The 144,179-nt window shown below is 37.9% G+C and overlaps 4 protein-coding genes across 5 annotated transcripts in view; 3 read left to right on the top strand and 1 right to left on the bottom strand.

Annotated features, from left to right (window-relative positions):
• Window positions 1–707, top strand: part of pom121 (POM121 transmembrane nucleoporin) — an 18,591-nt gene extending 17,884 nt beyond the window's left edge. The window contains exons 12-13 of the mRNA XM_061963049.1: window positions 1–51; window positions 119–707. The exon at window positions 1–51 is cut by the window's left edge and continues 42 nt beyond it. Of these exons, the coding sequence (XP_061819033.1) occupies window positions 1–51; window positions 119–225 (158 nt within the window). The 3' untranslated portion in view covers window positions 226–707. The remainder of the gene's footprint in view (window positions 52–118) is intronic.
• A 9,136-nt stretch (window positions 708–9,843) lies between these two features.
• tbl2 (transducin beta like 2) lies at window positions 9,844–26,781 on the top strand. Its single transcript, XM_061961691.2, has 6 exons — window positions 9,844–10,049; window positions 20,487–20,611; window positions 22,481–22,817; window positions 22,877–23,003; window positions 23,065–23,217; window positions 26,113–26,781. Exons 1-6 carry the CDS (start codon window positions 9,923–9,925, stop codon window positions 26,570–26,572), a joined length of 1,329 nt encoding a protein of 442 aa, XP_061817675.1. The 5' UTR covers window positions 9,844–9,922; the 3' UTR covers window positions 26,573–26,781.
• A 2,500-nt stretch (window positions 26,782–29,281) lies between these two features.
• Window positions 29,282–97,185, top strand: mybbp1a (MYB binding protein (P160) 1a). 2 transcript variants are annotated; one of them, XM_061963047.2, is made up of 27 exons: window positions 29,282–29,534; window positions 38,453–38,548; window positions 38,611–38,694; window positions 38,761–38,835; window positions 45,843–45,950; window positions 53,282–53,472; window positions 53,541–53,708; window positions 53,787–53,907; window positions 57,029–57,336; window positions 57,404–57,508; window positions 57,583–57,708; window positions 62,776–62,982; window positions 63,053–63,161; window positions 63,230–63,323; window positions 66,939–67,105; window positions 67,178–67,264; window positions 67,350–67,472; window positions 76,582–76,758; window positions 76,852–77,009; window positions 79,070–79,204; window positions 79,271–79,322; window positions 82,852–82,983; window positions 83,071–83,139; window positions 84,353–84,466; window positions 88,212–88,313; window positions 88,379–88,503; window positions 96,882–97,185. In XM_061963047.2, exons 1-27 carry the CDS (start codon window positions 29,358–29,360, stop codon window positions 96,883–96,885), a joined length of 3,414 nt encoding a protein of 1,137 aa, XP_061819031.1. In that variant the 5' UTR covers window positions 29,282–29,357; the 3' UTR covers window positions 96,886–97,185. The 2 variants fall into 2 exon arrangements, with proteins under 2 accessions (XP_061819031.1, XP_061819030.1); XM_061963046.2 differs by lacking the exon at window positions 96,882–97,185 and adding an exon at window positions 96,083–96,800 and having other exon boundaries at window positions 29,283–29,534.
• Window positions 97,186–112,560: 15,375 nt separating this feature from the next.
• Window positions 112,561–114,797, bottom strand: LOC140679035 (uncharacterized). The gene has a single exon (XM_072913849.1). It carries the CDS (start codon window positions 114,659–114,661, stop codon window positions 113,426–113,428), a length of 1,236 nt encoding a protein of 411 aa, XP_072769950.1. The 5' UTR covers window positions 114,662–114,797; the 3' UTR covers window positions 112,561–113,425.
• Between the last annotated feature and the right edge of the window lie 29,382 nt (window positions 114,798–144,179).

The raw sequence follows: 144,179 nt of genomic DNA on the forward strand, positions 1-144,179 counted from the left end.
CCTTCGGAAGCCCCGGAACACCGCTGCAGGGTTTCAACGCCGCTCCTTTCGGTAGGCCGCGACGACACCTTCATGCCCCGAACCAGGACATACCCTAACTCGTGTGTTTGCCTGTCAGGTTCCCCTGCGGCTCCTTCCTTCTCCATCGGGGCCGGCTCCAAGCCCAGCGGGACGCGGCAGAGGCTGCAGGCGCGCAGGCAACACAACAGGAAGAACATGAAGTGACCTTTTTAAGAGGACTGCGAGTCACCGCTGTGAGTTTTTTTTTATCGACGTTACGTTCCAAGCCACACTTTTTTTTCTTTGACGGTCAAGAACACTTTCCTGGGTGCGGCCTGACGACACGACGAGAGTCTAACAAAAGTCTTATCCAGGTGTTGAAAAGGCTTCAAACTGTTTATTTTTTTACGCTGGGACTGATTTGTACATTGAAGGGATGTTTGCGAGCGACAATGGAGGACGACTGTTTTTGCAAATTTAGATTATTTTTTTAATTAGCTGCCTGCCTCGTGTAAATTAACCGATTTTTGATTGCCAAGCAGAGATAATGTTTGTGATCTTCTTTCTTAACTGCAAACATTCCCGCTTCTTTTTCGTGTGTTTTTTTAAAGAGCTGCCATTAGCAGGTCAAAGAACCATTTCCAAAGATGGCAACACGTTGACTAATTGAATTGCGACAAGAACTTTTCATTAAAATTCAAAAAGTTGCAGTGATCTTTCTTGTTGTCAGACTACCTCCATTGAATCCCTAACCCTACAGGTTTTTGTCATTTTACGTCAAAATCAGCGACAATGATTCAGATTTTCAGAACAAATGGTGTCCTCAGTCAAAACATGTGATGCAGCGCCCATTGCTTTATGTTACTGTAATAAAATGGATGGATGTACACAAACAAACTGATTATTTTACTCTTGTGCTCCACCAACGTATCAACATTTTTAAGTAATAAACTCCCCCCCCACACACATAATTAGGAGTGTGAATTTTTGGGCACTTAACCCATACTTGCCAACACTCCCGGATTTTCCGGGAGACTCCCGAAATTCAGCGCCTCTCCCAAAAACCTCCCGGGACAAATTTTCTCCCGAAAATCTCCCGAAATTCAGGCGGAGCTGGAGGGGGCGTGGCCTCCAGCTCCGGACCTGAGTGACGTGATGACAGCCTGTTCTCACGTCCGCTTTCCCACCATATAAACAGCTAATGATCGAGGGCGAGTTCTTGGTTTCTTATGTGTGTTTATTGTTAGGCAGTTTCATTAACGTCCTCCCAGCGCGGTAACAACACACAACAACAGCAGTCAAGTTTTCGTCCCCCGTAAAGCAGTTCGTCTGTCGTAAACAGCAATGTTGTGACACTTTTAAACAGGACAATACTGCCATCTACTGTACATGCATATGTGACCCACCCATAATGTGTCACATTTTTGTGTTGATTTATTTATTTTATTTTGTGGTTTGAATTCGTTTTTGGAGCTGTCATTACAGATTTATCAGTATTCACATTGGTCAGTAGGGGGCAGTAGGACGTTTCTTCCCAATTGAATGCTATCACCTGCAGACCGGAAGTGTCCTGTCATTCTGATGAGCGCGACCAGTCTGTGAACAATTGAAACGTCCTGTGTGCTTTTTCCTCCTGTATAACAGGTTAGTTTTGGTGAATCAACTCACTGAATAATATCCATGTGATCTTTATAAGTTTAAGTACACATTCTGATGGTGGAGCCTAACTCTAAAGTGTTTGTGAGTTGTAGTTTGTATTTGTGAATGAATCCAGTGCACAGCTGCAGTAATCAATACAAAAAGGCGACGTGAGTGCGCAATGTTTATATAGGAACTTCTGATCCTAATTCAGACTCCCAAATTAGAGCTCCCGTTTTCTTATTGATTTTATAATGTATATTTGTATAATGTGTGTGTTCTGAAATAGTGACAGAGAATAGAACAAGGATGGACAATTCAACCCTTAACTCAACAATGAGTAGATGAGTGTTATGTGTGTGTAAATGTGTAAATAAATGAACACTGAAATTCAAGTATTTATTTTATTTATATATATATATGTATACATATATATATATAAATGATAAATGGGTTGTACTTGTATAGCGCTTTTCTACCTTCAAGGTACTCAAAGCGCTTTGACACTACTTCCACATTTACCCATTCACACACACATTCACACACTGATGGAGGGAGCTGCCATGCAAGGCGCTAACCAGCACCCATCAGGAGCAAGGGTGAAGTGTCTTGCTCAGGACACAACGGACATGACGAGGTTGGTACTAGGTGGGGATTGAACCAGGGACCCTCGGGTCGCGCACGGCCACTCTTCCACTGCGCCACGCATATATATATATGTAATTTTATATATATATATATATATATGTAATTATATATATATATATATATATATATATATATATATATATATATATATATAGCTAGAATTCACTGAAAGTCAAGTATTTCTTATATATATATATCTTAACCCCCCCCCCCCCCCCCCCACCTCCTGAAATCGGAGGTCTCAAGGTTGGCAAGTATGACTTAACCATTCGATCCGAATCTTAGGGTGGCGGGCTATTTTACTCAGAATCGATTCAACGCGATTCTCGCAATATATCATTTGGTATCGTAATTACAAGAAACTTTTTCAATACAGGTTAGAACGCTCTTTCAGGCTTAAAGGGGAACATTATCACAATTTCAGAAGGGCTAAAACCATTAAAAATCAGTTCCCAGTGGCTTAATTTAATTTTTCGAAGTTTTTTTAAAAATTTTACCCATCACGCAATATCCCTAAAAAAAGCTTCAAAGTGCCTGATTTTAACCATCGTTATATACACCCGTCCATTTTCCTGTGACGTCACACAGTGATGCCAATACAAACAAAAATGGCAGATAGAACAGCAAGTTATAGCGACATTAGCTCGGATTCAGACTCGGATTTCAGCGGCTTAAGCGACTCAACAGATTACGTATTGAAACGGATGGTTGTAGTGTGGAGGCAGGTAGCGAAAACGAAATTGAAGAAGAAACTGAAGCTATTGAGCCATATCGGTTTGAACCGTATGCAAGCGAAACCGACGAAAACGACACGACAGCCAGCGACACGGGAGAAAGGGAGGACGAATTCGGCGATCGCCTTCTAACCAACGATTGGTATGTGTTTGTTTGGCATTAAAGGAAACTAACAACTATGAACTAGGTTTACAGCATATGAAATACATTTGGCAACAACATGCACTTTGAGAGTGCAGACAGCCCATTTCAGGTGCGCTAAGAACATATATTTTTCCACGATTTCAGCACTCAGGTTAACCATACCTAAATAGACACAAAATACTGCATTACACAAGACTACCCGAATGTACTCGAATGATTGAAAAAAATAAATGTTTTTAAGCTAAATTATTGGTAAACACAGTTTATGTATAATAATTTGTGTAAAACCGCGAGTAATGAATAAAGTTTTCATCAATTAATATATTCTGTAGACATACCCTCATCCACTCTCTTTTCCTGAAAGCTGATCTGTCCAGTTTTGGAGTTGATGTCAGCATCTGCTTTGAGTGTCGCAGGATATCCACACATTCTTGCCATCTCTGTCGTAGCATAGCTTTCGTCGGTAAAGTGTGCGGAACAAACGACGGACCATTTTCGTCGGCTTTCCCCACAGCCTCGTATTTTGAACAAATTTTGTCCAATTTCTTGCCACTTTCGCATCTTTGGGCCACTGGTGCAACTTGAATCCGTCCCTGTTCGTGTTGTTACACCCTCCGACAACACACCGACGAAAGTGAGAAAATGGCGGATTGCTTCCCGATGTGACGTCACAACGTGACGTCATCGCTCCGAGAGCGAATAATAGAAAGGCGTTTAATTCGCCAAAATTCACCCATTTAGAGTTCGGAAATGGTCTTTTTTCTGCAACATCAAGGTATATATTGACGCTTACATAGGTCTGGTGATAATGTTCCCCTTTAAAAATTGGTCCTATTAAAACAAGTATGTATTTTTTTTAATAGATTTTTGAAAATTAGGAATCGATTTAGAATCGGGTTGAATAAGAACTGCGATTCTGATGTGAATCAATTTTGTGTGCATTTTAATAATTAGATAAGAAACAAATGGGCTTGAGCCTTTTAAAATAAAATGTTAACTTGTTGGGCCTGAGCCTTTAAAATAAAATTTTGTTAACTTGTTTTTAGGGCCTGAGCTTTTTAAAAGAACATTTTGTTAACTTGTTTTTAGGGCCTGAGCCTTTAAAAGAACATTTTGTTAACCTGTTTGTAGAGCCTGAGCCTTTAAAAGAAAGTTTTGTTAACTTGTTTTTAGGGCCTGAGCCTTTAAAATAAAATTTTGTTAACTTGTTTGGGCCTGAGCTTTTTAAAAGAACATTTTGTTAACTTGTTTTTAGGGCCTGAGCCTTTAAAAGAACATTTTGTTAACTTGTTTGTAGAGCCTGAGCCTTTTAAAATAAAATTTTGTTAACTTGTTTTTAGGGCCTGAGCCTTTAAAATAAAATTTTGTTAACTTGTTTTTAGGGCCTGAGCTTTTTAAAAGAACATTTTGTTAACTTGTTTTTAGGGCCTGAGCCTTTAAAAGAACATTTTGTTAACCTGTTTGTAGAGCCTGAGCCTTTAAAAGAAAGTTTTGTTAACTTGTTTTTAGGGCCTGAGCCTTTAAAATAAAATTTTGTTAACTTGTTTGGGCCTGAGCTTTTTAAAAGAACATTTTGTTAACTTGTTTTTTGGGCCTGAGCCTTTAAAAGAACATTTTGTTAACTTGTTTGTAGAGCCTGAGCCTTTAAAATAAAATTGTGTTAACTTGTTTTTAGGGCCTGAGCCTTTAAAAGAAAATGTTAACTTGTTTTTAAGGCCTGAGCCTTTAAAATTAAATTTTGTTAACTTGTTTTTAGGGCCTGAGCTTTTTAAAAGAACATTTTGTTAACTTGTTTTTAGGGCCTGAGCTTTTTAAAAGAAAATGTTGTTAACTTGTTTTTAGGGCCTGAGCCTTTAAAATAAAACTTTAACTTGTTTTTAGGGCCCGAGTCTTTACAATAAAATTTTGTTAACTTATTATTAGGGCCTGAGCCTTTAAAACCGGGGTGTCAAACAAATTTTAGATCGGGGGCCACTTGGAGAAAAATCTACTCCCAAGTGGGCCGGACTGGTAAAATCACGGCACGATAACGTAAAAATAAAGACAACATCAGATTGTTTTCTTTGTTTAGAAATAGAACAAGCACATTCTGAAAATTTACAAATCATAATGTTGTTGGTTTTTTTTACACTTACATGTTGCGGTTAATAGTTTTCTATCTTTATTTGTCGTTATTTATATTTTCTGAATACATAATGTGATAATGTTCATCAGTCAAATCATTGGTGTTCATTTTCAATCAATCAAGATAAGAAAATTATACCAAAATCAAATTACAATATGTTATTTATGTAGTTTGATCATTTTCCTCGACTGGTGCACTAACATGTGGTTTATTTGGTACATATGTAGCATCATCTACGAAGATACAAAGAATTGCTATTGTGACATCTAGTGGACACCTTTAGAACAGCAGTTTTTTTCATTCAAAAACTTAAGGTTAATTTTTATACTTAGCAAACTCATCCCGCGGGCCGGATAAAACCTGTTTGGGCCGTACGTTTGACACCCCTGCTTCAAAAGAAACGTTTGTTAACTTATTAGGGCCCGAGCCTTTAAAATACAATTTAGTTAACTTATTATTAGGGCTAGAGCCTTAAAAAGAAACATTTGTTAACTTATTCGGGCCTGAGCCTTTGAAATAAACTGATCATTTTGATGTTACAACCCCTTTAAAAATCTATCTCAGAGACATAGATTGATGGGGAAAAAAGGAATAGAACTTGAACTACAAAGTGGTGAATAACTTGTCATTTGCTATTGACAATATTTCAGAATGTATCACCATTGAAATATGTCATGGAAAAAGCAAAACCGTACTGATCAGCTGTATATACAGATCACCTAAGTCAAACGTTGATACGTTAGAGAACTGGATCAAGGCAACCTTCACTGACATCGGTCAAAAAGTACGTTTCTTATGCGGTGACTTTAACATCTATATATGTATATTATATATATATATATATATACAGATGTATGTGTATATATACATGTATATATATATAGAAGTGTGTGTGTGTATATATATATATATATATATATATATATATATATATATATATATACACACTTCAGTGTGAGGCGGGGCCTCACGTGCCAACATGGAAAGAAAAAAAATGTATTAAATTGTTATATGTATCCAGTGATTATACTATAAAGTTATTTTCCATTTAACTTCACCAGTTTTAGATTATTTTTATTCAAAATCGCTGAATTTTCACATTTGCCGTTCAAATACTGAGAAGAGACTTGCGGTGAGTCAGCAGCCGGTTGAGGCACGTCACTCAATTGTGCCTCACCATGGATTGCGCAATGACTCGGCTAACTGCTGGCCTGCTGTGCAGTGAGACCGTATTGCTATATGAACGATATTATACATTTCCATAGTTTAGTTAGCTGAGGTATATAATGTACAGTGTATTTTGTCAACAACTGTATGTGTGTAACGTATTTCTTGTGCTGAAGACGCACTGTGTGAGGCTCGCAGTAATCCCGCCTCCTTTGTCTTGCGACTACTCGGCTGCAGAATAAGTGACAACAAGCAGCAACAGTTAGCAGCGATCGTTTAGTTTTTCCTCTTGCCCGGACTTTTAACATGGAGGATTACATATCTAAAATAAAACAGTTTACTAAACTGGACTTTCAATCGAAGCAGGAGGTAATACTTAAAGGAAGATCTCCATCGAGACAGAGAGACATTTAAAACTGAAGAAAGATAAGGAAGACTTCTATAAACAAGTTATCAATGCTTTTGTTCAGAAGGAGCAGCGCATGGACTTCATTTATAAGTAAAGGTAAGACCATAATAACGTTTTTTTTAATTAAATGTGCTTTTTTGTGTGCTACAGTTTGTATGTGTAAAGTTAAAGTTAAGTTAAAGTACCAATGATTGTCACACACACACTAGGTGTGGTGAAATGTGTCCTCTGCATTTGACCCATCCCCTTGCTCACCCCCTGGGATGTGAGGGGAGCAGTGGGCAGCAGCAGCGGCGCCGCGCCCGGGAATCATTTTTGGTGATTTAACCCCCAATTCCAACCCTTGATGCTGAGTGCTAAGCAGGGAAGAATGCTGGTACGAGCTTTTAAACATAACCCGTTAACTGCTGCCAATCAAATGGTGAATAAGATACTCTTTAGGGTTCATATGTTTGTAAATCTGACTGTGATGTATATGTATATACAGGTAAAAGCCAGTAAATTAGAATATTTTGAAAAACTTGATTTATTTCAGTAATTGCATTCAAAAGGTGTAACTTGTACATTATATTTATTCATTGCACACAGACTGATGCATTCAAATGTTTATTTCATTTAATTTTGATGATTTGAAGTGGCAACAAATGAAAATCCAAAATTCCGTGTGTCACAAAATTAGAATATTACTTAAGGCTAATACAAAAAAGGGATTTTTAGAAATGTTGGCCAACTGAAAAGTATGAAAATGAAAAATATGAGCATGTACAATACTCAATACTTGGTTGGAGCTCCTTTTGCCTCAATTACTGCGTTAATGCGGCGTGGCATGGAGTCGATGAGTTTCTGGCACTGCTCAGGTGTTATGAGAGCCCAGGTTGCTCTGATAGTGGCCTTCAACTCTTCTGCGTTTTTGGGTCTGGCATTCTGCATCTTCCTTTTCACAATACCCCACAGATTTTCTATGGGGCTAAGGTCAGGGGAGTTGGCGGGCCAATTTAGAACAGAAATACCATGGTCCGTAAACCAGGCACGGGTAGATTATGCGCTGTGTGCAGGCGCCAAGTCCTGTTGGAACTTGAAATCTCCATCTCCATAGAGCAGGTCAGCAGCAGGAAGCATGAAGTGCTCTAAAACTTGCTGGTAGACGGCTGCGTTGACCCTGGATCTCAGGAAACAGAGTGAACCGACACCAGCAGATGACATGGCACCCCAAACCATCACCCAACCATGCAAATTTTGCATTTCCTTTGGAAATCGAGGTCCCAGAGTCTGGAGGAAGACAGGAGAGGCACAGGATCCACGTTGCCTGAAGTCTAGTGTAAAGTTTCCACCATCAGTGATGGTTTGGGGTGCCATGTCATCTGCTGGTGTCGGTCCACTCTGTTTCCTGAGATCCAGGGTCAACGCAGCCGTCTACCAGCAAGTTTTAGAGCACTTCATGCTTCCTGCTGCTGACCTGCTCTATGGAGATGGAGATTTCAAGTTCCAACAGGACTTGGCGCCTGCACACAGCGCAAAATCTACCCGTGCCTGGTTTACGGACCATGGTATTTCTGTTCTAAATTGGCCCGCCAACTCCCCTGACCTTAGCCCCATAGAAAATCTGTGGGGTATTGTGAAAAGGAAGATGCAGAATGCCAGACCCAAAAACGCAGAAGAGTTGAAGGCCACTATCAGAGCAACCTGGGCTCTCATAACACCTGAGCAGTGCCAGAAACTCATCGACTCCATGCCACACCGCATTAACGCAGTAATTGAGGCAAAAGGAGCTCCAACCAAGTATTGAGTATTGTACATGCTCATATTTTTCATTTTCATACTTTTCAGTTGGCCAACATTTCTAAAAATCCCTTTTTTGTATTAGCCTTAAGTAATATTCTAATTTTGTGACACACGGAATTTTGGATTTTCATTTGTTGCCACTTCAAATCATCAAAATTAAATGAAATAAACATTTGAATGCATAAGTCTGTGTGCAATGAATAAATATAATGTACAAGTTACACCTTTTGAATGCAATTACTGAAATAAATCAAGTTTTTCAAAATATTCTAATTTCCTGGCTTTTACCTGTATATATATATACACAGTATATATATATATATACACATCTATATATATATATATATATATATATATATATGTGTATATATATATATATATATATATATATATATATACTGTATATATATATACATATCTATCTATATATATAGATAGATGTGTGTATATATATATATATATATATATATATATATATATATATATATATATATATATATATACACACACATAATGTTAGGTAAGGAAAAGTTACAGAGGCTATTTCATCCCTACAAGCCTGTTTTGCAGGTTTCCCTGCTCTTCAGGGGATTTTAAAATCACCTGCTGCCATTCAGTCGGCTTTCGGTCCTCGACCAAATTTTTTTGCACAATGCGGCCCCCAGAAATAATCACAAAAGTACACTTCAGTCACTAACTGTGTTACAGAAAAAGGTTATAATTATAAATAAACAATAACAAACCCTTTAATTATTGAATCCAAAATATTGAAATTCACACAACTTGGTGTGTTTTCAAACAGCTAAAATTATGTACAAAGCAAACTATGACCCAAGAATGTACAACTATTATTTTCAACATAGGAGGAGAATTATAACCTCAGAGAAAAATGCAACATTTGTATGCACGTACAACACTTGAGACCTTGAGCATGTCAGTATGTAGAATTAAATGATGGAATGGATTAGGAAAGAAACATTGTACTAACTTGAAAACTTTTCTTTGCAGCACAAATGATTGGGACAAGCTTTGGGAGATTTGGACACTTCACACAAGTAAACCCATCCTACTGTATTTGAGTATCTAATAATAGAAAAGTGCGATATAAAATCTAATCCATTATTATTATTATTATTATCATACTGCAGATGAGCTACTCATTATTTGCCGTGCAGTTATCCGCCGGGCCTGCAGGTGGCGACACAGCTAACCGTCCTTAAAGAGCTCGTTGGCGGCTGGAATCAAATTACGTGGCAGAAAGAAAGTGCAGAGAGATGGAGATGGTCGCCTTGGTCGCGTTGACTTTGTTGCTGGGCGCTCTGGTGGTTTTGGTGGCCTTCGCCGTGGGGAAAAGGAAAGAAGAACTACGAGAGGAAGCGGAGCAGACGAGCGAGAGTGCCGGTACGAGCCATGCTATTGCTAGCTCGGCTAGCTAGCTGTTGTTGTGACGCTAGCTTGTTGGAATATGCCCGTCAAATACATAAAAGTATTTCGAGTGATTTTAACCATATTAATTAACTTTGACTAACTAACAAGACGAAGTAACATAAAACTGTCGTTTTGGGGGAATCGTTGCAAAATTCAAATAATAAATTCCAGATTGTTTTCATACAACACAGATGATATCGATTTAAAGGCCGATACTAGCGTTTTTGATTGATTGAAACTTTTATTAGTAGATTGCACAGTACAGTACATATTCCGTACAATTGACCACTAAATGGTAACACCCCAATAAGCTTTTCAACTTGTTTAAGTCGGGGTCCACGTTAATCAATTCATGATACAAACATATACTATCAGCATAATACTGTCCAATATATACTATCAGCATAATACAGTCAAATATATACTATCAGCATAATACAGTCAAATATATACTATCAGCATAATACAGTCATCACACAAGTTAATCATCAGAGTATATACATTGAATTATTTACAATCCGGGGGTGGGATATGTGTGTGTGTGTGTGGGGGGGGGGGGGGTTTGATATCAGCACTTGTCATCAACAATTGCATCATCTGAGAAATGGACATTGAAACAGTGTAGGTCTGTCTTGGTAGGATATGTACAGCGAGCAGAGAACATAGTGAATTCAGAAAGCACAAGAACAAGTATATACATTTGATTATTTACAATCCGGGGAGGTGGGATGTGGTGGGGGGAGGGTGTTAGTCTAGAGTTGTAGTTGACTGGAGGTGTTCTTTTAGTGCGGTTTTGAAGGAGGATAGAGATGCACTTTCTTTTACACCTGTTGGGAGTGCATTCCATATGGATGTGGCATATAAGGAGAATGAGTTAAGACCTGGGCAGCACGGTGGAAGAGGGGTTAGTGCATCTGCCTCACAATACGAAGGTCCTGAGTAGTCTTGGGTTTCTGTGTGGAGTTTGCATGTTCTCCCCGTGACTGCGTGGGTTCCCTCCGGGTACTCCGGCTTCCTCCCACCTCTAAAGACATGCACCTGGGGATAGATTAATTGGCAACACTAAATTGGCCCTAGTGTGTGAATGTGAGTGTGAATGTTGTCTTGTCTATCTGTGTTGGCCATGCGATGAGGTGGCGACTTGTCCAGGGTGTACCCCGCCTTCCGCCCGATTGTAGCTGAAATAGGCTCCAGCGCCCCCCGCGACCCCAAAGGGAATAAGCGGTAGAAAATGGATGGATGGATGGATGGAGTTAAGACCTTTGTTAGATCGGAATCTGGGTTTAACATGGTTTGTGGAGCTCCCCCTGGTGTTGTGGTTATGGCGGTCATTTACGTTATGGAAGTAGTTTGACATGTACTTCGGTATCAGGGAGGTGTAGTGGATTTTATAGACTAGGCTCAGTGCAAGTTGTTTTACTCTGTCCTCCACCCTGAGCCAGCCCACTTTGGAGAAGTGGGTAGGAGTGAAGTGGGATCTGGGGTGGAGGTCTAGAAGTAACCTGACTAGCTTGTTCTGGGATGTTTGGAGTCTAGATTTCAATCAATCAATCAATGTTTATTTATATAGCCCAAAATCACAAGCCACAACGACATCCTCGGTACAAAGCCCACATAAGGGCAAGGAAAAACACACCCCAGTGGGACGTCGGTGTGAATGACGACGAGAAACCTTGGGAGAGGACCGCATATGTGGGTAACCCCCCCCCCCTCTAAAGGAGACCGAATGCAATGGATGTCGAGTGGGTCTGACATAATATTGTGAGAGTCCAGTCCATAGTGGATCCAACATAATAGTAAGAGTCCAGTCCATAGTGGGGCCAGCAGGACACCATCCCGAGCGGAGACGGGTAGGCAGCGCAGAGATGTTCCCAGCCGTTGCACAGGCGAGCGGTCCACACCGGGTCCCGACTCTGGACAGCCAGCACTTCATCCATGGCCACCGGGCCTGTGCCCCCCCCCCCGCCCCCCCTCCACAAGTAAGAGGGGAGCAGAGGAGAAAAGAAAAGAAACGGCAGATCAACTGGTCTAAAAGGGGGGTCTATTTAAAGGCTAGAGTATACAAATGAGTTTTAAGATGGGACTTAAATGCTTCTACTGAGGTAGCATCTCTAATTGTTACCAGGAGGGCATTCCATAGTACTGGAGCCCGAATAGAAAACGCTGTATAGCCCGCAGACTTTTTTTGGGCTCTGGGAATCACTAATAAGCCGGAGTTCTTTGAACGCAGATTTCTTGCCGGGACATATGGTACAATACAATCGACAAGATAGGACGGAGCTAGACCGTGTAGTATTTTATACGTAAGTACCGTAGTAAAACCTTAAAGTCGCATCTTAAGTGCACAGGAAGCCAGTGCAGGTGAGCCAGTATAGGCGTAATATGATCAAACTTTCTTGTTCTTGTCAAAAGTCTAGCAGCCGCATTTTGTACCAATTGTAATCTTTTAATGCTAGACATAGGGAGACCCGAAAATAATACGTTACAGTAGTCGAGACGTAACGAACGCATGAATAATGATCTCAGCGTCGCTAGTGGATAAAATAGAACGAATTTTAGCGATATTACGGAGATGAAAGAAGGCCGTTTTAGTAACACTCTTAATGTGTGATTCAAACGAGAGAGTTGGGTCGAAGATAATACCCAGATTCTTTACTGATTCGCCTTGTGTAATTGTTTGGTTGTCAAATGTTAAGGTGGTATTATTAAATACATGTCGGTGTTTAGCAGGACCGATAATCAGCATTTTCGTTTTCTTGGCGTTGAGTTGCAAGAAGTTAGCGGACATCCATTGTTTAATTTCATTAAGACACGCCTCTATCTGATTACAATCCGGCGTGTTGGTCAGCTTTAGGGGCATGTAGAGTTGGGTGTCATCAGCAGGATGTGGCATAGAAGGAGAATAGTTAAGACCTTTGTTAGATCGGAATCTGGGTTTAACATGGTTTGTGGAGCTCCCCCTGGTGTTGTGGTTATGGCGGTCATTTACGTTATGGAAGTAGTTTGACATGTACTTCGGTATCAGGGAGGTGTAGTGGATTTTATAGACTAGGCTCAGTGCAAGTTGTTTTACTCTGTCCTCCACCCTGAGCCAGCCCACTTTGGAGAAGTGCGTAGGGGTGGAGGTCTAGAAGTAACTTGACTAGCTTGTTATGGGATGTTTGGAGTCTAGATTTGAGGGTTTTGGAGGTGCTAGGGTACCAGGAGGTGCATGCGTAATCGAAAAAGGGTTGAATGAGAGTTCCCGCTAGAATCTTCATGGGGCTTTTGTTGACCAGAGTGGAGATTCTGTAGAGAAATGTCGTTCGTCGGTTGACCTTTTTGATTACCTTCGTTGCCATTTTGTCACAGGAAAGATTAGCCTCTAGAATGGAACCTAGGTAGGTGACCTAATCTTTCCTGGTGATAACAATGTCACCCACTTTTATAGTGAAGTCACTGACTTTCTTAAGGTTGATTTGGGACCCAAATAGGATGGATTCCGTTTTACCTAAGTGTATGGATAGTTTAGGTGCAAATACTACGGAGTTCAGCACTGAGGATTTTTTCCACCTGTGAAGCGTACAGTGTAACGATATTTTTGGTCACTTTCACCAGTATAATGTTTTTTTTGTTGATGTGGTGTTCATATTTGTATATTGTTTGGACTTTATTGATCCATAAGGGACATTGTTTGACACACAGTAGCTTGATCATAAAACGATGACATTTCAGTTGGTTGCAGTGCAGGCTCCAAAAGTCCACAAAGAACAAGGCACAAACTTATAGAAACAAGAGGGAAACACTAAAGAACACAAAGGACAGAGACATTATGTTGTTTTCCTGGTGCAAATATTTGTCTGTCATCTACAACTTTTATGTCTGCTGTTCTAATTAGTTTGAAGTTCATATTTGATATCATTGTCAGCTAGATTTCCATGTTAAATGGGTTATACTTGTATAGCGCGTTACTACCTTCAAAGTACTCAAAGTGCTTTGACACTATTTCCACATTCACCCATTCGCACAAACCTTCACACACTGATGGCGCTAACTACGACCCATCAGGAGCAAGGGTGAAGTGTATTGCTCAAGGACACAACGGACGTGACTCGGTTGGTAGAAGCTGGGGATCGGACCAAGAACCCTCAGGTTGCTGGCACGGCCACTCCCAACCGCGCAACGCCGTCCAGTTGCAGTGCAAAAGTCCACAAAGAACAAGGAAAAAACTTGTGGAAACATTAAAGAACACAAAGGAAAGACATTATGTTGATATCCTGGTACAAAAATGTGTCTGTCATCTACAATTCTTATCTCTGGCGTTGTTTTAATGTGTTTGAAGTTCATATGTTATCTCATTGTCAGCTAGACAATGTTGCTAAATGTTGTTGGGTTTGTGACAATGCATATATTTTTATGTGTTATTTCTTTATCCATAGCCATGTTTACAGCTGCTAATATTTTCCCATATGTACACCTTGGGATTTTACCTTATGTTCGTTAGTAAACTCTGCGTTTCACCTTGAAGGCGCTGGAATTTCTACCAGGAGTATGAAGTACTCCCTTTCTGTGGAGAAAACCTTATCTGTTTAGAACAAAAGCTGTATTTCTTTCTGGGCGGAAGGGGTTGTTTTTGCTGTACATAAGCTGACTTTTAGTTTGAGTTTAGACCGCTTCTTGATGCTGCTATTATCGCATTGTAAGTCCTGGTCTTCTAAAGCTTTAGGAAAACTTGGCCAAGTCCTATTCTGTCTCGAAGGTGGCGTCGCCTGGGACAGGCGGACGGACGGGGAAGGGGGTGGTGAAGAAGCCTACAATTTTTGGTTGTGTTTTCCGCTCCATTTGCTGAATGGCAATAAGCGATATATATCTCAATATTTTTTCCGTAAAGTAAAAACAAGACACGAAACAGTCCTCGTTACCTGAGATACTAAGTATGTCATTATTATGACTTAGTAAGTCAATATTTTGACTTAGTAATTTACAAAGTCAAAATAATGACTTACTAAGTCAAATTAATGACTTACTATAAGTAAGCGTTTGGAAAAAAAAGAGTTAAAAGTGGGGCCACATGCTGACATGCTCAACTCATCATGCTTAATTTATTTCAGCATTTGGGAAGCCTGTAGTTGATTTTTATTATGTAAATGTTATATTTTTTAAAACGTGTGACAGCAAGGACCCTGCCATTTAAAACTAGGCTGCTACATTACTAATGATTAATGTAACTATAGCTGAAAAAATAGTACAATAGCAATAGGAGAGACTATTCATCCCTGAACACCATGGAGTTCATGTAGGCTTTATGATGCAGTTAAATTATTATATCAACTATCAGAGACAGCGTCAGGAATTTTCATTTAACATAATGTCGTTTTTTGCTGCTTCAACACAGCTCAATCCACACAGAAAAAGGTAAAGTGAAATAACTTGGTTGTTAACTGTAGGTCAATAATGCTTGTCTTTCTCTCAGACAGACAGGGCTTTGCTGTCCATTTCATGTTGGACACACACACCTGCGCACGCACACACACCGCACAGTGAGCTAACTTTACCCTAAAAGCTAATTAACCTTCACCTCAAGGACTGCGAGCGAGCTGAGCTGCCGCTTATGTTTCTAGAACGTCAACAGGCTCATAGATATGTTACTAGTAGTTGACTTGGAAGTGTTTATTATAATTTGGGGAGAGTCTGTTGCCTTATGCTTACCTGCTGAACACCTTTCTGCTCTCCCCACCATCTCTCCTCTCTGCCTGCCTGTGCCGTAAGCACTGACTCCATGCGCTCCGAATACGCACTGCTCATTGGCTGTTACCGCTCTGCGTGTAACCAATCAGATGGTTCTGTGGGTGGGACAATGCTGGGGTGCACCAGCAGCACAGCAGAGAGAGTACTGACAGCACTTTGGAAACATTGTTGTTGTTTAAATGTGCTATATAAATAAAGTGGATTGGATTGGATTGGGGCAGAACGAAAGCGGAGCAGCTTGCTAAGAAGTTAGTTTAGGCGGCCGCCTTAACAACAAAGCGCTGCGGGAAACCCTGATACAGTATATGTCATCCAAAAGAACTTGGGATTGACCAGTGTGTTTTATTACCCGAGAGGAAGACTGGTCAAACGCAACAGGTTCCAACATTTAGTGATATCAAGATTTTGTATGCTGTTGAGCCTAAAACAGATTTATTCATCAAGTTTAATAATATTATATTGTTTTTAATGTTAACAAATAGCACCAAAGACGCCATAATGTTGTCATCCGTGTGGAACAATGCACTAAGCTTTTAGTTTCTGCTATGGAAATCGACAGCGAAAAGACGGTGGATTGGACCAACAATCACTATTTATTACTAGAACTTAATATGACGTTAGTTTATTTACACAATCAGGTCTTCGTAGTTACAGTATATTTAGGCATATCAACTACAACTTAAGAACACAAACAAACTAATAGACTTAGACTTAGACAAAATGTATTGTTCCACAAGGGAAATTATTCCACACAGTAGCTCAATTACAAAGGATGGAAAGTGTAAGGATGGAAAGGATAATGCAGGTATAAAGTAGACTAAAAATGTACCATAGTAGCATAAAAATATGCTATAATAGCAATATAACATGTGTAATATTTACATATTTTATATACAGTATATAATGTATACTGATATTTATTTTTATATAATATATAAAATATATAACAAATCCCAATTATCATGAACAATATTACAGTATATGTAACAGCTGTAGCCAAAAAAAAAGGGCAGCATAAAATAGAGCAGGGGTGCTCACACTTTTTCTGCAGGCAAGCTACTTTTCAATTGATCAAGTCGTGGGGACCTACCTCTTTCATATATATAATTTACATTTACTTATTTATGAAATATATGTTTTTGTTAACAAGTTAAAGGTGTTTAATGATAATGCAAGCATGTTTAACACATATAGTTAATAAATTAAAGGTGGTTAATGATAATACAAGTATGTTTAATACATATAGTTAATATTGTTAATAAGTTAAAGGTGTTTAAAGATAATACAAGCATGTTTAACACATATAGTTAATATTGTTAACAACTTAAAGGTGGTTAAAGATAATACAAGCATGTTTAACACATATAGTTACTATTGTTAACAAGTTAAAGGTGTTTGTTTAAAGATAACACAAGCATGTTTAACACATATAGATTCCTTTCTTTCATGAAGACAAGAATATAAGTTGGTGTATTACCTGATTCTGATGACTTGCATTGATTGGAATGCTGATAACGTCCGCATTTTCGAATGGAGGAGGAAAAAAGTCCTCCTTTCTGTCCAATACCACATGAAAGTGGTTGGTTTTTGGCATCTTATTTGTCCAGCTTCCGTACTCCTTTGTATACACTTTACAAGAAATACATTGTCGGCAAACTCCGTAGCTTGCTAGCTTGTGCACGCCAGCTTTCTGAGACTCTTATTTTGTTAGCGCAACTGTGCAACTGTGCAGTCGGTCTTTGGAGTTTTGACGACAGGTACGGCGCCAGAGTCTGTTGAAATAAAGTGTTTCTCGCCTTCCAGTCGGTAATTTTAATGAGCTGGCAGCAGCCAGCGTCATCTCAGAAGACCCTCGGGTGCTGTGAATGTCAATCAAGTGACGTCATAGTGAAGATTTATGATCGCTCATTTTTAGGACTATTTTTTTAATGCCTGGCTGGTGATCGACTGACACACCCTCCGCGATCGACCTGTAGCTCGCGATCGACGTAATGAGCACCCCTGAAATAGAGAGTAGATCCAGCAGAAAATATACGGTAGCTAACATGTCAGGTGTCGGGTAATAGACAGATATCATCTATTGCTGTATGGCGAGTGATTATACAGCTGGATGGAGTGCGGAATGAAGGAGTTCTTGAATCAAACAGTGTGGGAACGAAGCTAAAGGAGCCTGTTGGATTACGAGCGCCGCTGACCCTCGATTGTCTGGTGAAGTGGGTGGGTAGGATTGTCCAAGATGGCGAGCAGTTTCTCCAGTGTCCTCCTGTCCCTCACTGACACAAACGCCTCCAACTGCGTGCCAATAGTTTGGCCGGCTTTCCGGATCAGTTTGTCAATCCGGTTTAAGTCCCTTTTGATGAGGATGCTCCCCCAACAAACCACTACAAAGTACAGGGCACTGGCCACAACAGACTGAAAAAAGATCTCCAACAGCTTGCTGCCACTCGAAAGACTTTTATGTATAGTTCTGGTCTCAAATATTTTGTCCTTTCTTTATGCTTAGTTCTGCTCTCAAACACGTACTATTTTGGAAAGAATAAACTCGATTGCAGCACAGAAAATTTGTCAAACAAATCAAATACTCACACAAACATTTGCTTTGACCAAGTTATCGCCGCCGACACAAGCATGGTCGGACTGTATTCCACAAGATAATTAAAGGGGAACATTATCACAATTTCAGAATGGTTAAAACCATTAAAAATCAGTTCCCAGTGGCTTATTATATTTTTCGAAGTTTTTTTCAAAATTTTACCCATCACGCAATATCCCTAAAAAAGCTTCAAAGTGCCTGATTTTAACCATCGTTATAAACACCCGTCCATTTTCCTGTGACGTCACAGAGTGAAGCCAACACAAACAAACATGGCGGAAAGAACAGCAAGCTATAGCGACATTAGCTCGGATTCAGACTCGGATTTCAGCGGCTTAAGCGATTCAACAGATTACGAATGTATTGAAACGGATGGTTGTAGTGTGGAGGCAGGTAGCGAAAACGAAATTGAAGAAGAAACTGAAGCTATTGAGCCATATCGGTTTGAACCGTATGCAAGCGAAACCGACGAAAACGACACGACAGCCAGCGACACGGGAGAAAGCGAGGACGAATTCGGCGATCGCCTTCTAACCAACGATTGGTATGTGTTTGTTTGGCATTAAAGGAAACTAACAACTATGAACTAGGTTTACAGCATATGAAATACATTTGGCAACAACATGCACTTTGAGAGTGCAGACAGCCCAATTTTCATCAATTAATATATTCTGTAGACATACCCTCATCCGCGCTCTTTTCCTGAAAGCTGATCTGTCCAGTTTAAGGGACGGTGTGAGCCAAGACATCCAGGGGGTTTAGCTCGCTCGTCTGCGGGAACAAACTGCCGCCATTGCTTGCCGTGCTACTGAGGTCCTTTGTCCCTGAATTGCTCACACACTCCGGCAGATTCAATGGGGGTCTGGCGGCAGATTTCTTTGACTTTATCGTTGGAAATGCATCTGCTTCTAGTGTCGCAGGATATGCACACATTCTTGCCATCTCTGTCGTAGCATAGCTTTCGTCGGTAAAGTGTGCGGAAAAAACGTCCAATTTCTTGCCACTTTCGCATCTTTGGGCCACTGGTGCAACTTGAATCCGTCCCTGTTCGTGTTGTTACACCCTCCGACAACACACCGACGAGGCATGATGTCTTCAAGGTACGGAAAACAGTCGAAAAAACGGAAAATAACAGAGCTGATTTGACTCGGTGTTTGAGAAAATGGCGGATTGCTTCCCGATGTGGTGACGTCATCGCTCCGAGAGCGAATATTAGAAAGGCGTTTAATTCGCCAAAATTCACCCATTTAGAGTTCGGAAATCGGTTAAAAAAAAAGAAGGTCTTTTTTCTGCAACATCAAGGTATATATTGACGCTTACATAGGTCTGGTGATAATGTTCCCCTTTAAAGTGATTGACGCACTTTCGGTTTCCCTGACTTTATTCCGTTTATGAACAACTTCTGTCAGGTCTCTGTTAAAACGTAGTTCCTATCTAATTTTGAAGGCTTGGAACAGCACAGCAAAGGGGCTTATTTTTTGTGCTCAAACTCTTCATTTACTAACTTAACATGTCTCTCACTTGATTTAACGCTACGCTCAAACTTGTTGACCCTCATGTGATGAAACAAGCGTGATGTCATAGGCAAGAGGTACCTGTTTTTGTGTGTTTGGGATCTGCATAAATCCTGAAAAACTTTACTTAAACCATGGGGGCATTGCAGGGATATTTATAAAACAATCTGTATTAAATGAGCTGTTTGGAATTGGCCCTATTGGTGATGTTTTTTTGCCATTGTCAGCAGATTATCCATACATGGTTGAAATGTACCCAAAGTGCATTGCGCGAGTCCGCCATTTTAGTCTGCGCTGTAATCAATAAGATCCTTCCATCCAAAAGTTCACAAAGAACAAAAGAGGGAAACATTAAAGAAGACAAAGGACATCGAGACTTTAAAAAAGTAGCGCAGAGCTGATGCAACCTACTGCCACCTCAGCTGTGCCAGTTCTACATACAGCCACAAAAAGTGAAACACATTAACATAAAAATCATAAATGATAAAAAGAAAAAATGAGTAAAAAATTATACTTCTTCCGCACATATGACACATGTGAATAAAACCGTGAGACCTGCTGTGTTTTGTGTTCCAGGTGAAGTCAGCGTCACAAAGAGTGTTGCGGCAAAGAAACAAAAGCAGGACAAGCAGCAGCGCAGTCGTAAAGAAAAGCCTTCACAGCACAACTTCAGCCATCCACTGTTGGCCGCCTCACTGAAGGTACGCTGCATGCAGAGCAAATAGCACACATAACCTTCCTTTCACTAACACTGCATATTATTGTGCTAGACCTTGGCAATACGACCTAAAAATAAAATCTCCAATTTTATTCACAAAAAAATTCAACATTTTTCCCCTACTTTTAAAGAAACCATTGAATATAAATGACAGCGATAAATCAAAACAGGTTTTTATTTGATTTGATCAGAAACTAGTAATTTGAAATATCCCTGCATCTTACTCTGAGCAAATTGTAATACCAGATATGAATTTGTATTTTTTATGAAATAATTTTCAAAATAACAATTAAAAGCTTCCCTTGGGAAGCAATAGTTCTGTCTTGAGTTAAAAACAAAAACATTGCATATTGCATGCAAATAAATAGGGCTGAAACAAGCAACTAATTTGATAATCGATTAATCTGTCGATTATTAACGGTACTTCGATTAATAATCGGATAAAAGAGACAAACTACATTTCTATACTTTCCAGTATTTTATTGAAAAAAAAACTCAGCATACTGGCACCATACTGATTTTGATTGTTTCTCAGCTGTTTGTAAATGTTGCAGTTTATAAATAAAGGTTTATAATTTTTTTTCCAAAAAAGTAGCCTCTGCGCATGCGCATAGCATAGATCCAACGAATCGATGACTAAATTAATCGCCAACTATTTTTATAATCAATTTTAATCGATAAGTTGTTGCAGCCCTACAAATAAATATAATCATCTCCAACATTGAGATTGATAAAGTGCACACTTAAAACTTCCGTCTTGAATAAAATACTTGTGTCAATAAAAATGTAGTATACCTTGTATGGAAATAAATAATCAAGTAAAACATTGATAAGACAATGTAATAGTTTTAGTAAATGGATAAACGCAGGCTTTTCCATTCACACATCTAGGCGGTGTGCAGAGCGACTGCTTTAGTAATCCTTCTGTGCATTGTGCTTCTTTCTCATCATACATGGTATCATCATGTGTACCTGGTGTAAATGATTCCACTGTAGTGAGATGCTTTTTAATTGGAGTTTGTTGTTGCGATCTTGTTCGCCTCCTAAAGAGTTGTATTTCCCGCACTCGACGGAAGGCTTCGGTTTCAGATGCTGGAATAAGTTTGTGCTGCTGCCTTGTTGAAACAAACTTTGCAGCGTGCAGTCAGTTGTTCCACGCCTGTTGCCGCAAAACCAAACTACTGACAACACTTTTCTTTTCTTTGGAACAAACGTCTCGCTCTTGTTAGCGTTAGCCATGTTTTGAATCTCTTTTTTTTTCTTTCTTTCTTTAGTTTATTTCGAACATGAACACACTTACATCATAATACATCACACAATTTCATATAATTTCATTTTACATCATGCCCGAAAAGGAGTAGGAAGAAGCAAAGCTTATTTAATCCTACCCCTTTCCCACTTCAAAGCGTTTACAAATATATAGAATCATTTACTGACCTTTTTATATAATAAAATAACATCTATGAATTAGTATACAACAGTTTTGTAATATGTAATATAATTAATTAATTCAGTCATTATTAACATACTGAGATGAAGAATATCTTATTTTCAATAAGGTTGAAAGTATTTCTCATAATTCTTCTTCTTTGTACTCTGTAAGCACAATTATTTTGAACAACCTCTTAAACTGGATCATATCAGTACAATCTTTAACTTCTTTACTTAATCCATTCCATAATTTAATTTAAGGAAGTAACGGGTCGGACAAGGGCTACGGACGTTCGTGGGGAGAAGAAAAAGTTTTTTTTTTAATCGTCTGCAACTAAAAAACTTGAATTTATCAACAAAATCGATGTATCGCCCAGGCCTGTATCGTGGTCAGCTCAAGTCAACTATCTGCGTCCTTCAGGGCCACAGCGGCAATGTGACGTGCCTGGATTTCAGCAGCAACGGCAAGTACTTAGCGTCCTGTGCCGACGACCGCACCGTGCGGATCTGGAGCACCAAAGACTTCCTGGAGCGAGAGCACAAGTGTATGCGGGCCAACGTGGACTTTGACCACGCCACGCTGGTCCGTTTCAGCCCGGACTCCAAGGCCTTTATCACCTGGCTCGCCAACGGGGACACGATCCGAGTCTTCAAGATGAGCCGGAAGGAGGACGGCTCCATGAGCTTCAAAGGGGCCGCCGAGGACTTCCCGCCCAAACACAAGGCCTGCATCCTCAACATCGGCATCGCAGAGACGGGTAAAAACCGAGAGAATATTTCAATATTTCACACCTTCTGACCGTCTCGTTTCCTGCAGGCTCTTTCATCATGAGCGCCTCGTGCGACACCAACATCAACATCTGGGACCTGAAAGGAGAATTACTGGCCTCCATCAACACCAACCAGATGACCAATTCCTACGCCGCTGTTTCCCCGTGTGGCAGGTCGGTTTTCGTATTGCCTCCTAACCACCACCGCCTTCTCCTCGTCCTCTGCCGTGCGCAGGTTTGTGGCGTGTTGCGGCTTCACGCCTGACGTCAAAGTGTGGGAGGTGTGTTTCGGCAAGACGGGCGAGTTCAGAGAGGTGGCGCGAGCCTTTGAACTGAAGGGACACTCGGCGGGAGTCCACGCGTTTGCCTTCTCCAATGACTCTCAAAGGTAATGTAACAAATATAATCTGTTACTTGTTATTATTTGTTTTTGTTTGTTTCAAGTTTATTCACTATACCATAGAACGATTACAATAATAGTGAATATCATTTAAAGATGTTGGTAAGTGAAAGGGTCCCCCAAAGAAGCTTTTGACACGGGGTCCAGAGGACAGTATATACATGGAATGATGAAACATGGTGGCAAGCACACAAAAAAAAACAACGCTATATGATAAACACAAGATAATAATACTAAAGCTGGGGTCGGCAACCCGCGGCTCTAGAGCCGCATGCGGCTCTTTAGCGCCGCCCTAGTGGCTCTCTGGAGTTTTTTAAAAAATGTATGAAAAATGGAAAAAGATGAGGGGAAAAAATATATTTTTTGTTTTAATATGGTTTCTGTAGGAGGACAAACATGACACAAACCTCCCTAATTGTTATTAATCACACTGTTTGTATGCTTCACTGATTCGAGTATTTGGCGAGCGCCGTTTTGTCCTACTAATTTTGGCGGTCCTTGAACTCACCGTAGTTTGTTTACATGTATAACTTTCTCCGACTTTCTAGGACGTGTTTTATGCCACTTCTTTTTCTGTCTCATTTTGTCCACCAAACTTTTAATGTTGTGCGTGAATGCACAAAGGTGAGTTTTGTTGATGTTATTGACTTGTGTGGAGTGCTAATCGGGCATATTTGGTAACTGCATGACTGCAAGCTAATCGATGCTAACATACTATTTAGGCTAGCTATATGTACATATTGCATCATTATTTCTCATTTGTAGGTATATTTGAGGTCATTTAGTTTCCTTTAGGTCCTCTTAATTCAATTTATATCTCATTATCTGTATGTAATATGGCTTTTAATTTTTTGTGGCTCCAGACAGATTTGTTTTTGTATTTTTGGTCCAATATGGCTCCTTCAACATTTTGGGTTGCCGACCCCTGTACTAAAGCAAGCATACACATACATACATACATACATTCATTCAACCATGCAAAACCCAACAGTAGTCTAACCCACATGAGGCATTGGAGATAGGTGGTTAATAGGTAAGTTTTCAGTTTCTTTTTGAAGTTGGAGAATGAATACAGCATCTTGAGGCTCTCATTAATCCGGTTCCAAATCTTTGTTCCCCTGCATACAACACTTCGAGCGGTACAAGCCAGTAGACAATGTTTACCTGATATCAGATCTAAGTTACAAGTGTTGTGGGCATGCTGGGGATGATAGATAGGAACCAAGCTACAGAGCCTAAGATTCAGCCTGTGAATGACTTGATAGGTTAGACAAGCATTGTGATAAATATTGAACTATATCAGTCTTAAGAGATGATAATTATGGAATAGATGTCAAGTGGGGGCATTAAACTTGGACCATGACAGGGCCCGTATGATTTTCTTTTGCATGGATTCTAATTTGTGAAGGTAGGTAGGGAAGGTGTTACACCAGATGACATTACAGTAGTTTAGATGTGGTTCAAAGAGAGTTTTATATAGGGTAAGTAGAGCATAAAAAGGAAGATAATGACGAAGGTGAAAGAACAGGCCAACATATTTGGATCATTTGTTTAACATTTCTGGCAGGCATTGTGTCATCCTACTCTGTTCAACAGTCCTTGAACGCACCGTAAAAACACCTCCGTCTCGTAATCCTTGATCACTCAGGTTTAATGTACACAATTGTATATCTTAGTTACGCCAACAGTAATGTGTTTGAATCAGAATCAGAATCAGAAATACTTAAATAATCCCCGAGGGGAAATTAACATTTTCAGCACAATCCCATTCAAGATCAGACAAACATTACAGGGAGACAGAACAGGATCGCTGACGGGTCTGCCAACCAATATGGTGCCCCTTACTAAAATGGGCCTAGGCCCCTGGAAGAAAAAAAGAATCTCTTATTCATAGCACACAAAAACATGTGTGTAAGAGGGAAACATCAAAGAACATTATTTTAATCAAATGACAGCAGTCATTTCCATGAGATTATTTTCTAATATAAGTGTTTAGGCCCACTCACAATGACAATAACAAAAAATATTGTTTTTCATGAACTGTGTACTTGTATTGTTTGTCTGGGTGGAAGTCTTGCTTTGGAAATAATTTGTACCCCTTTCAGACATTGCATTTAGTTCCCATTAAAACATTCACATGTTGCACAATGAGATGTAAGCAGGGGATCATGTGTACATTCCTGCAACTTCCTGTTTGTAAAAAAATATATTTTTATTAGTATTTTATATACTAACAGCATTTCATGATTAATATTTATAAATTAAGATTCCTAATAAATTACACTAGAATAAGCACACATTTGATTGGTAAATCATAGTGTAACGTCCTGGACTGACACTTTATGTGTGGTGTTGGAGTTGTCTGATTTTTGTGTGGCTGTAAACGCATCACTGGCTAAGTGCCATATGTACATGTGTTGGCGCAAGTGAGAAAGAGCGAGCGGCTGCTGTTGATATAACAAAGTTGCTTTTGGTCTGGTTTGTACTGCAGAAAATGACCACTTTTGCTAGATATAATTTTTTTTACTAATGTTTTGGTGATGTGTTTATGGTCGACAATAAAGAATTTTGCTCAGTAAAGTGATGGATGGAATTCATGTCCTCAAAGCGTCTCGACAGACGTTACAATATTTGAACAATGACGAAAACTCTTTTCTCTGTCGTGTCCGTGTGTCGAAAATTGTTATGCGCTTATTTTTTTATTTGATTTTGTGCGTGGCATAGATTTGCCGTGCGCAGAGGACGCTTGAGCAGTGCGCAATTGCACAGGCGCGCACCTTAGAGGGAACGTTGGTATAAGTACTTTTTGAGCACATACAATAACTGTGATATGAAATGTTTATATCATTACATACCTCATCAAACTTTCTTCTCATTATTCAGAATGCTGACCGTGTCCAAAGACGGAACGTGGAAGCTGTGGAACACGAACGTGGAGTACAAAAAGCAGCAGGATCCTTACCTCCTCAGAACCGTTCCATGCAAGACGTCGGAGGGCAGCCGAGCGGCGTTGTCACCCGACGGCCGGGTGGCGGCCATCAGCGACGGCTGCAACGTGACCATGTACAGCGCCTCCACCGGGCAGCAGGAGGAGCTGCTGCTCGGCGTGCACAGCGAGGAGATCACGGACCTCCGGTTCGACGTCAGCGGCCGCTTCCTGGCGTGCAGCGGCGACAAAGCCATCCGAGTGTTTCACAACGCCCCCGGTTACCGGGCGGCCATCAGTGACATGCGGGACATGCTGAAGAAGGCCCAGAACGAGGCCATGAAGCAGAGGCTGCATCAGCAGATCACGGACGCTCAGAACGCCCTGGACGCCGTGCTGGCTGCTCCTGTCCAATGACTGATGCTTTTGAACGCCCCCTGTCGCACTCTGTTTGCTGGGAGGGGAATGAAGTTTTAATAAAAGAGGATCTTTTTATGGCAAGATGAAATGTTAGAAATTCATTCACTTAAATCACAGTTTGATTTTTATGGGTAACCCTTAAATTGAATCTGTGTTTGCAATATGAGAGGAGCGATGTCTCTGCACACTTTTAATGAATAAAATTGCTGAAAAATAAAGTACACTCTAAACCAAGGGCTCCTAACCTTTTTGACAGTGGGGCCTAGCTTTTACACTACAAAGGAATTAGTCATCTTATAGTAAAGTTAAAGTACCACTAATAGTCACACACACACACTTGGTGTGGTGAAATTACTCTCTGCATTTGACCCATCCCCTTGTTCCACCCCCTGGGAGGTGAGGGGAGCAGTGAGCAGCAGCGGTGGCTGCGCTCAGTAATCAATATCAGAATCAGTATTCAATAATCACATCTAACCTACTTAGTTTACAACCTTGTCAAAATATATGAAAGCATGTATAAATTACAAACATTATTATTAGTAACCTAACAGAAACCTTAGACCTAGGCTAATTACAAAAATAAGTACTGACCAAATGCATAAAAAAGTGACTCATAACTGACTTCTACCATCCTTATCACGTCCGTTGTGTCCTTGGGCAAGACACTTCACCCCTTGCTCCTGATGGCTGCTGGTTAGCGCCTTGCATGGCAGCTCCCTCCATCAGTGTGTGAATGGGTAAATGTGGAAATAATGTCAAAGCGCTTTGAGTACCTTGAAGGTAGAAAAGCGCTATACAAGTATAACCCATTTATCATTTATTTATTTAGTAAAACAGACGAAAACCTACTCAGTGGCCTTTTGCTTAGAGCAGGGGTCCCCAAACTATGGCTCACGGGCCGGATCCGGCCCACCAGCATCCAAAATCCGTCCCACGGGAAGTCCCAAGTTAAAATATATATATATATATATATATATATATACAGGTAAAAGCCAGTAAATTAGAATATTTTGAAAAACTTGATTTATTTCAGTAATTGCATTCAAAAGGTGTAACTTGTACATTATATTTATTCATTGCACACAGACTGATGCATTCAAATGTTTATTTCATTTAATTTTGATGATTTGAAGTGGCAACAAATGAAAATCCAAAATTCCATGTGTCACAAAATTAGAATATTACTTAAGGCTAATACAAAAAAGGGATTTTTAGAAATGTTGGCCAACTGAAAAGTATGAAAATGAAAAATATGAGCATGTACAATACTCAATACTTGGTTGGAGCTCCTTTTGCCTCAATTACTGCGTTAATGCGGCGTGGCATGGAGTCGATGAGTTTCTGGCACTGCTCAGGTGTTATGAGAGCCCAGGTTGCTCTGATAGTGGCCTTCAACTCTTCTGCGTTTTTGGGTCTGGCATTCTGCATCTTCCTTTTCACAATACCCCACAGATTTTCTATGGGGCTAAGGTCAGGGGAGTTGGCGGGCCAATTTAGAACAGAAATACCATGGTCCGTAAACCAGGTACGGGTAGATTTTGCGCTGTGTGCAGGCGCCAAGTCCTGTTGGAACTTGAAATCTCCATCTCCATAGAGCAGGTCAGCAGCAGGAAGCATGAAGTGCTCTAAAACTTGCTGGTAGACGGCTGCGTTGACCCTGGATCTCAGGAAACAGAGTGGACCGACACCAGCAGATGCCAAATTTTTTTAACCCAATGCGGCCCACGAGTCAAAAAGTTTGGGGGACCCCTGGCTTAGAGTGTCCGACCCGAGATCGGTAGGTTGTGAGTTCAAACCCAGGCCGAGTCATACCAAAGACTATAAAAATGGGACCCATTACCTCCCTGCTTGGCACTCAGCATCAAGGGTTGGAATTGGGGGTTAAATCACCAAAAATAATTCCCGGGCGTGGCCACCGCTGCTGCTCACTGCTCCCCTCACCTCCCAGGGGGTGATCAAGGGTGATGGGTCAAATGCAGAGGACAAATTTCACCACACCAAGTGTGTGTGTGACAATCATTGGTACTTTAACTTTACAATTTTGTTGTGCTAAAATAAGTAATAATGAATATGTTAGCTGAAGTTAAAAAAGTTAAAGTACCAATGATTGTCACACACACACACTAAGTGTGGCGAAATGATTCTCTGCATTTGACCCATCACCCTTGATCACCCCCTGGGAGGTGAGGTGAGCAGTGGTCAAAGTGACTAATCTGTCAATGAAATTGAAATACAGCTTCACCACTTTGGTCATCATTTTTGCACTTAAGAAACTTCTATGACTTGAGCTCCAGACTTCTTTTGCCTGTTTGTTATTGTCATTACTGCCACAAGTGGTGGAAAAGTGTATCACAACTGTACCGCTGCAGCCAGCTGAGAAACATATTTTTCGGCGGCCCAAAAATAGGCCCCGGCCCTATGGTTGAGAAACACTGCTCTAAACAACAGTTATGCAAGTGCACTCTATAATAAATGTTATAACATTTTGCACGACTGTGCAACTGGCCCGTTTTCGTTTGTTCAACAATACTGTAAATTAGTATGGAAGCATTATTGTAGCACAATTTTAATAAGTTACTATTTGTAAAAGTATCCATAGTAGAAAACGTTCATGTGTTATTTTAAAAAGACCGCTTGATTGTCGTTTGCGTAATAAAGTTGCACCCGTTCAAACTTGCTGACCCGGAAGTACTCCACCGCGCCTGCGCCAACTCCCACGTGTCTTCCCCAAGCATAGACCTTCTCGAGACGTCACGTGTGCTGCTTAGCATGTTGCTGTGAGATGCTAGCAGGCATGGTGGAGCTCCAGGAGAAGGCGGCTGAGCCGGCGCGGACGCTCGGAATCCTTCAGCAGAACCGGGAATTCCTCGACTTCTTCTGGGACTTGGTCAAACCCGACCAGGAGATCCGGCTGACGGCGGTGGAAAAGCTCATTAAGTACCTGAAAAACAGCAACAAGGTGAGGGGGACACATGTCGCATTGACACGGGAGAGTTGGCGTGTTTAGGTAGGAATTTCTAGTGAAAACAGCGCATAGTTTATTAAATGCCAAAAAATGGCATTTTTTTAAATGCTAAAAATGGCGTGTTTAGGTAGAAATTTACTTGTAAAAACAGCGCATAGTTTTTTAATGCCATTTTTAGGTAGACATTTACTAGTAAAAACAGCGCATAGAGTTTTTTTAAATGCAAAAAATGGTGTGTTTTGGTAGAAATTTACGAGTAAAAACAGTGCATAGACAAAGAAGTCCAAAGACATGCACCTGGGGATAGGTTGATTGGCAACACTAAATTGGCCCTAGTGTTTGAATGTGAGTGTGAATGTTGTCTATCTGTGTTGGCCCTGCGATGAGATGGCGACTTGTCCAGGGTGTACCCCGCCTTCCACCCGATTGTAGCTGAGATAGGCTCCAGCGACCCCAAAAGAGAATAAGCGGTAGAAAATGGATGGAAACAGTGCATAGTTTTTTTAATGCAAAAAATGGCATTTTTTTAAATGCTAAAAATGGCGTGTTTAGGTAGAAATGTACTTGTAAAAACAGCGCATAGTTTTTTAATGCCATTTTTAGGTAGAAATTTACTAGTAAAAACAGCGCATAGAGTTTTTTAAATGCAAAAAATGGCGTGTTTAGGTAGAAATTTACTAGTAAAAACAGCGCATAGTTTTTAATGCCATTTTTAGGTAGAAATTTACTAGTAAAAACAGCGCATAGAGTTTTTTAAATGCAAAAAATGGCGTGTTTAGGTAGAAATTTACTAGTAAAAACAGCGCATAGTTTTTAATGTCATTTTTAGGTAAAAATTTACTAGTAAAAACAGCGCATAGAGTTTTTTAAATGCAAAAAATGGCGTGTTTAGGTAGAAATTTCTAGTAAAAACAGCGCATAGTTTTTAAAATGCAAAAAATTGCGTGTTTAGGTAGAAATTACTAGTAAAAACAGCGCATAGAGTTTTTTAAATGCAAAAATTGTGTTTTTTTAATGCAAAAAATGGCGTGTTTAGGTAGAAATTTACTAGTAAAAACAGTGCATAGTTTTTAATGCCATTTTTAGGTAGAAATTTACTAGTAAAAACAGTGCATAGTTTTTAATGCCATTTTTAGGTAGAAATTTACTAGTAAAAACAGCGCATAGAGTTTTATTAAATGCAAAAAATGGTGTGTTTAGGTAGAAATTTACGAGTAAAAACAGTGCATAGACAAAGAAGTCCAAAGACATGCACCTGGGGATAGGTTGATTGGCAACACTAAATTGGCCCTAGTGTTTGAATGTGAGTGTGAATGTTGTCTATCTGTGTTGGCCCTGCGATGAGATGGCGACTTGTCCAGGGTGTACCCCGCCTTCCACCCGATTGTAGCTGAGATAGGCTCCAGCGACCCCAAAAGAGAATAAGCGGTAGAAAATGGATGGAAACCGTGCATAGTTTTTTTAATGCAAAAAAATGGCATTTTTTTAAATGCTAAAAATGGCGTGTTTAGGTAGAAATTTACTTGTAAAAACAGCGCATAGTTTTTTAATGCCATTTTTAGGTAGAAATTTACTAGTAAAAACAGCGCATAGTTTTTAATGCCATTTTTAGGTAGAAATTTACTAGTAAAAACAGCGCATAGAGTTTTTTAAATGCAAAAAATGGCGTGTTTAGGTAGAAATTTACTAGTAAAAACAGCGCATAGTTTTTAATGCCATTTTTAGGTAGAAATTTACTAGTAAAAACAGCGCATAGAGTTTTTTAAATGCAAAAAATGGCGTGTTTAGGTAGAAATTTACTAGTAAAAACAGCGCATAGTTTTTAATGTCATTTTTAGGTAAAAATTTACTAGTAAAAACAGCGCATAGAGTTTTTTAAATGCAAAAAATGGCGTGTTTAGGTAGAAATTTACTAGTAAAAACAGTGCATAGTTTTTAATGCCATTTTTAGGTAGAAATTTACTAGTAAAAACAGCGCATAGAGTTTTATTAAATGCAAAAAATGGTGTGTTTAGGTAGAAATTTACTCGTAGAAACAGCGCATAGAGTTTTATTAAATGCAAAAAATGGCGTGTTTAGGTAGAAATTTACTAGTAAAAAGAGCGCATAGAGTTTTTTTAAATGCAAAAAATGGTGTGTTTAGGTAGAAATTTACTCGTAGAAACAGCGCATAGAGTTTTATTAAATGCAAAAAATGGCGTGTTTAGGTAGAAATTTACTAGTAAAAACAGTGCATAGAGTTTTTTAAATGCAAAAAAAGCGTGTTAAGGTAGAAATTTACTAGTAAAAACAGCGCATAGTTTTCAATGCCATTTTTAGGTAGAAATTTACTAGTAAAAACAGCGCATAGTTTTATTAAATGCAAAAAATGGTGTGTTTAGGTAGAAATTTACTCGTAGAAACAGCGCATAGTTTTATTAAATGCAAAAAATGGCGTGTTTAGGTAGAAATTTACTAGTAAAAAGAGCGCATAGTTTTTTTAAATGCAAAAAATGGTGTGTTTAGGTAGAAATTTACTCGTAGAAACAGCGCATAGAGTTTTATTAAATGCAAAAAATGGCGTGTTTAGGTAGAAATTTACTAGTAAAAACAGTGCATAGAGTTTTTTAAATGCAAAAATGGCGTGTTTAGGTAGAAATTTACTAGTAAAAACAGCGCTTAGTTTTTTAAATGCTAAAAATTGTGTTTTAAATGCACAAAATGGCGTGTTTAGGTAGAAATGTACTAGTAAAAACAGCGCATAGTTTTTTAATGCCATTTTTAGGTAGAAATTTACTTGTAAAAACAGCGCATAGTTTTTTAAATGCAAAAAATGGCGTTTTTTTTAATGCAAAAAATGGTGTGTTTAGGTAGAAATTTCTAGTAAAAACAGCGCACAGTTTTTTAAATGCAAAAATTGTTTTTAATGCAAAAATGACGTGTTTAGGTAGAAATTTACTAGTAAAAACAGTGCATAGAGTTTTTAAATGCAAAAAATGGCGTGTTTAGGTAGAAATTTACGAGTAAAAACAGCGCATAGTTTTTTAAATGCAAAAAATGGCATTTTTTAAATGCAAAAAATTGCTTTTTTAAATGCAAAAAATGGCGTGTTTGGGTAGAAATTTACTAGTAAAAACAGCGCATAGCTTTTTACTGCCATTTTTAGGTAAAATGTACTAGTAAAAACAGCTAGGGCTGCAGCTAACGATTATTTTTCTATCGATTAATCTATAGATTATTTTTTCGATTAATCGGTTAATCTATAGATTATTTTTTCGATTAATCTATAGATTATTTTTTCTTTTACCGATTTTTTTATTTATTTAAAATGAAGAGGAAAAAAATAAATGTAGGCCAGTTTTTTCAAAAGGCATGGCTTTTATTTACAAAAAAAAAAGTATGGCCACTAGTCAGTCAACATTGACAACAACATGACAAAATATTCTGTAACAATGTAAACATTTAAAACTTTTAACATTTAACAAAATTAAAAGTAGCTTATTTGCTTTTTAATGTGCAAATATAAAAGTAAACATCCAGTGCAAATCTTAATATTCTGGAATAGTATAAGCATTTCAAAAGTAAAAGTATTGCTTATTTTGCTTTAAAATGTGCAAAAATAAAGATAAACATCCAATACAAAAAAGTGCAAAACGGAAATATTCTGTAACAAGTGTAAACATTTCAACAAAAGTAAAAGTATTGCTTATTTGCTAAAATGTGCAAAAATAAAGCTAAACATCCAATACAAAAAAGTGTACAGTGTAAACATTTCAACAAAAGTAAAAGTATTGCTTATTTTGCTTAATAACACAACAATGATAGTATGATTAAAGTGAAAGTTAATTGTTGGTTTGTACATAGTATATGTAACTGTTAATGTTGTAAAAGGTATTTGCACAACTAATTAACGTTAGCGTTTGTGACACGTCTTGTGCCGTGGGGTTCTTTCAGGACCGACAGACTGAACGCCAGACGGCTTTGCCAGGTTTACAATCTTTTAATTTTACACAGTCTTTTCTCTTCCAACTGCGCGGATCGCGCACCTGGGCACGATTGCGGTGTCGCTCCCGGCGCGCCTCGCCGCTCGCTCGCCGCCGCCGCCTCTCCACAGCGTTAAAGAGGAGCGCGTCTTTGTAAACACTGAACAGGCACGCCAAACGCGCCTCTCAGAGCGAAACGGTGCTTTAGTTTATGAATTTACAACGCAGATACAAATGACACATTCATGTTTTTGTGTAATAATGACAACGTATACGCACGCGGACGATTGACTTGTTGATGGTGATGGCAAGAACGCTGTCGGGGGTTTTCTTTTCAAATGTTCGTTCATAGCCGTTGTGCTGCTATGATAGGCCATTTCCGCTCGACACAGTGTGCATACAACAACATTATTAGGCCGTTTATTGAAATACTCCCACACTTTTGACGACTTTTGGCGTGCTTTTTTCCCCTTGCTCGCATCGTCTGCTTTGCGCTCCGCCATGACAGTAAAGTAGTGTGACGTAAATATGCGACGCGCCGACGCACAAAAACGGCGTCGACGTATTTACGTAACCGATGACGTCGACGCGTCGTTTCAGCCTTAAAAACAGCGCATAGAGTTTTTAAATGCAAAAAATGGCGTGTTTAGGTAGAAATTTCTAGTAAAAACAGCGCATGCAGTTTTTTAAATGCAAAAAATTGCATGTTTAGGTAGAAATTTCTAGTAAAAACAGCGCAGTTTTTTAAAATGCAAAAATTGTGTTTTTTTAATGCAAAAAATGGCGTGTTTAGGTAGAAATTTACTAGTAAAACAGCGCATAGTTTTTTAAATGCAAAAAATGGCGTGTTTAGGTAGAAATTTCTAGTAAAAACAGCGCATAGTTTTTTAAATGCAAAAATTTTTGTTTTTTTTAAATGCAAAAAATGGTGTGTTTAGGTAGAAATTTACTCGTAGAAAAAGCGCATAGAGTTTTATTAAATGCAAAAAATGGCGTGTTTAGGTAGAAATTTACTAGTAAAAACAGTGCATAGTTTTTAATGCCATTTTTAGGTAGAAATTTACTAGTAAAAACAGCGCATAGAGTTTTATTAAATGCAAAAAATGGTGTGTTTAGGTAGAAATTTACTCGTAGAAACAGCGCATAGTTTTATTAAATGCAAAAAATGGCGTGTTTAGGTAGAAATTTACCAGTAAAAAGAGCGCATAGAGTTTTTTTAAATGCAAAAAATGGTGTGTTTAGGTAGAAATTTACTCGTAGAAACAGCGCATAGAGTTTTATTAAATGCAAAAAATGGTGTGTTTAGGTAGAAATTTACTAGTAAAAACAGTGCATAGAGTTTTTTAAATGCAAAAAAAGCGTGTTACGGTAGAAATTTACTAGTAAAAACAGCGCATAGTTTTTAATGCCATTTTTAGGTAGAAATTTACTAGTAAAAACAGCGCATAGAGTTTTATTAAATGCAAAAAATGGTGTGTTTAGGTAGAAATTTACTCGTAGAAACAGCGCATAGTTTTATTAAATGCAAAAAATGGCGTGTTTAGGTAGAAATTTACTAGTAAAAAGAGCGCATAGAGTTTTTTTAAATGCAAAAAATGGTGTGTTTAGGTAGAAATTTACTCGTAGAAACAGCGCATAGAGTTTTATTAAATGCAAAAAATGGCGTGTTTAGGTAGAAATTTACTAGTAAAAACAGCGCATAGAGTTTTTTAAATGCAAAAATGGCGTGTTTAGGTAGAAATTTACTAGTAAAAACCGCGCATAGTTTTTTAAATGCAAAAAATAGATTGGCTAATGATCACATAACAATCTGTTTAGCTAAATCACAATAACTTGCTTGGTCACTTGGAAATAAATAGCTATTGATCATTTGAAAACAATCTATATTTTTTTGTAGTTATGTAATGGCGCCAACAAACATTAGAAGCAACTCTCAGTACAACAAAGTACAGTTTTAACATTAACATCATGCCTGTATAGTGGGGCCGGGGTGTGTGTATCCCCGGGAACATCCTCTCACATGTGGCCCGTTAAGATTTTCAATCCGGTCCGATGGACGTTTTACATATTTTTTTTTTAGACCTTTAACATCAACATCATATTGTTAAAGTTAAAGTACCAATGATTGTCACACTCACACTAGGTGTGGTGAAATTTGTCCTCTGCATTTGACCATCCCCTTGTTCACCCCTTATGACACTTGTAGGTGTTTATTACACTTTGCATTAATATTTTGAATTTTGTTTTTTTTTACATTTTTGTTGTTTTGCTTGATTGTTAAACATACACAAGTATCGAGGAGCTGGTCTGAGAAGTAAAAGAGGAGTGACGTTCATATGTTGTTAATATTCAGTGTTTTATTGTTCATAGTTAATATTGTAAATCCCACTTTCTTAATTTTAATGTACATTTTGGGTGTCCAATTCAGTAAAAAAAATGTAAAATTCCATTCCGTTTTTTTGAGGTGGTCTGTGTTGCGTCGGACCAGTCTTCCTCTCAGGGAATACAAGTCACTGGTCAATCCCAAGTTCTTTCAGATGACATGTATGCAGAGTAAGAAGGACCATCAAGACAGAATAGGAATATTATCAAGTTTTACTAAAGCTTTAGGAGACCAGTCCTACAGTCCGTTAATAGCAGCATCTAGAAGCGGTCTGAAAATCAAACGGGAAGGGACAACTTATTGAATACGAAAACAGCCCCCACGCTACCCAGAAAGGAATACAGCCTCATTGTTCCAATACTGTTAAGGTAAAAAGGGAGTATGCTATACTCCCACATTCCAACCCCTTCAAGGTAAAGCACAGAGTTTACTTGCGGACTTAAGATACAAGCAAAAAGAGTACACATGGGAACATTTTACCTGCTTTAAACATGACTATGAATAAAGAAAGAACTCTTAAAAATATATGCATTCTCCACATATGTCATAACGTTTTTTGAATTCTATCGGACATTGTGACTTTTTAGTGTCCCTGAAAAAAAGGGACCCAAACACACATACTGTACAGCAGATTTTGGACATTTTGACTTTCGGTGTTAGTGTTCCAGAAAAAAAGGGACCTAAACACACATACTGTAAAGCAGATTTTTACAGCTAAAGGTGTACATATAATCTATACGCACATACACCTTGGCCCCCCCAGACACTTTTTTTTTCTCTCAATGTGGCCCCCGAGTCAAAAAATTTTCCCAGCTCTGCTCTGTCTTACTTCATTTTGATTAAAGGGGAACATTATCACAATTTCAGAATGGTTAAAAACCATTAAAAATCAGTTCCCAGTGGCTTATTATATTTTTCGAAGTTTTTTTCAAAATTTTACCCATCACGCAATATCCCTAAAAAAAGCTTCAAAGTGCCTGATTTTAACCACCCGTCCATTTTCCTGTGACGTCACATAGTGAAGCCAACACAAACAAACATGGCGGAAAGAACAGCAAGCTATAGCGACATTAGCTCGGATTCAAACTCGGATTTCAGCGGTTTAAGCAATTCAACAGATTACGCATGTATTGAAACGGATGGTTGTAGTGTGGAGGCAGGTAGCGAAAACGAAATCGAAGAAGAAACTGAAGCTATTGAGCCATATCGGTTTGAACCGTATGCAAGCGAAACCGACGAAAACGACACGACAGCGACACGGGAGAAAGCGAGGACGAATTCGGCGATCGCCTTCTAACCAACGATTGGTATGTGTTTGTTTGGCATTAAAGGAAACTAACAACTATGAACTAGGTTTACAGCATATGAAATACATTTGGCAACAATATGCACTTTGAGAGTGCAGACAGCCCAATTTTCATCAATTAATATATTCTGTAGACATACCCTCATGTCAGCAGGCCAGGGAAGCTAGGGTCGATATTCTTCTCTTGATCATCTTCGGGACGGTGTGAGCCAAGACATCCAGGGGGTTTAGCTCGCTCGTCTGCGGGAACAAACTGCCGCCATTGCTTGCCGTGCTACCGAGGTTCTTTGTCCCTGAATTGCTCACACACTCCGGCAGATTCAATGGGGGTCTGGCGGCAGATTTCTTTGACTTTATCGTTGGAAACGCATCTGCTTTGAGTGTCGCAGGATATCCACACATTCTTGCCATCTCTGTCGTAGCATAGCTTTCGTCGGTAAAGTGTGCGGAACAAACGTCCAATTTCTTGCCACTTTCGCATCTTTGGGCCACTGGTGCAACTTGAATCCGTCCCTGTTCGTGTTGTTACACCTTCCGACAACACACCGACGAGGCATGATGTCTCCAAGGTACGGAAAACAGTCGGAAAAACGGAAAAGACGTCATCGCTCCGAGAGCGAATAATAGAAAGGCGTTTAATTCGCCCAAATTCGCCCATTTAGAGTTCGGAAATCGGTTAAAAAAATATATGGTCTTTTTTCTGCAACATCAAGGTATATATTGACGCTTACATAGGTCTGGTGATAATGTTCCCCTTTAAACACAAGAAGCACATCTTGTTTCATAATTTTTTTTGTAGGTAAAGTGTTTTATATTTAAGTTAAAGGGGATGTTCGCAACTTGCTCACAGTCGCCAAATATAACAAGAACATCATCATTTGTTACCATTAGTAGTTTACCAGAGCACACTTGTTTTAAGACTGTCTTTCTTTTTCACATTTACAAAGTTTATGTAATGTCTTTTTTTTACCGGCCCAGATAAGATAATTGGTGTTTACATCGTCCACACACACACACACACACACACACACACACACACACACACACACACACACACACACACACACACACACACACACACACACACACACACCCACACACACACACACAGACACAGACACAGACACACACACACACATGCGGTTTAAGAGAAGCCGCAAAAAAATCGCTGATACTGATCCTCTTTCAAGGAACATCCGAGTCTTCTTGACAGTTTGCTATTAGCAAGAAGTCGCTGAAAAGAGGGCTGTGTTGTGCACAGGAGGATGAGTTGGAGTACGCCATCAAGAGGCTGGTGGACGGTCTGGCTCACACCCGGGAGACGGCGAGGCCCGGATTCAGCCTGGCTCTGGGTCAGGTGTGTGACCGTCGAACTCGCAAGCAGCTCGAATGGGAAATAATAAAGCACTTGTTTTCCAGCTCCTCGAATCTTTTGAGGACCTCCCTCTGCAGGATATCCTCCACCGGATCACCGACAAGCACGACTTGCAAACAGCCAAAAAGGTGAATAATATTTCGGTATTTTTCTTCTCCTTTGAAAAAGTGTAAACGTGTTGGCTTGTCTTTCAGAAATTGATCAGAAATGCTGCGTTCGGGAGCTTGTTTGGGGTCCTCGCTCTTCATCAGTCTGGTCGCCTCTGTAAAGTAAGTCTTAGTATGCCATGTTGATACTGTAGTACAGCTGTTCTCTAAAAGTTTTTACACCAAGTACTAGGGCTGCAACAACTAATCGATTAAAATCGATTATAAAAATAGTTGGCGATTAATTTAGTCATCGATTCGTTGGATCTATGCGCATGCGCAGAGGCTACTTTTTTTAATTTGTTTTATTTTTTTATAAACTATTATTTATGAACTGCAACATTTACAAAAAGCTGAGAAACAATCAAAATAAGTCTGGTGCCAGTATGCTGTTTTTTTTTCAATAAAATACTGGAAAGGATAGAAATGTAGTTTGTCTCTCTTTTATCCGATTATTAATCGATTAATCGAAGTAATAATCGACAGATTAATCGATTATAAAATTAGCCCTACCAAGTACCACCTCTGAAAACACTTGGCATCATTTATATGCAGTAGCGTAGTAGGCCTAATTATTCATTATAAACAAGGCGGAGGTTTTATTTAACAAGTACCGTATTTTCCGGACTATAAGGTGCACTTAAAATCCTTTTCCCCCCTCAAAACTCGACCGGGCGCCTTATAACCCGGTGCGCCGAATGTACGGAATAATTCTGGTTTTGCTTACCGACCTCAAAGCAATTTTATTTGGTATATAGTGTAATGATAAGTGTGACCAGTGGATGGCAGTCAAACATAAGAGATAAGTGTAGACTGCATTATGATGGTAATATGACTCAAGTAAACAACACCAACATTTTATATGTTCCATTGAAAATATAGAACATTACACATGGCGCTCAAAAATCTTCCATGGTTCTCGCCCGGAAAGCCATGGTTCTCGCCCGGAAAAGGGTGGAGTGCCATCTCCGGGTTGGGGAGGAGACCTTGCCCCAAGTGGAGGAGTTCAAGTACCTAGGAGTCTTGTTCACGAGTGAGGGAAAAGTGGATCGTGAGATCGGCAGCCGTATCGGTGCGGCATCTTCAGTAATGCGGACGCTGTATCGATCCGTTGTGGTGAAGAAGGAGCTGAGCCGGAAGGCAAAGCTCTCAATTTACCGGTCGATCTACGTTCCCATCCTCACCTATGGTCATGAGCTTTGGGTTATGACCGAAAGGACAAGATCACGGGTACAGGCGGCCGAAATTAGTTTCCTCCGCTGGGTGGCGGGGCTCTCCCTTAGAGATAGGGTGAGAAGCTCTGCCATCCGGGGGGAGCTCAAAGTAAAGCCACTGCTCCTCCACATGGAGAGGAGCCAGATGAGGTGGTTCGGGCATTTGGTCAGGATGCCACCCGAATGCTTCCCTCGGGAGGTGTTTAGGGCACGTCCAACCGGTAGGAGGCCACGGGGAAGACCCAGGACACGTTGGGAAGACTATGTCTCCCGGCTGGCCTGGGAACGCCTCGGGATCCCCCGGGAGGAGCTGGACGAAGTGGCTGGGGAGAGGGAAGTCTGGGCTTCCCTGCTTAGGCTGCTGCCCCCGCGACCTTACCTCGGATAAGCGGAAGAAGATGGATGGATGGCTCAAAAATCTATTAAAATGTTTTAGTACAACTTTGGTAAGCTATGAAGCCGCACCGCTTGGACTGTCGGCGCATTAAACATACGAGTATTATTATGGTGTGTGTATAAGGAAAGACATATATGGCATTTTATTTCTCAATATTATGCAAAAGCAACTTTTCTTACATTCTGGTACCTGCTGATCTGTATTTGGGATCTGTATAAATCCTGAAAAATTGCACGCATCCGCCGTTGTTGTCCGTGTCGACACCGTAGTTTATAAGCTTATTTTTCTCTATCTTCTTGTTATGGGACATTCATCCTCCGCTGTTGCCATTTCTAATATAAAGTAGTGTAAAGTTCTAACTTCTATCTGTATATCAATATAGTCTGCAAGGGATATGCAGTCTGTGAAGCACACATGATTTGTATGTGCTGCTGGTCCACTAATAGTACTAACCTTTAACAGTTAATTTTACTCATTTTCATTAATTACTAGTTTCTATGTAACTGTTTTGATTTTAGTTTTATTTCTTTTTTGTTCAAGAAATTTTTATTTATTTATTTATTTCAAATAAAGGACATTATCTTCACCAGACCAGGTTGTGAATGGAACTAGATTGTTTAAGGGGTTCTTAAAACCAGGTCCAGTCCAGATTATGTACACTCATAACCAGGGAACACAGTAACAGATTACATGTAATCTATAAACAAAATTACATTTTCAAAATATGCATTTGAGGACTTCCCATCTATTTTTATGTTTTTTGGCATCATTGCATGTTCTCCCCTTGAGTACGTGGGTTCCCTCCGGGTACTCCGGCTTCCTCCCACCTCCAAAGACAACTCTATTGGCAACACTAAATTGACCCTAGTGTGTGAATGTTGTCTGTCTATCTGTGTTGGCTCTGTGATGAGGTGGCGACTTGTCCAGAGTGTACACCGCCTTCCGCCCGAATGCAGCTGAGATAGGCACCAGCACCCCCCGCGACCCTAAAAAGGGACAAGCTGTAGAAAATGAATGGATGGATTATCGGTTTCAACCATATAACTTTCTAAAGTAAAAAAAAAAAAGCTGAATAAATGTTTTAAAGAAAATAATACTAAGTACCGTATTTTTCGGACTATAAGTCGCTCCGGAGTATACGTCGCACCGGCCGAAAATGCACAATAAAGAACAAAAAAACATATATACATCGCACTGGAGTATAAGTCGCACTTTTGGGGGAAATTTATTTGATAAAAGCCAACACCAAGAATAGACATTTGAAAGGCAATTTAAAATAAATAAAGAATAGTGAACAACAGGCTGAATAAGTGTACGTTATATGAGGCATAAATAACCAACTGGTATGTTAACGTAACATATTATGGTAAGAGTCATTCAAATAACTATAACATATAGAACATGCTATACGTTTACCAAACAATCTGTCACTCCCGATCGCTAAATCCCATGAAATCTTCCTCCTCGGTGTCGCTCCTGGTATGCGCCCCGCTAGCGTCCTTTCTTTCTGCTGCTCGATCGCCGTTTTCTGGTGCATATTTCACTATGTCCAGCTTGTAATCTGCGGTATATGATTTCCTTTTCAATGCCATTTTAGTTCAGTCCTTCTCAGTTTTTATAAGTTACCGCGATTGTTGATGTGATCTATTTTAATAGCTCCGTCAGTAGCGTATAGCATATAGCAGTTAGCATTCCAAAACCCACAATACACTTCTGCCATGACCCGCCCCCGCCGAATTCTAATTGGTTGGCGTGTGAGTGACGATTGCTGACGTGTGTGTGACGATTGCGGACATTTGCTTTGTCGCACACGCGAATGAGATAAATAATATTATTTGATATTTTACGGTAATATGTTAATAATTTCACACATAAGTCGCTCCGGAGTATACGTCGCACCCACGGCCAAACTATGAAAAAAACGTCGACTTATAGTCAGAAAAATACGGTAAATATCTATTTTTAACCTTAAAAATAAACCATTTTACGAGTACTATAGTTAAACCTACTCAGTGGCCTAGTGGTTAGAGTGTCCGCCCTGAGATCGGTAGGTTGTGAGTTCAAACCCCGGCCGAGTCATACCAAAGACTATAAAAATGGGACCCATTACCTCCCTGCTTGGCACTCAGCATCAAGGGTTGGAATCGGGGGTTAAATCACCAAAAATGATTCCCGGGCGCGGCACCGCTGCTGCCCACTGCTCCCCTCACCTCCCAGGGGGTGATCAAGGGGATGGGTCAAATGCAGAGGACAAATTTTACCACACCTAGTGTGTGTGTGACAATCGTTGGTACTTTAACTTTAAATTGACTAAATCATGACCGTCAATGAACTCTCCTAAAATAACAAAAACCACATCAAGCTTAATAAACAAACCAATCCTTTAAAAAAAATGTCAACTTCCACCCAAAAGGAAGACACAGTATGACTACCGTATTTTCCGCACTATAAGGCGCATCGGATTATAAGGCGCACCTTCAATGAATGGCATATTTCAAAACTTTGTTCATATATAAGGCGCACCGGATTATAAGGCGCACCTATGTCAACAAAACAGTCAGATAGGTCAGTCAAACTTTATTAATAGATAACAAACCAGCGTTCTGACAACTCCGTTCACTCCCAAAATGAATAAACAGCTGATTTACTCGTGTTACGTAAATCAAACGTGCAATCACAATATAGTAACACGTGAAATAGTGCAGAGCAATAACAATATATCAATAACTCAACGTTGCTCAAACGTTAATGTCACACAACACAACACACTAAATAAAAATGTAAAGCTCACTTTATGAAGTTATAGCTCATTCACAAATCCCTCGAATTCTTCCTCTTCAGTGTCCGAATTAAACAGTTGAGCGAATACGGCATCCAACATGGCCGGCTCCGTCTCGTCGAAGTCGTCAATAATGGAGTCAGTGTCGTTGCCGTTTATTAGTTCAGTGACAATTCCTGCCTTCCTGAAAGCTCGGACCACAGATGAGACTGAATCAGCCCAGGCATTTACGATCCACTGGCAGATAGTGGCGTATGTCGTCTGGCGCTGTCTCCCTGTCTTGGTGAACGTCACGTGTGTTCGCCTTCTGTCATCCACTGTTCCCACGCAGTTAGCAGTCTAGCTTCGAATGCCCTGTTGACACCAATATCTAGCGGCTGGAGGTCTTTTGTCAATCCACCCGGAATGACGGCGAGTATTGAATTAGTATTGAACACGCGCGTAAGCGTGTCTCTTAATGTGATGTTATGAGCTAGCAAATATAACAACTACACTACCCAGCATGCAACGATAGTGACGAGCATGCGCGGTAGCCCTGAGAAGCGTTGTTGTATGCTGTCAGTTAGAATGTGGTTATGAGCACGCTGTGAGTAAACGTTGAGAACTCAGTTAACACGCCTCGTCTGCATTATTTATAATTAGACAGACAACACACTTAATAGGAGCCATTTTGGGGTCTTTACATAAACACACAAATGGAAATGAAACGTCACATATCCCAGCATGCACCGCGCGCTTCTTCTTCTTCTACGGGGAAAAAAGATGGCGGCTGTTTACCGTAGTTGCGAGACCGAAACTTTATGAAAATTAATATTAGTATTAACCCATATATAAGGCGCACCGGATTATAAGGCGCACTGTCAGCTTTTGAGAAAATTTGTGGTTTTTAGGTGCGCCTTATAGTGCGGAAAATACGGTATACCAAAACAATTGCAGGATGGATTCAGACTCCACACACACACCCCTTGTTGCGACTTCCCAGGTCACTCACTCAAAGAAGTCAGACTGTGTCCAACCGGTCCAGTATTTTAATGTGTACCGTTGCATCTCTAATAAGCCCCTCTGCATTAAGATGGCAGCTTTTTCTGTTTTTCATGGATAAATGTTTCGATGTTATTTTGACGTCCTCATTTTGCTTCAGTGTGATGCAGACTAACAGTGCTTTGCTCCAACTGCTTCATCATGTTTGTCATGTTTTTCATGATTTCTTTCTTGAATTCAAGAAACATCATCCACTGTCGTTCACACTTAATTTCTTCTTTTTTTATGCTTTTAAAAACAAAGTTATGTCCATCTCTAGCTATAAGCTAATGCTCGCGAGTAAGATAGGCGGATCTTCATTGTGACTTTCACTACACCAGGGGTCGGCAACCTTTACCAGTCAAAGAGCCATTTTGACCAGTTTCACAAATTATAGAAAACAATGGGAGCCACAAACATTTTTTGAAATTTAAAATGAAATAACACTACATACAAAGTTTTTTTTTTTTTGCTTTGTGCTATGTATAAACCAGGGGTCTCAGACACGCTGCCCACACCTTAATATGGAATTTGAACGCTGGTGCGGCACGCGGGTTTTATATGAATGGCGCTTGTCATCGTCATTCGTGCCGTGATGGTACAGCAGATAGCGCCCACTACAACCAGCGTGCCTAATCAGCCACACGTTGTATAGGGCTTCCGCTTGCTCATGTAGGTGACAGCAAGGCATACTTGGTCAACAACCACACAGGTTACACTGACGGTGGCGGTATAAAAAAAACTTTAACACTCTTACTAATAATGCGCCACACTGTGAACCCACACCAAACACATTTCGGGAGAACATCTGCACCGTAACACAACATAAACACAACAGGACAAATACCCAGAATCCCATGCAGCCCTAACTCTTCCGGGATACATTATACACCCCCACTACCAAACCCCGCCCACCTCAACCTACGCACAGAGGGGGGGTGGAGGGGGTTGATGTGTGAGGGAGCAGGGTTGTGGTGGGGGCGGGGTTTGGTGGTAGCAGGGGTGTATAATGTAGCCCGGAAGAGTTAGGGCTGTATGGGATTCTGGGTATTTGTTCTTTTGTGTTTATGTTGTGTTAAAGTGCAGATGTTCTCCCGAAATGTGTTTGTCATTCTTGTTTGGTTTTGGTTCAAAGTGTGGCGCATTATTAGTAAGAGTGTTAAAGTTGTTTTATATGGCCACCGTCAGTGTAACCTGTGTGGCTGTTGACTAAGTATGCCTTGCTGTCACGTACGTGTGCAAGCAGAAGATGCATACTGCATAAGAAGTGGTTGGGCTGGCACTCTATTAATACAGATTGTAGAGGGCGCCAAATGCTGTACCATCATGGCATGCCCTTGTTATAACAGTAAGGGTGAAAATCGTTTTTTTTTTTTGCGAGAGGCACTGAAATCCGGAAGTCTCCCGGGAAAATCGGGGGGTTCGGCAAGTAAGCTGCTGAGCCGCATCAGAGTGATCAAAGAGCCGCATGCGACTCCGAAGCCGCGGGTTGCCGACCCCAGCACTACACCAACTAGTGGGGTGGGGATCACATCTCACGTGTTTGTTCACAACCGAAAGCATGACAATCAGCTGAGAGACAGCTCTTATGTCGAACACTATAAGCTTGAAATACTTTCCTGTCTTATGTCATGTCCACCCAGACTGAAAGAAAAATACTACATCATATTTTCTACCAAATGGAGATGGAACTAAGCTGTGACATGTTGTGTCCGTGCAGGAGCCGCTGGTGGTGTTGGGTTGTGTGCAGCTCCTGCAGAACCTCAGCCAGCACAGGCAACACGTGAAGGACCTGCCCAACAAGACCATGATGGACATCCTCACTGAGGTAACAACTTTACAACGCCAGTCATATCCTATATCATCAAAGCCCCTTTCTCTGGCACCATTGGAAGAGGTAGACCCACGCACACCGGCAAGCGTGGGACGTAACACAGTCATAGAATGACTGTTATGCCAGTGCTTCTTTTTTTTTCTCTCTAACATCTGTTTATTGATATATATATATACAGGTAAAAGCCAGTAAATTAGAATATTTTGAAAAACTTGATTTATTTCAGTAATTGCATTCAAAAGGTGTACCGTATTTTCCGCACTATAAGCCGCCCCGGGTTATTAGCCGCACCTTCAATGAATGGCATATTTCAAAACTTTGTCCACCTATAAGCCGCCCCGGACTATAAGCCGCGCCTACGCTGCGCTAAAGGGAATGTCAAAAAAACAGTCAGATAGGTCAGTCAAACTTTAATAATATATTAAAAACCAGCGTTCTAACAACTCTGTCCCAAAATGTACGCAAATGTGCAATCACAAACATAGTAAAATTCAAAATAGTGCAGAGCAATAGCAACATAATGTTGCTCGAACGTTAATGTCACAACACACAAAATAAACATAGCGCTCACCTTCTGAAGTTATTCTTCATTCGTAAATCCTTCGAATTCTTCGTCTTCGGTGTCCGAATTGAAAAGTTGGGCAAATGTGGGATCCAAAATGGCCGGTTCCGTCTCGTCGAAGTCATCGGAGTCAGTGTCACTGTTGTCCAGCAGTTGCTGTGAAATAGTGGTCTGTGTGCGGATGGAGAGATTGCGTCTTTTCATGAACCGGAAACACCAAGAAGCACCACCTTTAAAATCATCCAGGTGAAGTTCGCTTGCTAGCGTTGTTGCCTTCATTCGAATAGTGATGGTGCTGACACTTCTGCTTGCTGCTCTCTGCTCAACAACCCACTGTTCGAGTTTGTCCTCCAACAGTAGCCAAAACTCTGTTTTGTCTTCTTTACCTGGCGCAGGTCATCTTCTTGCTTCCTCCACCTACGCACCATTGATTCATTTATGTTATATTCTCTTGCTGCTGCTCTATTTCCGTGTTCTTCGGCATGACTTATTGCCTTAAGTTTAAATTCTGCGTTATACGCGTGTCGCTTAGTAGGAGCCATTTTGTGGTCTGGTCTTTACAGATGTAAACACACAAAGGAAATGAAACGAAAATCCGCGCGCTTCTTCTTCTTCCGGGGGCGGGTGGTTGATTACAGTAGAAGAAGAAGCGCTTCCTGTTCTATGGGGGCGGGTGCTTACCTTGGCGGTTGCTTGCGTAGAAGAAGAAGCGCTTCCTGTTCTACCGGGAAAAAAGATGGCGGCTGTTTACCGTAGTTTGCGAGATCGAAACTTTATGAAAATGAATCTTAATATTTATCCATATATAAAGCGCACCGGGTTAAAAGCCGCACTGTCAGCTTTTGAGTAAATTTGTGGTTTTTAGGTGCGGCTAATGGTGCGGAAAATACGGTAACTTGTACATTATATTTATTCATTGCACACAGACTGATGCATTCAAATGTTTATTTCATTTAATTTTGATGATTTGAAGTGGCAACAAATGAAAATCCAAAATTCCGTGTGTCACAAAATTAGAATATTACTTAAGGCTAATACAAAAAAGGGATTTTTAGAAATGTTGGCCAACTGAAAAGTATGAAAATGAAAAATATGAGCATGTACAATACTCAATACTTGGTTGGAGCTCCTTTTGCCTCAATTACTGCGTTAATGCGGCGTGGCATGGAGTCGATGAGTTTCTGGCACTGCTCAGGTGTTATGAGAGCCCAGGTTGCTCTGATAGTGGCCTTCAAATCTTCTGCGTTTTTGGGTCTGGCATTCTGCATCTTCCTTTTCACAATACCCCACAGATTTTCTATGGGGCTAAGGTCAGGGGAGTTGGCGGGCCAATTTAGAACAGAAATACCATGGTCCGTAAACCAGGCACGGGTAGATTTTGCGCTGTGTGCAGGCGCCAAGTCCTGTTGGAACTTGAAATCTCCATCTCCATAGAGCAGGTCAGCAGCAGGAAGCATGAAGTGCTCTAAAACTTGCTGGTAGACGGCTGCGTTGACCCTGGATCTCAGGAAACAGAGTGGACTGACACCAGCAGATGACATGGCACCCCAAACCATCACCCAACCATGCAAATTTTGCATTTCCTTTGGAAATCGAGGTCCCAGAGTCTGGAGGAAGACAGGAGAGGCACAGGATCCATGTTGCCTGAAGTCTAGTGTAAAGTTTCCACCATCAGTGATGGTTTGGGGTGCCATGTCATCTGCTGGTGTCGGTCCACTCTGTTTCCTGAGATCCAGGGTCAACGCAGCCGTCTACCAGCAAGTTTTAGAGCACTTTATGCTTCCTGCTGCTGACCTGCTCTATGGAGATGGAGATTTCAAGTTCCAACAGGACTTGGCGCCTGCACACAGCGCAAAATCTACACGTGCCTGGTTTACGGACCATGGTATTTCTGTTCTAAATTGGCCCGCCAACTCCCCTGACCTTAGCCCCATAGAAAATCTGTGGGGTATTGTGAAAAGGAAGATGCAGAATGCCAGACCCAAAAACGCAGAAGAGTTGAAGGCCACTATCAGAGCAACCTGGGCTCTCATAACACCTGAGCAGTGCCAGAAACTCATCGACTCCATGCCACGCCGCATTAACGCAGTAATTGAGGCAAAAGGAGCTCCAACCAAGTATTGAGTATTGTACATGCTCATATTTTTCATTTTCATACTTTTCAGTTGGCCAACATTTCTAAAAATCCCTTTTTTGTATTAGCCTTAAGTAATATTCTAATTTTGTGACACACGGAATTTTGGATTTTCATTTGTTGCCACTTCAAATCATCAAAATTAAATGAAATAAACATTTGAATGCATCAGTCTGTGTGCAATGAATACATATAATGTACAAGTTACACCTTTTGAATGCAATTACTGAAATAAATCAAGTTTTTCAAAATATTCTAATTTACTGGCTTTTACCTGTGTATATATATATATTTTTTCCAACTTTTTTTATTGGCATTTTCAAATAGACAGAAAAAAGTGCAAGTCAAAACAGTACAATTTTAAAGTCAGTAAATGATTCACACCCTTTCCCTTAAAACCCAAACCTCCCACCCCACTCAGGTCCCACTAACGAGGAACAAATGGCACAATTATGTAACAAGTAAGACGACAAAGACAGACACATTCTCACACACACACACACACACATACGAGGCCAGAGACAGACAGATATATATAAAAAATATATATATATAATAATAATAATAAAATAAAATAAAAATTAATAATAATAATATATAATAAAATAAAAATAGAATAAAATAATACTAATAAATAAAAGGGAGATTATTCCTCATCTGCGTCTGGGCATAGGTCAAGAGAGTTGACATACAGCAAAAAAGGGCTCCATGAGCTTTCAAATGCTTGAACCGAGCCTTTTAGCGAAAACCTACGTTTTTCCAGTTTTAGATTGTAGAGAACCTCTCTAATCCAACGGCCGTGTGATGGGGGGCGAGCCAGCTTCCAATCAAACAAGATCAATCGCCTGGCCAGCAGGGTCGTAAAAGCAACAGCGCGTTTTAGTGGTACCGCGCACCTGTTATCGGGGCATACGCCAATAATGGCTGATAATGGGTTTGGAGGAAAGTTTGACCGTATGCTTTTCCAATTGTGTCAAAAATGTCCTCCCAAAAGGAACATAGTTTAGAGCAGGACCAGAACATATGGACGTGATCAGCCGGAGATTGTTTGCATCTATTGCAGGTATTGCTAACAGTGGGGTAGATTTTGGATAGTTTTGAATTAGTGTAGTGAATTTTATGGATTACTTTGCATTGGATGAGACTGTGACGGGCACATATTGAGGAGGAGTGAACCAGTTTCAGGGCCGAGTTCCAGTGTTGATCGGATATGTTGGTATTAAGATCGCTCTCCCACGAGGCTCTTATCACTGATAGAGAGTTTGGAGCAACTGAACTTAAGGAGGTATATAACACGGAGATACATTTTTTATGATTAGGGCTCAAAGATAACAATGTATCTATAAGAGTTTCCGGAGGACGATTTGGAAAGTGTGGGAACTGCTTCTTTACGAAGTCCCTCGCCTGAAAGAAACGAAAAAGGTGGGAGTTCGGCAAATCGTATTTGGAAGAGAGTTCAGTGAAGGATGAGAACACTCCGTCTGCATAGAGGTCTTTCACAGTGGTGATACCATGATCGTGCCAAGTCATAAATGCGGGGTCAGTACGGGAAGGTTTAAATAATTGTTTTTTAAGTAGCGGGGTCAATATAGATGGGCCCTGAGAACCCAAGTGTTTTTTATTGATATATTTTTTTGACAAAATAGAAATACAACACAATATAAATCATATGTCCCCCCCCCCCCCCCCCAAAACTTTGTCCACCAATAAGCCGCCCCGTGTTGTAAGCCGCATCTAACTGCGCTAAAGGAATGTCAAAAAAACAGTCAGATAGGTCAGTCAAACTTTAATAATATATTAAAAACCAGCGTTCTAACAACTCTGTTCACTCCCAAAATGTACGCAAATGTGCAATCACAAACATACGTATATCAACATGGACAGAGCTGCGTGAAAAAAGCCACCCGGCCTCTTCGCGTAAACTTAAACTTACCTTAACCACTCGCTCATCTTTTCTTCATCCATCCCTTCGAGTTAGCTTTTATGATGACGCCGGCTGGAAAGGTCTCTTTTGGCAAGGTCTTCCTTTTGAATATCACCATGGGTGGAAGTTAGCATGGCAAGCTAGAACCACAGTGAAGGATGACTTCTCATTCCCTGTGGTGCGAATATTCACCGTACGTGCTCCCGTTCCACAGTGCGGTTCACAGGAATATCAGTTGCTGTGAAATACGGTAGTAATCCGTGTGCGGATGGAGAGATTGCGTCTTTTCATGAACCGGATCCTTGTCGCTTAGTAGGAGCCATTTTGTGGTCTTTACAGATGTAAACAGGAAATGAAACGTACGGTGATATCCGCGCGTTTTTTCTTCTTCTTCCGGGGGCGGGTGGTTGCTTACAGTAGAAGAAGAAGCGCTTCCTGTTCTATGGGGGCGGGTGCTTACCTTGGCGGTTGCTTGCGTAGAAGAAGAAGCGCTTCCTGTTCTACCGGGAAAAAAGATGGCGGCTGTTTACCTAAGTTGCGAGATCGAAACTTTATGAAAATGAATCTTAATATTTATCCATATATAAAGCGCACCGGGTTAAAAGCCGCACTGTCAGCTTTTGAGTAAATTTGTGGTTTTTAGGTGCGGCTAATGGTGCGGAAAATACGGTAGTATAGTACCGCAATACTAATGAATCATATTCGGTACAATACCGCCTCTGAAAAGTGCCGCAGTATTAACAGTCAGGTAAAGACAGTATTTTATTTTATAAAAAATAAATAATTTATGTCAACTGCTGTAAAGAAAAACTGTTTAAAAAAAAAAATATATATACCGTATTTTCCGCACCATAAGCCGCCCTGGGTTATAAGCCGCGCCTTCAATGAACAGCATATTTCAAAACTTTGTCCACCTATAAGCCGCCCCGTGTTATAAGCCGCATCTAACTGCGCTAAAGGGAATGTCAAAAAAACAGTCAGATAGGTCAGTCAAACTTTAATAATATATTAAAAACCAGCGTGATGTGGGCGCGCATGGAGTCGTATATCAACATGGACGGAGCTGCGTGAAAAAAGCCACCCGGCCTCTTCGCGTAAACTTCCCTTAACCACTCGCTCATCTTTTCTTCATCCATCCATCCCTTCGAGTTAGCTTTTATGATGACGCCGGCTGGAAAGGTCTCTTTTGGCAAGGTCTTCCTTTTGAATGTTACCATGGGTGGAAGTTTCTGGCCATTAGCATGGCAAGCTAGAACCACAGTGAAGGATGACTTCTCATTCCCTGTGGTGCGAATATTCACCGTACGTGCTCCCGTTGTATCCACAGTGCGGTTCACAGGAATATCAAAAGTCAGTGGAACCTCGTCCATGTTGATAATGTTCTCTGGCCGGATCTTTTTTTCAGCTATCTTGTTTTTACAATATGCACGGAAAGTAGCCAGCTTTTCTTGAAAGTCTTTAGGCAGTTGCTGTGAAATAGTAGTCCGTGTGCGGATGGAGAGATTGCGTCTTTTCATGAACCGGAAACCTGTCGCTTAGTAGGAGCCATTTTGTGGTCTTTACAGATGTAAACACACAAAGGAAATGAAACGTAATATCCGCGTGCTTCTTCTTCTTCTACGGGGGCGGGTGGTTGCTTACAGTAGAAGAAGAAGCACTTCCTCTTCTACGGGGAAAAAAGATGGCGGCTGTTTACCGTAGTTGCGAGACCGAAACTTTATGAAAATGAATCTTAATATTAATCCATATATAAAGCGCACCGGGTTATAAGCCGCACTGTCAGCTTTTGAGTAAATTTGTGGTTTTTAGGTGCGGCTAATAGTGCGGAAAATACGGTATCTATAGCAGGGGTGTCAAAAGTGTTCCCCGGAGGCCATTTGCGGCCCACAGCTAATGTTTTAAAGGCCCACGGCACATTCTAAAAACACTATTAAAATTAACAAAAACATAACAAAAGTGAAATAAAAAAGCTCAAAGGTTAAATGTAATTTAGAAAAAGTTGCAATGTTGACTAATAAAACAAAGCTGTTTTTTTTTTCTTTCAAACTGTCATTGCTCAAAACATAATATTGAATCAAAATCAATGTCATTATGAATTATTGACCTATCCAAGGTTCCGATTACTTCACATTAAATATTCCAGTAAGAAAAATATTTTTGGTGGAAGATTTTGCAAATTTGGTAAATAAATAACCCAAAAATTTGTATTATGTTGTTTTCTTACTGTACCGAAAATGAACTGAACCATGACCTCTAAACCGAGGTACGTACCGAACCGAAATTGTTGTGTACCGTTACACCCCTAATATTAAGTGTAGTTGTTGATGTTAAACAAAGTGATTGGCAAAACTGCTTGTCATTTTTATGTTGAGGCGGCAGGGGAAATGTCGGTAGCTGCATTGCTGAATGTAATTAATAAAGTAACTTGTAATCTAACTTAGTTACTTTTAAAATCAACTTATCAGTAAAGTAAAGGAGTAATCAGTAGTCATTAATCAGATTAGTTTTTCAAGGTAACTGTGGCAACACTGATTTTGATATGTTCCAGTTTCAAAAGCTGTACAATAATTGATTGGTTTTTTTTTAAGAAAAAACTGCTTACATGTCAGTTTTGTGTTTATTAGCATCACTGTTCTGGTTCCATTACACCTATATATTCCATGCTTAGCAGTAGCGTTGACCTGCTGCATGTGTGCTGCGTGCAGGTGCCCGAGAAGGTGTTTGAGGAGGTCCTGCTGAGCGCCCTGAAGACCGACCTGGAGTCGGCCTTCAAGACCCCGGAGCAGCTGCAGCTGCTGCTGGTGGCGCTGGAGCGCTTCCCACAAAGCCTCAAGCCCAAAAAGCTGAAAAAGCTGCTGGGCTCCTCCAACATCATCAACGACGACAACATCTCCAAGTAAGAAGAGGAAGAAGACTAGGGTCAGCCCTCTTGGTCCTTTCCATGACCAGGGTCTTCTCTTTCAGGCTGACGGAGGTTCTGAAGCTGTCTGTTCAGTACGTGAAGAAGGAGTGTGTCCTTCCCGCCGTCTTCATGGACCTGCTCAAGCTCTCCCTGAGGGAAAATAGCTTCCAGCTCTTCTGGAATGGAGCCATCGTGGAGGGAATGTTGTGGCAGCCGCCAGGACCCGCACAGTGAGTGCCAATGGATTATTGATTGATTGATTAAACGTCCATAGAGGCATGTCTCAGCATTGTGTGTTTGGTGAGCAGCTACATCAGCTTCCGCCTGTTGGGCAGCGCTCTGCCGCTGCTGTCGCTGGACCAGCTCAAAGAGGTGCTGTCTGGGAAGGTGATGAAGCAATACGGCGAGCACTTGGTGGCATCTGCTCAGGTCAGTTTGCATTGATGCTAACGCTAATGAACGTTTTCAGGTCAGTTCACATTTTAATATTTACATCTCATGCTACATCGCTAACTCTAATGAACGTTTGCAGGTCAGTTTACATTTTAATATTTACATCTGTGCTACATCGCTAACTCTAATGGGGCGGTAATAGCTCGGCTGGTAGAGCGGCCGGGCCAGCAACTTGAGGGTTCCAGGTTCGATCCCCTCTTCCGCCATCCTAGTCCTTGCCGTTGTGTCCTTGGGCAAGACACTTTACCCACCTGCTCCCAGTGCCACCCACACTGGTTTAAATGTAACTTAGATATTGGGTTTCACAATGTAAAGCGCTTTGAGTCGCTTGAGAAAATGCGCTATATAAATGTAATTCACTTCACTTCACTAATGAACGTTTTCAGGTATGTTTACATTTTAATATTTACATCTGTGCTACATAGCTAACTCTAATGAATGTTTGCAGGTCAGTTTACATTTTAATATTTACATCTGTGCTACATCGCTAATGCTAATGAACGTTTACAGGTCTGTTTACATTTTAATATTTACATCGATGCTACATCGCTAACGCTAATGAGCGTTTGCATGCCAGTTTACTACTATGCTACATTTGTAACACTAAAGATCATTTTTAGGTCAGTTTACATCCTAATATTTACATTTATGCTACATCACTAACCCTAATAAACATTTTCAGGTTAGTTTACATCCCAGTATTGTAATCTTTGCTACATTATTAACATTAATGAATGTGTTCAGGTCAGATTACGTTTTAATATACACATCTATACTACATAGCTAATGCCAATGAATGTTTTCAGGTCAGTTTTCGTTCCAATATTGAAATATATGCTACATTGCTAACGCTAATGAGCATTTTTGGGTCAGTTAACGTTTTAATATTTACATCTATGCTACATAGCTAATAGTGGGGGTAGAAATAATCGATTTTTAGATGCATAGCAATTTAGGACATGGATGATTATAGAATCCATTAGTAAACGTCAATAATCTATTTATTTATTGTAAATAAAGTAATGCAGACCGTTCTAAAATTTAGCTGATGGCAGCTCCTTTATTATCGGGATCTTACGGTCCAGTTTTGCACACATTTTCATTGGTTTAATAAATGTCGGAATTATTTTAACTGTTTCTTATTCCAAATGAATTGTTTTTTGTAAAGTTCCAAGTAGGGCTGCAACAACTAATCGATTAAAATCGATTATAAAAATAGTTGGCGATTAATTTACTTATTTTATTTATTTATTTATTATTATTATTTTTTTTAAATAAACCTTTATTTATAAACTGCAACATTTACAAACAGCTGAGAAACAATAATCAAAATAAGTATGGTGCCAGTATGCTGTTTTTCCCCCCATAAAATACTGGAAAGGATAGAAATGTAGTTTGTCTCTTTTATCCGATTATTAATCGATTAATCGAAGTAATAATCTACAGATTTATCGATTATCTAATTAGTTGTTAGTTGCAGCCCTAGTTCCAAGTAATAAACACTTATTTAATGAAACGGAAATAAATGTAAAACCAATATTTACATCTATGCTACATAGCTAACGCTAATGAACAGTTTCAGGTCAGTCTACGTTCCAATATTCATATCTATGCGATATCACTAACGTTAATGAACGTTTTTAGGTCAGTTTTAATTTTAATATTTACATCTATGCTACAACGCTAACGCTAAAGAACATTTTCATTTAAATTTACTACCTGATGTCTACATTTATGCTACATTGTTAACACTGTCAAGTTGGTTTGCGTCCCAATATTTACATCTATGCTAAATCGCGAATTAAGGTTTTTCTATGCTACATTGCTAACGCTAATAAACGTTTTCACGTCCGTTTACGTTCCAATATTTATATTTATGCTCCATTGCTAATGCAAATAAATATTTGCAGGTCAGTTTAGATCCATGCTACATTGTTAACGCTAATTAACGTTTTCAGGTCAGTTTACGTTCCAATATTTAAATCTATGCTACATCTCAAACGCTAATGAATGTTTTCAGGTCAGTTTACATTTTAATATTTGCATCTGTGCTACATAGCTAACGAAAAAGAACATTTGCAGGTCAGATTACGTCCCGATATTTACATCTTTGCTACATCCCTGGTGCTAATGAACGTGGCTGGGCTTCTTCTTCCTGTCCTGTGACGTCATTTGTTGCTAGGCAGTGTTCACTTCAAAAGTTCGCCAATGAAAGCGCTGTGAGAAAAGTATTGATAATAACAATTGATTACACGTGTTCTCACGCTATTTGAAGAAATACATATTTCAAATTTATTTTATTTTTTTTACACTTTACAATTTAAATATTATAGGTTTCTTATTAGATGTTACTTTTTACTACGTTATCAAAAAAATGTACATTACTTCTAAATCATCAAGTCAAATTTTCCTATTGTGGATAAAATATGAAATATTTCAATACTTAATGTTAAACATTGGTATTTTTTTAATATTTTCATTGATGATGTTAAACATTAATATTTATATTTAAAGTACCGTATTTTTCGGAGTATAAGTCGCTCCGGAGTATAAGTCGCACCGGCCGAAAATGCATAATAAAGAAGGAAAAAAACATATATAAGTCGCTCTGGAGTATAAGTCACATTTTTTGGGGAAATTTATTTGATAAAACCCAACAGCAAGAATAGACATTTGAAAGGCAATCTAAGATAAATAAAGAATAGTGAACAACAGGCTGAATAAGTGTACGTTATATGAGGCATAAATAACCAACTGAGAACGTGCCTGGTATGTTAACGTAACATATTATGGTAAGAGTCATTCAAATAACTATAACATATAGAACATGCTATACGTTTACCAAACAATCTGTCACTCCTAATCGCTAAATCCCATGAAATCTTTTACGTCTAGTTTCTTACGTGAATGAGATAAATAATATTTTTTGATATTTTATGGTAATTTGTTAATAATTTCAGACTTAAGTCGCTCCTGAGTATAAGTCGCACCCCCGGCCAAACTATGAAAAAAACTGCGACATATAGTCTGAAAAATACGGTACTGGTAAAAAAGAAAAAAAAGATAAACATGAGTATTACAATTTTGTCCGTTGCAGAAACAAGAGCGCTTTAAGTTGGCGCCAGAGATGGACACGTACGTGTCAGACTTCCTGCAGGGCTGCGAGGACGCCGACAAGCAGATGGCGGTGATGGTGGCCTTCTCCTCGCTCGCCCACCGGGGCTCGCCCGTGGTGCCGTGCGTGTGGCGCGTGGTCCAGCACCTGCAGCCGCCGGCGCTGCGGAGCTACGTGGCGTGGCTGAAGAGCAACTTCCTGCACCCGGGGATGGAGCAGCTGCTGCACTTGAGCGTCCGCAAGCAGAAGAAGGAGCAGAAGAAGGCGCGCTGGCAGGAAGAGCAGGATCGGTAAAGCCTCGCCAGCAAACACCTGTGACCCCAGATGAGACGCCTCACCTCTCACTTCGCTCATCAGGAACGACTCGTCCCGCCTGAGGAAGTGGATCCTGGGTAGGCTGACCTCCATCGTGGACAACCACCAGCTGAAGAAGGACGAGGACACCATCATGGAAGTGGCCAGGTCGGAGACGCAGACTTTTTCCCTCTCCCGTGAAGGAGGACATCATCTTGAGCGCTTTTTTTCTTCTTCTTCAGGTTCATCTTCTTCCACGCCTTCTTCAGCACCAAGAAGGCGAGCGCAGACATTCCGGAGACGGAGGAGACACTCCATGTCCCGCTGGATGCCGCAACCAGAGCAGCGCTGGTCAATTTCTTCTTCGGGTGAGGGCTCTTTAATTTAATGTTCTTATACCGCCGTCTTATTCCTGTGAGATCCCCTAAATGTGTGAATGTTATTGGTCCTGGGGACCTGAAAGGGTCTTATCCATAAATATTTGTTTTCACTTTCAGTGCTTAAGTCTGTAGATCACATTCAGATCTAGAGACTTAGACTTCCTTTATTGTCATTCAAATTTGAACTTTACATGTAGTACAGATAAGAACAAAGTTTTGTTGCATTAGCTCAGGGGTTCCCCAAACTTTTTGACCCCGGGGGCCACATTGGGTTAAAAAAAATGTGGCCAGGGGCCATCTTTTTTAATAATATATATATATATATATATATATATATATATATATATACATATATATATATATATATATATATATATATATATATATATATATATACCGTATTTTCCGCACCATAAGCCGCCCTGGGTTATAAGCCGCGCCTTCAATGAACGGCATATTTCAAAACTTTGTCCACCTATAAGCCGCCCCATGTTATAAGCCGCATCTAACTGCGCTAAAGGGCATGTCAAAAAAACAGTCAGATAGGTCAGTCAAACTTTAATAATATATTAAAAACCAGCGTGATGTGGGCGCGCATGGAGTCGTATATCAACATGGACGGAGCTGCGTGAAAAAAGCCACCCGGCCTCTTCGCGTAAACTTCCCTTAACCACTCGCTCATCTTTCCTTCATCCATCCATCCCTTCGAGTTAGCTTTTATGATGACGCCGGCTGGAAAGGTCTCTTTTGGCAAGGTCTTCCTTTTGAATATCACCATGGGTGGAAGTTTCTGGCCATTAGCATGGCAAGCTAGAACCACAGTGAAGGATGACTTCTCATTCCCTGTGGTGCGAATATTCACCGTACGTGCTCCCGTTGTATCCACAGTGCGGTTCACAGGAATATCAAAAGTCAGTGGAACCTCGTCCATGTTGATAATGTTCTCTGGCCGGATCTTTTTTCCAGCTATCTTGTTTTTACAATATGCACGGAAAGTAGCCAGCTTTTCTTGAAAGTCTTTAGGCAGTTGCTGTGAAATAGTAGTCCGTGTGCGGATGGAGAGATTGCGTCTTTTCATGAACCGGAAACCTGTCGCTTAGTAGGAGCCATTTTGTGGTCTTTACAGATGTAAACACACAAAGGAAATGAAACGTAATATCCGCGCGCTTCTTCTTCTTCTACGGGGGCGGGTGGTTGCTTACAGTAGAAGAAGAAGCGCTTCCTCTTCTATGGGGGCGGGTGCTTACCTTGGCGGTTGCTTGCCGTAGAAGAAGAAAAAAGATGGCGGCTGTTTACCGTAGTTGCGAGACCTAAACTTTATGAAAATGAATCTTAATATTAATCCATATATAAAGCGCACCGGGTTATAAGCCGCACTGTCAGCTTTTGAGTAAATTTGTGGTTTTTAGGTGCGGCTAATAGTGCGGAAAATACGGTGTGTATATATATATATATATATATATATATATATATATATATATATATATATATATATATATATATATATATATATATATATATATATGTCTTAATAAGGTTATCCAAAAAATAGTGCTCGATACAACCCCCCCGTACCAAAAAGCACTTGATGAAAGCGGATACAATTTCTCCCTCACCTATGAACCCACGCCAGGAAACCAACCAAAAAAGAACAGAAAACGAAACAACATCATCTGGTACAACCCCCCATACAGCAAAAACGTCTCAACTAACATTGGCCACAAATTCCTCACTCTGATTGACAAACACTTCCCCAAAGGCAACACACTAAGAAAAGTATTCAACAAGAACAACATTAAATTGAGCTACAGCTGTATGAACAATATACGACAAATTATCTCAAACCACAACAAAACAATTGCAAATGAGCCGTCGGCCCCCGGACAGAGCGACTCCAAAACCAACAAAGGCTGCAACTGCCGCAAGAAACCTGATTGCCCTCTCAACGGGGGGTGCTTACAAACATCAGTTGTTTACCAATCTAAGGTAACACGCAAGGACATTAACACATCCGACACATATGTAGGATTAACCGAGGGAGAGTTTAAAACCAGATGGAACAATCACAAGGCTTCTTTCTGGAACCAAAACCTGCGGAATACCACAGAACTCAGCAAACACATTTGGGACCTCAAAGACAATAATGTTGAATATTCAATAACATGGCAAATTCTTGCATCCAGCACACCTTACAATAGTGGTAATAAAAGATGCAACCTATGCTTGAAAGAGAAACTGTTTATTATATACCGTCCAGACCTGTCATCCCTGAACAAGCGGAGCGAAATTGTATCAGCATGCCGCCACAGACGGAAACACCTCCTAGGTAACACATGAGCCAATCACCACGCCCCTACGCCAGCCTGTACCCACCCACTCTGTGCCCTATACAAACCATGGTATGTGAATGCTTCCATTAAAATCTCCTGATGATTGAGGAACCCCTCATGAAACAGGCCTGTAGAGATGAAGTAGTCTTGTGATTTTTTTTCCCCACACATACATATATATATATATATAGTACAGTACAGTACAGGCCAAAAGTTTGGACACACCTTCTCATTCAATGCGTTTTCTTTATTTTCATCACTATTTAGACTGTAGATTGTCACTGAAGGCATCAAAGCTATGAATGAACACATGTGGAGTTATGTACTTAACAAAAAAAAGGTGGAATAACTGAAAACATGTTTTATATTCTGGTTTCTTCAAAATAGCCACCCTTTGCTCTGATTACTTTTTCACACACTTGGCATTCTCTCCATGAGCTTCAAGAGGTAGTCACCTGAAATGGTTTTCACTTCACGGGTGTGCTTGGAGCTCATCGAGAGAATGCCAAGAGTGTGCAAAGCAGTAATCAGAGCACAGAGTGGCTATTTTGAAGAAACTCGAATATAAAACATGTTTTCAGTCATTTCACCTTTTTTTTTTTTTTGGGGATCTGCATAAATCCTGAAAAGTTGCGCACACCGTAGTCTATAAGCTTCTTCTTTTTCTCTATTTTCTTGTTATGGGACATTCATCCTCCGCTGTTGCCATTTCTAATATAAAGTAGTGTGAAATTCTAACTTATATCTGTCAGTTAACTTGCCATGAAAGCGCTAAAACATACCGGTGTAGTGAGTTTACATTATTCACCCAAGGAACTGTAGTTATTCAGAGAGTTCCGGTCGGACGGGACACATTTTCCGCCTTGTTGTTTCCGAATGAGGAGATGCTGCTTCGTTATTGATTTAAGTAAAGTCTGAATGTCATTAAAACAGTTAGCTCCATCTTTTGACACTTATTGCACTCCCGTCCTTGCACGCTACACCGCTACAACAAAGATGACGGGGGGAAGACGCTACGTAAATAGGACCTGCCCACAAATAATAACATAATAAATAAGACCGACTGTCAGAAAGCGGCTTGGAGATGATCTGTAAAACATAATCTATGCAACATTTTGACCAAAGAATCACCATTACATGTTATGTAGACCACAAGGAAGTGTTTTACATTTAGAAAAAAAATAAGACTCCTTTAATGCGCCCTAAATATGAACATCGACATACTTGCCAACCTTGAGACCTCCGAATTCGGGAGATTGGGGGAGGGGGGGTTAAGGGGGGATGAGGATATTTATAGCTAGAATTCACTTAAATTCAATATATATATATATATATATATATATATATATATATATATATATATATATATATATATATATATATATATATATATGTGTATATATATATATATATATATATATATATATACTGTATGTATATATATATATATATATATATATATATATAGTACAGTACACAGTAATGAAAACACAGTTGTTCTACTAACTGTACTGTACTTGCTGCTTACTTTAAAAAAAACAAAAAAAAACACTTTTCACTATTTGAGTAGCTTTTGTTCTGCCATTTGAGTACTGGCGAGCGATCCGGGAACATATACTTCATGGATTTGTTGAAAACATCCGCAAATGAGAACGGGATGTTTCTTGCAGATATCAGAATAGCCATCTTTGTCTCGGCATATGTTACACCCTCGGGTCTCCATTTAGCAAGGTGGCCCATAATACTGCGTTGCCGCCGCCTTGTGCTTCTCTGACCGTTCATGAGTGACTATATCCATTCGTCCACCGTGTTATGGGTTATAGATAAACCTATGGATAACGGAGACATATATATTAGTCTCCTTTTCAGGTGAGAGAGGACGCCAAAGGCAGTGCCTTTAAGGCACGCCCCCAATATTGTTTGTCCGGCTGGAAATTTTGGACATTACTACTTGCCGTAGTTTTGAAGCAATGCATGATGGGAATCCGGATGTTGTGTGTCAGTGTTTTAACGTGCCGGCTGGAATAAACACACGCTGAGAAATAGCTCCGTGCCTGCCTACTTTATGGGTTATAGATAAACCTATGGATAACGGAGACATATATAATAGTCTCCTTTTCAGGTGAGAGAGGATGCTATAGGCAGTGCCTTTAAGGCACGCCACCAAAATTGTTGTCAGGCTGGAAATCGGGACAAATTCGGGAGAATGGTTGTCCCGGGAGATTTTCGGGAGAGGCACTGAAATTCAGGAGTCTCCCGGGAAATTTGGGAGGGTTTGCAAGTATGTTCTTCGGCAGTGCGCCTTATAATCCGGTGCACTCTATGGTCCGAAAAATACGGTACACTTAACAGGATTTGCACGTATTTCAAAGGGGGAATGCTTGGATAATTTGGTTTTCATGGAAAAAGCGTTGTAAAATAAGAGGCTTATAGTATATCGAAAAATGGCCTTTATTAATGGGAGTCAATGGGGGACAAAAGGGTCCCAGGGAACTCCAGTGTATACTCACTCAATAGCTTGTGCTCAAAATAACGTTGAGATGAATGCCTTTACAACTCCTATTTCATCCCACTAATCTTTAAAATGAACATTCTGTTGCATGATGTCATCTGCTAAGGTAATATGAGGACCCAGAAAGGTCCCAGGTCTCCCCAAGGGAATTAAAAAACAGGAGGTTACCTACAGCCACCAATAAGGTTTTTTTGTGATGTGTGTATGACCCAGACTGCTGATGTCCATGCACAACCTGCCGCTGGCTGACGACACGGCGAAAGAGCAGGCGCCGAACCACAAGCGCACCCTGGGCGTGACGGCGGATGGCACCTTGTGGATCTACCACCTGGTCGAGTTCGCCCAAGTCCTGCTCAGCAAGCCAAAACTTGTGCAGAGCGTCCGGACCTTCAGTCTTGAGGAGAGGCAGGCCTGGGACAGGTGGGAGTGCGTCGGTCTTCACCTGTCCCGTGACCGTAGCAAGTGGTTGAAAGTGGAGCTTTTCTTGCAGCATGCTGGAGTCGGTGGCCAGCCTGAAAAAGAAAGCCAAGAAAGGACACTCCGCTGAGAGCCGCGCCTTCCAGCAACTCTTCCTCTTGGTCGGCCTGCACCTCTTCAAGGTACTTCAAGGCACAGAACACACTTAGGAAGTCCATCCCACAGATTAAGAAAAATATTGTTTGTGCAGGCTCCAGATGACCTCCTGGACATTATGAGGGACCTGCAGAGCTGCGTGGACAAAGCCCAGCAGGCGACCAAGAAGAAGAAGAAGGCGACACAAGGTAAGTCTTATTTTTTGATAGCTGTTGCTTATTTTAACTTTTATTGATATGTGGTACTATTTTATTTATCATATTTGATCATTTAGTTATCATGAACTCTTTTTTTATTGATTTTTTGTTTATCTAAGTTTTATTTATCAAATTTTAAGATTTATTGATATTCAGGGTCGCAATGATTAGTCAACACAGTGGACAAATGTCAACAATAAAATTTGTCGCCGACAATTATCGTGTCGTCATCAATCGTGTTTTTCCGGGCGGAAGCGTGTCCGCACCGCCACTCTCAAAAACATTGCCAGTGATAACATGTAAAATGGGAGAACCTTTCCTCTTATTCGTGTTAAAAACATTAATACCTTGCTCATTTTGCAAAGCGGATCTTGTTTTTATAGCAGTACATCTGTGATACGCAAGCATTTAAAGCGGAGGCAAGATGTCGAACATTTGGAGGGAGGATGCGGACTCAGCCACGGTAAGATTGTTAGCTTGTGCCTTGCTAGCCAGCTAACAAGAGTGAGACGAAGTTGTGTGAAAAATAGATTTAACTATCATTTTAGCCAAAGTCAGCCAGCTAAAATGTGTCTACATTAATTCAAGTACCGTATTTTCCGCACTATTAGCCGCACCTAAAAACCACAAATTTACTCAAAAGCTGACAGTGCGGCTTATAACCCGGTGCGCTTTATATATGGATTAATATTAAGATTCATTTTCATAAAGTTTAGGTCTCGCAACTACGGTAAACAGCCGCCATCTTTTTTCCCCGTAGAAGAGGAAGCGCTTCTTCTTCTACTGTAAGCAACCACCCGCCCCCGTAGAAGAAGAAGAAGCGCGCGGATATTACGTTTCATTTCCTTTGTGTGTTTACATCTGTAAAGACCACAAAATGGCTCCTACTAAGCGACAGGTTTCCGGTTCATGAAAAGACGCAATCTCTCCATCCGCACACGGACTACTATTTCACAGCAACTGCCTAAAGACTTTCAAGAAAAGCTGGCTACTTTCCGTGCATATTGTAAAAACAAGATAGCTGAAAAAAAGATCCGGCCAGAGAACATTATCAACATGGACGAGGTTCCACTGACTTTTGATATTCCTGTGAACCGCACTGTGGATACAACGGGAGCACGTACGGTGAATATTCGCACCACAGGGAATGAGAAGTCATCCTTCACTGTGGTTCTAGCTTGCCATGCTAATGGCCAGAAACTTCCACCCATGGTGATATTCAAAAGGAAGACCTTGCCAAAAGAGACCTTTCCAGCCGGCGTCATCATAAAAGCTAATTCGAAGGGATGGATGGATGAAGAAAAGATGAGCGAGTGGTTAAGGGAAGTTTACGCGAAGAGGCCGGGTGGCTTTTTTCACGCAGCTCCGTCCATGTTGATATACGACTCCATGCGCGCCCACATCACGCTGGTTTTTAACATATTATTAAAGTTTGACTGACCTATCTGACTGTTTTTTTGACATTCCCTTTAGCGCAGTTAGATGCGGCTTATAACACGGGGCGGCTTATAGGTGGACAAAGTTTTGAAATATGCCGTTCATTGAAGGCGCGGCTTATAACCCAGGGCGGCTTATGGTGCGGAAAATACGGTACTTTTAAAGCAAAGTCCATTTGCAATGCTGTAAAAAGGGCACAATAGCAAACTGCGCACACACAGAGACTGACAGGCACCAATGCGGAGGTACCGTAAGGTTAAAAATGCAATCTATGAAATAGCCAACATTTGAAGACTTAATCAAAAATACAATTCTAAACATTGAGTCTATTTAAGTGCTAACACTGCCAAGAGTTAATCAATAGTCAATATACCAGTGTGCAGCTTTTTAAACATCACAAAATGCTTTTCTTTTAGAGGAAGTTTTTGTGTTTTGTAGTTTGTTTTCATTGCTGCGCTTTTAACTGGATTTTTAAATACATAAACAAGGTAAATTTTTCATTTTTATTTTTATTTTTTAGCAATTTGATTTTCTTTTCTTTTAAATTAACAACAATTTAATAGTCATTTTAATTTTTGTAACAGCTGAATGGGCAGCACAGTTACAGTCTAAATAAATATGTATGAATGAATTAGTCGTCTTTGTTGTTAGTAAGCACATGTACATTAAATATGTAAGCTTTATTATCCGACTAATCGTTAATATACTCGTTGATTAATCGACTATCAAAATAATGGCTAGTTGCAGCCCTATTGATATCATTTGTCATTTATTTAACGATTGTTTTATTGATTTATGGATAGATATTTATCATAATTTTGATTATTTAAAATGTTTTCATATTTGTATTTTATTTATTTTTTAATAGATCATTTTATAAATGTATTAATAATTTTGTTGTATTTTTTAAATACTTTTTCTATGTATTTATATTTGTATTTTAACATTTAATTGTTCTTGTTGTATCAGTATGTTTTTATTAATTATTTTATATGTATTGATTTTATTTTTTATTCAATTAATGATTTAGTTTTTTCATTTTATTAACTTGATCATTTTAGATGTTTTGATATTTCATTATTCATTTTATATTTCATATATACTCAATTATTATTCATAGAAATTGATACAAGTGGTAGAAAATGGATGATGGATGGATTTTATTTAATTGATCATTTTATATTTATTGATATTTGATTTTCACTCTATTGATTTTTTTTAATAAACACATGCATAAAATAACTTAAGCTGTATTTAGAAGGCGATGGAAATATTCGGGCCATTAAATATGTGTACGCTTTATTATCCGACTAATCGTTAAGATACTCGTTGATTAATTAATAATCGTTAGTTACAACCCTATTGATATTCTTATTTGTCATTTATTTATCGATTGTTTTGATTTATGGACTATTTAAAATGTTTTAATATTTTTATTATTCTATTTATTTTTTAATAGATGATTTAATAAAATTATTGATATTTTTGTTTAAAAAATAATCTATTTATATTTTTTAACCTTTGATTGATCTTGCAATATCTATTGGAATTTGTATTGATTTTATATGTACTCTATTTTTTTTAATTCAATTGATCATTTTGTTTCATTTTATTATTTTATTACTGCGGTCATTTTAGATGTTTTGATATTTAATTATTACATTTTAATTTTTATATTTCATATATTATATAATCAGTTATTATTTATAGAAATTGATACAAGCAGTAACAAATGGATGGATGGATTTTATTTAATTGATCATTTTATATTTATTGCTATTTGATTTAAATTATTTAGTTGATAATTTTAGCTCTATTGATTTTTTTTTTTAATTGATCATATTAGATGTATTGATATTTTTACTTTATTGATGATTTTAGGTGCATTAATACATTTATTTATTATTTTAGCTGTATTGATATATTTATTAGGCATTCCACGACCAAGCTCCTAAGTCAGCATACTTGTATTTTAAAGCAGCCCCGTCCATTGAAAATAACTGAAATGAATTTAATCTGTACCTGGCGCCCCACAACACCACCATTTTAACATGCAACAGGCTGTTTAAAAAGATAAAGCTAACTTTTAGAAAACAAATATTGTTTGAAAACAATACAATAGCACAAACTATTGTCATGAAATGATCACAATCATTTTCCTGGTCGTAGCCAGCAAGCAGGAGGAGGAGGCGGAGCCAGAGTGGGTGGAGGTGCTGGTGGACATCCTGCTCTCCCTCCTCTCTCAGCCGAGCCGACACATTAGGCAGGTGTGCAAGACCGTCTTCACCTCCATCTGCCCCCACGTCAACGCCGCCGCCCTCACCGCCATCTTGGATGTAAGTAACAACCTGGCATGAAAACATTTGATTTTGGCTTTACTTAAATAAGCATTTGGGCGGTCGGCGTAGGTCCTGGACCCGGACAGAGACAGCATGGAGGAAGGCACCGTAGTCGTTGTGGAGGACAGCAAGAAAGCTGACAAAGATGAAGAGATGGTGCTTGATTCTTTTCTAAAAATGTTGTCATTCAGCCTGTGTGCGCCTTTCATTTGTTTTATTTTTTTTACAAAACCTCTGCTAGGATGAGGAGTCTGACACGTCAGATGATGACTCAGAGGAGGAGGATGAAGAGATGGAGGAGCAGGAGGTGGACCAAAATTTCAAAATGGACTTGATGAAGGTGTTGCAGAAGAACAATGCTCTGGTTAGTTTTGTTCACATTTACTCCACAGTGGGGCGCCATAACCTCTCGGGGTATTTTAAAAGTCAACTAGTCAGCAATTAGTTACACATGTTTAAATACGCACATTGTCAAAAGCTATTTAAGTATATTGCAACGAAAGAAACCTAAATTATCTAAACTAACCTAAATTAATAGCAGTTTGTTCATAGTTAACTCAAAATTTATCGTGATTAATTGCAGATAGGTATAATTTTTCATCATTAATAAGTGTACCCTAGACCAGGCCTGGGCAATTATTTTGACTCGGGGGGTGCCAAATTTAGAGAAAAAAATGTGTCTGGGGGCCAGTATAGCTGATTTTTAGGAACACTAATACAAAACCTCACAATAATGTCTCAATTAGAGATGTCCCGATCCAGGTTTTTGCACTTCCGATCCGATACCGATATTGTTTTTGCACTTCCGATCCGATACCGATACTGACCGATACCGATACTGGCCTATCGGAGCATGTATTAAAGTTTAAAAGTTATTTAGCCTACTTAGTTGTCAGAATCATGTTGAAAAGGGTTTTAGTACTCTTGATAACAACTAGCCAGCTGAATTAGGGGAGTTTGAATAATACCGTATTTTCCGCACCATAAGGCGCCCTGGGTTAAAAGCCGCGCCTTCAATGAACGGCATATTTCAAAACTTTGTCCACCTATAAGCCGCCCGGTGTTGTAAGCCGCATCTAACTGCGCTAAAGGAATGTCAAAAAAACAGTCAGATAGGTCAGTCAAACTTTAATAATATATTAAAAACCAGCGTTCTAACAACTCTGTTCACTCCCAAAATGTACGCAAATGTGCAATCACAAACATAGTAAAATTCAAAATAGTGCAGAGCAATAGCAACATAATGTTGCTCGAACGTTAATGTCACAACACACAAAATAAACATAGCGCTCACTTTCTGAAGTTATTCTTCATTCATAAATCCCTCGAATTATTCTCCTTCGTTGTCCGAATTGAAAAGTTGGGCGAATGTGAGATCCAAAATGTTGTCTGGCGCTGTCTCCGTCTCCCTGTCTTGGTGAACGTCACGTGTGTTCGCCTTCTGTCATCCACTGTTCCCACGCAGTTAGCAGTCTAGCTTCGAATGCCCTGTTGACACCAATATCTAGCGGCTGGAGGTCTTTTGTCAATCCACCCGGAATGACGGCGAGTATTGAATTACCGTATTTTCCGCACCATTAGCCGCACCTAAAAACCACAAATTTACTCAAAAGCTGACAGTGCGGCTTTTAACCCGGTGCGCTTTATATATGGATAAATATTAAGATTCATTTTCATAAAGTTTCGATCTCGCAACTTAGGTAAACAGCCGCCATCTTTTTTCCCGGTAGAACAGGAAGCGCTTCTTCTTCTACGCAAGCAACCGCCAAGGTAAGCACCCGCCCCCATAGAACAGGAAGCGCTTCTTCTTCTACTGTAAGCAACCACCCACCCCCGGAAGAAGAAGGAAAAACGCGTGGATATCACCGTACGTTTCATTTCCTGTTTACATCTGTAAAGACCACAAAATGGCTCCTACTAAGCGACAAGGATCCGGTTCATGAAAAGACGCAATCTCTCCATCCGCACACGGATTACTACCGTATTTCACAGCAACTGATATTCCTGTGAACCGCACTGTGGAACGGGAGCACGTACGGTGAATATTCGCACCACAGGGAATGAGAAGTCATCCTTCACTGTGGTTCTAGCTTGCCATGCTAACTTCCACCCATGGTGATATTCAAAAGGAAGACCTTGCCAAAAGAGACCTTTCCAGCCGGCGTCATCATAAAAGCTAACTCGAAGGGATGGATGAAGAAAAGATGAGCGAGTGGTTAAGGTAAGTTTAAGTTTACGCGAAGAGGCCGGGTGGCTTTTTTCACGCAGCTCTGTCCATGTTGATATACGTATGTTTGTGATTGCACATTTGCGTACATTTTGGGAGTGAACAGAGTTGTTAGAACGCTGGTTTTTAATATATTATTAAAGTTTGACTGACCTATCTGACTGTTTTTTTGACATTCCTTTAGCGCAGTTAGATGCGGCTTACAACACGGGGCGGCTTATTGGTGGACAAAGTTTTGAAATATGCCGTTCATTGAAGGCGCGGCTTTTAACCCAGGGCGCCTTATGGTGCGGAAAATACGGTAAGCGCGTAAGCGTGTCTCTTAATGTGATGTTATGAGCTAGCAAATATAACAACTACACTACCCAGCATGCAACGATAGTGACGAGCATGCGCGGTAGCCCTGAGAAGCGTTGTTGTATGCTGGCAGTTAGAATGTGGTTATGAGCACGCTGTGAGTAAATGTTGAGAACTCAGTTAACACGCCTCGTCTGCATTATTTATAATTAGACAGACAACACACTTAATAGGAGCCATTTTGGGGTCTTTACATAAACACACAAATAGAAATGAAACGTCACATATCCCAGCATGCACCGCGCGCTTCTTCGTCATCCACTGTTCCCACGCAGTTAGCAGTCTAGCTTCGAATGCCCTGTTGACACCAATATGTAGCGGCTGGAGGTCTTTTGTCAATCCACCCGGAATGACGGCGAGTATTGAATTAAGCGCGTAAGCGTGTCTCTTAATGTGATGTTATGAGCTAGCAAATTAACAACTACACTACCCAGCATGCAACGATAGTGACGAGCATGCGCGGTAGCCCTGAGAAGCGTTGTATGCTGGCAGTTAGAATGTGGTTATGAGCACGCTGTGAGTAAACGTTGAGAACTCAGTTAACACGCCTCGTCTGCATTATTTATAATTAGACAGACAACACACTTAATAGGAGCCATTTTGGGGTCTTTACATAAACACACAAATGGAAATGAAACGTCACATATCCCAGCATGCACCGCGCACTTCTTCTACGGGGAAAAAAGATGGCGGCTGTTTACCGAAGTTGCGAGACCGATACTTTATGAAAATGAATCTTAATATTTATCCATATATAAAGCGCACCGGGTTATAAGGCGCACTGTCAGCTTTTAAGAAAATTTGTGGTTTTTAGGTGCGCCTTATAGTGCGGAAAATACGGTACACAATGGTTGGTAACAAGAAACTGACCTGTTTATTCAAGGATAAACACAAAATAGACTAAATTATACATGACAAACAGAAATGGCATCATTGAAACTAGGGCTGGGCGATATGGCCTTTTTTAATATTGCGATATTTTAAGGCCATATCGCGATACACAATATATATCTCGATATTTTGCCTTAGCCTTGAATGAACACTTGATGCATATAATCACAGCAGTATGATGATTCTATGTGTCTACATTAAAACATTCTTCTTCATACTGCATTAATATATGCTACTTTTAAACTTTCATGCAGAGAGGGAAATCACAACTAAAAAAAAAAAATCACTATTTTTTTCACACGGTGTTGATGTGGAAATGTTTGCCTCGGCATTTTGATGGTGTGGGCGTGTGGCACCGAATGGAGATTAGTGTCTCGACAGACGTTACAATATTTGAACAATGATGACGAAAACTGTTTTCTCTGTCGTGTCCGTGTGTCGAAAATTGTTATGCGCTTATTTTTTTATTAGATTTTGTGCGTGGCATAGATTTGCCGTGCGCAGAGGACGCTTGAGCAGGCGCGCACCTTAGCGGCTGCGCTAGCATCACAGCTAACGTTAGCCATGCTGCTACCTCGCTCTCTGCTGGGAGAGGACGTATACATATGTGACGTATGACGTGACAGTATGTGACGTATGACGTGACAGTATGTGACGTATGACGTGACAGTATGTGACGTATGACGTGACGGTATGTGACGTGTGTAAGAAGGTGCGCTCGCTGTCTGTAAGAGGGAGACACGGGAAAGAGTGAGAAGAGCGTGTAATGCCAGCAGCTAAAAGCAACTGCGTGAGAATCCACAGACCTGTGGATGTGTTGAAGGTGTGCTGGAAAATGCGGAACGGAAATTAGGGAGCAGCAGAAAAGTGGAATGTATTATTTAAATCGGTGCGTTGGAAAACACGGACCGGTGTTTTTTTTAATCTGGATCGGCATTTTCCCATGCCTTGCCGATACGCATTTTTTTGCAAATATCTGCGGCCGATCCGATCCAAATATCGGATTAGGACATCCCTAGTCTCAATGCTAGAAACGTTATGACAGACCACCTCAAAAAAACGGAATGGAATTTTAAGTTTTGTTACTGAAAGAGACACCCAGAATGTACATTAAAATAAAGAATATGGGATTTACAATAGTAACTATGAACGATAAAACACTGAATATTGACAACAAATGAACTTCACACCCACTCTCGATCGACATATTTTACAGTCAAGCGAAACGCAACAAAAATGCAACCAACACTGCAAAATATGAACACGAAGGGTAAAAAAAAAAAACACGCCCTACAATCTGATATATCACTAAGCTTTAGAACTTTGCTATAAAAATCTCCTTCTGTGTCTGTCCTGACACCCATATTTCAGGCTAGCCGCTCTGGAAACACTCTGTGGAAACGCTCCCCACCCACAGTGCTTGGCGCCTCGTCTGAGCTGCTGTGACGTAGATTACCATAGTACCGTATTTTCCGCACTATAAGGCGCACCGGATTATTAGCCGCACCTTCTATGAATTACATATTTCATAATTTTGTCCACCAATAAGCCGCCCCGGACTATAAGCCGCGCCTACGCTGCGCTAAAGTGAATGTCAAAAAAAACGCTGCGCTAAAGTGAATGTCAAAAAAACAGTCAGATAGTTCAGTCAAACTTTAATAATATATTGAAAACCAGCGTTCTAACAACTCTGTCCCAAAATGTACGCAAATGTGCAATCACAAACATAGTAAAATTCAAAATGGTGTAGAGCAATAAATAGCAACATAATGTTGCTCGAACGTTAATGTCACAACACACAAAATAAACATAGCGCTCACCTTCTGAAGTTATTCTTCATTCGTAAATCCTTCGAATTCTTCGTCTTCGGTGTCCGAATTGAAAAGTTGCGCAAGCGTGGGATCCAAAAATGGCCGGCTCCGCCTCGTCGAAGTCATCGGATTCAGTGTCGCTGTTGTTGTGCAGCAGTTCTGTGAATCCTGCCTTCCGGAAAGCTCGGACCACAGTTGTGACCGAAACTATCTGCCCAGGCATTTACGATCCACTGGCAGATGTTGGCGTATGTCGACCGGCGCTATCTGCCCGTCTTAGTGAAGGTGTGTTCGCCTTCGGAGCTGTGTGAAAAAAGCCACCCGGCCTTTTCGCGTAAACTTCCCTTAACCACTCGCTCATCTTTTCTTCATCCATCCATCCCTTCGAGTTAGCTTTTATGATGACGCCGGCTGGAAAGGTCTCTTTTGGATGGGTGGAAGTTAGCATGGCAAGCTAGAACCACAGTGAAGGATGACTCCTCATTCCCTGTGGTGCGAATATTCACCGTACGTGCTCCCGTTCCACAGTGCAGTTCACAGGAATATCAGTTGCTGTGAAATACGGTAGTAATCCGTGTGCGGATGGAGAGATTGCGTCTTTTTATGATCCGGATCCTTGTCGCGTAGTAGGAGCCATTTTGTGGTCTTTACAGATGTAAACAGGAAATGAAACGTACGGTGATATCCGCGCGTTTTTTCTTCTTCTTCCGGGGGCGGGTGAAGCGCTTCCTGTTCTATGGGGGCGGGTGAAGCGCTTCCTGTTCTATGGGGGCGGGTGCTTTCCTTGGCGGTTGCTTGCGTAGAAGAAGAAGCGCTTCCTGTTCTACCGGGAAAAAAGATGGCGGCTGTTTACCGAAGTTGCGAGATCGAAACTTTATGAAAATTAATCGTAATAAAGCGCACCGGGTTATAAGGCGCACTGTTAGCTTTTGAGAAAATTTGTGGTTTTTAGGTGCGCCTTATAGTGCGGAAAATACGGTAACTAATATATCATGCAAAAGCGCAGATTCCAACCATTGAAATACTTTGTATGGTTCAAGACTTAGTCATTTGAAAACATCACTGCACATCATAATGGCAGCTACAATTTCCATCTTAAAGGAGAACATTATCACCAGACCTATGTAAGCGTCAATACATACCTTGATGTTGCAGAAAAAAGACCTTTTTTTTTTTTAACCGATTTCCGAACTCTAAATGGGTGAATTTTGGCGAATTAAACGCCTTTCTATTATTCGCTCTCGGGAAGCAATCCGCCATTTTCTCACTTTCGTCGGTGTGTTGTCGGAGGGTGTAACAACACGAACAGGGACGGATTCAAGTTGCACCAGTGGCCCAAAGATGCGAAAGTGGCAAGAAATTGGACGAAATTTGTTCAAAATACGAGGCTGTGGGGAAAGCCGACGAAATGGTCAGTCGTTTGTTCCGCACACTTTACCGACGAAAGCTATGCTACGACAGAGATGGCAAGAATGTGTGGATATCCTGCGACACTCAAAGCAGATGCTGACATCAACTCCAAAACTGGACAGATCAGCTTTCAGGAAAAGAGAGCGGATGAGGGTATGTCTACAGGATATATTAATTGATGAAAACTTTATTCATTACTCGCGGTTTTACGTAAATTATTATACATAAACTGTTTACCAATAATTTAGCTTAAAAACATTTATTTTTTTCAATCATTCAAGTACATTCAGGTAGTCTTGTGTAATGCAGTATTTTGTCTATTTAGGTATGGTTAACCTGAGTGCTGAAATCGTGGAAAAATATATGTTCTTAGCGCGCCTGAAATGGGCTGTCTGCACTCTCAAAGTGCATGTTGTTGCCAAATGTATTTCATATGCTGTAAACCTAGTTCATAGTTGTTAGTTTCCTTTAATGCCAAACAAACACATACCAATCGTTGGTTAGAAGGCGATTGCAGAATTTGTCCTCGCTTTCTCCCGTGTCGCTGGCTGTCGTGTCGTTTTCGTCGGTTTCACTTGCATACGGTTCAAACCGATATGGCTCAATAGCTTCAGTTTCTTCTTCAATTTCGTTTTCGCTACCTGCCTCCACACTACAACCATCCGTTTCAATACATGCGTAATCTGTTGAATCGCTTAAGCCGCTGAAATCCGAGTCTGAATCCGAGCTAATGTCGCTATAGCTTGCTGTTCTTTCCGCCATGTTTGTTTGTGTTGGCTTCACTATGTGACGTCACAGGAAAATGGACGGGTGTATATAACGATGGTTAAAATCAGGCACTTTGAAGCTTTTTTTAGGGATATTGCGTGATGGGTAAAATTTTGAAAAAAACTTCGAAAAATAAAATAAGCCACTGGGAACTGATTTTTAATGGTTTTAACCCTTCTGAAATTGTGATAATGTTCCCCTTTAAAGATTAAAAAAAAATTGGGGGGAATGCCGGCGACCCCAAAAGGGACAAGCGGTAGAAAATGGATGAATGGATGTCCGGCGGGCCAGATTGGAAAGCTTAACGGGCCGCATGTGGCCTCCGGGCCTTAATTTGCTCAGGTCTGCCCTAGACAGATCATTTTCACGGGGTCTGCAGGGGGCTATCTCAGCTGTAATCTGTGATATTTCTACCTGATTAAATGCTTCTGATGTACTGTACATTACATGTTTTACAAGGTAATGGTTTTCATATTGCTGCATGACAATGTTTTAACCTTCTCTATTAATTAATAAAATGTAATATTGAGCCTGCTAATCATTCTGTAATTGAGGACTCCACCAGAACATGTTGTAAAAATAATTTACACAATATTTCAGCCAGCCCGAAAAAGTAAGCAGAGGTAGAAAGTATAAAAAGTAATAAGACTAATATTGCACACATTATGACTCAAATCTGTTTTATCTTGTAATGTCAGTGGGCGTCATTATATTGCATGACATTATTTTTTTAATTTTTTTTTAATTAAATCAACATAGAAAAAAAACACACGATACACTTTCAACTAGTGCATCAACCCAAAAAAAAAAACCTCCCTCCCCCATTCACACTCATACACACCCACTCACACAAAAGGGGTTGTTTCTTTCTGCTATCAATATTCTGGTTCCCACAACATGGACAACACTTCTGCAAGGGACACAACACAGTCCCTGAAGCACACTTGATTGTTTGTGCTGCTGGTCCACTAACATTTTCATTTAATTACTATTTTTTTTCTTTCTTTTTTTCCCTCCCTTATGTAATTATTTTTATATTGTTTTACTTTCCTTTTTATCCAAGAAAATATTTATTTATCTTATCTATAAAAAAAAATTAAAAAAAGGAAAGAAAGGACCTTATCTTCACCAGACCTGGTTGTAAATGAAATTAGCTTCGTTTGACATTATTTACATGAAGGAAGAAAGGTGTAAACATGAACATTTAGCATCCTGTTTACTTGAACATATCTTTTTATATTAGTATGTAGTAGGCAATACTACAAATGTTATAGGGACAGCATTGGTGATATTTTTTTTATAGGAGTAATATGAAAATAGTAATAGAATTGATCATATACTATATAGAAAAATCGATATATGGATCGATCTGTTAAAAAGTTAGCAGCCTACTTAACTATTTAGGTGCTTATATTTACCCAAGATTTCATAGTGGAACATTCTTTCTTATAAAAATAGATGTCCTCATTTAAGTGTGTAATTAACATATGTGCATGTTAGACACTACATAATAACAAAACTGTCTATACATTTTAACTGTCGGTTAGAGGGCTACAGCTATTGATTATTGTATTAAGTAATCTGTGGATTAGGTTGTTTGAATAATCAAGTAACACTTTCTAGCCTCATCTAATCACTTTGAAATGGTCACTAAACCTCTCTCCCGTCGTCTTTGGGCCTTTTGCTCTCTTTCCACCTTATTGTTTTTCACTCCCAGCACTTCGCTGTTCCCACCACACACAGGCCACATCACTCGCAGTACAAGCAGCATCACCAACAGGTGCACCGCTCACATGTGTCTTGTGGAAACAGATTTTCACTCATTAAATGAATCTTCAAGGACACAATAGAAATCAAAGCTTCTTTCTAATCGAACGAATCGTTGCAGCCCGAGTTAACAGTGGGTGTGTGCGCGCATGAAAGCCAGACATATGCCAAAGCAAGAGGGGGCGCTACGACCATATTTGTTACACGTTTTTTTAAAGCGTTTTCTTAAAACGTGCATTCAGGCCAGAGAGGAGGATGGCAGCGACGATGACGACGACTTGGACGACGACTCCATGATGAAACTGGACAAGAGTCTCTCGGCGCTCTTCTCGGAGCAGAAGAAAAAGATGCAGGCCAAGAAAGACGAGAAGAGCAAGCTGCAGAAGGAGAAGACGCTTGTGCGCGACTTCAAGATCAAGGTACTCTGTTTGTCAACTGCTAGCTCAGCATATTTTAGTACAGCAAGCATCATGTCCGTGAAGCTGAAACAAGAAACCCTCCTGCTGTTGTAGGTGTTGGACCTGGTGGAGGTGTTTGTCTCCCGGCAGGCCGGAAGTCCTCTGGTTCTTGGCCTGGTGCAGCCTCTGCTGTCAATCATCCACCGAGGGATGAACTCAGGCAGCGAGCAGCAGGAGCAGGAGTTCCTCCGCAGGGCCGCCGACATCTTCAAGTAAGTCTAGCACGTGTGCGCCTGTTAGAGATGCGCGGTTTGCGGACACAACCGCGGAGTCCGCGGATTATCTGGGGTTCGGGCGGTTGAAATAAAAAAAAATTAGATTTTATCCGCGGGTCGGGTCGGGCGGTTGAAATAAAAAAAAATTAGATTTTAAATAGATTCAGGCGGGTGGCAGTTAAACCAATTCGGAAATATATATACATAGTTAAATGTTGTTACCCACATACGAAAAACGAGCAGGCACCTGCAGCATATGCCACAACAGAAGAAGAAGAAAAAAAGAGATGGACACTTTTACGGAGCGGAGAAGGGACGCCTCGCCGGGGTCCGGGACCGAGGCCCCTTCCCCCGAGAGGGCCCCACCGGGAGCCGTAGCTGAGGTGATCCGCGAGAAGGACCCGACGCACGTCCAGGGTCACCACCGCGCCCACCGCACCGACACCCCGCCTCGTCCGCCTTCGCCGCGGCCGGCGTCACGCGCAGCAGGTAAGCAGCTTACCTGCCCGCCACCCCCGTGGCCGGGGGCTCATAACAGGGGTCACTCCGCGCGCTCCGCCCGCGCAGCTTACCTGCCGCGACGAGTAGGATGGCCGCCGCGGTGCGCGCTGAAGCCTCGGGCGCGAGCCCGGGTGGAGCCGCCGCGGGTGCGAGGGACATCGCACCTCCACGCGCTTGGAGGTGCGCTCAGCGCGACTCCCAGATGATTGCGAACTGGTGTGCGTCTGGGCCGTGACAGCGTGGCACGCAAATGTCTCTGCTGCATTGGATCAGTCTCCTTTCTTTAACAGGCAAAAGCTTTATAACCTCACTAATGCCTTGCATCGTCTATATTAGATATATAACAACGGGCGGGTGCGGGCGGATGCGCTTCTGATTAAATATTAGGTCGGGTGGATGGCGGATGGTTGACGACTTTCTGATGCGGTTGCGGATGAAATAATTGCCTATCCGCGCATCTCTAGCGCCTGTGCACTTGGCCCCTTTAAAATGATAATTATAATTAGAGATGTCCGATAATATCGGACTGCCGATATTATCGGCCGATAAATGCTTTAAAACGTAATATCGGAAATTATCGGTATCTGTTTCAAAAAGTAAAATTTATGGCTTTTTAAAACGCCGCTGTACGGAGCGGTAGGTACACGGACGTAGGGACAACTGCGTCTCCCAGTCATACTTGCCAACCCTCACGATTTTCCCGGGAGACTCCCCAATTTCAGTGCCCCTCCCGAAAATCTCCCGGGGCAACCATTCTCCCCAATTTCCCCCCGATTTCCACCCAGACAACAACATTAGGGGCGTGCCTTAAAGGCACTGCCTTTGCGTGACGGCCCAGCCACATAATATCTACGGCTTTTCACACACACAAGCGAATGCAAATCATACTTGGTCAACAGCCATACAGGTCACACTGGCGGTGGCCATATAAACAACTTTAACACTGTTACAAATATGCGCCACACTGTGAACCCACACCAAACAAGAATGACAAACACATTTCGGGAGAACATCCGCACCGTAACACAACATGAACACACAGAACAAATACCCAGAACCCCTTGCAGCACTAACTCTTTTGGGACGCTGCAATATACACCCCCCCGCTACCACCTCCCCCCCAAAACCCTCAACCCCGCCCCCTCCCAATCCCGCCCACCTCAACCTCCTTATGCTCTCTCAAGGAGAGCATGTCCCAAATTCCAAGCTGCTGTTTTGAGGCATGTTAAAAAAAATTATGCAAATAATTATGCACTTTGTAACTTCAATAATAAATATGGCAGTGCCATGTTGGCATTTTTTTCCATAACTTGAGTTGATTTATTTTGGAAAACCTTGTTATATTGTTTAATGCATCCAGCGGGGTATCACAACATAATTAAGCATAATAATGTGTTAATTACACGACTGTATATATCGGTATCGGTTGATATCGGAATCGGTAATTAAGAGTTGGACAATATCGGATATCGGCAAAAAAGCCATTATCGGACATCTCTAATTATAATACTGAACTAAAGCATGTGTCATTTCTTCTGACCTTGTTTGATGTTCAGAAACCAGCTGTGCAGATCCAAGGTGTACTGCAAGACCGCCGACGACAGACAGGGGGAGCTCCACGACCTGCTGGAGAAGCTGATGGAGAAAACGCAGAAGTTGGCAGACTCCTCCGTCTGCCTCTACTACTTTAGGTACAACTTCATACCGGTCTTCATTTCCCTCATCAGGTGATTCTTATCTCTCTGCCTTGTTTCCAGCGCCTCTGTCTACCTGATCAAAGTGCTGCGAGGAGCGCCTGCTGACGCTGACGTATGTTCACTGCACTGCATTCATTTTGGGAACAGATGAATAGAGTTACATTTTTGCTAATTGCAGAGCATTGTGAACATGATGAGGTGAAAATAGAGCTGGACCATTACAGCAAAAATAACAATCATGATGTCCGATAATGGCTTTTTTGCCGATATTCCGATATTGTCCAACTCTTAATTACAGATTCCGATATCAACCGATACCAAAATATGCAGTCGTGGAATCAACACATTATTATGCCTAATTTTGTTGTGATGCCCCGCTGGATGCATTAAACAATGTAACAAGGTTTTCCAAAATAAATCAACTCAAGTTATGGAAAAAAATGCCAACATGGGACTGCCATATTTATTATTGAAGTCACAAAGTGCATTATTTTTTTTAGCATGTGCTAGCGTCATTACATCACGATGGCACGCACAAATATGCATGAAAACACTACTACAGACCTCACACATGGGACGGTTTAGTAAGTATAAACCGTTTTAGTTACATTGTAAAACTTAAAAACCTTGCCTGGTATGATGAATGAAGAATCCATACGAGTAGAAACGCTATGGACAACTAAAAGCCGCCTCAACGGCACTCTACTTTCGGTTTGAAAGCATTAAATGGAAGGACACTGCAGCACCTGCAGTGAGTGAACTCGTCCAGAACAATAAAACACCTTCTCAGTATATTTGCTTGGTTGTTTTTTTTAAACTATTTAATTATGACCATCAGCGAAGAAAACCCATTAATTAGCCACACCGCTTTATAAGCCGCAGGGTTCAACATGTAGGAAAAAAGTTGCTGGATTTACGGTAATAACACGACATGAGTATTTATTGTACCACCAAAACTCAACTTTAAAAATAATTAAAAATAACAATTGGATGTAAATTAGTAATGACTAAACAAGTTAAGAAAAATAATAGTACCAACAATACATTTAAATAACAATAGCAATATAAAAAAATTTAATTAAATTTTTCCGTTTAATTTTTTAAAATTCCGGTCTTTTCCTTTTACACTTATTTTACCACCGAGTGTGTGCTTTTTGTGTCAAATTATAATATGTTTGTTAATTAAATGCAAAAATCCAATTTTGAGCAGCATTTAAAAGTATAATAATTGTGTAAATAACGATCAATAACACGATTATTCATTGATTTAAAAGCACAAGTATTTATTGCCCCACCAAAACTTTAAAATATAATTAAAAAAAACCTAGAAAAAAAATAAATAAATAATAATAGTAACAACAATAAATTAAAATAATAGCAAAAAAACGCTTTTCTTTCCGTTTAATTTTTAGGGGAATTCCATATTACACTTTTTACACTTATTTTACCACCATATATTGTGTGCTTTTTGTGTCATTAATAACATTTAATAAAATGTTTAATTGAGTGCAAAGACCCTCACATTTATTGGTGCAATACATCTTTGGACAATTTTGACCAGTATTTTAAGTCAAGGCAAAATAATTGTGTAAACGTATTAAGTGACTGCTGTCCTGTTTGTACGTTGATCTTACATCCATGATGTCGTTCACAACAACACAAGCAGATGAGATGTGTTGTTAGCTTTAGCGTCATTGTTAGTAATCGCTGTTTCAAGTTGCCGTCTGGACATTGTTTAGTTCAGGACGTGTTTCAGGGATGAATGAGCGATACTGGACACATTGTTTTCCCAAACAACTGTTCCTTCTCCTCAAAATGACAACATTTCATTCATATTTATGTCAATTTCCCTGATATTCTGCGTTTAACAGCGGATTCTGTTTTATTGGCCAAATCTATGAGTCCATCTGCGGTTATGTTAACGTGGAAATGCCTTATTATTTTGGTTGGCTTTACTGATTATTGATTGGTAGCAACTATGTTGAGATCCCCAACTTTGTAGACATGCTTTTTTTTCACTCATTCGCTTCTCATCCATTTCATCGTGACAAGCTCAGGAAACTGAATGCTTGTTGGCGTTTCTTTTGTTTTTAATGAGTAAGAAGCCAAAATGGTTATTAAAAGTTTGATCAATAGTCAAGCCCTAGGTGAAAGGTCACAATTGATTGCAAACAATTTTGTCGTCTTTTGCCAATGTGGCTGGGAATAATACATTGGGTCATAAACATTGCTGATAAAACACCAAAGTAAAGACAAAGCTGTTAAAGGGGAACATTATCACAATTTCAGAATGGTTAAAACCATTAAAAATCAGTTCCCAGTGGCTAATTATATTTTTCGAAGTTTTAAAAAAAATGTTACCTATCACGCAATATCCCTAAAAAAAGCTTCAAAGTGCCTGATTTTAACCATCGTTATAAACACCCGTCCATTTTCCTGTGACGTCACATAGTGAAGCCAACACAAACAAACATGGCGGAAAGAACAGCAAGCTATAGCGACATTAGCTCGGATTCAGACTCGGATTTCAGCGGCTTAAGCGATTCAACAGATTACGAATGTATTGAAACGGATGGTTGTAGTGTGGAGGCAGGTAGCGAAAACGAAATTGAAGAAGAAACTGAAGCTATTGAGCCATATCGGTTTGAACCGTATGCAAGCGAAACCGACGAAAACGACACGACAGCCAGCGACACGGGAGAAAGCGAGGACGAATTCGGCGATCGCCTTCTAACCAACGATTGGTATGTGTTTGTTTGGCATTAAAGGAAACTAACAACTATGAACTAGGTTTACAGCATATGAAATACATTTGGCAACAACATGCACTTTGAGAGTGCAGACAGCCCAATTTTCATCAATTAATATATTCTGTAGACATTCCCTCATCCGTGCTCTTTTCCTGAAAGCTGATCTGTCCAGTTTTGGAGTTGATGTCAGCAGGCCAGGGAAGCTAGGGTCGATTGGGGGTTTAGCTCGCTCGTCTGCGGGAACAAACTGCCGCCATTGCTTGCCGTGCTACCGAGGTCCTTTGTCCCTGAATTGCTCACACACTCCGGCAGATTCAATGGGGGTCTGGCGGCAGATTTCTTTGACTTTATCGTTGGAAATGCATCTGCTTTGAGTGTCGCAGGATATCCACACATTCTTGCCATCTCTGTCGTAGCATAGCTTTCGTCGGTAAAGTGTGCGGAACAAACGTCCAATTTCTTGCCACTTTCGCATCTTTGGGCCACTGGTGCAACTTGAATCCGTCCCTGTTCGTGTTGTTACACCCTCCGACAACACACCGACGAGGCATGGTGTCTCCAAGGTACGGAAAACAGTCGAAAAAACGGAAAATAACAGAGCTGATTTGACTCGGTGTTTGAGAAAATGGCGGATTGCTTCCCGATGTGACGTCACGTTGTGACGTCATCGCTCCGAGAGCGAATATTAGAAAGGCGTTTAATTCGCCAAAATTCACCCATTTAGAGTTAGGAAATCGGTTAAAAAAATATATGGTCTTTTTTTCTGCAACATCAAGGTATATATTGACGCTTACATAGGTCTGGTGATAATGTTCTCTTTTAAAAACTATGCGGTACATCATCACTGCAATAACCACCATAGCAATAAAGTAAAAACCCTCTGTGTTTTAGACACGGTTCATGGGCAATGTGGACGTGGAGAAGGTCTCTGCCATCATCAGGGGGGCGCTGGGCTCCTTCATGAGTCGCAGGAAGAGCGCGCTGACCGGCCAGATGTTCGCCGACTTGTTCAACAGGTTCCCGGTGAGCGAGCGCGCCGTCACCATGCTGACCGATGTCGCCACCCTTTCGGCGCTCATTAATCCAAATTTGTGTGTGTGTTACTGGCAGGTTTTGTGTGTCAACCTGTTAGATGCGACTGTACAAAACATCACAACAGGAGTAAGAGAGCACCAGCAGGTAATGTTTGCTATCATTTCATACTTTTACTCTTTTCATGGGGTTCTGTTATGCAAAACCAACTTTTAATACCTGTTCGCACTTGACTTTGTGTGTTTGGGGTCCCCATAAGTCAGAAAAATGTTATATGAAAAATAAATACAATTAACCAAACTACAACATGGCTGATGACACAGTCGAAGGGGGCGTGGCACGTAAATAGTAGCGCCCACAAAAGGGCGCTTTCTGAAGAGTCAGAAAGCAGCTTGAATACGGTCTGTAAGACATGATGTATGCAAAATGTTGACCAAAGAACCACCATTACATGTTATGAAGACCACAAGAAAGTGTTTTCAATGTAGAAAAAAAGTCGTCGCATGATCATATTGTATCTATTTCATTCATTGTCTCCTGCTTACAAGGAAACTCGTTTCTACTACTATTTTCTTCTGCATGCAAAATAATTGAATGAATGCAAAACATTGTATTCAAACCAAGTGGAAAAAATATATTTATTTGTACTGTAAATACATGTATGTAGATAAAAAAAAATGTACTCAAAAAGTTGATGAAATATTAGACTAGTAATCGTGGACTTTGAATGCATCGCTGTGAACAGAAATGAAAGGACATACGTTAAAATACATGATTCTAAAGTGTTTTGATTGAAATCAGCAAACTATAAAAAGAATACAATACATTTATTGACAATACAAAATTAGAAGGCTCTTAATGTACTTTACTAATTCTAGTCTATGGTTGATGTTAGCACAGGGGAAAAATGCAACCCTTGCATTGAACCTACACTATTTTTCATTTTACAAAGTATATATTTTATACTTTTATCATAGCTCTATTGTCATTCTAAGCGTTAACAGTGCACTTCGAATTTGTTGATCAACGCATTTAAATTTGGACAGTTCTTCTCGACTAATAATAATCAAATGAAGGGCATGGAAATTTAATTAAAGCATATTTCTACGGTATGTTGATTCGTGACTAGTATATGTCTTGCTGTGAAGTATACACCTAGAGTAATGTATACTTGTCTTTGTTGTATGTTTAGAGAGCTAACAACTTAATTTCTAGTGGTTGAATACCGTACATCTATTGGTGATACTTGGACAAGTCACCGGAGACTTTTACTTTGGAAAACCATTGCACTCTCTTGGCTGCTTCATGCAGGACTGTATTGTATTGTAGCGTGTTAAAGTGTGCGTGTGCGTGCCTGCAGGGCCAGGCGTGTGTTTTGGTGCTGCGGGCCATGCAGAACAAGGAAGTGCAGCAACTGATGAGCGGCGCTCCGTGGGTGGCGTTCTGCACCAAGGTGGTGGCTCAGCTGGTTGTGGTGAGTTATTATTATTATTGTGACTCCTAAAGAAACACTGAAACCTTTGGATTGTTTTTCACTTCTTGTCTAAACACTATAGAAATTACTCCAAAAACTACTGTATTATTTTTAAAATGTTATTAACAGACTATATTTAAAGCGACAACATACTTTATATATACAAACTTAAAACAACATTATACTTTATATATGTATATACACATTTAAGACAAAATACCTTATTTTTACATACTTAAAACAACATTATTTATACACACTTAAAACATTTTATTTTATTTATCTATACACACATTAAAGACAACATACTTTATTTTTACATACTTAAAACAACATTATTTTTACACACTTAAAACATTTTATACATATATATATATATATATATATATATATATATATATATATATATATATATACATACATACACACACACACACACACTTAAAACAATATTATACTTTACATATACACATTTCAGACAACAGTTTATTTTACATACGTAAAACATTTTATTATTTATACATACAGTATATATATATATATATATATATATGTATATATATATATATATATGTATATATATATGTATATGTGTGTGTGTATGTAGATATAGATATACACACTTAAACAACAACATACTTTATTGATACACATTTAAAATAACATTACAAGTACAAATTTAAAACAATATATTTTACAGAATTAAAACGGCATACTTTATTGATATACACTTAAAACAACATACATATTTTATACACACCATCCATTTTCTACCGCATGTCCCTTACGGGGTCATGGGGGTGGCTGGAGCCTATCCCAGCTGCATTTGGGCGGAAGGCGATTTTTTTATATATACTACAAACTAAATTCAACTATATTGATGCACACTTAAAACAACATACTGTATTGATACTCAAAGCAACAGCATACTTTAACCATACACACTTTAAACAACATTATCATTTTTTGATACACTCTCAAAACATTATACTTAATTGGTGCTCAAAACAGCTATATACATACACATTTACAAAAACATACTTTATTGATAAACACTTAAAACAACATAATTTATACACACTTAAAACAAAAATAGACTTTATTGATACACTTTAAACACTCATAGCAACAACATACTTCATCTATACACCTAAAACAAAGTTATACTTTTTTGATACAAACTTAAAACCACATAATACTAACTTTGATACTCAAAGCAGCAGCATATATATATATATATATATATATAGATATATACACACACACACACACACACACGTAAAACATAATTTATTGATACTCAAAGCAACAGCACCCTATTATACACAATCAAAACATTATACTTTATATGTCTACACTTAAAACAACAACATACTTTGGTACACACTTAAAACATTACAAGTACACATTGAAGACAATATACATTAATTTACCCACTATTTTTACACACTTAAAACATTATACTTTATTGATATTTAAAACAACTTATTTTATTATTAAACAGGTAAAACAACATACTTAATTTATCCACACTTGATACAAATTAAACTTTATTGATCCACACTTTAAACATTATACTTTGATACACAATTAAAACAAAATTAAACTTTGATACACACTTGAAACAACATTATACCTTATTGATACACACTTGAAACAACATTATACCTTATTGATACACACTTGAAACAACAATATACTTTGTTGATACACACTTGAAACAACAATATACTTTATCGATACACACTTGAAACATTATACTTTATTGATATACACTTGAAACAACAATATACTTTATTGATTCACACTTGAAACAACAATATACTTTATTGATACACACTTGAAACAATAATATACTTTATTGATACACACTTGAAACATTATACTTTATTGATACACACTTGAAACAACAATATACTTTATTGATACACACTTGAAACAACAATATACTTTATCGATACACACTTGAAACATTATACTTTATTGATATACACTTGAAACAACAATATACTTTATTGATACACACTTGAAACAATAATATACTTTATTGATACACACTTGAAACATTATACTTTATTGATATACACTTGAAACAACAATATACTTTACTGATACACACTTGAAACAACAATATACTTTATTGATACACACTTGAAACAACAATATACTTTATCTATACACACTTGAAACATGATACTTTATTGATATACACTTGAAACAACAATATACTTTATTGATACACACTTGAAACAACAATATACTTGATTGATACACACTTGAAACAACAATATACTTGATTGATACACACTTGAAACAACATTATACATTTATGTCTACACCAGTGGTTCTTAACCTTGTTGGAGGTACCGAATCCCACCAGTTTCATATGCGCATTCACCGAACCCTTCTTTAGTGAAAAATAAAATGTTGTTTTTTTTCAAATTCAAGACAAAGTTACCGTATGTATTTGGTAACACTTTAGTATGGGGAACATATTCTAAGTAACAAAGACTTACTTTAGAGTTATTTGGTTAGGGTTAGGGCCAAGGTTAGAGGGTTAGGGTTATAATAAGGCCATGCCAAATAAGGCATTAATAAGTACTTACTTTGGTACACACTTAAAACATTACAAGTACACATTGAAGACAATATACATTCATTTACCCACTATTTTTACACACTTAAAACATTATACTTTATTGATATTTAAAACAACATATTTTATTATTAAACAGGTAAAACAACAATATACTTTATTGATACACACTTGAAACAACAATATACTTTATCTATACACACTTGAAACATTATACTTTATTGATATACACTTGAAACAACAATATACTTTATACACACTTGAAACATGATACTTTATTGATATACACTTGAAACAACAATATACTTTATTGATACACACTTGAAACAACAATATAGTTGATTGATACACACTTGAAACAACAATATACTTGATTGATACACACTTGAAACAACATTATACATTTATGTCTACACCAGTGGTTCTTAACCTTGTTGGAGGTACCGAATCCCACCAGTTTCATATGCGCATTCACCGAACCCTTCTTTAGTGAAAAATAAAATGTTTTTTTTTTCAAATTCAAGACAAAGTTATCGGGTATGTATTTGGTAACACTTTAGTATGGGGAACATATTCTAAGTAACAAAGACTTAATTTAGAGTTTTTTGGACACTAGGGGAACATGTTCTAAGTAACAAAGACTTACTTTAGAGTTATTTGGTTAGGGTTAGGGTTAGGGCCAAGGTTAGAGGGTTAGGGTTATAATAAGGCCATGCCAAATAAGGCATTAATAAGTACTTAATAATGACTAGTTAAGAGCCAATATGTTACTAATTTGCATGTTAATAAGCAACTACTTAATGGTGAATATGTTCCCCATACTAAAGTGTTACCATGTTTTTTTTACTGGTGCACAAAATGAACCGTGCACGAACATCACCTTGTTCAAACAACAAAACCAACACAGAGCATAAACTCACAACAAATTACACACCTGCAAATCAGTCTGACTTCTGCTGTTGCTGTATCCGTAATACGCCGATAGGGAGAAGTTTTTATTTACACGATGAGTCGGGTGTGTCTTGACCTCCGCCGAACCCCTGAGGCCGACTCACCGAACCCCTAGGGTTCGATCGAACCCAGGTTAAGAACCACTGGTCTACACACACATTTGCAGCCTTATCACTCTTCTACTTTTTGTTACCGCAGGCTCTCGATCTCTCGGGCCAGACGGAGAACAAGGTGCTGAGGGACAAGGTGGTGAAGCTGCTGGAGCTGTGTCAGTTCCTCGTCAAACATGTCCACCAGCAGGTAGGTGGCGTGATTTCCCTGAGTAAAATAGGAAAAAGGAGCTAACGTGTGCCGTGTGTATCTAGACCCTCTCTGTGGACCTGGAAACTCTCAAGAATGTCCTGCAGTCCATGACCAACGTCCTGACCTTCAAGAACACGGGCACGCTGGAGGACACGTACTGGGCTGTGATGAAACACCTTGGAGTCATGTGAGTGCTGTAGACAGGGACCTAGCACCAAACTGCAGAGAGTACCGTCTACCGCTCCAAATGGTGGCCTTGTCAAAGTATGGTGACACCGGCAGTCAACATGATGCAGGGTTTCCCCTTAATGTAATTGAACGTGGCGCGCCGCCACTGCATTTTTATTACCTCCACACCTTGAAATTAAGTGGGGGTTTTTTTTTAACTTGAAAACGAATTGAAGTAATATAATATATTGTAGCCCCGAGAAGAAATCACACATAGTCCGACGCTATGTTTAACTTTTATTACCAATTTTATCATAACAAACGACACAATTCCAACAGGTTTTACCTCCTGTGTAAACACTTTTGCTCCCACAACACTTACTCATTTCCCGCCTATCACCTTTCAGGCAAACATATATATATATATATATATATATATATATATATTAGAGATGCGCGGATAGGCAATTATTTCATCCGCAACCGCATCAGAAAGTCGTCAACCATCCGCCATCCACCCGACCTAATATTTAATCAGAACCGCATCCGCCCGCACCCGCCCGTTGTTATATATCTAATATAGACGATGCAAGGCATTAATGAGGTTAAAGCTTTTGCCTGTTAAAGAAAGGAGACTGATCCAATGCAGCACAGACATTCACGTGCCACGCTGTCACGGCCCAGACGCACACCAGTGCGCAATCATATGGGAGCCGCGCTGAGCGCACCTCCAAGCGCGTCTCGCTGCCGGCGACGGCCGTGTATGGGCCTGACGCTCCAGCGCCATCCATTTTCAGGGCTAGTTGATTCGGCAGGTGGGTTGTTACACACTCCTTAGCGGGTTCCGACTTCCATGGCCACCGTCCTGCTGTCTATATCAACCAGGGTGAGCCCCACCCCTTTCGTGAGCGCACGGAGTGACCCCTGTTACGCGCCCCCGGCAACAGGGGTGGCGGGCAGGTAAGCTGCGCGGGCGGAGCGCGCGGAGTGACCCCTAGTTACGAGCCCCCGGCCACGGGGGTGGCGGGCAGGTAAGCTGCTTACCTGCTGCGCGTGACGCCGGCCGCGGCGAAGGCGGACGAGGCGGGGTGTCGGTGCGGTGGGCGCGGTGGTGACCCTGGACGTGCGTCGGGCCCTTCTCGCGGATCGCCTCAGCTACGGCTCCCGGTGGGGCCCTCTCGGGGGAAGGGGCCTCGGTCCCGGACCCCGGCGAGGCGTCCCTTCTCCGCTCCGTAAGTGTCCATCTCTTCTTTTTTATTTCTTCTGTTGTGGCATATGCTGCAGGTGCCTGCTCGTTTTTCGTATGTGGGTAACAACATTTAACTATGTACCGGTATATATATTTTCGAATTGGTTTAACTGCCACCCGCCTGAATCTATTTAAAATCTATTTTTTTAATATTTCAACCGCCCGACCCGACCCGCGGATAAAATCTAATTTTTTTTAATTTCATCCGCCCGATCCGCGGATAATCCGCAAACTCCGCGGTTGTGCCCGCAAACCGCGCATCTCTTATATATATATATATATATATATATATATATATATATATATATATATATATAGCCTATTCATTTGCGCACTTTTGACAAGTGATGTACCAAAAACTTGACCACCGAAAAAACACTTTGTATATATTGCAAAAATACCTGCAGACAGCCATCTACAAAATGTGCAATTATTAAGGGGACAGTGGCGTTTTTTTAGAAGAGAAAGTGAAACTGGAGCAACAGCGCGAAGCAAGTGTGACGTCATGCTCGCTGCAGCTCTCTTCTTTAGTTAAAGACGTAAAGTCTCTAAACACGACTACATTCTATAGTAGCATCAGAAGAAGATGCTAGATTTGTTGCTTGTTGTTTTTAATTAAAAAAAACACTTGAAAAAATCTCATGTAGCTACTTTGTACAAAAAGCAGCAACAATTGAAAATCTGGAAAAACGATAAAAAAAAAATGTTAATACTAATACATAAAAACAGATTTGTTTTAAATGTATGTACACATTTGTTTAGCCGTTTTAAAGAACAAAAAAATGTAGCAAATTATGGTGACCCCGCCCATTACCACACCCCTGACCACGCCCCCACCGCCACAGGTATCTTAGGCAAACCCTGTAATGTATAAAAAAGTGTGCGTTATACGGCTGCTCTACTTTTAAGTGGAGGGTCTACAGGAGGAAGGTCAAAGTCAGGTGTTAAGAAAAGATGTCCCCGTTTACACTGCACACCAAATCAGATGTTTTATACCCTTTAGTGACAGATCTGATTTTTTATGCCAGTCTAAACGCTCCAAAGTGCCTCTAATCTGATCTTTTGGCACCAGATTCAGGCCACATCTGGAGGTAGTCCAAGTCCGATTGGAATCTGATCTTTTCAAATGTGACTTCAGACTAAACGCAATGCGACCTGAACGTGACTTTTTCGTCAGCTTTGGGCGATCTACGTCATTCGTGTAGTGACCCGCTAGTGGAAGTGGATACTTCGTCACACCATCCGGTTTTAGTGAGCAAAGTCTATTTAAGATGACCACATTTATATATTTATTTATATGTATTATATACCGTATTTTCCGCACTATAAGGCGCACCGGATTATTAGCCGCACCTTCAATGAATGGCATATTTCATAACTTTGTCCACCAATAAGCCGCCCCGGACTATAAGCCGCGCCTACGCTGCGCTAAAGGGAATGTCAAAAAAACAGTCAGATAGGTCAGTCAAACTTTAATAATATATTAAAAACCAGCGTTCTAACAACTCTGTTCACTCCCAAAATGTACGCAAATGTGCAATCACAAACATAGTAAAATTCAAAATAGTGCAGAGCAATAGCAACATAATGTTGCTCGAACGTTAATGTCACAACACACAAAATAAACATAGCGCTCACTTTCTGAAGTTATTCTTCATTCGTAAATCCTTCGTCTTCGGTGTCCGAAGTGAAAAGTTGGGCAAATTTACGATCCACTGGCAGATGTTGGCGTCGTCTGGCGCTGCCTCCTCGTCTTAGTGAAGGTGTGTTCGCCTTCTGTCATCCATTGTTCCCACGCAGTTAGCAGTCTAGCTTCGAATGCCCTGTTGACACCAATATCTAGCGGCTGGAGGTCTTTTGTCAATCCACCCGGAATGACGGCGAGTATTGAATTAAGCGCGTAAGCGTGTCTCTCAATGTGCTGTTATGAGCTAGCAAATATAACAACTACACTACCCAGCATGCAACGATAGTTACGAGCATGCGCGGTAGCCCTGAGAAGCGTTGTATGCTGGCAGTTAGAATGTGGTTATGAGCACGCTGTGAGTAAACGTTGAGAACTCAGTTAACACGCCTCGTCTGCATTATTTATAATTAGACAGACAACACACTTAATAGGAGCCATTTTGGGGTCTTTACATAAACACACAAATGGAAATGAAACGTCACATATCCCAGCATGCACCGCGCGCTTCTTCGTCATCCACTGTTCCCACGCAGTTAGCAGTCTAGCTTCGAATGCCCTGTTGACACCAATATCTAGCGGCTGGAGGTCTTTTGTCAATCCACCCGGAATGACGGCGAGTATTGAATTAAGCGCGTAAGCGTGTCTCTTAATGTGCTGTTATGAGCTAGCAAATATAACAACTACACTACCCAGCATGCAACGATAGTTACGAGCATGCGCGGTAGCCCTGAGAAGCGTTGTATGCTGGCAGTTAGAATGTGGTTGAGAACTCAGTTAACACGCCTCGTCTGCATTATTTATAATTAGACAGACAACACACTTAATAGGAGCCATTTTGGGGTCTTTACATAAACACACAAATGGAAACGAAACGTCACATATCCCAGCATGCACCGCGCGCTTCTTCTACGGGGAAAAAAGATGGCGGCTGTTTACTGTAGTTGCGAGACCTAAACTTTATGAAAATGAATCTTAATATTTATCCATATATAAAGCGCACCGGGTTATAAGGCGCACTGTCAGCTTTTGAGAAAATTTGTGGTTTTTAGGTGCGCCTTATAGTGCGGAAAATACGGTAGTGTGATACCGAAGAAATAGCGATTGTTAAAGGCCTGTAATTGATGCTGTGGCGCATTTGCTTAAAAATATAGTTCACGTAGATAATATAAATAAATATATCGCACTATATACATCCATTCAGTGTTGGTGCTAGGAATTTTCAAAATGGGGTCCCACGGTACATTTTTGGGGTCTCACTTTTTTTGTAAGCGTTTTGAAAACAAATGATAAATGTATGCATTATCCTGTTATATCTCACATTCTATATTGTGTTTTGGAAGAAGGTTGCCATAAACATTACTTAATTCATTAAAAAAAATAATACAAAAGAAAAAATATGTATATGTAAATGTATTTAGTTATAAACATTCATTCACTTTCTTCTTTCCTTCATTGATCTAAACTTTATCGCTGTCGCCCCAAAATCAAAGTTCTCTGGCTGACGAGGACCACTCACACGTCTCATCTCTGCATATTTTACTAGAATACCCTTATGAGCATTACATACAGTATATCAAAATCTAGTGCCTACTGTACTGTTTATTTGCTGAAATACCCTTTTTACAGCAAATATCTACCCTAACGACCACTTTGCTGCTGCCAAAAATTGATTTGAAGGGTATTTCAACAAGTAAACATTACAGTAGGTACTTGATGTTGATATATGTAGAGATGTAGATAAGTAGAGATGTCCGATAATATCTGACTGCCGATATTATCGGCCGATAAATGCTTTAAAATGTAATATCGGAAATTATCGGTATCGGTTTAAAAAAGTACAATTTATGATTTTTTTAAACGCCACTGTGTACACAGATGTCGGGAGAAGTACAGAGCGCCAATAAACCTTAAAGGCACTGCCTTTGCGTGCCAGCCCAATCACATGATATTGCCGGCTTTTGACACGCACAAGTGAATGCAAGGCATACTTGGTCAACAGCCATACAGGTCACACTGAGGGTGGTTGTATAAACAACTTAAAACAAGCAAACCAGAGTTTTGACCTAGAAAAGGCAGGGTCCCAGGGATGCGCGGACTTCCGGAAACGTGCATCTTTTCTGATTTCAATGCGTAAAAAGACACAAAAAGTGGGCTAAGGCCAACATTGTCCATTCATACATATCATGTATTTTCACTTAAAAAAACCCACTCATTTTTAAGGTGTGGCTGCTTTTATTTTATTTTGTAGTAGTAGTAGCAACTTCCTTCCGGTCAACTTTTTTGTTTTCGCATTTCATCGAAGTGCGCATGCAAGTGACGTCGAGGCCACATTGGGGCCACATGCGTGTTTACACTGGAGCAGGCCTGGGTAAGTATTTTGACCCCGGGGGCCACATTTAGAGAAAAAAAATGTGTCTGGGGGCCGGTATATCTATTTTTAGGAACACTGATACAAAACCTCACAATAATGTCTGATTGAATGCTAAAAACGTTATGACAGACCGCCTTAAAAAATGTAATGTAATTTTAAATGTTTCTATAAACGATAAAACACTGAATATTGACAAAATATGAATGTCACAACCCCTTTCGATCGACATATTTTACAATCAAGTGAAACTCAACAAAAATGCAACAAACAGTGAAATATGAACGCGAAGGGTACAAAATAAACCCAACTACAATCTGATATATCTGATATATCATTAAGCTTTAGAACTTTGTTGTGAAAATCTCCTTCCGCGTCTATGGAAACGCTTCCCGCCCACACTGCTTGGTGCCTCGTCTGAGCTGCTGTCACTTAGATGACCATAGTAACTAATTAGATGACCATCGTAACTAATTAGATTACCATTGTAAGGAAGGGATAGTAGTTCTTTTAGAGTTGGGACACAATGGACAGATTCCGGCCAGAGAATCCTTTAATCATCTTTATTGCTGAAAGGTAGATGTGAATGTGTGTGGTTTTGTGTGTGTGTGTGTGTGCGTGTGCGTGTGCGTGTGTGTGTGTGTGGTCTAAACAAATAGAGAAAAGAGGAAAAATTACAATCCAATTATATACTCATTAATATGCAGCAATATACATGGATATGCATACATAATATAATATAAAGGTGTGCATAATAACAACATATATACTGCATTTAACTATGCATCCATCCATCCATCCATCCATCCATCCATTTTCTACCGCTTATTCCCTTTGGGGTCACTCAACTATGCATGAACTTCAAACAAGTTTCTAAGCTTACATACATGGCGATTATTTGGTCTCTGTCGCCATCTAAAGGCCAAACTCCGCCATCGCAGTTGCAACGACGTTAAATAAACTACACGTGAATGTAAACGCCGTCAACGAGACCAATTCTCTCTCAATTGACCCAAAAACAACTGAACTTAGCATACGATGCACCAAACATGTGCAGAAGTAGCAAGGCACGGCATTCAGTTCAAATGCTGCAACAGTATGTGACAAAACTTACATTTAGTCGTCAACGCCCACAAGGCTGGCTGCCACCATGGATCGAAACCGGCTATTCTGACAAAGACGTGCTTTAAAGGGGAAATGACGTCACAGATTGACCTATCAACTTAAAGTCACAGGAACATTACAAAACTGGTTAAAGGCACACAATAGGCTTTCGTACAAATTAGATTACCATAGTAACTAATTAGATTACCATAGTAACTGGTACATCATGCAAAAGCGCAGATTCCAACCATTGAAATACTTAGTATAGTTGAAGACTTACAGTCGTTAGAAAACATCACTGCCCATCATAATGGCAGCTACACTTTCCATCTTAAAAATATAAAACAATTATTTGGGAATGTCAGGCGGATCGGTGCGGCGTCTTCAGTAATGCGGACGCTGTATCGATCCGTTGTGGTGAAGAAGGAGCTGAGCCGGAAGGCAAAGCTCTCAATTTACCGGTCGATCTACGTTCCCATCCTCACCTATGGTCATGAGCTTTGGGTCATGACCGAAAGGACAAGATCACGGGTACAAGCGGCCGAAATGAGTTTCCTCCGCCGGGTGGCGGGTCTCTCCCTTAGAGATAGGGTGAGAAGCTCTGTCATCCGGGGGGAGCTCAAAGTAAAGCCGCTGCTCCTCCACATGGAGAGGAGCCAGATGAGGTGGTTCGGGCATCTGGTCAAGATGCTACCCGATCGCCTCCCTCGGGAGGTGTTTAGGGCACGTCCGACCGGTAGGAGGCCACGGGGAAGACCCAGGACACGTTGGGAAGACTATGTCTCCCGGCTGGCCTGGGAACGCCTCAGGATCCCCCGGGAGGAGCTGGACGAAGTGGCTGGGGAGAGGGAAGTCTGGGCTTCCCTGCTTAGGCTGCTGCCCCTGCGACCCGACCTCGGATAAGCGGAAGAAGATGGATGGATGGATGGCCAAATTGAAAAGCTTAACGGGCCGCATGTGGCCCCCGGGCCTTAATTTGCCCAGATCTGCACTGGAGTCTGACAAAGATCACATTTTACTTGCAGTGTAAACGGTCAGCTGGAAAAAAAATCAGATTTAAAAAAATAAATAAATAATCTGATTTGTGCCACTTTGGAAACGTAGTGGATGATGTCATCTTCTGGCCCTGCAGACCCTGAGTGGTTGGAAGGTGCCTTCAAAGTCACGGTGTTTATCTCCCACATGCACAGAAAGCCCAAGGCGGAAAAGACAAAGCCCGACAAGGACGCCAGCCAGCCGACGCCGCCGCCGCCTGCCAAAAAAAAGCAGAAGAAGGGCTTCCTGCCAGAAAGCAAAAAGAGGAAAAAACGTCCGCAGCCCGTCTTGGAGCCTGCAATGGCAATGGCGGCGGCGGCGGCGGCGGGCACCTCTGGCCCAGCGGCGCCAAGAGGAGACAACAAGAAGGGCAAAAACAACAAGAGGAAACAAAAGCGAAAGGCGGATGGCGCTGCGGCGTCGCAGAGCAGCCCAGCCAAGAAGAGCAAAACGCAGCCAGACAAGAAGAAGAAGAAGAAAAAAGGTGCTGGAGGACAAATTTAAATCCTTCTTTTTATCTCACAAGGACGCCAACAATTGCTTTTTTTTTTATTTACTTTTCCATCAGCTGACCTTGTAATGCCATCCTTCCTAGGAAACACAATAAATACTTTGCATGCACCTTTTGTGTGCCATGCAACTTTTAGAGGCAGGAGCAGAAACACTGACGCTTTTTAATCACTGCTGAAAATGCTCTTATTGGTCAAAATGCAAGAATAGAGGGTATCACAGCAGATCATAGCATCATGCAGAAGTCCAATGTTTTGAAATATCCTATTTAAATATGAGTAAAACATTTTTGTATCTGTTGGAAAATTTATATTTTTCTGAACTTTGCATAAATTCATTGTTATTAAAAACAATTTAAATGTTTATTTGAGTGATTTAAAATATATATACTGTACAGATGATCTTTTTTGTTGTCCAGCTTTTCGGGTCATGTTTATTTTTTAGGTAAGATGTCCTTCCTGGCGCAGACCCCGTCCGTCCCCACTCATTCAGACTTTGGACCACCACCCAACACATCCAGTGGCTGATGATTGCGTCATCGATGTCATTATTCATTTTTAGATAGATCAGGGGTCGGCAACCCGCAGCTCTAGAGCCGCATGCGGCTCTTTAGCGCTGCCTTAGTGGCTCCCTGGAGCTTTTCCAAAGATGGATGAAAAATGTAAAAAGATGAGGGGGAAATAATTTATTTTTTGTTTTAATATGGTTTCTGTAGGAGGCCAAACATGACACAAACCTCCCTAATTGTTATAAAGCACACTGTTTATATTAAACATGCTTCACTGATTGAGTATTTGGCGAGCGCCGTTTTGTCCTACAAATTTTGGCAGTCCTTGAACTCACCTTAGTTTGTTTACATGTATAACTTTCTCCGACTTTCGAGGACGTGTTTTATGCCACTTCTTTTTCTGTCTCATTTTGTCCACCAAACTTTTAACGTTGTGCATGAATGCACAAAGGTGAGTTTTGTTGATGTTATTGACTTGTGGGGAGTGCTAATCGGACATATTTAGTCACTGCATGACTGCAAGCTAATCGATATGCTATTTAGGCTAGCTATATGTACATATTGCATCATTATGCCTCATTTGTAGGTATATTTGAGGTCATTTAGTTTCCTTTAAGTCCTCTTAATTCAATTTATATCTCACACTATCTGTATGTAAAATGGCTTTTAATTTTTTTGCGGTTCCAGACAGATTTGTCTTTGTATTTTTGGTCCAATATGGCTCTTTCAACATTTTGGGTTACCGACCCTTGAGATAGATATATAGATAGTATTTTGATTCCCTCAGGAAAATTAAAATACCAATACTAATATTACAGCTGCAATCCCTCAAGTAACACCTTTTTTCTTTAATCTTAAAATAAACTTTTTCTCTTGAAATATCAAACCGTAATCTTAAAATAAACTTTTTGTCTTGAAATATTAAACTTTTAGTCTTGGAATAAACATTTAGTCCTGAAATGACAAATTTTTAATCTTAAAATAAACTTTGTCTTGAAATGTCATACTTTAATATTAAAAAGTACTTAAAAAAAAAAAGTCTTCAAGTATCAAAGTTTAATCTTAAAATAAACTTTTAGAATTCAAATATCAAACTAATCTTAAAATAAACGTCTTGTAATATCAAACTTTAAGTCTTGGAATAAACTTTTAGTCTTTAAATGACAAACTTAATCTTGAAATAAACTTTTAGTCTTGAAATGTCAAACTTCTAGTTTTGAAATGACAAAACTTTTAGCCCTGAAATATTTTTTTCAGGTCTGAAATAAAAAATATTGTCTTTAAAAAACTGTTAGTCTAGTAATAAAAATCTTTAAGCCTTGAAATAAACTTTTCATCCTTGAAATGACAAACCTTTAGTTCTAAAATAAACCTCTCAGTCTTGAAATCAAATTTTAGTGTTAAAAGTTTTTGTCTTGAAATAACATTTCAGCTTTGAAATAACCAACCTGTTGTCTTTAAATAACCTTCGCTCCTGAAATAATCTTTTAGTCTTTGAAATAACATACTTTTAGTTCTGAAATAAACCTTTCAGCCTTTAAAATATACTTTTAGCCTTGAAATACGTTTCAGCTTTTAAATATACTTAAGCTTGAAATAAACATTTCAGCCTTGAAATAACAGTTTTTGTGTTAAATTAAACTTTTGGTCTTGGTATAACAACTTTTTCAGCCTTGAAATAAACTTTGTCTTAAATAAGCTTGAAATGACAAACTTTTAGCCTTGAAAAAAACATTTTGTCCTTGAAATAAAGTTTCAGCTTTGAAATCAACTTTTAATAAACCTTTAGCCTTAAAATAAACTTTTAGTCTTGAAATCAACTTTTCAGTCTTGATATAAACTTTTACTCTTGAAATAAACTGTTAAGCCTTGAAATAAATGTTGGTCTTGAAATAGCAAACTTTTAGCACGGAAATAACTAACTTTAAGTCTTGAAATATTAAAAACTTTTTAGTCTTGAAATAAAGTTTCTGCTTTGAAATAAACGTTTCAGCCTTGAAATAACAGTTTTAGTCTGAAAATAAACTTTTGGTCTTGACATAACTTTCAGCCTTAAAATAAATTGTCTTAATATAAGCTTTTAGCCTTGAAAATACACATTTTTAGCCTTGAAATAAACGTTTTTCTCCTCGAAATAAAGTTTCAGCTTTGAAATAAAATTGTCAGTCCTGATATAAACTTTTAGCGTTGAAATAAATATCTACTCTTGAAATAAACTGTTCAGCCTTGAAATACATTTTAGTCTTGAAATAGCAAACTTTTAGCACGAAAATAACTAACTTTAAGTCTTGAAATATTAACAACTTTTTAGTCTTGAAATAACAGTTTCAGTCTTAAAATAAACTTTTGGTCTTGATATAACTGTTTCAGCCTTGAAATAAACTCTTAAAATAAGCTTTTAGCGTTGAAAATACAAACTTTTAGCCTTGAAATAAACGTTTTGTCCTTGAAATAAAGTTTCAGCTTTGAAATGAAATTTTCAGTCTTGATATAAACTTTTAGCGTTGAAATAAACATCTACTCTTGAAATAAACTGTTAAGCCTTGAAATACATTTTAGTCTTGAAATAGCAAACTTTTAGCATGGAAATAACTAACTTTAAGTCTTGAAATATTAAAAACTTTTTAGTCTTGAAATAAAGTTTCTGCTTTGAAATAAACGTTTCAGCCTTGAAATAACAGTTTTAGTCTTAAAATAAACTTTTGGTCTTGATATAACTGTTTCAGCCTTGAAATAAACTGTCTTAAAATAAGCTTTTAGCCTTGAAATAAACGTCTTGTCTTTGAAATAAAGTTTCAGCTTTGAAATAAAATTTACAGTCTTTATATAAACTTTTAATGTTGAAATAAACATCTACTCTTGAAATAAACTGTTAAGCCTTGAAATAAATTTTGGTCTTGAAATAGCAAACTTTTAGCACGAAAATAACTAACTTTAAGTCTTGAAATATTAACAACTTTTTAGTCTTGAAATAAACTTTTCCGCCTTGAAATAAAGTTTCAGCTTTGAAATCAACTTTTTGTCTTGATATAAACTTTTAACCTTAAAATAACAAACTTTCAGTTTTGATATAAACTTTTAACGTTGAAATAAACTTTTCAGCCTTGAAATAACAGTTTTAGTCTTAAAATAAACTTTTGGTCTTGAAATTACAAACTTTTAGCCTTGAAAAAAAACATTTTGTCCTGGAAATAAAGTTTCAGCTTTGAAATCAACTTTTAATAAACATTTTTGCCTTAGAATAAACATAGTCTTGAAATAAACTGTTAAGCCTTGAAATACATTTTGGTCTTGAAAAAGCAAACTTATAGCACGGAAATAACTAACTTTAAGTCTTGAAATATTAAAAACTTTTTAGTCTTGAAATAAAGTTTCTGCTTTGAAATAAACTTTTCAGCCTTGAAATAACAGTTTTAGTCTTAAAATAAACTTTTGGTCTTGGTATAACAACTTTTTCAGCCTTGAAATAAACTTTGTCTTAAAATAAGCTTGAAATGACAAACTTTTAGCCTTGGGAAAAAAACCCATTTTGTCCTGGAAATAAAGTTTCAGCTTTGAAATCAACTTTTAATAAACTTTTACTCTTGAAATAAACTGTTAAGCCTTGAAATACATTTTGGTCTTGAAATATCAAACTTAGCACGAAAATAACTAACTTTAAGTCTTGAAATATTAAAAACTTTTTAGTCTTGAAATAAACTTTTCCGCCTTGAAATAAAGTTTCTGCTTTGAAATAAACGTTTCAGCCTTGAAATAACAGTTTTAGTCTTAAAATAAACTTTTGGTCGTGGTATAACAACTTTTTCAGCCTTGAAATAAAGTTTGTCTTAAAATAAGCTTTCAGCCTTGAAATTACAAACTTTTAGCCTTGGAAAAAAACAACATTTTGTCCTGGAAATAAAGTTTCAGCTTTGAAATCAACTTTTAATAAACTTTTAGTCTTGAAATAAATTTTTCAGTCTTGATATAAACTTTTACTCTTGAAATAAATGTTGGTCTTGAAATAGCAAACTTTTAGCACGGAAATAACTTACTTTAAGTCTTGAAATATTAAAAACTTGTCAGCCTTGAAATAAAGTTTCTGCTTTGAAATAAAGTTTCTGCTTTGAAATAACAGTTTTAGTCTTAAAATAAACTGTCTTAAAATAAGCTTTTAGCCTTGAAATAAACGTTTTGTCCTTGAAATAAAGTTTCAGCTTTGAAATAACATTTTCAGTCCTGATATAAACTTTTAACGTTGAAATAAATATCTACTCTTGAAATAAACTGTTCAGCCTTGAAATACATTTTAGTCTTGAAATAGCAAACTTTTAGCACTGAAATAATCTAAATCTTGAAATATTAAAAACTTTTTAGTCTTATAATAAACTCTCAGCCTTAAAATAACTTTCGATCTTAAAATAAACTTTTAGCCTTGAAATAACAAACTTTTAGCCTTGAAATAACCTTTATGTCCTGGAATAACACCTTTTGTCTTGAAATAAACGTTGACTTTTCGTACTCATGAAGGCACCAAAAGCGGATGGAATGAAATAACAGAGCGAGGTAATACTTGATGAAATGTGTCATTTTTCAGCTGCATTGTGAAAATGAACATATTTCATGTCCGACTAAGTCCATGGATTTTTCCGCGCTAACAAAGTTGGCGATTCGCTGACAAAAACGTGTTACGTAACGTGGTGAAAAATGGCCGCTGAGCTGAAGTTGACGCCGCCATCTTTGTCCAAACAATCCCAGCCAGCCTTAATTGGCTGTCAGGAGGGATGACGTAACGATGGATGAGTGTACGCCGCCATCCATCGTCCACACGCAGGCCTCGCCGCCGTCATCCATCACTAATCTCACTTTGGAGTCTCTGTGTGCCGCAGGTGTCAAAGAAAAGTTCTCTTGGTGGATGCAGTCGCAGGAAGTGGAGCGAGTGCGTTTGTGACCATGAAGACACGCTGCTGGTGAGACTTTAATTAGCAGACACAAACTAACATCCTACAAGTGAGACTTGCTTTTTCAAGCAGCACATTTTTAGACACTGAATTTTTAAACACTTCATTTTAAAACACTGGATTTTTCAGCACTGAATTTAAAAAAACACGCATTTTGCCAACACATTTTTTATTCAATGAAATTGTCAACATAATTTGATTTGAAAATCAGTTCACAAAATGCAAACGCAAATAATTCAATTCCCTAAATTCAGTGTAAAAAAAAAAGTGTTGGTAATAAAGTACACTGGATTTCAAAACACATAATTTTAATACACTAAATTATTTAAACACTGAATTTTTTAAACACTAAATTTCTAAACACTAATTTTCAAATTACCACATTTTTTAAATAATTCAGTTCCCTAAATTTAGTGTAAAAAAAAGCGTTGGTAATAAAGTACACTCGATTTCAAAACACATCACTTTAAGACATTATTTAAACACTGAATTTTTAAACACAACATTTTTAAACTGAATTCATAAACACTGAATTTCAAAATACCACATTTTTTTTAATAATTCAGTTCCCTAAATTTAGGGTAAAAAAAAAGCGTTGGTAATAAAGTACACTCAATTTCAAAACACATAATTTTAATACATTAAATTATTTGTACACTGAATTTTTAAACACAACATTTTTAAACACTGAATTTCTAAACACAAAATTTCAAAATACCAAATTTTTTAAATAATTCAGATCCCTAAGTTCAGTGTAAAAAAAAAGCGTTGGTAATAAAGTACACTCAATTTCAAAACACATAATTTTAATACATTAAATTATTCAAACACTGAATTTTTAAACACAACTTTTTTAAACACTGAATTTCTAAACACAAAATTTCAAAATACCAAATTTTTTAAATAATTCAGTTCCCTAAATTCAGTGTAAAAAAAAAAAGCGTTGGTAATAAAGTACACTCGATTTCAAAACACATAATTTTAATACACTAAATTATTTAAACACTGAATTTTTAAACACAACATTTTTAAACACTGACTTTATAAACACTAAATTTCAAAATACCAAATTTTTAAAAATAATTCAGTTCCCTAAATTCAGGGTAAAAAAAAAAGCCTTGGTAATAAAGTACACTCGATTTCAAAACACATAATTTTAATGCATTAAATTATTTAAACACTGATTTTTTTAAACACAACATTTTTAAACACTAAATTTCTAAACACTAAATTTCAAAATACCAAATTTTTTAAATAATTCAGTTCCCTAAATTCAGTGTAAAAAAAAAGCGTTGGTAATAAAGTACACTCGATTTCAAAACACATAATTTTAATACACTAAATTATTTAAACACTGAATTTTTAAACACAACATTTTTAAACACTGAATTTCTAAACACTGAATTTCTAAACACAAAATTTCAAAATACCACATTTTTTAAATAATTCAGTTCCCTAACTTCAGAGTAAAAAAAAAAGCTTTGGTAATAAAGTACACTCGATTTCAAAACACATCACTTTAAGACATTATTTAAACACTGAATTTTTAAACACAACATTTTTAAACACTGAATTTATAAACACTAAATTTCAAAATACCAAATTTTTTAAATAATTCAGTTCCCTAAATTCAGTGTAAAAAAAAGCGTTGGTAATAAAGTACACTCGATTTCAAAACACATAATTTTAATACATTAAATTATTTAAACACTGAATTTTTAAACACTGAATATCAAAACACTGAATTTCTAAACACAAAATTTCAAAATACCAAATTTTTTAAATAATTCAGTTCCCTAAATTCAGTGTAAAAAAAAAGCGTTGGTAATAAAGTACGCTCAATTTCAAAACACATAATTTTAATACATTAAATTATTTAAACACTGAATTTTTAAACACAACATTTTTAAACACTGAATTTCTAAACACTAAATTTCAAAATACCAAATTTTTTAAATAATTCAGTTCCCTAAATTCAGGGTAAAAAAAAAAGCGTTGGTAATAAAGTACACTCGATTTCAAAACACATAATTTTAATACTTTAAATTATTTAAACACAACATTTTTAAACACTGAATTTCTAAACACTGAATTTCAAAATACCAAATTTTTTAAATAATTCAGTTCCCTAAATTCAGTGTAAAAAAAAAAGTGTTGGTAATAAAGTACACTCGATTTCAAAACACATAATTTTAATACTTTAAATTATTTAAACACTGATTTTTTTAAACACAAAATTTTTAAACACTAAATTTCTAAACACTAAATTTCAAAATACCAAATTTTTTAAATAATTCAGTTCCCTAAATTCAGTGTAAAAAAAAAAGCATTGGTAATAAAGTACACTGGATTTCAAAACACATCATTTTAATACACTAAATTATTTAAACACTGAATTTTTAAACACTGAATATCAAAACACTGAATTTCTAAACACAAAATTTCAAAATACCACATGTTTTTAAATAATTCAGTTCCCTAACTTCAGTGTAAAAAAAAGCGTTGGTAATAAAGTACACTCGATATCAAAACACATAATTTTAATACACTAAATTATTTAAACACTGAATTTTTAAACACAACATTTCTAAACACTGAATTTATAAACACTAAATTTCAAAATACCACATTTTTTAAATAATTCAGTTCCCTAAATTCAGTGTAAAAAAAAAAGCGTTGGTAATAAAGTACACTCGATTTCAAAACACATAATTTTAATACCGGTACATTAAATTATTTAAACACTGAATTTTTAAACACTGAATATCAAAACACTGAATTTCTAAACACAAAATTTCAAAATTCCAAATTTTTTAAATAATTCAGTTCCCTAAATTCAGTGTTAAAAAAAAAGCGTTGGTAATAAAGTACACTCAATTTCAAAACACATAATTTTAATACATTAAATTATTTAAACATTGAATTTTTAAACACAACATTTATAAACACTCAATTTCTAAACACAAAATTTCAGAATACCAATTTTTTTAAATAATTCAGTTCCCTAAATTCAGTGTAAAAAAAAGCGTTGGTAATAAAGTACACTCGATATCAAAACACATAATTTTAATACACTAAATTATTTAAACACTGAATTTTTAAACACAACATTTCTAAACACTGAATTTATAAACACTAAATTTCAAAATACCACATTTTTTAAATAATTCAGTTCCCTAAATTCAGTGTAAAAAAAAAAGCGTTGGTAATAAAGTACACTCGATTTCAAAACACATAATTTCAATACATTAAATTATTTAAACACTGAATTTTTAAACACAACATTTTTAAACACTGAATTTCTAAACACTAAATTTCAAAATACCAAATTGTTTAAATACCGGTAATTCAGTTCCCTAAATTCAGTGTAAAAAAAAAGCATTGGTAATAAAGTACACTGGATTTCAAAACACATAATTTTAATACACTAAATTATTTAAACACTGAATTTTTAAACACTGAATATCAAAACACTGAATTTCTAAACACAAAATTTCAAAATACCACATGTTTTTAAATAATTCAGTTCCCTAACTTCAGTGTAAAAAAAAGCGTTGGTAATAAAGTACACTCGATATCAAAACACATAATTTTAATACACTAAATTATTTAAACACTGAATTTTTAAACACAACATTTCTAAACACTGAATTTATAAACACTAAATTTCAAAATACCACATTTTTTAAATAATTCAGTTCCCTAAATTCAGTGTAAAAAAAAAAGCCTTGGTAATAAAGTACACTCGATTTCAAAACACATAATTTTAATACATTAAATTATTTAAACACTGAATTTTTAAACACAACATTTTTAAACACTGAATTTATAAACACTAAATTTCAAAATACCAAATTTTTTAAATAATTCAGTTCCCTAAATTCAGTGTAAAAAAAAAGCGTTGGTAATAAAGTACACTCGATTTCAAAACACATAATTTTAATACACTAAATTATTTAAAGACTGAATTTTTAAACACAACATTTTTAAACACTAAATTTCAAAATAACAATTTTTTTAAATAATTCAGTTCCGTAAATTCAGTGTAAAAAAAAAAGCGTTGGTAATAAAGTACACTGGATTTCAAAACACATAATTTTAATACATTAAATTATTTAAACACTGAATTTTTAAAGACAACATTTTTAAACACTGAATTTCTAAACACTAAATTTCAAAATACCAAATTTTTTAAATAATTTAGTTCCCTAAATTCAGTGTAAAAAAAAAAAAAGCGTTGGTAATAAAGTACACTCGATTTCAAAACACATAATTTTAATACACTAAATTATTTAAACACTGAATTTTTAAACACAACATTTTTAAACACTGAATTTATAAACACTAAATTTCAAAATACCAAATTTTTTAAATAATTCAGTTCCCTAAATTCAGTGTAAAAAAAAAAGCGTTGGTAATAAAGTACACTCGATTTCAAAACACATAATTTTAATACATTAAATTATTTAAACACTGAATTTTTAAACACTGAATATCAAAACACTGAATTTCTAAACACAAAATTTCAAAATACCAAATTTTTTAAATAATTCAGTTCCCTAAATTCAGTGTAAAAAAAAAAAAGCCTTGGTAATAAAGTACACTCGATTTCAAAACACATAATTTTAATACATTAAATTATTTAAACACTGAATTTTTAAACACAACATTTTTAAACACTGAATTTATAAACACTAAATTTCAAAATACCAAATTTTTTAAATAATTCAGTTCCCTAAATTCAGTGTAAAAAAAAAGCGTTGGTAATAAAGTACACTCGATTTCAAAACACATAATTTTAATACACTAAATTATTTAAAGACTGAATTTTTAAACACAACATTTTTAAACACTAAATTTCAAAATAACAATTTTTTTAAATAATTCAGTTCCGTAAATTCAGTGTAAAAAAAAAAGCGTTGGTAATAAAGTACACTGGATTTCAAAACACATAATTTTAATACATTAAATTATTTAAACACTGAATTTTTAAACACAACATTTTTAAACACTGAATTTCAAAACACTGAATTTCTAAACACTAAATTTCAAAATACCAATTTTTAAAAATAATTCAGTTCCCTAAATTCAGTGTAAAAAAAAAGCGTTGGTAATAAAGTACACTCGATTTCAAAACACATTATTTTAATACATTAAATTATTTAAACACTGAATTTTTAAACACAACATTTTTAAACACTGAATTTCTAAACACTGAATTTCTAAACACTAAATTTCAAAATACCAATTTTTAAAAATAATTTCAGTTCCCTAAATTCAGTGTAAAAAAAAGCGTTGGTAATAAAGTACACCGGATTTCAAAACACATAATTTTAATACACTAAATTATTTAAACACTGAATTTTTAAACACAACATTTTTAAACACTGAATTTCTAAACACTAAATTTCAAAATACCAAATTTTTTAACACTGAATTTTTAAACATTTTAAAACACTGAATTTCAAAACACTGAATTTTTAACATTTTAAAACACTGAATTTCAAACACTGAATTTTTAAACGCCCATTTTGCTAACTAATTTTTTTAAATGACATTCTCAGCATAATTTGATGTAAAAAAAAAAAAAAAAAAAAGTTCACAAAATGCAAACGCAAAAAATTCAGTGTCAAAAAAAGCTTTCATAATAAAGTACATGGAATTTTAAAACACTTCATTTTAAAGCTCTAGATTTTTATACACTGAAATTTAAAATACTTCATTTTAAAACAAAAGCATTTTACTCACAAATTATATTTTTCAATTACATTTTCAGCATAATTTAATGTAAAAAAATTAAGTTCCCTAAATTCAGTGTAAAAAAATAAGCTTTGGTAATAAAGTACATCGGATTTCAAAACACATAATTTTAATACACTAAATTATTTAAACACTGAATTTTTAAAGACATTTTTAAACACTGAATTCCTAAACACTAAATTTCAAAATACCACATTTTTAACACTGAATTTTTAAACATTTTAAAACACTGAATTTCAAAACACTGAATTTTTAAACGCCCATTTTGCTAACTAATTTTTTTAAATGACATTTTCAGCATAATTTGATGTAAAAAAAACAAAACAAAAGTTCACAAAATGCAAACGCAAAAAATTCAGTGTCAAGAAAAGCTTTCATAATAAAGTAACATTTTAAAACACTTCATTTTAAAGCTCTGGATTTTTATACACTGAAATTTAAAACACTTCATTTTAAAACAAAAGCATTTTACTCACAAATTATATTTTTCAATGACATTTTCAGCATAATTTAATGTAAAAAAATTAAGTTCCCTAAATCCAGTGTAAAAAAATAAGCGTTGGTAATAAAGTACACTGGATTTCAAAACACATCATTTTAATACACTAAATTATTTAAACACTGAATTTCTAAACACAAAATTTCAAAATACCAAATTTTTTAACACTGAATTTTTAAACATTTTAAAACACTGAATTTCAAAACACTGAATTTTTAAACGCCCATTTTGCTAACTAATTTTTTTAAATTACATTTTCAGCATAATTTGATGTAAAAAAAAAAATTAAGTTCACAAAATGCAAACGCAAAAAAATTCAGTGTCAAGAAAAGCTTTCATAATAAAGTACATGGAATTTTAAAACACTTCATTTTAAAGCTCTGGATTTTTATACACTGAAATTTAAAACACTTAATTTTAAAACAAAAGCATTTTACTCACAAATTATATTTTTCAATGACATTTTCAGCATAATTTAATGTAAAAAAATTAAGTTCCCTAATAAAGTACACCGGATTTCAAAACACATAATTTTAATCCACCAAAAGTATTTAAACACTGAATTTTTAAACACAACATTTTTAAACACTGAATTTCTAAACACAAAATTTCAAAATACCAAATTTTTTAACACTGAATTTTTAAACATTTTAAAACACTGAATTTCAAAACACTGAATTTTTAAACAGCCATTTTGCTAACTAATTTTTTAAAATTACATTTTCAGCATAATTTGATGTAAAAAAATCAAGTTCCCTAAATTCAGTGTCAAAAAAACCTTTTGTAATAAAGTACACTGAATTCTAAAACACTCAATTTCCAAACACTGAATTTTAAATCGCTGAATTTTTAAACACCATTTTTTTAAAACAACCCATTTTACTAACACATTTTTAAATCAAATTGTCAGCATAATTTGATTAAAAAAAAAAAAAAAAGTTCACAAAAATATTCAGGGTCAAAAAAAGCGTTCATAATAAAGTACACTGAATTTTTACACACAATGCAAAAAGAGAAGTATCCAACTCTTCTCTTTTCTAAAGTAAATCTGTGCAGCATATGTAGATCATCTACATCAACTATAGGACTTGTCTGAGTGGCTGACAGGACAGATTAAAAAAAGTTTTTAAAAACATTGATTTTTAAGTTTTTTAAATCGATTAAGAGTTGTTTCAAATAAGAATAGCGATTAATCTGAAAATCGTATATGTACAGTGTATATTCGGTATATTTGTAGTGAATAGTCAGTATATGCTGTGTATTTAAAGTGTATATATGAAGTATACACTATATATAGAGTAGTATAGACAGTGTTTATAGGGCATACAAATAGAGTATATATAGGATTTTCTTAATAGGACTGGTCCTTACTGATGAGATCAGTCCTTACTGGAGAGACATCTTCTTAAGTGGGGTTGGAGATATTTCTTGGCACAGACCACTATGTGCCAATGAGTCCTGGACTCATTGGGTACCACAATACACCCTCGTCCAAACCTGGCACACCACATGTTGGTCAGGCCTGGGTAGGTGTTGTTGTCCGCCGGCTCCCTGGTGGTCGATCCCCAGGCCGTTCGATGTATTTCCCTTTGAGACTCAGACACTGGCGGCTTCTTTCGGTGACAATGGCAAGTTCTTTGATCACCTGGCCTCTGACTCTCACCTCCTCCAGGAACCTTGTGGTGGAGCTGGCTACAAAGCCTCTGCAGACCACCTCCACTGGACACACCCTTAGGCTCCGGCCGCTAAGTCGGCTTAGCGGAGCCTTTTCCGTTCGTATGCCTCGTCCATGGCATCTTCCCAATTAGGGACCGTCAGCTCAACGACGAGGACACGTTGACAGGCATTGGACCAGAGGACCAAGTCTGGCCCCAGGTTGGTCACTGCGATTTTGGGTGGGAATATGAGCCTCCGGTTTAGGTCCGCTTGCATTTCCCAATCTCTCGCTGCGTTTAGTGTGCAATAGTCTGCAGTTGTTCCCTTGTTTATCTCCTTGCCGAATGAACTGTACCTATGGGTTGACACCACCTATGGTTGGTTCCCGCACAACCCATCTCCCACGTACCTCGGAGTGAAACTGGATAGGCAGCTGACGTACAAACACTTTGAATCATTGCGTGCCAAAGTCTCCTCCAGGAATAACCTCCCACGCCGACTAGCAGGCTCGTCTTGGGGAGCAAGCGCCTCCACCTTAAGAACCGGTGCCCTTGCCCTGGTGTACAGCGCGGCAGAATATGCCTCCCCTGCATGGTGCTGCAGCGCACATGCCAAGAAACTCGACATCACCCTCAACGAGACCATGAGGATTGTCACCGGCTGCCTGAAACCCACCCCAACGGAGTTCCTCCCGGTACTATCTGGCATCACACCAGCCGCCCTACACAGGGAAAACCACACACAGACTTGTGAGTAAGGCCTTGCAGGATCCAACCCATCTCCTGCACAAACTTGAAGCAGACTCCCAAGACCTTGGTCGCCAACGCCTACCCTCCCGGCCACCCAGCAACTCTTGGTGGACCTAAATTTAACACACTTGATGCATGGAGAACCAGCTGGCAGGAGACCGCCGACCCCCTCAACTCTCAGTCAACCCAAATACAAGCCTACCACCAGGCGCTGACCTTCCTCGCAAGAACTGGTCAACACTAAACCGGATACGGACGGGTGTTGGCCGATTCAACGCCAACATGCACTGCTGGGGTCTGTGCCCATCAGCAGCCTGCCCATGCGGTGCCGAGGAACAGACCGCCCACCACATTATCCACGAGTTCCCCAACTTTTCCCCACCCAATGACCTGGACCTCGATAATCTGAGCACTGACACAGTGAGCCGGCTGCAGCGGCTGAGTGACATCACCTAGCTGTCTCATACGAAAGAAGAAAAAGTACCAATGGGCAAGGCGTTGGTGGTTACCCTCTTCCGCTCCAGTTCTGCGGCCAAGCACCTCAACACTTTGTTGTGGCACCATATATGAATATACGGTCCGCTCCCTGTATGATCGGTGTCAGAGCTTGGTCCGCATTGCTGGCAGTAAGTCGGACCTGTTTCCAGTGAAGGCTGCCCTTTGTCACCGAGTCTGTTTGCAACTTTTATGGACAGAATTTCCAGGCGCAGTCAGGGCATTGAGGGGATGCGGTTTGGTGGCTACAGGATTACGTCTGTGCTTTTTGCGGATGATGTGGTCCTGCTGGCTTCACCTTACCAGGGTCTTCAGCTCTCACTGGATCGGTTCGTAGCTGAGCGAGTGCGAAGCGACTCAGATGAACATCAGCACTTCCAAGTCCGAGTCCATGGTTCTCGCCTGGAATAGGGTGTGGTGCCATCTCCGGGTTGGGGAGGAGATCTTCCCCCAAGTGGGGGAGTTCAAGTACAACGGAGTCTTGTTGACGAGTGGACTGTGAGATCGACAGGCGGATCGGATCAGTGATGCTGGACCCAGTATCGGTCCATTGTGGTGAAAAAGGAGTTAAGTCGGAAGGCAAAGCTCTCAATTTACCGGTCGATGTACGTTCCCATCCTCAGCTATGGTCATGAGCTTTGGGTTATGACCGAAAGTACAAGACCACGGGTTCAAGCGGCCGAAATTAGTTTCCTCCGTCAGGTGGCGGGGCTCTCCCTTAGAGATAGGGTGAGAAGCTCTGTCATCCGGGAGTAGCTCAACGTAAAGCCGCTGCTCCTCCAGATGAGGTGGTTCCGGACATCTGGTCAGGATGCCCCCCCGAACGCCTCCCTGGGGAGGTGTTTAGGCTCGGTACGAAGCCACGGGGAAGACCCAGGACACAATGAGGAGACTGTGTCTCCCGGCTGGCCTGGGAACACCTCGGGATCCCCCGGGAGGAGCTTGACGTAGTGTCTGGGGAGAAGGAAGTCTGGGCTTCTCTGCTTAGGCTGCTGCCCCCGCGACCCAACCTCGGATAAGTGGAAAAAGATGGATTGATGGATGTTTGTATACATTATATATAGTGTATATGTACAGTAGTGTATATATTCATAGTGTGAATATTAATAATGTATATATTTATATAGTGTATATATAATGTATGTATACAGTATATATACACTAGTGTGTATATATACTGTATGTATACAGTATATATAGTGTATGTATACATACACTAGTTTATATATAATGTATGTATACAGTAGATGTATACACTAGTGTGTATATATAGTGTATGTATACAATAAATATATATACATTAGTGTATATATAGTGTATGTATACAGTAGATATATACACTACTGTATATATCTACTGTATACATACACTATATATACACTAGTGTATATATAGTGTATGTATACAGTAGATATATACATTAGTGTATATATAGTGTATGTATACAGTAGTGTGTATATAGTGTATGTATACAGTAGTGTATATATTTCAAGTGTATACATAATATTTCCCAGTGGTGTGTAGAGGCAGCTCGTTGAAAGTGAAAGTTTGAAGATGAATTGTTGGACATGTTTGCAAACTGACGGCCAAGACGAATGTTTTTGTGTTGCCGACGGCAACAAGGTGAGACGGCGTGTGTCTTGGATCCCGGCCAGCCATCGAGCTTTTATTTCTATTCCACGGTGGACAAAAGTCGCGTCTTGGTGCTCGGCCAAACGCTCGCTGACTTTGTCTGACCTCCGACAAGCGCCACGTGGCGCCATTTAAAAAGGGGGCGGAGCCACGGGGACGACTTCCGCAGATAACCTTGACGTCAGTACAATGCATCTCAGGGTGATTTGATCAGGAAGGAAGACTGCAGCCACTCTTTGCCTTTATTTACAAATACTACATATTTATGTACAAGTACTACATACAGTATATTACATTCTCATACATGTATAGTTGTATAGCTACTGTAAATAGGAATGATATCTCTGCTGCTGCTATCTCACACACTCAAAAGAGAGATCTTGATAGCTCATTCTGGCATCCATCAAGCGAGAGAGATAAAGATTAGTAAAAAAGACGTCGGAGGAAGGAAAAGAACAATCTATGTCCTATATATTTATATCTCTATCTTATATCTATGTTACATCTACATTATATCTACTGTATGTTACATCTGCACCACATCCATTGAGACTAACTACCTACTGCTGTGTGTGTGTGTGTGTGTGTGTGTGTGTGTGTGTGTGTGTGTGTGTGTGTGTGTGTGTGTGTGTGTGTGTGTGTGTGTGTGTGTGTGTGTGTGTGTGTGTTTGTGTGCGTGTGTCACTAAGTGTAAATTATTCAAACTGTGTCACATCCCAGAGAGGATTTCAAATAAAACATCTTCCAAGTTAGAAGACATTAAAGGAAGAGTCGGTCCAAGAGTCAAAGCAACAATGTTGTGTACTGTAAACTATGACATGTACTATGTTGTGCACTATGTTGTGAACTATGGCATGTACTATGTTGTGTAATATGTTGTAAACTATGACATGTACTATGTTGTGAACTATGGCATGTACTATGTTGTGTAATATGTTGTAAACTATGACATGTACTATGTTGTGTAATATGTTGTGTACTATGTAGTGAACTATGACATGTACTATGTTGTAAACTATGACATGTACTATGTTGTGAACTATGGCATGTACTATGTTGTGTAATATGTTGTAAACTATGACATGTACTATGTTGTGAACTATGACATGTACTATGTTGTGAACTATGGCATGTACTATGTTGTGAACTATGGCATGTACTATGTTGTGTAATATGTTGTAAACTATGACATGTACTATGTTGTAAACTATGACATGTACTATGTTGTGAACTATGACATGTACTATGTTGTGAACTATGACATGTACTATGTTGTGAACTATGGCATGTACTATGTTGTGTAATATGTTGTAAACTATGACATGTACTATGTTGTGAACTATGACATGTACTATGTTGTGTAATATGTTGTAAACTATGACATGTACTATGTTGTAAACTATGACATGTACTATGTTGTGAACTATGACATGTACTATGTTGTGAACTATGGCATGTACTATGTTGTGAACTATGGCATGTACTATGTTGTGTAATACGTTGTAAACTATGACATGTACTATGTTGTGAACTGTGACATGTACTATGTTGTGAACTAAGGCATGTACTATGTTGTGTAATATGTTGTGTACTATGTTGTGAACTATGACATGTACTATGTTGTGTACTATGCTGTAAACTATGACATGTACTATGTTGTGTACTATGGCATGTACTATGTTGTGAACTATGGCATGTACTATGTTGTGTAATATGTTGTGTACTATGACATGTACTATGTTGTGTACTATGTTGTGAACTATGGTATGTACTATGTTGTGTAATATGTTGTAAACTATGACATGTACCGGTACTATGTTGTGAACTATGGTATGTACTATGTTGTATAATATGTTGTGTACTATGTTGTAAACTATGACATGTACTATGTTGTAAACTATGACATGTACTATGTTGTGAACTATGGCATGTACTATGTTGTGTAATATGTTGTAAACTATGACATGTACTATGTTGTGAACCATGGCATGTACTATGTTGTGAACTATGGCATGTGCTATGTTGTGTAATATGTTGTAAACTATGACATGTACTATGTTGTGAACTATGACATGTACTATGTTGTGAACTATGGCATGTACTATGTTGTGTAATATGTTGTGAACTATGACATGTACTATGTTGTGTACTATGCTGTAAACTATGGCATGTACTATGTTGGGAACTATGGCATGTACTATGTTGTGTAATATGTTGTGTACTATGACATGTACTATGTTGTGTACTATGTCGTGTACTATGCTGTGTACAATGTTTTAAACTATGTTGTGTACTATGTAATGTACAATGCTGTGTACAATGTCATGTACAATGTTGTGTACTATGTCGTGTACTATGCTGTGTACAATGTGATAAACTATGATGTGAACAATGTTGTGTACAGTGCTGTGTACTCTGCTGTGTACAATGTTGTGTGCAATGTCATGTACTATGCTGTGTACAATGTTGTGTACTACGTCTTGTACTATGTTGTGTACAATGTTGTGGATTATGTTGTGCACTATGTGGTGTACTAGGTTGTGTACAATGCCATGTACTATGCTGTGTACAATATCGTGTACTATGTTGTGTTCAATGCCATGTACAATGTCATGTACTATGCTGTGTACAATATCGTGTACTATGCCGTGTACAATGACGTGTACTATGTCGCATACTATGCCGTGTACAATGCCGTGTACAATGTTGTGTACAATGCCATGTACTATGTCGTGTACTATGCTGTGTACAATATTGTGTACTATGCCGTGTACTATGTTGTGTTCAATGCCATGTACAATGTCATGTACTATGCTGTGTACAATGTCGTGTACTATGCCGTGTACAATGACGTGTACTATGTCGCATACTATGCCGTGTACAATGCCGTGTACAATGTTGTGTACTATGCTGTGTACAATGACATGTACTATGTCGTGTACTATGCTGTGTACAATATTGTGTACTATGCCGTGTACTATGTTGTGTTCAATGCCATGTACAATGTCATGTACTATGCTGTGTACAATGTCGTGTACTATGCCGTGTACAATGACGTGTACTATGTCGCATACTATGCCGTGTACAATGTTGTGTACTATGCTGTGTACAATGCCATGTACTATGTCGTGTACTATGCTGTGTACAATATTGTGTACTATGCCGTGTACTATGTTGTGTTCAATGCCATGTACAATGTCATGTACTATGCTGTGTACAATATCGTGTACAATATCCTGTACTATGTCGTGTACAATGACGTGTACTATGTCGTGTACTATGCCGTGTACAATGTTGTGTACTATGCCGTGTACAATGCCGTGTACTATGTCGTGTACTATGTTGTGTACAATATTGTGTACTATGCCGTGTACTATGTTGTGTTCAATGTCATGTACAATGTCATGTACTATGCTGTGTACAATATCGTGTACTATGCCGTGTACAATGACGTGTACTATGTCGCGTACTATGCCGTGTACAATGTTGTGTACTATGCTGTGTACAATGCCATGTACTATGTCGTGTACTATGCTGTGTACAATATTGTGTACAATGCCGTGTACTATGTTGTGTTCAATGCCATGTACAATGTCATGTACTATGCTGTGTACAATATCGTGTACAATATCCTGTACTATGCCGTGTACAATGACGTGTACTATGTCGTGTACTATGCCGTGTACAATGTTGTGTACTATGCTGTGTACAATGCCATGTACTATGTCGTGTACTATGCTGTGTACAATATTGTGTACTATGCCGTGTACTATGTTGTGTTCAATGCCATGTACAATGTCATGTACTATGCTGTGTACAATGTCGTGTACTATGCCGTGTACAATGACGTGTACTATGTCGCATACTATGCCGTGTACAATGTCGTGTACTATGCTGTGTACATTGCCATGTACTATGTCGTGTACTATGCTGTGTACAATATTGTGTACTATGCCGTGTACTATGTTGTGTTCAATGCCATGTACAATGTCATGTACTATGTTGTGTACAATATCGTGTACAATATCCTGTACTATGCCGTGTACAATGACGTGTACTATGTCGTGTACTATGCTGTGTACAATGCTGTGTACAATGTTGTGTACAATGTTGTAAACTATGTTGTGCACTATGTGGTGTACAGTGTCGTGTCCTATGTTGTGTACAATGCCATGTACTATGCTGTGTACACTATCGTGTACTATGCCGTGTATAATGACGTGTACTATGTCGTGTACTATGCTGTGTACAATGCCATGTACTATGCTGTGTACAATATCGTGTACTATGCCGTGTACTATGTTGTGTTCAATGCCATGTACTATGTCATTTACTATGCCGTGTACTATGTCGTGTACTATGTGGTGTACTATGTTGTGTACTATGTGGTGTACTACAAGCGTGCTCATGCAAAAGTCCCCAACCAGCGAGTTGAAGAGGAGGCCAGAAGCAGCCTGAGATCAGTTCAGATGGAGGCGATGTTACAAATCTAATTTCATTGCCATTTGAGTCAAGATTAAGAAGATGTTCAAATCCTAATTTCATTACCATTTTTATCCACAAACCTCCTTTTCTTTTTGTTTTTTTTACAGGCTGACAAGGAAGCCACAAATCAGGAAAACATCAAGAAAGTAGTTTGTGATGGTGAGTTCTTCACACACATGTCATCTTTCTAGTCATGTCAAGAACTCTTGCAGTACTCACAGCGGGTCTGACCTACTCAAAATGTGACCTACTCAACACACAAAGATGATCTACCAAGTTAGCGTGTTACCCAAATAACCCAAACCGTGGGTAATCCACTTGGTGTGTTGGTCTTTGTACATGCAGAGTGTTCATGAGTATCACCTATATACAGTATTTAGCACTCGCATTGGGATTTATCAAGACTGAAACTGTTTGCCGTCTTTATTCAGCGCCTCTGAAAGGTTGGTGCAAACTGGCACAGCCACGCACAAACGGCCGTGCGAAAGCGGACGACGGACGGAGAATCCATCCGACATATTGTCAGAAAATGAAAAAAATATTTAACATATAAAAGATGATTTATGTCTTAAGGGCCGACATATTTGGATCGTCAAAAATAAAAAATATTAGACTTATACGGATTTAAGTGGCTGATTAAAACAAATTGAATTGATTTCTTATTTTGTAAATTTTTTCCATGTAGGGAACATATCGCCAATTATCAATCAATCAATCAATCAATGTTTATTTATATAGCCCTAAATCACAAGTGTCTCAAAGACATCCTCGGTACAGAGCCCACATAAGGGCAAGGGAAAACTCACCCCAGTGGGACGTCGATGTGAATGACTATGAGAAACCTTGGAGAGGACCGCATATGTGGGTAACCCCCCCCATCTAGGTTTTTTTTTTCCCCAATTAGGGAAAAAAACGTCTCGCAATAAGTATTTTCTACCGTCACAACAACAACATGCCTGCCTTCACCACGCTAAAAATAACTTATGTTGTCTAGATCAGTGGTCCCCAACCACCGGGCCGTGGATCGATTGCAAGAAAGAAAAAAATATATTTTTTTTAAATTAAAAAAATTCCTTTTTTTTATTTTATTTTATTTTATTTTTTTTATTAAATCAACATAAAGAACACAAGATACACTTACAATTAGTGCACCAACCCAAAAAAACTCCCTCCCCCATTCACACTCATTCACACAAAAGGGTTGTTTCTTTCTGTTATTAATATTCTGGTTCCTACATTATATATCAATATATATCAATACAGTCTGCAAGGGATACAGTCCGTAAGCACACATGATTGTATTTTTTTATGCATACTTGCCAACCTTGAGACCTCCGATTTCGGGAGGTGGGGGGTGGGGGGCGTGGTCGGGGTGGGGTGGGGGCGTGGTTGGGGGCGTGGCTAAGAGGGTAGGAGTATATTTACAGCTAGAATTCACCAAGTCAAGTATTTCACATATATATATATATATATATATATATATATATATATATATATATATATATATATATATATATATATATAATAAAATAAATATATATATATATATAATAAAAAAATAAAAAAATAAAAAAAAATATATATATATAATAAAATATATATATATATATATATATATATATAGCTAGAATTCACTGAAAGTGATCAATGTTTGTCTGTTGCCATCTCCTGGTGAATGTTGGCTATAGCGCACTGGGGTTACTTTTTGGTTGGCCAACGATTTACGTGGTGTTGCGCACCTGACGTCAAGTGTGTGAGTCTGTTCTGAAGTCTACAGTAAAGAGACGTACTTCATCCCCTCGCCTGTTTATTGCCTCCAACTCAATATATTACAACAACATTGCTCCATGCGGACCCTCCAGGTCCGCATGGAGCTGGAGGGGTCGTGGCCTTCAGCTCCGCCTGAATTTCGGGAGAAAATTTGTCCCGGGAGGTTTTCGGGAGAGGCGCTGAATTTCGGGAGTCTCCCGGAAAATCCGGGAGGGTTGGCAAGTATGTTTTTATGACAAAAAAAAAAAAAACCACAAAAAGGTTGGGGACCACTAATCTAGATCACACTCGCCCAGGAAAGTTGGTGCACGACATATTTGTGCGCCGCGTGTTCACCGACATGACAACACCACACACTTGGCGCATGAGTGTGCAGTAAATGAGTGTCTCCATGGTGACACAATTCTCACTTCAATAATTATGCGTTTGCAACACTTTTGTACTTGTTATCAGTTGTACACACACAGTCTTAGTAGATCACCCGCAACACACACACACACACACACACACTAAAAGTACACACTATTCATACTTTGTACACACTATTTATAGTACTTCTTATTTGGATCTTAGTAGATCAGACCCATAGTGTCTCTTTACTGTACGTTTCAAAATGACAAGTATATATATATATATGTATATGTATATATTAGGGCTGTCAACTCATGTGATTAATCAGAAAAAATGATTGCATTATTCATATATCAACGCGGATTAATCACACATTTTATTTTGAGCGCTCCTCTGATGGAGGTCAGTTACCTGAAAGGTGTGTTGTTGTACGTCAGTGCGAAGATGAGTGATGGTGTGTTCAGGGACACATTTCACTTCAAAATAAACACCAGCAGTACTTGAAATGAAAACCGCCAGCAAGCCTTGAACAGATTGACGTACATTTAGTCGTAAAATATTTCCAAAATGTTCCCGTGTAACATAACTTCTGTGTCACGATATTGGAGTCTTTTTATTTTTTTAAGTTCATTTAAATTATGCAAACAAGTAGTATTTATTTTTGATTAATTGCAATTAATCACTATTCAAAAGTGTGATTAATCTGATGAAAAAAAAAATTGACAGCACTAATATATTTATATAATACATATATATAGTATGTATGTATATATATATATATACTGTATATATATATATATATATATATATATATATATATATATACTGTATATATTTGTGTGTGTATATATATATATATTTATATATATATATATGTGTGTGTGTGTGTGTGTGTATATGTATATATATGTATATACAGTATGTATGTATATGTATATATGTATGTGTAAATATATATATGTATATATGTATGTGTATATATATATGTATATGTATGTGTATATATATATATGTATATGTATATGTATATGTATGTATATATATATATATATATATATATATATATATATATATATATTAGTGATGGGTACCAATTCACGCTACCTGGGAATCAATTCGACGGTACCAATTTTCGTGACTTTTGTGTGTGTTAAATAGCAATTGTTTTTGACAATAAAATAAGAAAAAAAAATGCAACATTTAAAAATGAGCTGAGTATAATAAATGCTGTCCAGTTCTTATATCTTGTTTTATTGAGTCTCATTTGCAAGTATGACAACAGGTTGCAATCACAGTTGCAAGTCCAAGACGGTAGATGGCAGTAGTGTGTAGTTTGTGGCGTGTCGGCGAGTCAGTTCAGTCTTGTGTTGCGCGCTAAAAAATGTTAATGCTGTAAGTATGGTACTTACTACGCGCCAGCTGTCTGATTGTAACGTGCACGTTCGCTGTAGTTTTCATTAACAAAATTTGGAGGTGTTTAAAACACCATTTACAATTACTGATGCTAATCAGTAGCACGTCAATAGCAAAACCAACCTATATTAGCATCGAGCTAGCTCATTTTTTTGTAAAGTGGAGCCTTACTTTACTTGCGGTTGGGATATTTTTTGTGTGTCAATTGCTTTGTCGCCATTGAAAGTTTGCAACATTGCCTAGAGGTAGTTTGGATAAGTGAGCTCTCAGTGCTGCTGGAGTGATCGGCAAGTGCCACAGTGGAAACGGGGCGTGCAACACTGACGTAAGATGGCACCAGTGGGTTTGTACGTGAACCAGAGCCTGGTAGGACCAGCGGGACTTGGTCGGTGCCAAAGACAGTATCGGAATCGGTACCCATCACTAATAATAATAGTAATATTATACATACATATACCGTATATATATATATATATATATATATATATATATATATATATATATATATACATATATACATACACAGTACAGGCCAAAAGTTTGGACACCTTCTCATTTCAATGCATTTTCTTTATTTTCAAGACTATTTACATTGTAGATTGTCTTTGAAGGCATCAAAACTATGATCAATCAATCAATCAATCAATGTTTATTTATATAGCCCTAAATCACAAGTGTCTCAAAGGGCTGCACAAGCCACAACGACATCCTCGCTTCAGAGCCCACATAAGGGCAAGGAAAAACTCACAACCCAGTGGGACGTCAATGTGAATGACTGTGAGAAACCTTGGAGAGGACCGGCAGATGTGCAGACTTCCTCTTGAAGCTCATCGAGAGAATGCCTAGAGTGTGCAAAACCGTAATCAGAGCAAAGAGTGGCTTTTTTGAAGAAACTAGAACATGTTTTCAATTATTTCACCTTTTTTTTTGTTAAGTACATAATTCCACATGTGTTCATTCATCGTTTTGATGCCTTCAGTGACAAATAAATAGTCATGAAAATAAAGAAAACGCATTGAATGAGAAGGCGTGTCCAAACATTTGGCCTGTACTGTTTATATATATATATATATATATAAATATATATATATATATATATATATATATATATATATATATATATATATATATATATATATATATATATAAATACCAACACAATATTTTTTTTAACACATTTTCCTCCAAACTTGTTGTTTCGTAGCTTTTAACATTTGAAAATGATCAAAGTGGATGAAAAAAAAAAAAAAAAATCCTAAATATGCTTTTCCGTAGAATAAATCTTCTTTGTGAAGCACAAGTCAACTAAAAAAAAATTATTTTGATGCCTTCAGTGACAAATAAATAGTCATGAAAATAAAGAAAACGCATTGAATGAGAAGGCGTGTCCAAACATTTGGCCTGTACTGTTTATATATATATATATATAAATATATATTTATATATATATATATAAATACCAACACAATATTTTTTTTAACACATTTTCCTCCAAACTTGTTGTTTCGTAGCTTTTAACATTTGAAAATGTTCAAAGTGGATGAAAAAAAAATAATTCCTAAATATGCTTTTCCGTAGAATAAATCTTCTTTGTGAAGCACAAGTCAACTAAAAAAAATAATTATTTGTTTCGTTGGCATCTTTCTCCCCAATCGCAACGCAGGAAGGCGGGACTTGTCGATATGGAAACCCAACTGAGTGTGTAAAAATGTCCAAAGTTGAAAGAGTTGCTGGAGTTGTGTAACTTCAATGTTTTCTCCTGTTGACTATCCTGATACTAATAATCAATAATCAATAATCATCTACAAGCAGCAGTGATGGATGATAACGTTGTGCCTTATTGCTTTTGCCTTTCCTTCCGCATGGTCTCATTTCCTGAGCGTGACAGCGTCCTCCTGCGCCTCACCTCCTCCACCTTCCGCCTCCTCCGCTAAGCCCCGCCCCCTCTCCATCTTCTCGCGCGGCGGGCGGGCGATGACGCAAGGCCGGGCGGGCGCCGCGCCGGCGGCACGCGCCGGGCTGCCGCTGTCGCGCTCGTACTCCTCCTGGGCGCGCTGGATCTTCCGCTTCTGGAGCCGCCTCTTGTGGAAGTGGAAGGTCGCCACGGAGACCAGCACGATGCCCGCCAGCACGGCCACGAGCACCAGCAGCGCCAGCGTGGACGACAGCGGCGGGAAGGCGCCCAGCTGCTCCGTGCGGGTGCGGTTGTCGGCGGGGGGCCAGAGGAGGCCGAGGAAGCCGGGGGCCTCAGAGCTGGAGGGTGTCATAGCCGCTCTTTCTTCAGCCTCTGTGCTGCTCCAGCTGGGGGCTCAGCGCGGGGACGTGCATGGACTCACCTGCACGGGAAAGCAGGTGAGAGGCAATAAGCAGCTAACATCCCGGATTTGAACTTTCAGGTGCTTCGGGGAAACCTGCGCCGGTATGAAGATGGATTTTCCGATAAACGACTTTTATCGGCAATGGAGGAGCCATTGAAACGGTAAGTAATAACAGCAGGTTAGAAACATGTTAAAGACACTCGCGTGGACCCCGACTTAAACAAGTTGAAAAACTTATTCGGGTGTTACCATTTAGTGGTCAACTGTACGGAATATGTACTGTACTGTGCAATCTACTAATAAAAGTTTCAATCAATCAATCAAGTAATGTCAGCTCGATTTGTTGTGTAGCTAGCTTGGCCTTCTAATGTAAGACAACTGCGGCAAAATAGTCAAGACTTGGACTTTGGGGTTTGTTTTCCCGGAATGCAAATGAAAGTTGGCGCGGGCAAGGCGTGAAGTAGTGATGGGTCCGGCAACACCGATGCATCGGCGCATGCGTCGAGCTCATAGAGCGAAACCCTGTGTCGGTGCGCGTACCGCTTTTAGAAAGTCACGTGACCGATCATGAGCTGTTTTGGTCACGTGACCGATACGCGAACTGTGTCGCACTGACGCCTCCTCTGTGCCCTGTGAGCGGGTCTTTTCTACAGCCGGAGAAATAATAACTAAGAAGAGAAAGCGTCTAAAATTGAATACGTTGGAAAAACTGTTTTTAAAAAAAATAAAAATGTGTAAAAAAAAAAAAAAAAATTCCAGGTCCACAAGCATCCTCATTCACAACACGTTCTCTTAGATTTCCATGTTATGATACATGTTCACATTATTTATTGACTGTATCTAAAAAAGACAAAAAATATATTTTTATTTAAATGAATTTATGAAATAATCCTAAATGAAATACAATGACTTGGTTTATATTATTGTATATACTAGGTCAGTGGTTCTCAACTTTTTTTCAGCAATGTACCCCCTGTGAATTTTTTTTTAAATTCAAGTACCCCCTAATCAGAGCAAAGCATTTTTGGTTGAAAAAAAAAGATAAAGAAGTAAAATACAGCACTATGTCATCAGTTTCTGATTTATTAAATTGTATAACAGTGCAAAATATTGCTCATTTGTAGTGGTCTTTCTTGAACTATTTGTAAAAAAAGATATAAAAATAACTAAAAACTTGTTGAAAAATAAACAAGTGATTCAATTATAAATAAAGATTTCTACACATAGAAGTAATCATCAACTTAAAGTGCCCTCTTTGGGGATTGTATTAGAGCTCCATCTGGATTCAGGAACTTAATTCTAAACATTTCTTCACAAAAAAAAAAATCTTTAACATCAATATTTATGGAACATGTCCACAAAAAATCTAGCTGTCAACACTGAATATTGCATTGTTGCATTTCTTTTCACAGTTCTTTTTGACAGACATTTTAGTGACAAACCTGAGCTTGTGCTTCACTGAGTTTATGAACTTACATTCATATTTTGTTGAAGTATTATTCAATATATATATTTATAAAGGATTTTTGAATTGTTGCTATTTTTAGAATATTTAAAAAAAATCTCACGTACCCCTTGGCATACCTTCAAGTACCCCCAGGGGTACGCATACCCCCATTTGGGAACCACTATAAGCGGTAAAAAATGGATGGATGGATGGATGTACTAGGTCATAAAATCAGTGTCAGTTGAGTCGGTCCATAGGTTGCCTGTAGGGATTTTTAATGTCCAGCAGATGTCCGTATTTAGTGACACAGTATCGACACAGTATCAATACAGTTTTGCAATGTGTCGAAACGCTTCATGACGCCTCATGAACCCATCACTACGTGAAGGTAAAGACATTATTTATTTGACACTAACAAAGGAACAAAAAGCGCGCTCGAGGCGGAAGTACAAACTTGACTAACGAAACAAAGACTTGCACGTGGGCAGAAAACTATGGACATGAACAAAAGTCGCTAACTGTGGCATGAATAGAAAAAACTTACTTGACATGGCATGAAGTGTGCAGAGGTAAACAGAGTGAGAAGCAGAAAGTCAGGGGGTATGATGTCGCCAGGGAGACTTCCTGGCAACAATGGGTTTAAATAATAGTGACATAATTAAAGACAGGTGCGTGAGTCGTGAGGGCAGGTGAAAACTAATGGGTTGCTATGGTGACAAACAAGAGTGCACAATGAGTCCAAACGTGGAACAGGTGAAACTAATGGGTAACCATGGAAACAAGACAAGGGAGTGAAAAGCCAGAAACTAAAGAGTCCATTAACTAAACAAAACAAAACATGATTACACAGACATGACAAAAATGAATAATTATTTTTCCTGAGAACTGCTTTTAATCGGATCACTGTTTACTGGGTTTGGCAATAGACGAGTAAGTCATATAATCCGTTATTACCAGTGATGGGCAAGTTAGTTGGAAAATGTAGTAAGCTAAGCTACAAGTTACTCCCCATTAAATGTAGCTAAGCTACAGGGGAAGATATTCCCAGTGGACTGTAGCATACTACACTACAAGCTACACAACAAAAGTAGCTTGCTACACCATATATATATATATATATATATATATATATATATATATATATATATATATATATATATATATATATATATGTATACATATATACATACACACCGTATTTTTCGGACTATAAGTCGCAGTTTTTTTCATAGTTTGGCCGGGGGTGGTCTGTAGACACCAATGAAGTGTTGACTTCTTTAAATAGATTTGAATTCATTTCCACGGGCGTTGTTGATTTCAGATACCGCATTTTTCGGACTATAAGTCGCTCCGGAGTATAAGTCGCACCGGCCGAAAATGCATAATAAAGAAGGGAAAAAACATATATAAGTCGCACTGGAGTATAAGTCGCATTTTTTTGGGGAAATGTATTTGATAAAAGCCAACACCAAGAATAGACATTTGAAAGGCAATTTAAAATAAATAAAGAATAGTGAACAACAGGCTGAATAAGTGTATGTTATATGAGGCATAAATAACCAACTGGTATGTTAACGTAACATATTATGGTAAGAGTCATTCAAATAACTATAACATATAGAACATGCTATACGTTTACCAAACAATCTGTCACTCCTAATCGCTAAATCCCATGAAATCTTATACGTCTAGTCTCTTACGTGAATGAGCTAAATAATATTGTTTGATATGTTAATAACTTCACACATAAGTCGCATCCCCTGCCAAACTATGAAAAAGACTGCCACTTATAGTCCGAAAAATACGGTACACGTTTCCCATTTTACCTACTCAGTGGCCTTGTGGTTAGAGTGTCCGCCCTGAGATCGGTGGGTTGTGAGTTCAAACCCCGGCCGAGTCATACCAAAGACTATACAAATGGGACCCATTACCTCCCTGCTTGGCACTCAGCATCAAGGGTTGGAATTGGGGGTTAAATCACCAAAAATGATTCCCGGGCGTGGCCACCGCTGCTGCTCACTGCTCCCCTCACCTCCCAGGGGGTGAACAAGGGGATGGGTCAAATGCAGAGGACAAATTTCACCACACCTAGTGTGTGTGTGACAATCATTGGTACTTTAACTTAACTTTAACTTATGAGTTAGGAGCTGTGTCACAGAACCAATTAAACTCCTAAGTCATGGTACTACTGTACTCCTTTCCCCACACACATAATAACTTCATAAAAGGCTAAAAAAAAATTGTATGTATATATGTAAAAACAAACAGGAGAGGTCTGCCTCTCAAAACTAACCGTTTTCAAAGAACGCACCGAATAACCACCATTACATGTTCTGTAGACCACAATGAAGTGTTTTACATATGACTTCTTTATATAGATTTGAATTCATTTCAACGGGCGTTGTTGATTTCAGATACACGTTTTTGGAGTTAGGAGCTGTGTCACAGAACCAATTAAACTCCTAAGTCATGGTACTACTGTACTCCTTTCTTCACACACATAATAACTTCATAAAAGGCTAAAAAAATTATTATTGTATTGTGATTTCTTTTGTGTTTATTTAATTGATGTATTTGTAGATATTTGTTTTTTTTTTGCTGTTTCTTTCTTTTTTGGGGCGGGTGGTGGGTAGTATGGTTGGGATATAAACAAAAAATATTTTGACATTTAGGGCAGACAACAGATATATGATGTATGTGAATATGATGTAATGGATAGGAATGTCTGATGCTGGATGTCAATTTAAAAAATAAATAAAAATAAAATACATTTTATTTTTTATATGTATACATTTAAAAACAAACAGGAGTGGTCTGCCTCTCAAAACTAACCGTTTTAAAAGAACGCACCGAATAACCACCATTACATGTTCTGTAGACCACAATGAAGTTTTTTTTACATATGACTTCTTTATATAGATTTGAATTCATTTCAACGGGCGTTGTTGATTTCAGATACACGTTTTTGGAGTTAGGAGCTGTGTCACAGAACCAATTAAACTCCCAAGTCATGGTACTACTGTACTCCTTTCCCCACACACACATAATAACTAAAAGGCTAAAAAAAAAAAATGATACGTATACATTTAACAATAAACCTTTGTGTTGTATGGCGGCATAGCTCGGTTGGTAGAGTGGCCGGTGCCAGCAACTTGAGGGTTCCAGGTTCGATCCCCGCTTCCGCCATCCTAGTCACTGCCGTTGTGTCCTTGGGCAAGACGCTTCACCCACCTGGGTGATGTTGGGTTTCACTATGTAAAAGCGCTTTGAGTCACTAGAGAAAAGCGCTATATAAATATAATTCATTTCACTTAACCAGTGTTTTCTTTTGTGCAATGACACTAAAAAAAAAGGGAAACGCGGGCTGACTGTAGACTCGCCGGTCCTTGGTTGAAGTTGAATTCCTCCTCAAGAAGGCAGGTAAATTAATATTTGATACTTAAATAGTTGATACTTCAGAAGTAATTGCCGTACATTTTTATTCAATAAAAAAAAAAAGTGCTTTACTATTTATATTTTATTCATTTGTATTAAAAGCAAACATAAGAATCCTATTTTCAGTGGAATTGCATGAAGTTTGGCTGTTAATGATCAACGTTAACGATCATTTCCTGTCATACATTTTTTTTTAAAGCAGCGTGGTCAACATATGATCATGCAGACCATCTTATGCTATGCTAACTTTACTTGTCCTGGTCAGCCTCCTTTCCACTGGTTTCATCTTCATCTTCATCTTCTTTGTGACATCAATAGTGATGATGTCATGCATTGACGTGCATATTAGGCAATCCCGTAGTAGAGGATGTAAGATGCATAAAAAGGGTCTTACCTGGCGGAGAGTGCGAGTGGTTGCAGGGAACAATCCTGCTTGTTGTGTGAGTGCAGTGACGCATTCGGCGAGGAGGAGGAGGATGATGATGATGATGATGATGATGATGATGCCGGCTTCACACCACCACCATCATCATCATGTCTCCCAACTGCTTGGATCGCCCTAACGTGGGGGAGAGCGGAGGAAGGGAAGTCGCTCGGCGGCTTCAAAATGTGCTCGCGGCTCAGCTGAGGTCTGCTTTTTCTAGAACCCTCTTCCTCCTCTGCCTCTTCCTCCGCCTCCTCTTCCTCACATCTGCTGCTCCCCTCAGCATGTGAACGAGATGCACGTTCGTTAGATCAGTTTTTTTTTTTAACCATCGTGAGATACAGTCTGGTGTGCCGTGGGAGATTACGTCATTTCACCATCCATCTTCTTCCGCTCATCCGAGGTCGGGTCGCGGGGGCAGCAGCCTAAGCAGGGAAGCTGTCATGTCTGTGTGATCATGTTTTGTTTTAGTCATGTTGGGTTTTGTTTTTGGACTTTTTGTGCACTTTTGTTTTGTTTTGTCACTATAGCAACCATTAGTTTTCACCTGTCACGTCACGCACCTGTTTCACGTTTTGAGTCACGCACCCATACTTGCCAACCCTCCCGAATTTTCCGGGAGACTCCCGAAATTCAGCGCCTCTCCCGAAAACCTCCCGGGACAAATATTCTCCCGAAAATCTCCCGATTTTCAGCCGGAGCTGGAGGCCACGCCCCCTCCAGCTCCATGCGGACCTGAGTGAGGACAGCCTTTTTTCACGACAGGAGGACAACAGGGTGACAAGAACTAAATCATCCAGACTAGAGATAAATTGTATTATTATGTTTATCTTACCTAAAAATAAATATATTTATTAATTTAAAAAAACAAACTAAATACATTTTTACTATATTTCGCTAAAAACATCAAAATTAATTGTATTTTTATTTGTATTTTTTCTGACTCCTTATTACATCCAGCCATAGAATTATACCGGTACATTAAAATAAACATATTTGAAATAATTAATTTTAAATTTTCATAATAATTCATTTAAAATGACCATATTTATTTATTAAAATAATTGCTTGTTTATCAACAACTTTAGCATTTTATTCATTATATTTTGAAGCTCTCAGAAGCCAAGTTATGTTATATTCATGTTATATTTATGCAAGTTTGAAGTATCAATTATCTAAACACAGTTTTGTTTGCATATTTTCAGGATATATATATATATATATATATATATATATATATATATATATATATATATATATATATATATATATATATATATATATATATCGTATATACATATATAAATATATATGTCTTAATAAGGTTATCCAAAAAATAGTGCTCGATACCGTAGTAGAGCGCAATATATGTATGTGTGGGAAAAAAATCACAAGACTATTTCATCTCTACAGGCCTGTTTCATGAGGGGGGGTACCCTCAATCATCAGGAGATTTTAAAATTTCCTGATGATTGAGGGTACCCCCCCTCATGAAACAGGCCTGTAGAGATGAAATAGTCTTGTGATTTTTTTCCCACACATACATATATATAAATATATATGTATATATATATATATATATATATATATATATATATATATATATATATATATATACCATATATACATATCTAAATATATATATACATATATAAATATATATATATATACATATATATATGTATACATATATATATATATATATATATATATATATATATATGTATACATATATATATATATATATATATATATATATATATATATATATATATATGTATATATATATATATATATATATATATATATATATATATATATATATATATATATATATATATATATATATATATATATATATATGTATGAAATACTTGACTTGGTGAATTCTAGCTGTCAATATACTCCTCCCCTCTTAACCACGCCCCCCCCCCCCGGAACCCCCACCCGAAATCGGAGGTCTCAAGGTTGGCAAGTATGCACGCACCTGCTTTCACTAATCATGTCTATAGTATTTAAGTTCATTGTTTTCAGTTTGTCGTGCTGGCGACATCTCACATTTATGCTCTGCACATTCCTGACACTTGTTTTCATGTCCATCCTTCATGCTGCTACTTTTGTCCAAGCCAAGTAAGTTTTTGTTTATTAATGCGATAGTCTTTTGGTTTCATAGTTTGTTCTCCGTCACTGTGCGCGTTTTTTGGTTTGTACTTTTTTTTGATATATTAAATAAATCATGTACTTACATTCCCGTCTCGCCCGAGCCAACTTTCCGTTGCCTTCTAGAAAAACTAAACCCCAGGACCAAGTCATGACAGAAGCCCAGACTTCCCTCTCCCCAGTCACTTCGCCCAGCTCTTCCCGGGGGATCCCGAGGCGTTCCCAGGCCAGCCGGGAGACATAGTCTACCCAACATGTCCTGGGTCTTCCCAGTGGTCTCCTACCGGTCGGACGTGCCCTAAACACCTCCCTAGGGAGGCGTTCGGGCGTCATCCTGACCAGATGCCCGAACCACCTCATCTGGCTCCTCTCCATGTGGAGATTTCACCTAATTTCACCTAATTGGGTTGAAAATATTTTTCGCAAACCAGTACTGTATTTTTCGGAGTATAAGTCGCACTGGAGTATAAGTCGCACCGGCCGAAAATGCATAATAAAGAAGGGAAAAAACATATATAAGTCGCACTGGAGTATAAGTCGCATTTTTGGGGGAAATGTATTTGCTAAAACCCAACACCAAGAATAGACATTTGAAAGGCAATTTAAAATAAATCAAGAATAGTGAACAACAGGCTGAATAAGTGTACGTTATATGAGGCATAAATAACCAACTGAGAAGGTGCCTGGTATGTTAACGTAACATTATTATTACGGTCTAGGGCCTGACTCCCCTCCAGGTACCTCTTCTTTGAACTGTTTTACGACCTTTTCTTTTAACTGTTTTTAATCAAAGGCATGGCTGTTTACGACCACCCTCCCTTAGAAACAACTGTTGCCATGTAATCAGGGAAAGTCCAAATAAAAGAGGAGGCGTACAATCTTTCGTCAGAGCATGGTTACACTGTACAAGGGTACAGGTGTATGCGTTTCTCCTCATTTAGCCAAATTTAATTCTGTCTTTGTTTAATTGCTTGCTTCTTGTCTTGTTTAAAAGATGTCATCAGTGTTTGAACCTGACATCTTCGAAACAAAAACAGAATGCTGGAGGACAGCAAAGACTTACAGCGTGTGGAGCAGACGGCGTCCACAAAGTACATCCGTACATGACAATCAACAATGTCCCCCACAAAGAAGGATAGCATCTGCACAACTTAAATAGTCTTGATTGCAAAGCAGGTGCGGGGGAACAGCGTTCAAGGAAGACATGAATACCAACAAAAGAGGAAAAGCCACCAAAATAGGAGCGCAAGACAAGAACTAAAACACTACACACAGGAAAACCCCAAAAAACTCAAAATAAGTCAGGGTGTGATGTGACAGGCGGTGACAGTACACCTACTTTGAGACAAGAGCTATAGTGATGCATGCTTGGTTATGCTTTAAATTCATATCCAACAATTGCGAGAACAACTTTTTATTGTCAACAAAAAGTTTCATTATTTAATGTTTTCTGCTAGTTTGCCTCAGAATTTTTTCAATGAAAAAAATGTGCCTTGGCTCAAAGGTTGAAAAACACTGTTAGATGCTTTAAAGCAGCTCTGAATATGTTGATATCAATATTTTATTACGTTCATAACCGTCAAAATGTTTATGGGGGCGTGGTCAGTCTACCATTTTGTGCTTTTATTTTGTAGTTGGTTTTTTTTATGCTTGCAGAAGCCTTTTGTCTTTTTAGCCTTAAAAAGGTCCAATGATTAATTTTATTTGGACATACTATAACTCCTAAAGCTTTTTAATCTGACCCGCTAACCATTTTGAAATCATTTTTAATAACCCTTAACATCGAAACTGTTGCCGGTAATAGGATTTGCAATGCTTTTGTTGTGAAATGACTGTAAAACTTCATCTATCAAAATAATTTAAATGGTTTCTGATCATTTTGTTAATCATATATGGTCATTGTCATATAAGGTCATAACAGTAACGTCATTACGGTAATCATATATGGTCATTACGGTAATCACATACGGTAATTACGATATTCATATACAGTCATTACGGTAATCACATATGGTCATTACGATATTTATATACGGTCATTACGGTAAGGTCATTACGCTAATCACATACAGTCATTACGGTAATCATAAATGGTCATTATGGTAATCACATATAGTCATTACAGTAATAATTTATGGTCATTATGGTAATCATTTAGGGTATGGTCATTACGGTATGGTCTTTACAGTAATCACATATGGTCATTATGGTATGGTCATTACGGTAATCACATATGGTCATTACGGTATGGTCATTACGGTAATCACATATGGTCATTACGGTATGGCCATTACGGTAATTACATACGGTCATTACGGTATGGTCATTACGGTAATCATATACGGTCATTATGGTAGTCCAATACGGTCATTACGGTAAGGTCATTATGGTAATCATATACGGTCATTACAGTAATCATAAATGGTCATTATGGTAATCATATATAGTCATTTTAGTAATCATTTATGGTCATTATGGTAATCATTTATGGTATGGTTATTACAGTAATCATATATGGTCATTACGGTATGGTCTTTACGGTAATCACATACGGTCATTACGGTATGGTCATTACGGTATGGTCATTACGGTAATCATATACGGCCATTATGGTAGTCCCATACGGTCGTTACGGTAAGGTCATTACGGTAATCATATACGGTCATTGCGGTATGGTCATTACGGTAACCAAATGCGCTCATTACGGTAACCATATACAGTCATTACGGTAATCAAATACGGTCATTGCGGTATGGTTATTACGGTAATCAAATACGCTCATTATGGTAATCATATACAGTCATTACGGTATGGTCATTACGGTAATCATATAAGGTCATTACAGTAATCATATACGGTCATTACGGTATGGTCATTACGGTAATCATATACGGTCATTATGGTAGTCCCATACGGTCATTACGGTAAGGTCATTACGGTAATCATATAGGGTCATTGCGGTATGGTCATTACGGTAATCAAATACGCTCATTACGGTAATCATATACAGTCATTACGGTATGGTCATTACGGTAATCAAATACGGTCATTACGGTAATCATATACGGTCATTACAGTAATCATATACAGTCATTACGTTATGGTCATTACGGTAATCACAATATGGTCATTACAGTAATCATATACAGTCAATACGGTATGGTCATTACGGTAATCATCTACAGTCATTTCGGTATGGTCATTACAGTAATCACATACGGTCATTACGGTAATCATATACGGTCATTGCGGTATGGTCATTACGGTAATCAAATACGCTCATTACGGTAATCATATACGGTCATTACAGTAATCATATACGGTCATTACGTTATGGTCATTACGGTAATCACAATATGGTCATTACGTAATCATATACAGTCATTACGGTATGGTCATTACGGTAATCATCTACAGTCATTTCGGTATGGTCATTACAGTAATCATATAAGGTCATTACAGTAATCATATACGGTCATTACGGTATGGTCATTACGGTATGGTCATTACGGTAATCATATACGGTCATTATGGTAGTCCCATACGGTCATTACGGTAAGGTCATTGCGGTAATCATATAGGGTCATTGCGGTATGGTCATTACGGTAATCAAATACGCTCATTACGGTAATCATATACAGTCATTACGGTATGGTCATTACGGTAATCAAATACGGTAATCATATACGGTCATTACAGTAATCATATACGGTCATTACGTTATGGTCATTACGGTAATCACAATATGGTCATTACGGTAATCACATACAGTCATTACGGTGTGGTCATTACGGTAATCATCTACAGTCATTTCGGTATGGTCATTACAGTAATCACATACGGTCATTACGGTAATCATACACGGTCATTGCGGTATGGTCATTACGGTAATCAAATACACTCATTACGGTAATCATATACAGTCATTACGGTATGGTCATTACGGTAATCAAATACGGTCATTACGGTAATCATATACGGTCATTACAGTAATCATATACGGTCATTACGGTATGGTCATTACGTAATCACAATACGGTCATTACGGTAATCATATACAGTCATTACGGTATGGTCATTACGGTAATCACATACGGTCATTACTGTAATCAAATACGGTCATTACGGTAATCATATACAGTCATTACGGTATGGTCATAACGGTAATCACAATATGGTCATTACGGTAATCATATACAGTCATTACGGTATGGTCATTACAGTAATCACATACGGTCATTACTGTAATCATATACGGTCATTATGGTAATCATATACGGTCATTACGGTATGGTCATGACGGTAATCACAATATGGTCATTACGGTAATCATCTACAGTCATTACGATATGGTCATTACAGTAATCACATACGGTCATTACTGTAATCATATACGGTCATTACGGTAATCATATACAGTCATTACGGTATGGTCATTATGGTAATCACAATATGGTCATTACGGTAATCATATACAGTCATTACGGTATGGTCATTACAGTAATCACATACGGTCATTACTGTAATCATATACGGTCAGTGCGGTAATCATATACGGTCATTACGGTATGGTCATGACGGTAATCATAATATGGTCATTACGGTAATCATCTACAGTCATTACGGTATGGTCATTACAGTAATCACATACAGTCATTACGGTAATCATATACGGTCATTACAGTATGTCATTACAGGTATCATATACGGTCATAATGGTATGGTCCTTATGGTAATCATATATGATCATATACGTTCATTACAGTAATCATAAATGGTCATTATGGTAATCATATATAGTCATTACAGTAATCATTTATGGTCATTATGGTAATCATTTATGGTCATTATGGTATGGTCATTACGCTAATCATATACGGTCATTACAGTATGGTCATTACGGTAATCACATACGGTCATTATGGTAGTCACATACGGTCATTACGGTAATCATATACGGTCATTACGGTATGCCATTACAAGAATCATATACGGTCATAATGGTATGGTCCTTATGGTAATCATATATGATCATATACGTTCATTACGGTAATCATAAATGGTCATGGTAATCATATAAACATAAATATATATAAATACATGTTTAATGCCTTTTATCCTGTTAAAAAAAAACTAAAATAAAACAAAACAACCAGGGAAACCATTGAAGTGTATAATTGCATTATAGAGTTGGATAATTACTTGTATTCAACAATAGTCGACATAAAAATACAACAATTCAATCATTTAATGTAACTAATATGACGCATGTGGGCTGTTGTCGTGATCCCAGGATGCAGAAAAGGCAGGCAGAAGAAATGGTCCTCGGGTTTAGGAAACAAGAAGGCATCAGAACACTAAATAATGAACCAGCACTGAAGAAGGGAACAAGGTGCAACTAAATAGAACTAATTAACAAAGAGGAACAGGTGTGCTGGCAGGACATGGAACAAAGAGTAAAGGTGCTGCAAAACACAGAGACCGAAAAGGAAGTACCGACAAAACAAGAGCACCAGTACAGGAAGAGGTACTAAACAGCAAATGAAACAACATAGTCCAAAGTGTCATGTGGGATCATGACGACTGCAACTGTCAATCTCAAGCCTTCAGGAGACAAAGAAATACATATTAAATGCAATATCCATGAAAAATAATATCTATAAATGACATTTGATGCTTTTATTCTGTCTAAACGTGGAATTCCTGCAAGGGACCAAAAATAGATGGAACAAAATAGCTCAAATCAAACAAAAGAAAGTAGCAGTAAAATAGTAAGTCAAAATATGACAAAATGAGACATGATGAAGTGAACAATTCATTCATTCATTCATTTTTTTCTTCAGGTGAGATTGTTTGAATGAGCAGTGGAACACTCCGGAACTTTCCCAGCATGTTGAACTAGAAAGTAGGTGGGAAAAACGAGGCCACAGGCTGACCTTATTAATAACTGGAAATAGGCTGCATACTTCCTCCTGTGTCCTATTTTACACTCAATTTAACTTATTTTACACTCATTTCATACTAAACATGTTATTTTACATTAATGTCATACTAAACAACAGAAAGTTATTTTACACTCATTTCATACTTAACAGCAAGTTATTCTACATTAATTTCATACTGAATAACAGCAAAATATTTTACACTCATTTCATACTAAACAACAGAAAGTTATTTTACACTAATTTCAAACTAATCAACAGCAAGTTATTTTAACACTAATTTCATACTAAACAACAGCAAAATATTTTACACTGATGTCATACTAAACAACAGCAAGTTATTCTACATTAATTTCATACTAATCAACAGCAAGTTATTTTAACACTAATTTCATACTAAACAACAGCAAAATATTTTACACTGATGTCATACTAAACAACAGCAAGTTATTTTACACTCATTTCATACTTAACAACAGCAAGTTATTCTACATTAATTTCATACTAATCAACAGCAAGTTATTTTACACTCATTTCATACTTAACAACAGAAAGTTATTTTACACTAATTTCATACTAATCAACAGCAAGTTATTTTAACACTAATTTCATATTAATCAACAGCAAAATATCTTACATTGATTTCATATTAAACAGTAGTAAGTTACTTTACAGTAATTTCATACTAATCAAGAGCAAAATATTTTACACAAATTTCATACTAGATCGCAGGTTATTTTATACTAATTTCATACTAATCAACAGCAAAATATTTGACACTAATGTCATACTAAACAACAGCAAGTTATTTTACACTAATTTCATATTAATCAACAACAAAATAGTTTACATTGATTTCATATTAAACAATAATAAGTTACTTTACACTAATTTCATACTAATCAAGAGCAAAACATTTTACACAAATTTCATACTAAATAGCAGGTTATTTTACACTAATTTCATACTAATCAACAGCAAAATATTTTACACTGATTTCATACTAGCCAACAGTAAGTTACTTTAAACAACCGCAAGTTATTTTACATTACCGTAATTTAACACTAAACAGCAAGTTATTTTTCATTAATTTAACACTAAACATTAGCAAGTTTTTTTTTACATGAATTTAACGCTAAACAACAGTAAGTTACTTTACGCTAATTTCATACTAATCAGGAGCAAAATATTTTACACTAATTTCATACTAATCAACAGCAAAATATTTTACACTAATTTCATACTAAATAGCAAGTTATTTTACATTAATTTCATACTAATCAACAGCAAAATACTTTACTCTAATTTCATAGTAAACAACAGAAAGTTATTTTACACTAATTTCATAATAAATAACAGCAAGTTATTTTACACTAATTTCATACTAATCAACCGCAAGTTATTTTAGACTAATTTCATACTAATCAACAGCAAAATATTGAAAAACACCAAGTTATTTTATATTAATGTAACACTAAATAACCAAAAAATATTTGACTTATTTAGGATGAAACAAGCTACTTTATATTAATTTAACACTAAACATTAGCACGTTTTTTGTACATTAATTTAACACTAAACAAGTTATTCTACACTAATTGAACACTAATCAACCGCAAGTTATTTTACATTAATTTAACACTAAACAGCAAGTTATTTTTCATTAATTCAACACTAAACATTAGCAAGTTGTTTTTTTTACATGTATTTAACGCTAAACAGCAAGTTATTTTACATGAATTTCATTCTAAACAGCAAGTTATTTTTCATTAATTTAACACCAAGCATTAGCAAGTTATTTTACACTAATTTTACACTAAACAGCAAGTTAGTTTTCATTAATTTAACACTAAACATTAGCAAGTTTTTTTTTTACATCAATTTAACGCTAAACAACAGCAAGTTATTTTACATGAATTTAACTCTAAACAGCAAGTTATTTTTCATTCATTTAACACCAAAACATTAGCAAGTTATTTTACACTAATTTAAAACTAAACAACCACAAGTTATTTTACATTAATTTAACACTAAACAGCAAGTTAGTTTTCATTAATTTAACACTAAACATTAGCAAGTTTTTTTTTACATGAATTTAACGCTAAACAACAGCAAGTTATTTTACATGAATTTAACTCTAAACAGCAAGTTGTTTTTCATAAATTTAACACCAAACATTAGCAGGTTAATTTACACTAATTTAACAGTAAACATTAGCAGGTTATTTTACACTAATCTAACACTAAACAGCAAGTTAGTTTTCATTAATTTAACACAAAAAATCAGCATGTTTTTTTTTTTTACATGAATTTAACACTAAACAACAGCAAGTTATTAACACAAATTTAACTCCAAACAGCAAGTTATTTTTCATTAATTTAACACCAAAACATTAACAAGTTATTTTACACAAATTTAACACTAAACAACCGCAAGTTATTTTACATTAATTTAACACTAAACAGCAAGTTAGTTTTCATTAATTTAACACTAAACATTAGCAAGTTTTTTTTTTTTTACATGAATTTAACGCTAAACAACAGCAAGTTATTTTACATGAATTTAACTCTAAACAGCAAGTTGTTTTTCATAAATTTAACACCAAACATTAGCAGGTTAATTTACACTAATTTAACAATAAACATTAGCAGGTTATTTTACTCTAATTTAACACTAAACAGCAAGTTATTTTTCATTAATTTAACACAAAAAATCAGCATGTTTTTTTTTTACATGAATTTAACGCTAAACAACAGCAAGTTATTTTACATGAATTTAACTCTAAACAGCAAGTTATTTTTCATTAATTTAACACTAACCATTAACAGGTTGTTTTACACTAATTGAACACTAAACAGCAAGTTATTTTTCATTAATTTAACACCAAAACATTAGCAAGTTATTATTTTACACTAATTTAACACTAAACATTAGCAAGTTATTTTACACTAATTTAACACTAAACAGCAAGTTAGTTTTCATTAATTTAACACTAAACATTAGCAAGTTTTTTTTTTTTACATCGTTTAACGCTAAACAACAGCAAGTTATTTTACATGAATTTTACTCTAAACAGCAAGTTAGTTTTCATTAATTTAACACTAAACATTAGCAAGTTTTTTTTTACATTAATTTAACGCTAAACAACAGCAAGTTATTTTACACAAATTTAACTCTAAACAGCAAGTTATTTTTCATTAATTTAACACCAAAAAATTAGCAAGTTATTTTACACTAATTGAACACTGAACAGCAAGTTATTTTTAATTAATTCAACACTAAACATGAGCAAGTTTTTTTTTTACATGTATTTAACGCTAAACAACAGCAAGTTATTTTACATGAATTTCAATCCAAACAGCAAGTTATTTTTCATTAATTTAAAACCTAAACATTAGCAAGTTATTTTACACTAATTTAACACTAAACATTAACAAGTTATTTTACACTAATTTAACACTAAACATTAGCAAGTTATTTTTCATTAATTTAACACAAAAAATCAGCACGTTATTTTTTACATTAATTTAACGCTAAACAACAGCAAGTTATTTTACATGAATTTTACTCTAAACAGCAAGTTATTTTTCATTAATTTAACACGAGAACATTAGCAAGTTATTTTACACTAATTTAACACTAAACATTAGCAGGTTATTTTACACTAATTTAACACTAAACAGCAAGTTTTTTTTCATTAATTTAACACAAAAAATCAGCACGTTTTTTTTACATGAATTTAACGCTAAACAACAGCAAGTTATTTTACACAAATTTAACTCTAAACCGCAAGTTATTTTTCATTAATTTAACACCAAACATTAGCAGGTTAATTTACACTAATTTAACAGTAAACATTAGCAGGTTATTTTACACTAATTTAACACTAAACAGCAAGTTATTTTTCATTAATTTAACACAAAAAATCAGCATGTTTTTTTTTTTTACATGAATTTAACGCTAAACAGCAAGTTATTTTACATGAATTTAACTCTAAACAGCAAGTTATTTTTCATTAATTTAACACTAAACATTAGCAGGTTGTTTTACATTAATTTAACACTAAACATTAGCAATTTATTTTACATTAATTTAACACTAAACAGCAAGTTAGTTTTCATTAATTTAACACTAAACATTAGCAAGTTTTTTTTTTACATGAATTTAACGCTAAACAACAGCAAGTTATTTTACATGAATTTAACTCTAAACAGCAAGTTATTTTTCATTAATTTAACACTAAACATTAGCAGGTTGTTTTACATTAATTTAACACTAAACAGCAAGTTATTTTTCATTAATTTAACACAAAAAATCAGCATGTTTTTTTTTTTTACATTAATTTAACGCTAAACAACAGCAAGTTATTTTACATGAATTTTACTCTAAACAGCAAGTTATTTTTCATTAATTTAACACCAAAACATTAGCAAGTTATTTTACACTAATTTAACACTAAACATTAGCAGGTTATTTTACACTAATTTAACACTAAACAGCAAGTTATTTTTCATTAATTTAACACAAAAAATCAGCACGTTTTTTTTTTACATTAATTTAACGCTAAACAACAGCAAGTTATTTTACACCAAACATAAGCAGGTTAATTTAAAATAATTTAACATTAAACACTAGCAGGTTATTTTACACAAATTTAACACTAAACAGCAAGTTAGTTTTCATTAATTTAACACTAAACATTAGCAACGGGAAGTTATTTTAAATTAATTTAACACAAACAACAAGTTATTTTTTTTATAAAATTAAGTGTTAATTTGGTGTAAAATACACTAATTTAACACTAAACATTGTTTTTTTCCAATAATTTAACGCTAAACATCAAGTTATTTACTAATAATTTCAAACGAAACCTCAAATTATTTTCCATTAATTTAACACCAAACATTAGCATTAGTTGAACAAAAAAATATATTTGATATGAATTTACCACAAAGAACAGTGAGAAGAGTTGTTGTTATTCCACGTTCTCACACTCCTCTCCAGCAGGACGCCATGAAAAATGGACGATGATGAAGTCAGTGGAGATAAGTGCACATGCACTCAAACATTCATAACATTCATGCCCAGTTTAAAGTCGTAGACATGCTTTGAATATTCATAGAGCATAAGAACTATTGCATATGATCACGTTGGACTTTTTCCTGGTTGAAATGGAACTGTGATGAAAGGAAATAATTGAGAGGATGATTCTAATTGGATGCTTTTCAACAATAGCGTGACATCATAATAATGATAGTGCATAATCCACATTTTAATCATTTGAAACTGATAAAAAAATACAAAGAGATAATGGGAAAAAAAAGAATACTAAAGTATGACGGACAAAAGTGTTAATATTTAGTTTTTTATTCATTTTATTTATTTATAGTATGGATAGTGTATTTATAAACAATTACTTACCCAAATGTGTTCTATTGTTATTATATTGTAATGTAATATAAAGTAAGCATAATTAGCTGTGACAAAAAAATTCAAATTATTATTTTTTCCTCAAATATACGCAATAATTCTGGTTTTCTTACCGACCTCGAAGCAATTTTATTTGGTACATGGTGTAATGATAAGTGTGACCAGTAGATGGCAGTCAAACATAAGAGATGCAGCCCTTTGAGACACTTGTGATTTAGGGCTATATAAATAAACTTTGATTAATTGATTGAGATACGTGTCGACTGCAATATGATGGCAAAATTACTCAAGTAAACAACACCAACATTGTATATGTTCCATTGTAAATATAGAACATTACACACGGCGCTCAAAAATCTATCAAAAATGTTTTAGTACGACTTTGGTAAGCTATGAAGCCGCACCGCTTGATGTGCTTCAACATAGGAGTATTATTATGGTGTGTGTATAAGGTAAGACATATTATCTGGCGTTTTGTTTCGCGATATTATGCAAAAGCAACTTTTCTTACCTTCTGGTACCTGCTGATCTGTATTTGGGATCTGCATAAATCCTGAAAAATTGCGCGCGTCCGCCAATGTAGTCGATAAGCTTCTTCTTTTTCCCTATCTTCTTGTTATGGGACATTCATCCTCCACTGTTGGCATTTCTAATATAAAGTAGTGTAAAGGTCTTACTTATATCTGTCAGTAAACTCGCCATGAAAGCGTTAAAACATACCGGTGTGGTGAGTTTACATTATTCACCCAAGGAACTTAAGTTATTAGAGAGTTCTTGTCAGACGGTTTTTCACGGGACACATTTCCCATGTTGTTGTTTCCGGATGAGGAGATTATTGATTTAAGTAAAGTCTGAATTAGCTGCCGAAGGTGAGCCACGTAAATAAGACCGCCCACAAAACGGCGCATTCGGGAGCGACTGTCAAAAAGCAGCTTGAAAAACATAATCTATGCAACATTTTGACCAAAGAACCACCATTACATGTTGTGTAGACCACAAGGAAGTGTTTTACATTTAGAAAAAAATAATAATAATATGACTCCTTTAATGAGCCTTATAATTCGGTTGGCCTTATATATGAAAAAAGATTGAAAATAGACCATTCATTGGCAGTGCGCCTTATAATCCGGTGCGCCCTATGGTCTGGAAAATACGCTACTTTTAATAGGATCAGTGCCTATGAACGAGTAAGTTATATAATCCGTTTTTTACATTCGCTATTTAGCATTGAGGTTGAGCCTCTATTGTTTACAACTCGAAATAAATGAGTTATTTGCATGATTTTATATCTTTTACTTACGTCCTCTTTGTATATAATTTAGTTTTGCATGTCTCATGACACATTATCTGGATGTAATATTGCCTGCATTTCAGATAGTTGTTTGTGTGCCATGTTGTTCCAGACCACAGCAAACATTATCGAGCTTGTAATGAATCTATTAAAAGAAGACAGCCTGCCGTTTCCTTTAACTTGGAAGGTTTTTCGAAATATGGGTGTTTCCATTACCAGTTTCTTATTGCGATATTTCAGTTTTGCGCATTTCTAGGGGTAATGTAAACGCAGCTAGTGAAAAACAGTAATAACAATGGGTTAGAAACGTGTCAAAGATACTTAAGCAATTTTAGCTCGGTTTGTTGTGTAGCTAGCTTAGCCTTCTAATGTAAGACAACTGCAAAACAAAGAAGGATTTTCCTAATAAGTACTTTTCGTAGGATCAGTGCCTATGAACGAGTAAGTTGTATAATCCGTTTTTACATTCGCTATGTAGCTTTTAGCCTGAGCCTCCATTGTTTACAACTCGAAACAGCTGAGTTATTTGCATGATTTTATATCCTTTACTTACGTCCTCTTTGTATATGATTTAGTTTTGCATGTCTCATGACACATTATCTGGATGTAATATTGCCTGCATTTCAGATAGTTGTTTGTGTGCCATGTTGTTCCAGACCACAGCAAACATTATCGAGCTTGTAATGAATCTATTAAAAGAAGACAACCTGCCGTTTCCTTTAACTTGGAAGGTTTTTCGAAATATGGGTGTTTCCATTACCAGTTTCTTATTGCGATATTTCAGTTTTGCGCATTTCTAGGGGTAATGTAAACGCAGCTAGTGAAAAACAGTAATAACAATGGGTTAGAAACGTGTCAAAGATACTTAAGCAATTTTAGCTCGGTTTGTTGTGTAGCTAGCTTAGCCTTCTAATGTAAGACAACTGCAAAACAAAGAAGGATTTTCCTAATAAGTACATTTCGTAGGATCAGTGCCTATGAACGAGTAAGTTGTATAATCCATTTTTACATTCGCTATGTAGCTTTTAGCTTGAGCC

The sequence above is a fragment of the Nerophis lumbriciformis genome, linkage group LG09, assembly GCF_033978685.3.
Source record: "Nerophis lumbriciformis linkage group LG09, RoL_Nlum_v2.1, whole genome shotgun sequence".
In the NCBI taxonomy this organism is placed as follows: Eukaryota; Metazoa; Chordata; class Actinopteri; order Syngnathiformes; family Syngnathidae; genus Nerophis; species Nerophis lumbriciformis.

What these genes read in the sequence shown, in the direction of transcription:
- tbl2 (XM_061961691.2), top strand. Translation starts at nt 9,923, where the DNA reads ATGGAGATGGTCGCCTTGGTCGCGTTGACTTTGTTGCTGGGCGCTCTG. An exon ending in TGTTGGCCGCCTCACTGAAG is followed by an intron (nt 20,612 to 22,480) that starts GTACGCTGCATG and finishes TGCGTCCTTCAG; the next exon opens with GGCCACAGCGGCAATGTGAC. An exon ending in GCTGTTTCCCCGTGTGGCAG is followed by an intron (nt 23,004 to 23,064) that starts GTCGGTTTTCGT and finishes TGCCGTGCGCAG; the next exon opens with GTTTGTGGCGTGTTGCGGCT.
- mybbp1a (XM_061963046.2), top strand. Translation starts at nt 29,358, where the DNA reads ATGCTAGCAGGCATGGTGGAGCTCCAGGAGAAGGCGGCTGAGCCGGCG. An exon ending in CAGCCGCCAGGACCCGCACA is followed by an intron (nt 53,709 to 53,786) that starts GTGAGTGCCAAT and finishes TTTGGTGAGCAG; the next exon opens with CTACATCAGCTTCCGCCTGT. An exon ending in TGGTGGCTCAGCTGGTTGTG is followed by an intron (nt 84,467 to 88,211) that starts GTGAGTTATTAT and finishes TTGTTACCGCAG; the next exon opens with GCTCTCGATCTCTCGGGCCA.
- LOC140679035 (XM_072913849.1), bottom strand. Translation starts at nt 114,661, where the DNA reads ATGGTTCACAACATAGTACATGTCATAGTTTACAACATATTACACAAC.